Raw genomic sequence first — 144,179 nt, forward strand, 5'->3', positions numbered from 1 at the left:
AGAGCCTCAGAGCGGGATTCAGCCCAACGCACCGCTGTGCCCAGAGCCTCAGACCGGGATTCAGCCCAACGCACCACCGTGCCCAGACCGGGATTCAGCCCAACGCACCGCTGTGCCCAGAGCCTCAGACCGGGATTCAGCCCAACACACCGCCGTGCCCAGAGCCTCAGACCGGGATTCAGCCCAACACACCGCCGTGCCCAGAGCCTCAGACCGGGATTCAGCCCAACACACCCCCGTGCCCAGAGCCTCAGACCGGGATTCAGCCCAACACACCGCCGTGCCCAGAGCGGGATTCAGCCCAACGCACCACCGTGCCCAGAGCCTCAGACCGGGATTCAGCCCAACGCACCACCGTGCCCAGACCGGGATTCAGCCCAACGCACCGCTGTGCCCAGAGCCTCAGACCGGGATTCAGCCCAACGCACCACCGTGCCCAGAGCGGGATTCAGCCCAACACACCGCCGTGCCCAGAGCCTCAGACCGGGATTCAGCCCAACACACCGCCGTGCCCAGAGCGGGATTCAGCCCAACGCACCACCGTGCCCAGAGCCTCAGACCGGGATTCAGCCCAACGCACCCCCGTGCCCAGAGCCTCAGACCGGGATTCAGCCCAACACACCCCCGTGCCCAGAGCCTCAGACCGGGATTCAGCCCAACGCACCGCCGTGCCCAGAGCCTCAGACCGGGATTCAGCCCAACACACCACCGTGCCCAGACCGGGATTCAGCCCAACACACCCCCGTGCCCAGAGCCTCAGACCGGGATTCAGCCCAACACACCCCCGTGCCCAGAGCCTCAGACCGGGATTCAGCCCAACACACCCCCGTGCCCAGAGCCTCAGACCGGGATTCAGCCCAACACACCCCCGTGCCCAGAGCCTCAGACCGGGATTCAGCCCAACACACCCCCGTGCCCAGAGCCTCAGACCGGGATTCAGCCCAACGCACCACCGTGCCCAGAGCGGGATTCAGCCCAACGCACCACCGTGCCCAGAGCCTCAGACCGGGATTCAGCCCAACGCACCACCGTGCCCAGACCGGGATTCAGCCCAACGCACCGCTGTGCCCAGAGCCTCAGACCGGGATTCAGCCCAACACACCGCCGTGCCCAGAGCCTCAGACCGGGATTCAGCCCAACACACCGCCGTGCCCAGAGCCTCAGACCGGGATTCAGCCCAACACACCCCCGTGCCCAGAGCCTCAGACCGGGATTCAGCCCAACACACCGCCGTGCCCAGAGCGGGATTCAGCCCAACGCACCACCGTGCCCAGAGCCTCAGACCGGGATTCAGCCCAACGCACCACCGTGCCCAGACCGGGATTCAGCCCAACGCACCGCTGTGCCCAGAGCCTCAGACCGGGATTCAGCCCAACACACCGCCGTGCCCAGAGCCTCAGACCGGGATTCAGCCCAACACACCGCCGTGCCCAGAGCGGGATTCAGCCCAACGCACCACCGTGCCCAGAGCCTCAGACCGGGATTCAGCCCAACGCACCCCCGTGCCCAGAGCCTCAGACCGGGATTCAGCCCAACACACCCCCGTGCCCAGAGCCTCAGACCGGGATTCAGCCCAACGCACCGCCGTGCCCAGAGCCTCAGACCGGGATTCAGCCCAACACACCACCGTGCCCAGACCGGGATTCAGCCCAACACACCCCCGTGCCCAGAGCCTCAGACCGGGATTCAGCCCAACGCACCACCGTGCCCAGAGCCTCAGAGCGGGATTCAGCCCAACGCACCGCGCTGGGCGTGGGACCCGGGAGCCAGCCGTCGACCCGGAGCGGTCCAGACTTGCGGAGAGCGATCAGGGTGGCCTGAATACAATGCGCATTCACCCTTCGTCAAAAAAAGAGAAACAACCGATGTGGTAACCTCCGAAAAAATGGCAGAAAATAGTGATTGTGACAGGACAGGACAAGGGCTGGAGGGAAACAACAGCTCTGAAACAAAGACTCCCTGAGGCAGGACTACAATAGCACCCAGACACAAGCTGAGGCTCCACACAAAGAGAAAACTGAACATTGTTCCAGCACAAGCAGAATATTATCTGAGGTTCTCTGCATTAGTGGAGGCCTTGTTTGGGCATTGCAAAATTTAGTTCATAATGTGAAAGCACCGCAGTAAATAGTCTTTGATATGCTCTCCTGTGGGACAGCCTCCAGGTTTAAATCTCATTCCCCCAGACCCCATACCCCGAACACGAATCACCGAGGAGCTGACGGTGCCCTTAAACCACAGTAGGCCGTGTCAGATCCATGTTTTACTCATTTAGTTCCTGACTTGAGGAATGCTGGGAGTTTATTATTTGGGCCCCCCTCCACAGAACTAAAAGTTCATTTCACTGTGCAAGTCAAAGAAAAAACATCCCTTGTAGCCTTTTCATGAATAAGCTATATAATGCCATTTCATTCATTCATCCTCCCTCAGATGCTGACACAATTCCTCTCGTATACATTTGTAATCCAGAATGTCGTTAAATTTCTTTGCTCCACATTTTTATCTCCTGTATTCCTGACTACAAAGGGAAAGATTAAAGCACGCTTTTTTTTGATCACCAGTATTGCACATTTGTGTGTAATGCAACAGCAATTGGCAACTTTTATCAAGCGCTCTAGACCAATAAATGTAACTCAATCATTCAGTTAATGTACAAGGAAAGTAGGATATTGTTTCAGGACTCATTTGACAACCGAAGACTGAAGATGCCCTTTCTCACAAGCAGGATGACATTTTATAATACTGCACTTTTTCATTTTGTATTCATTACAATGAATAATAAGGTAAATATTAATTGAGCATAATAGCCTGCCCCCCTGCAGGTCATTATTCTATCTATTTCTTAATTTGTGATATAATTTTTTCATTCTTAATGTCCTTCTGGGGAATGTGGTTGCCAGTATGGAGATTTGTATTTCGCACAGTATGCAGCAGTGGTGATTAACACATTTTGAATCACTTCACAGTGACTACATTCTGTGAACGAGACTCCTCTTCGTTCCTTTTCTGTGGAAAGGATGATTAATAAAGTCCATGTATTCTCATATGTGAAATGTTATTGATAGCAATCAAAATTCATTGCGAGCACGCCAATTACCCATAGGCAATTAATGTGGTTTCAAGTATTGCACTGAACTGAACTGCGCTTTGAATTTTGTTGAGCAGAAATGATCTGTGGGAGAAGTGGTGATATGCACGCTTCCAGCGCCTGGCGTTTTTCTGAGAAGCAGAGCGTCTTCTGGATATTGATCTGTCCCGTAATTGTGAAACTCGCTAAAGGGCTCTAATGTTTGATGAACGTCTCCTGCGCTCCAAGACCAATTACGTCTAATTAAGTCGTAAAATCAATCAGTTGACTTTTCTTTAATATGTTTTCCGCCCTCCCCTCGGTGTGAGCAGGCGCTCGTGCTAACGAGGCCCTGGCGTCCGCGGGCCTTGGGCCCTTCGTGGACAGCGGTGACTCTTGTGTCGGGGGACAATATCGCCGTCTGTGACGGAAGGGTGATGTAATGGCGGAGGAGCGCGCGGCCGTCGCCGCCGGCAACAGCGGCCTCGGCGACCCCCCCCCCCCCGAGGTACGAGCGCGGGACCTTTAAAGGAAGCGCTCCGCCGCAGTGACGGAGCGTCCCCTGTCCGACGCGTGGCCCGCGTCTCGGAGACGGCTGGAATGCCGTCGGGCGGCCCTGAGTGTCTGATCCTGACGGCCATTGTTTCCACTGCCGGCTTCACGAAGGAGCGCTCCGAGCCCCGTCCCAGGCCAGAGCAACCACCGCTGTGAACCACGTCCCAGGCCAGAGCAACAACCGCTCTGAACCGCATCCCAGGCCAGAGCAACAACCGCTCTGAACCACGTCCCAGGCCAGAGCAACAACCGCTGTGAACCACGTCCCAGGCCAGAGCAACAACCGCTCTGAACCGCGTCCCAGGCCAGAGCAACAACCGCTCTGAACCGCATCCCAGGCCGGAGCGACAACCGCTCTGAACCGCGTCCCAGGCCAGAGCGACCACCGCTCTGAACCACGTCCCAGGCCAGAGCGACAACCGCTCTGAACCGCGTCCCAGGCCAGAGCGACAACCGCTCTGAACCGCGTCCCAGGCCAGAGCAACAACCGCTCTGAACCGCATCCCAGGCCAGAGCAACAACGCTGCCGCCTGTTCGTGGCCCTTCCCTACGTTCCTCTGCATGTCTGCTGACAGCTTCGGCAAAAGGTTTTGCTGTTGACGTGTTTCTTTGACGTACACTTGTCAACATGGATAGCGGTGCATTCAGCATGTCGGACCGGAGTTAGTTCAGAGGCTAATTTTCATGTTTTACCCTTGAGCAGTCATCCTATATACAAACAGTAAAAACGACATACAGTAATGCTGTATCTATAGCACTGCCGTGCCTTAATGGAGAGGTTCCCAAACTTCTCCTCAGGTCCCCCCGGCTGGTTTAGGTAGAAATATTTCATGTGTACCGCCTCAAGCACTCCTGATACAACTAAACACCTTGATTTGTTGTATCAGGTGTGCTTGAGATGGAACATATCAAACACCTGGACCAGCTGGCAGTTCCCCTAGGGTAGGTTTGGGTACCACTGCCTTAATGATTAATGATTAACGGCACATATTTATTATATATAAAAATGTAAAACCGAAATAATCATGACAACTGCTTTATTGCTATTGCACTATCCGTGTCATCACAACCATTACGTTCTGATTTGTCTGATTTAATGTTATAGAAAGTTCACTTTCTATGATGGTGACATTGAAGACTGAAGGTACTGTACTTACTGTAAGAACTTATGTACTTCTGCATGTAGAGTGCCCTCCATAATGTTTGGGACAAAGACCCATTATGTCTTGATTTGCATCTGATTTGCCACAATTTTATATTTGGAATCAACATGTGGTTAAAGTGCACATTCTCAGATTTTATTAAAGGGTATTTTTATACATTTTGGTTTCACCATGTAGAAATTTCAGCAGTGTTTGTACATAGTCCACCCCATTTCAGGGCACCATAATGTTTGGGACACATGGCTTTGCAGGTGTTTTCAATTGCTCAGGTGTGTTTAATTGCCTCCTTAATGCAGGTATAAAAGAGCTCTCAACACCTAGTCTTTCCTCTTGTCTTATAATCACCTTTGGGAACTATTATTGCTGTTCATCAACATGAGGACCAAAGATGTGCCAATGGAACTCAAGGAAGCCATTATGAGACTGAGAAACAAAAATTAAACAGAGACATCGGCCAAATGTTAGGCTTACCACAAGCAACTGTTTGGAACATAATTAAGGAGAAAGAGCACGGGTGAGCTTACTAATCGCAAAGGGACTAGCAGGCTAAGGAAGACCTCCACAGCTGATGACCGAAGAAATCTATCCATAAGAAACACCTGTCCGACAGATCAGAATCGGGTGCATATTTTTCAATGAACACTTCGCAGAAGTCTTCATAAACATAAATACAGAGGCTACACTGCAAGATGTACAAGATGTACAGGGCCAGGTTATAGTGCCAAGAAGTACTTAAAAGAGCAAATGCAGTTCTGGAAAAATGTCTTGGGGACAGATGATACGAAGTCAGAGTGATGGCAAGAGCAAAGTATGAAGGAGAGAAGGAACTGCCCAAGATCCAAAACATACCACCTTATCTGTGAAACACCATGACCTGGCCAGGGCATGCATGGCTGCCGAAGGTACTGACTCACTTTTCTTCATTGATGATATCACCTCTGATGGTAGTAGCAGAATTAAGTGTATAGACACAGCTTATTTGCTTAAGGTCCAGCGAATGCCTCAAATCTCATTGGCCGGCGGTTCATTCTACAGCAAGACAATGATCCCAAACATACCGCTAAATCAACAATGGAGTTTTCTTGAGTGGCCAAATCAATCACCCGAGCTGGACCCAATTGAGCATGCCTTTCATATGCTGAAGAGAAAACTTAAGGAGACTAATGCCCGAAACAAGCATGAGCTGAAGATGGCTGCAATACAGGCCTGGCAGAGCATCACCAGAGAAGACACCCAGCAACTGGTGGTGTCCTTGAATCACAGACTTTGCATGCAAATGATATGCAACAAAATACTAAACATGACTACTTTCATTTACATTGCTGTGTCCCAAACATTATGCTGCCCTGAATTGGGGGGGGGGGGAGAAAGTGTGCACAATGCAGTGCTCTATTAGACACTCATTCTGGAAGGCCTCATGTGCAGATGTGATTAAAGCAACACTATGAAAACACAATCAAGCAGTAAGATCTGTTCACCCCTGAAGGGCATTTTCATAGCAGTTGTGCTTTTAGTTCAAAGCTGAAGATTAAAAAGATTTGAGAAGATTTCGACTCAATCCTGTAATGAGTTTTATGTAGAGTAGTTTTAGCTCCATCTTTGAAAGAAAGCCATTTTTGCTGATTTCAGTGATTAGTTCTTTAAGACAAAAACTACTGTAGGTATTTTAGACTTAAAAAAACATAAAATGCCTAAAAGTAATTAAAAAAGAGGTAACTTTTGGCAGCGATTTATAACTGTGCTCAGCATGAAATTGAGGGTTTTAGCAACTTGGACAAGTGAGATAGAAATATGATAAATGATGAGTTGTGTTATGTACTGTTATCCACTGTTACCTGCTGTAGCCTTTGAGTGAGTATAGTGAGATATCCCAGAAATCCTTGTTTGTGTTAATGAAGAAAAATTGACCTTGTTCCACTGGTTCTGTTAATTGAAATTGTCCCCATACAAACGAGTTTAGGTCTAATTAACATCCTTTAATAATTTCAACATTATTAAAGTTCATACTGGCATCATTCTATGAAAAGGGTACATTTTTACTTTTGAAAAAATTGTTAAGACAGCTTGAAATGTTAGGAAATTGTAGCATGCTGTCTCAGGCTGTATAAATATTCTCTTTTATAAGTCATTTTCTTCTACATGATTAGGATATTGTGTCAACCCTGCTACAGATGCATTAGTTGAATGATTTGTGAATAAAAAATGTCCGGTAAATGGTACTTATGTTAAAAGCATTTTGGTCCCTCTCCATGCTGAATTCATTTTCAGATAATTAGTGTTTTTCTTTTTTGATATCTTTATTTGTAACATTTATGCCAGGGTAAGTGATTTTGAAGTGACATGTATTTATAGGAAAAGCTAACTTTTGAAAGAGAAAGCTTTCCAGCATGTCCAAGTCCTTAACCCCTTAATTCACATTAAAGCCCTAGTGGGTTTATTCATTCTTTTTTCCACGGTGACATTTTCAATCAATATGGTCACAGTATAAACTGTTTGGAAGCGTTGAAACTCACAATTCTATCTGTATAAACTGTTTTAGCCTGCCTTTGCTTTAACAACAACTGCTCCTTATTTTGTGACACATGAGCCTGTGGGGACCTTTTTTTGGAATCCACAGATGAAACGAATAGGTCAGTAAATTCAATATTGTTTTCAGAGCAAGGTTCCAGCAAACCAAATCCATAATAGTTTCTAATTCTAAAAATGTGCTAGCTATGAGAAACATGTAACATGTAATTGCAATCATGTCCATTGTTTACTTACAATTTCTCTGGGGGAATTATCATTTTTGTCAGCTTCACCATTGCATACTTGTACAAAGGTACTTGTACATAAGAATGCTATTATCTACATTTTGCACATAGGAATGCTATTGTCAGCTCAGCTATGAAGCTGTACAAGCAAGGTTTGTGATGAGTTGAAGTATGTATTTGGGTTCCCGGCCTCGTGAATGAGGTTAGTGCAGCAGTGGGTAGACTTTGAGGAGTAGGTGGCACGAGTGGAGGAGTTGCGTATACTAGCCACCTTCCCTCCAAAGTGGGCCAGAAGCTCTTCTGCAGAGAGGGGGAAATGAGGAGAGCAGTGACAGAGGTGAAGACCCATCAGTTACGTGGGTTAGACACATACGCACTGAACATTTTTTTGCTAATGTGGTAGCAGAGGGGAAGGCTGCCAGCAAGGTGCGATATGAGTCCAGGTCCTCAACTTTCTCTCAGCTGCCCACAGCGAGGTTCTGCTCAATTGGAGAGATTCTGTCAATCCAGTTCTTCCGATGGCCTGAACTCATATCACACCTTGCTGGAAGCCTTTACACCATTCTTGATCTCCTTTGACACAGACATAATCCTGGTGTCTTCTGAAAGGTTACCCTTTGGGGTTTGTTTTCCAAGAGTCTACTAGATCAAGTATTACTGAATCAAAGTTACAGAAGAGTGGACATTCCAACCATACAGGCTGTCCAAAAGTGTGCAAATAGTACTTTGGGGGACTCACAGATAAACAGCTCTTTCTGTAGAATGGCATAGAAACATATACACATGTAAATACCATGAAATAAAAGCTGATTGTACATTTATGTCATATTCACCTTTTGATCTTGAATCCAAATGCCTTAAGTATATAGTAAAAAGAATACATTTCACTGTACTGTTTCCATACTTTTGGCGAGTAGTGCGTGTCTTGTTGGAATTCCATGTGGTGGGCAGAGACTGGCAAGGGGGGACGGGGGGGCAAGGATGACGCAAATTACATTGTCAAAGATATACCAAAGCTTGTCCTCTCAAACTACAATTAATAAAAATGTATTCATAGATGTTTAGTTGTATTAATTCAGATAACCATTCAAGTTTGCATGTCAACCCTGTTATGCCGGATGTATACTACATTCAAACTCAGCCGAAATGGAACTGCAGCTGAAAACGGCACCACATGCAAACAGATATACTTATGAGTGTATGCTCATTGTGGCAACGAACTGCTGATTTAGTGACATTCACACAAGTGGGGAGTGCAGATGTGATAACCACAGGAAACACAGATGCGACAACGTTTCCCTGCAATATTGTATTTCTCATTTTTCAGTGTTTCATTTATAGCCTTTATATAGTGTGCTAGGTTTGACAACATATAAAACATTCCATTGTTTACCTCTGAGTCTGAGTGCCATTACCTCTTTGTACATTCTGTATTATGTAAAGTATCTGTATTGCATTTCAGCAAGTATCCATCCAGCTCCACAGTAACAGGGTTGACTATTACAGACTGATCCGTTCATTTATGGTTATCTGATGAAGATCGCTGGGACAAATGGTCCAGTGTGCAGCGATAAGGTGATAGTCAGTAGATATCGGTCATAATGTGAACAATTAATATATACGTTGTTATTTATGTCTTATGCATCTTCTGCTTGTCCCCCTTACTCAAACCTTATAAAATCGAAAGAGGTAAATTAGAAATGGTTACATTACTTGTCATTGAACCACTGTGAATGAAATAACTTGCAAGAATGGGTTTCTTCTGAGGGCAAAAAGGTTGACGCGGAATTAAGGTAGATGGATATTTTTTAACAATAAGAAGACACTTTAAATGTTATGCAAATGTGAAATTAAAAAAAAGAATGTGTATTTAACAAATTTAAAGTCTGATTTAAATAAAAAGATGATGGCAAGGAATAGGCCCATTCCTTACCCTTTTATGCATGAAAGTACTTTTAATTCTCAAATATTATTATTGAGGACAATAGATACAGTCATAACAGATTCAAAAGTGGAGAGTTAATCTTTTGTTATTGCATTTTATTGCTGATTGCTTCTTGGGGACGTGAAATGAACTCTTCATGGAATGACCCAGTGCTTTACCGAACACAAAATAGTTTGATTCCTGTGAAAATGGTTTCAGAATTTTAACATGAATAACTTCAGAGTTCAAAGTGGTTCACCCCACACAAAATAGTTTGATTTCCGTGAAAACTCTTTCATAATTTTCAACATGAATAACTTTCAAGTTCATACTGGTTCACCCCACACAAAATAGTTTGATTTCCATTGCAGTTCTTGAATAATTCCAGCATGAATGACTTTGGAGCTTACAATGGATGCATTAGTTGGGTCCACAAAGTTCGATTAGCTCTGCTTTGAGAGCGTAATCTTTCCCACAGAGCTCTGTCCTGGAGTGAGAGTCGGTTGTGCTGTCCTACCTGTGGTGTAAGTGTCAGTGTCTGAGACGAGGTGACCTTGCTTGGACGACCATATTGTTACTCGCTCAGCACGCAAACGGACAAGGTGCAAATGCTAAACTGTGAAAATTTGCCCCGTTAAAGTGAGAGGAAGTCATTCCTTGACAGAGTGGCGGCTGGCTGCCATCGTATCCTGTTTTGACCCAAAAGATATTTACTGTCTAATGTATGCATTTCCCTGTGACTGCTCTGCTATTACTTTGTAAATGGCATATTCAAATTTGACCATATACAGCATTGAGTTAGACTGACACGGAGTAATGTGAAAGCTCCACTTTCACCCTCCTGTGCTCAGAATAAAAATAAAAACAGGCTTGGGGGGGGGGGTGAATAATCTTTCAAACAAGACATCTTTGTTACATTACAGTTTCTGATTTGAATAGTTCTGGCAGTGCTGTACGAACATCAATTTTACATCTTCTCTATAATTAGAAGAGGAAGAATGAAATGCTGAACGATTTGTAGAAGACAGATATGCCCCACCTCCCACCCGCCTGTGTGTTGTTTTTTTAATGGTGGTCTTTGTCTTCAAATAGACGATTCTGCTTGTCAGTACCCGGAACATTTTGAGAAGCTTCTCAGAACAGAATAGGCTTCATACATATTTCACCACCCCTGAAATCTAAGGGCCTCTTGCATTCTGGATATTTCCAAATCCCCACATCCACCCGCAAGTATATTCTGACTTAATGAACCCCACAACACCCCACACAAGCAAACACACACACTCACTCACACACACACACACACACACTCACTCACACACACACACACACACACACACACACACACATACACACACACACACACACGCACACACACTCCTATAGGAAGGCCTGTCAATCCCTTCAGCACTCATATCATTACACACCAGCTAATCCCATTTCTCAAATCCAAGTACCTCCCCCAGAGAAAACCCCCATCCCCCCTGCTCATATCTCCATGTGTTTACTGTGGAAGAACCTTCAAAATACAGCTTCTCTGCCTTTCAGCAGGTCTACGACAATACTTGATTACTTCTTGTGTTGATTTATTTATCTATTTATTGTAACTGCTGAAATTAATTTACGTTAATTTTTCAAGATGTTTCTGCTGAATATTATCTTGTATACTTGAAAATGTACATTTCCTGTGTTACACTTTGTGTTATGTGTGACCACATTGTAATTCCCTACATTGTAACTCATCTCATTCCTTTAAATCAATTTGCTAGTCATTACATGGGTTGCAATTACTAAAACCCTCAAAAACACTGAGGACTGTCTATCAGCAGGGGATGGCCAAAACACTTCAGCCAATGTGTAATGTGTGCGTGTGTGTGTGTGTTTGTTGTCTGTGTGTGTGTGTGCGCGCGTGTATGTGTGTGTGTGTATCTGTGTGTGTGTCTGCGCAATGTGCGTGTGTGTGTGCGCGTGTGTGTGTAATGTGAGTGCGTGTGCGTGTTTGCGCATGTGTGTGTGTGTGTGTGTGTGTGTGTGCGTGTATGTGCGTGCATGTGTAATATGTAGTGTGTGTGAGTGTGTGTGAGTGTGTGTGTAATGTGAGTGTGTGTGTGTGTGTGTGTGTGTGTGTGTGTGTTGTAAGGGGGTTTAAAGGGATAAGGGCCAGATTAAAGAGGTGTGCTGTGGCTCCTGGGCGGGGGGGTGAGTGAGCGCATGCGCGGTGTGCTAATGAGATTGGCGGCGCTGGTTAGGAGCCGTGCTGTTAGCGAGAGAGTGCTGGTGTCAGAGGCCTCCTTTGCTGGTCCCCTCGCTTTCATCTCCACTCTCTCCTCCTCGGCCTGGGTGAAGCCCCGAGATTCAATTAGCCTGGTACCCGTCTGATAGCAGCTACAGTTATTGATTTTGTTCCCTTTTCAGGGGCCACTGCAATTTCTTTTTATCAAAGCCCTGGAAAACATGTGCATTTCAAGCAAAGTCTTAGTTCAGAAGTGGAACAGATGGTAAAACAAATGTTTATCCTTTTTTAGGCTTGATAAATTATGCTCGCATCCTGAAAGGCTGTTTGGAAGTGTTTTCGTGAAGTAAATAAACAAGGAAGAGTTTTTTTCCCATAGCTGTTAAGAGACAAAAAACATCAGATAGCATTTTTTGGTGCTTTTTTTGCATTGCTCCTTTTACTAGCGTCATTGTTGAACATTGTATTAGATCTAATAATGGTTTGATATCTACATCAGCTTTGCTCAAAGCATTGATCTTAGAGGGCCAAACTGGAGTCTCAGCAATAGTAGTAGGATATAATAATAACAGTTTCCTCTAGGGTCCTGAACGTACTTGTCCCTGGGTTTGATTTGCATCGCTCTAGTGTCTGCTAAATGCCTTTAATGTAATGTAATGTAATAATAAGAATAATAACTACAACAATAAATAACAGTAATCATAATAACAATAATAATAATAGTAATACTACTCCTACTACTACTACTACTACTACTACTACTACTACTACTACTACTACTAATAATAATAATAATAATAATAATAATTATAATCGTAATAAACCTTCCAGCAGTACAGTGAAAATGGCTTCAAAAATGCACAGAGAAGACAAGCTGAAAAAAGAAGAAAAAAATGTAATAAAAAAAGGCGATTACATATAAAAATGCACAACGGGGGTTACAGCGTAGTAAAAGCAAGTCAATAAAAGTGTGTTTTTGAAAGTCACAGGAGTAGTAGTCTTGAAGCCTGTGGGAAGGTGGCTCTGCGGTTTTGGGGCTTTGATAGAGACGGTACGCTCTCCTTCGATTTTCACCCTGGACTCCGAAACAGTCCAGACAGTCTTATCAGATGACCTGCGCGGGCGCTGAGCACGGCTGGGTGAAATAAACTCACTGATGTAGGGTAGCTTGGTGCCAACCCCTTGCCTCACTTTGTAAATAGAAAGGAGCTTACAATCAATTATGAACTGGCTACTGATGCAAAGACGGCAAACCTGGGGTGATATACTGTTCCTTATTTGTCCGTGTTGACAGTTAGCAGTGACCCATGCACCAAAATAAAATTTCCAGATAAGTTGAACATATATTTCCCCACCAGTATGGATGCATGCCTATGTTTCAATGCTTAAATCATACCATAACAGCATGACCTTCCAGGGCCAATTATGTTTATAACAACATAGCTTCATATTAATGCTTTATTATTGTTGTAATAAAATGGGTTTTTGGGAGTTGGGATTTTGACTTTATTTATGTACTATATCACCATATCACAAAAATGTAACTGTAAATCATGATTTGACTCAGCCCAATACAGCTTTATACTACAGTATTGGTATTTGTATTAGTGATCTTTTTTCCCAATCATATATTTTTTTATGGCGATAAACCATGTTCAACCAAAGACAAACACACACACACACACACACACACACACACAAGAAACAAACACACACACAGACAGACACACACACACACAGTATATTAGTTTCGAGGGCCCAATCCATCACTCTCATGCAAGGAGTCAGACAAGAGTCATGTGTTTATGTTTTATTAATGCCTTTATTGAAGTTGTTTTCATTTATTTATCTGGGTTTGGGGGCATCTCCAGCTCTGCCATCTGCAGAAGATATTCTCCAGGGAACCCTGGCCTAGTGTGGGCCAGCGTGCTTCCTCATGAGTCCCATGTTGAACCTTGGAGCCAGTGACCTAGTCTGGATGCTGGGTAAACATATATCCAAAGTAACCCACATATTTACACTATCAGTTCTTACAGTAGGATACTCAAGCAACTCAGGCTTGGCACCTTCCACAGTTCTCTATATAATATTACACTACACTGCATTATTTACCCATATACTCCTGTCACTGTCTAAGAAAGAGGCACTATCACCACAGTAGGAACATTGCTGTGCTTGTTGGGTTAGGTTTAAGCTTCTTTGTTCTCCATGCTACTGCTGAATCCAGCTTTTTTTGGAGGTATTTTTTTTGGAGGTATCTCTCCAGAGATATCAGGAACGACCGGTTTGAGTTTACCTACGGGGACAAACTGCAATCCACACCCTGTCCCCAAGATACAAATCCGAGCAGAATCCGCGTAGAGGAAGGGCCTCTCCTTCGCCGTTAGCCGAGCGCGACGGTGAAGTGAAATGTTGCCGTTTTTCGGCACGGTGAGAGCGGCCAGTCACCGCGCCTCGTGCCCGTCGGGGGGACGGGGCGCTGGAAGATCTGGAGCATTGTCAGCATAATGAATGGAAACGGGGAGCCGGCATGCAAATGGAGTCTCGCCTGAGAACAGCTGGGAGAAGGGGGGGGGGGCCCTCGGGAGCCCTGGGCTCCTTCATCTATAATGGATGAAGGACCGGGGACTGAGAGACCCGCTGCACGAGCGCCGGCCTGCGTCAGCCAAACCGCCAGACCGGCGTACGGCCCGGCGTCACGAACAGGACGGGGCTTGTGCGGCGGGCGATTGCGTGTCGTAACGGGCGTCCCGCTGCGTTTGGGCTCTGTCACGCTGACGGGCGTCCCGCTGCGTTTGGGCTCTGTCACGCTGACGGGCGTCCCGCTGCGTTTGGGCTCTGTCACGGTGACACGTGTTCCGCTGCGTTTGGGCTCTGTCACGCTGACGCGTGTTGCTACACTCGACATTCTCCCTGCTAATTTCAACACCAGCGCCGGTTTAGGGATATTGGAGCCCTGCTGTAAAATCCAGCTATGCCGGCTTTGAAAATTGAGCTTGTCAAGCTGATCATCAGCTAGTCTAGCTGGGTATGAGCTGACCGACCAGCATGGCCAAGGTCATAAAGTTGTCTAGTGCTGGTAGCTTGGCTGAGCTGGTCAACCAGGTACCAGCTGTTTCAAAACCTGGCTTGAGCTGTTTTTTGTCAGCAGGGAGTCCACATCACATTGGCTTGGATACGATATCAATCACGGGAGAAGCGGGCCGTGTCGGGAACGACCCGCTTTAGCGGTGTAAGAGATGTAAATATGGAATAAGCAGTCGGCTGGGGGTTTGCGATATGCAAGCGTAACCATAAGCGACAGCCCAATTATAGCCAGACCTGAGATCACATGACCAAGATGGTTTGAGCCAGAAACAAATTAAAAAGGCTAAAAACTCCCAAGAGCCTGAGTGAAGATTGCATCATTCAGTCCCAGCGGGCATCCGTCTGCACATGAATTATGCTTTTCTGGGACCTTCTGATGGCCTACATCGCTTTAGTCTGTCAACACTGTCTAAAAGGGCTGTTATCAAGGCAAGTAATGTTTGGGTCTGACAACACAAAATGAACCCCGTTAATGAACGCACCATTTTTTTTTTTTCAATTTATTGTGCAAATTAACTGTCTAATGAGCCCATTTGTAGATCCCGAATGTCTCCGCTCAGTGGGGGTCCCGGGGAAATTGCACCCCGGGCGGGTCAATATCGGCTGAGGTGTGACTGATGCCTGGCCCAATGATATGCGCCGACCTTTGACCCAGTGCCAAACGGGATATAAAAATACATTTGTCACCGGCGTCACGTGAGGCCCTGCTGAGTGACAGCTGGGAGCGCTGTCGCGGGTTCAGCGCCTGAAACGCTGGTCCGGTGATCGCTAAAGAGTCCGCCCCCAATCACGTGCCCCTGGAAACCATTTAAAATGCGATGCAGGAAGCCAGTAGCCATGGGAGTTATGTCCCTGGCCTATGAATAAAGAAACAGCGGAGTGCAATGTTTCACATCAATTGGTTGAGATCAGTCCAGAAGATTATGTGTATTTGGAAATGTAATTTTTGAACGGTGATCAGTCAGGTGACCATTCAGCCTGAAACATAAGAGAGAGAGGGAGGGAGATGGAGGGAGAGAGAGGGAGAGGGGGAGAGGGAGAGAGAGACAAAGAGCATCTGTAATTATTATGAAGGAGCTGTAATTTCATACTGATATGGTGTGACCATGGGCGGGAAGGGTATGAAAAAAGAAACGGTATCTTTCATTCTAGTTTCCCGATGCTTGAAGCGTCCGTGTTTTTTTGTCTCTGCGTTTCACAAAACGCAGCTCAGAATCTAATTCCGAGGCAGATATTCATTCAGCTCTTGCTTGAAGAATGGCCTAGTTTCTCCAGCATGTGAGCAATTAAAATGCTCCTGCATTATCTCTATGTGTGGTTTGCTTTTTCTCACAATTGCTAAATATATCTTTGAGTTCCATTGCTTGTGATTCAATTTAAATTCAATTTCAGTCTTTTTCAGGGAAACGCGCTTACACACTGCGTTCATATGCGCGTCTCGTTAAAATGAATTGTTTGATGTTAGTCTTGCTTAAAGGAACGGAGCCCAGATTAACGTTTTATTCCTTTCAGCAATAACCCACTTCCCATCCATCTCGGTTCCCGCTTTCCGCATTATTCATGGACATTATATTTAGTCATATCATTCTGTAGCATAATTATCGCACTGATGTGTAACCTTGTAACAGGTAACTTAGAAATCATTCATCAGTTCAGTAAAAATCATTTGATCTCTTCTATTAATTTTCGGCTCCGGTGACAGAAAATCAATCTAACGGCTCTCAGCCCGGCCACCTCTGCTATATAATCATGGCGCTGGGATGGTGCGGGTGACCTTCAGTAACGCGGGGAATTGTCATTTTCCAGAAGGGAGGCCTCTCGCCTCCGACGAGCAGGGCTGCAGCTGGAGCCTCTTCGTTGGGGGAGAGGACGTGAGCGAGGGGGAGGGGATGGGGGGTAGAAATCGCAGCCCTGACCATGTCCGGATCGGGGGACCGCTCTGGCTGAGGAGAGGCCCTGTCAAAGATCATTTAAACAGCACCTCCGCTGTGTCTGGAGGCAACCCGGCGGTGCGGAGACCAGATGGCTTGGCTTGGTTCGTCCAATTAGTGCGTGTCACATAGTGTACGATTGCCGGGGAGAAACGGAGTAAAGGCAGACTGACTGTAAGTGATGTACCTGGACAGGCATGTGAAAGGGAGGGTAGAAGATGTCTTCCCTATCTGGACGTGGTGGAGGTCGGGCTTTGCCTTAGCTTCGGCCTCTGGACTGAAGCCCCCGATTTATTTCCCGCGATTGTCCCTGTGAATCGGCTTCAACTTGCAGCTGAAATTCTGTGCACGCCCGCTGCAATCGCCCTGGCTCAACCTCAGAGCCTTGAGGTTGCTGCTAAGGCAGTATTTGCAAAACCTGTGAAAAGATGGGCTATATAATCACAGTAAAGAAAAGCTATTAGGGAACAGGCTTAAGGAAAACTGCAATAAGAATGCAAGGCACCGAGGTATACAGCAACGTATACGGACGTGAGTCTCTTAGGCAAAGCAGAGAATCCTGTGTGCGGATCTAAAACGTGAGGGAAGCCGTATCGGAATCAGACCGGGTGCCAGTCTGTGGTCGTGAGGAAGTCGGGAGGAGTGAATTCAAATCTAATGTAATGTGCCATGACCGCAGGGGCAGGATGGGAGCAGGAACGCGGTCTGCTGAGCTGACTGTACAAATCCCAACCTCGCGAGCGTGAGGCGATGAGACATGACCTCGGATGCCGTCGTCGAGTCTCTGGACGCAGCTGGGCTTAGGCTGATACTCCGCCCGCAGGCAGCGGAGCGGGGCGGGGGGAAGCCACCGGGGGGGGGGCACCGGTGCGCTCCCTTCACCGAAAACGTGTCAGGGGCGGGGGGCGGGAGGGATACGCGGGGGCGACGTGTCATGGCCTAATGCCTGTCAGGAGCGAAACCAGTCCCAGCAGAGTGGAGCCTGGCCTGGGTGAGCCCCTGCAGACAAGGGTCCGGTTCAGAAGCTACATCCAGAAAATTGGACCTTGTGCCTCTTTTTTAAAAATCTATTGTTTTCCCCTTTCATCTCCAAAAAAGGATTAATAAATCATTACGTGGTTTTATATGCTACTGATATGTTTTGCTGTCAGAAAAACGTTGTTGAAGGATTCTTTGTCAGCCGAAATGGTGCTTTGTCTGGGAGCTTTCATACTTCACACCTATGAGAGCGATAGGTGATTGAATTGAATTGACTTTACTTACATTACATTACATTATTGGCATTTGGCAGACGCTCTTATCCAGAGCGAGGTACAGTTGATTAGACTAAGCAGGAGACAATCCTCCCCTGGAGCAATGCAGGGTTAAGGGCCTTGCTCAAGGGCCCAATGGCTGTGTGGATCTTATTATGGCTACAATGGGATTCGAACCACCGACCTTGTGTGTCCCAGTCATTTACCCTGACCACTACGCTACAGGCCGCCGCACATTTTTCTTGCAGTGTAATGACCTCTTCCCCCAGTGCAAGAAACCTTGGAGTGGTGATGGTCAACCGGCTGTCCTTCTCCGAGAACATCGCAGCGGTGATCTGGGCGTGCAGGTTCTTCCTGTACAACATCAGGAGAATCCGACCCTTCCTCACCACCTACTCCACTCAGCTCCTCGCTCAAGCAATGGTCCTGTGCCACCTGGACTACTGCAATTCTCTGCTGGCTGGCCTTCCAGCATCCACCATCAGTACCCAGACATTCACACATCACCCCCCTGCTCAGTGACCTCCACTGGCTGCCTATTATGGCTCGCATAAAATTGAAATCTTTGGTGCTCGCATACCAGGCTGTTAAGGGATCAGCCCCTATATATATTCAATCACTTATAAAGATGTATACACCAGCCAGACCCCTCCCTTCTACTACTTTGGGATGCCTGGCACCTCCCCCTCACCACTCCTGCACTTCTCAGTCATGACTGCTGTTTGTTCTGGCCCCACGGTGGTGGAATGACCATCCTGTGGATGGCTTTGACCACTTTCAAGCGCAGACTGAAGACTCATCTCTTCAGGCTGCACCTTTCCCTCCCTACCTCACTACCATGATTAGCCTTGGGCATGCCATAGATTATAATGGCACTTATATCTAGATACATATATAGATATTGTTGTATTGTATTAGATATTGTATTGTTGTACTCAGGGTATTCTAGCTGCCAACCGTGGTATGCTAGTTCCTAAGATGATGTATTCTTGAAGGGTCCTCTTCACACCTTGTCCCTGTGTTCAATCTGCACTTCGTTGTACATCGCTCTGGATAAGAGCATCTACTAAATATCTTGTAATGTCATGTAATGTAATGCAATCATTCCAGTCGCCCCTGCACCATTGGCAATGTTCAACATCTGAGCCACATCCTCACTGCCTGAAAATGATAAAATTAAAAAACTGCATTTAATATTTGTGAAATATTTCAGAACGTTGTTATCAATTTGATCTCCTTTGGTCTGTGGGATTATACACAAGCACCTTTCTCCTTACCATGTGATCATATCGCTTGACCCTTACAGCCCTGCCATCACTGACAACCTTTAACATCCTAACACCTGGAAGGAAATGTTGAGTGAAATGCCTCAATAGTAATGTATTTTATTCAGACTAAAAATAACATAGCGTTCTCATCACCTTGGTCCTGTTGGATTATGCACCTTCACCATTGCCATGTAATTATGCGTCCACCACTGTTCCACCGCCTGCCACATCGTTAGCCCAGAAGACAAAACTGAGACAAATGCCTAATTTGCAAATTTAAATTATTTCAGAAATTTGTTGGAAAGCCAGGCGCTTCGGCTCCGTTGGATTAAATGCGAGCACCTTGGTCATTATCATGCAATTATTCCAGTCCACCTGCACCACTGTTGGCTTTGAAAATCCCAGACGCTCCATCGCAGACCAGAAGGCTAATTTAAGATAAAGGCCTTATTTGTGAATTGTGATATGCACAGAGAGACTGGGCCATTGTTCTCCATTGTATTTGGAAAAACCGGCAAAACCCCTGAACTAATAAAAAAAAACAAGGAAAACAGTGACAGTGCCCTTTTACAGATGCGAGTAAAAACAAGTTGGCATTCTCAGTACAATGCCGCTATTCAAAAAATCCGCTCGCATTTTAAGGTTATTTCATGTCTCTGTTTCACCTTTTGTGTATATCCGCGTGTCAATCACCGTCGCAGGATTAGATGAGAACGCTCCCCTGTGTCTCTATTGCTTTTTAAGAGCCTGAGGCTCCCTTTGGATTTTCGAGTGGCTGTGGGGGGAGTCTCTCATGGCAACCCTGAGTGAGGGTTGCCATGAGGGGAATTGGTGCGGAAGAGGCTCTCGGTGTAGTTGGGTCGACGGGTCCATAAGCGATGGCTGTAGTCGAGGGGAGGGGGCCCTTCTTAAGCCTCCTCTCTCTCTCCTTACACATCCCGAGGGCCCCCTTTCATCCCTCCCCTGCTCCTTCCTGCTCTTAATCCCCACGCTGTCAAGGTCAGCCCACAATCACCTCAATTCCGCGGGGAGTCTGTGACGCTGCCTGTGGAATCTGCCATTTCACACTGCCACTCACACGCAGCCCATTCTCTGTAGCTTTGTAGATAGGCAACGTCCTGGCCACGGTTGTTTTTGCGAAGGCCCCGAGAGCTTGCTCTTGGGTCGGCTCTCCGCCGCTCGTTCTCTTCATTTTCTCCGCCTGGGAATGGCGGCCGTGCGACAGAAGAGGCGGCTCGTGACGTCGGTTAAGCGGCCCTGATGTAAATTGGTGGGAGGAGTCCACCAACCCGAGGGCCTAAGTAAATGAGATCGAATTATATCTGTGTGAGTAAAGTGTACAATACACATAGAGCTAATCTGAGCCAATGCATATTGTATGAGGGACATACATGAATACTTCATCTATTTAAATATTTAAATGCGCAGAGTCGAACCTCCACTGTGGAAGGACTCGGCAGAGCTGCACTTGAGCGATGAGCTTCCGCCCGGTAAGCCTCACTCTTGGGCTGCAGGAATGTCATGACCTCCTTCCAGCGCTGGGGTCTGGCGGTAGATAGACACGAGGAAGGGGAACGTGTCCATGGCAACCGGCCGCCTCGGCACCGGTAAATCTGAACCAGACCGAACTGCGACTCAAGGTTAGCGGTTCACTCGCGCGGACGTAGCCTTGAGTCCCCGGGTGCGTACGCCAGCCGAAAGTCGTAACGGCGAACTCGTTTTCCCCCGACGGGGCGCGGGCAGGGGAGCGACAGGAGGAAACGGGGTCGGGTTTCCTGAAATCCCATAATTCAGTGTGATAAATCGCTCTCAGCGGTGTCTGGCGGGACTCGTCCGGTGTGGCGTGACCCACAGACCAAGGAGAACCGAGCTAGACCCTCTCCCCGAAACAGGGAGCAGGTGGGACTGAAGACCATTTAAACCAACCCAGGGTTCTGCCACTTCTGTCACTGTGAATGGCCATACCGAATATAAAATGTCTTATCCCAGGAAGCTGTGTGTTAAAGCAGAGGGAAAATCTTACTGGCATTACAGCAAGAACTATAATTAAAGCTGGGTATTTAAGTACAGTATATTTTATTTACTGGGAATAGTGAAGGCAACATATTATATATTATGATATTTTAATCTTCTTAATATAAATGTGGATAATCACAGAACATTTGACTTGTTGCAGTAAATCTTTTTGCTGGTCTCATGTGAATTAGTGCATATTCATACTCCCAAGATGCATCTGTGTAATGTGTCATACGGTAGCTCATCCTTGCATATCTTAATTAGATCTTAATCTCGGCACTTCAAATGGATTGCCCCAAATATTACTGCACATGTAGCTTCCTTCAGATGTCGAGTGCTTGTGCAGTCATTGAACTTCCACACAATGGACTAGGGATAGTAGTTGCACTTGCATATTGTCAGGTAGCACATATACCAGCAAATATACCAGCAGTTCATCATTGGCAACTGGATGTTTCATGTCTAGATCGTGCACATTCTGCTGTGCCAATGTCCAGAATGGCTTCAGCTGGAGAAGAAGTGACTTCAATGATTATAATTAAGATTGTTAGTCATAAAGTACATCTAAAATATTCATATTCAGGAATATTAATAAAATGTTTCATTTCAAGTTTATATATATATATATAATATATATTTATATTATTATCATAAAAATGTTTTATGAGAAACACACAGAGCTGCAGAGTATTGTTAGCAAACAAATTAGTATATGACTTATGTAATATATTTCAGTGCATGGTTCCCTCCACAGGGAATAGAAACATATTAAACTGATGCTTCAAGTTATTACCTCCACTCTAAATCAAAGTAAAGAATTTGCATAATTTAACTGGTAAGGATCATTTTCATATCGTCTACATTCATGAGAGAACATACTTATAATGTGCAATTCATAAAAATCTATTTAAATTGGTAATTGGGGGGGAAATGCTATATTTGCATGGGCCATGGTTTTGTTTTTAAAAATCCATCGCCTCCCTATCTGCATTTATTCATAAAAGCCAACCGTACAACCACAAAATCTGGGGCTCGCTCAATCTCTGAAATGGAATAGGCACTGTGAATTCACATGAAGGTTCTCATAGAACCACAACCTATGATTCAGATTAGTAGAAGTTAAACATGTCAGAAAATACTCTTGATCTCTTCATACGGCTCTGGAGTTAGAGGCCAAATATGTATGTACCGGCGCATGCGTGTCTGGGGGCAGAAAATGATTGAACTAATGGAATGATGAAAGCGCTGCCTGAATACACGCTGTTGGCAGCGCTTTACTGTATGTTGCAGTCTTTACAGCACATTATCATTTTGATATATTCCCCCCGCCCTCTCCTCCCCCCGCAGGGAGATGAGAATCAATGTATTCGGTTTTGCCCAAGTTTAATATCCTGCCTGTAGTAGCGAATGCAGGAGATGATTCGCTTGTGCCCAGAGCCGGTGTCCGGCTTGCAGCGGGAGCATTAATATACCGGGCGAATCAATCAGACTGACAATCCAAAGGTCACAGCCCAATGAGCACTGCAAACCCCATAGCAGCATATGTAGATGAAATTCGCCAATTTTATTTTATTCATTATTTTTTTTGCCGCTTGGAATGTGTAGAGATTGGGACGGGGGGGGAGTCACACTGTGTCAGAGGATGTGAGTCATTTTAAGATATCAGCAGTCAGAATGCATTACTGTGTGAAGAGCCAAGTATTAATTGACCAGACTGACTGTGGCCAGAGATTTTGGCAGATTTCAGACGAGCGGTAGAGGCTTGCCAAGCGAGGTCAAAGACTTTTCATGCGAGATACGATCGCGGGCAGAGAACGGTGGCAATGATGTCATGCAACCTACTGACACGGCTTCTGCGCGGGGTTGTTTTTGGCTGGAATGGAGGTTGTTTTTTTCCCCCATGTTTTGAAGGGAAAGCATGAAATCTATGCTTACAGGTGGCAGTGTGATAACTGGCTTGCCTCATTTCGACATGAATAATGAGAAAACATTTTTTACGTCGTCTTTCGTGGCAGAGCTAAATCGTCTGGATGGAGAACTGCAGGCTTTTCGCCGGCTGTAGCCGCGGTGAAAACTACAGCACCGGAGAGAATACACAAACGCAAACTCCATTCAAAGCAGCTGCTGATTTAGTGCCTCTAATTGGTAAATATAGCACTGGGGTAATTTGTGGATGGCGGGGGGTTCCTGCAAAAGCTTTTCTACCCTTCAGTCCAGTTTATTTACCTTGCGTCTCCCGTAGACAACCAGCTGTCTCCGAGTTAATATGGAATGCCTTTACTTTAGTCGTGCTGTGCATTTAAAAAAAACAAAACATTTTTTTCTCTTTTGTCTCTTCTGGCGGTTCCTCCTGGTGACCCTCTCTCGCGCCATGAATGGACTGTCACTCAGGCCCTACAGCTAAGCTCGTAATTGTATGCCGGGGCCCCACCGTCCATTGAGTTTGATGCCAGAGTTGATGCTTGCAGATATCCTCCAGTCATAGCTAGAAGTATCGGTACTGTATGATAGGCAGACAGGTCTGTCAGAGAACAAAGTATTTTAGGAGTGATAGGATTCGATAAGCTACTGTACACGTCCCCAATTTGATACATTTCTTATTTTTGAAAGGCTCCTTTATATCTTTCTATCTATAAATCTACAGTTTTTTCCAGCATGGTCCTTGGTACCCCGAGTATATGCAGATTTTCATTTCATCCGTAATTACGATCGCTGAATTGTAACAAGCGGGTAATTGTTCTTAATTAGAAGTGTTTAATATCTATTGAGGGATTTGCCCTCAAAAGGCCATATTTTATGAGAAAAAGCTGTGAATGTCGTGAGGAATAACCCCCCCCCCACATTTTCATGTCACAGAACCTTTATCAGATCAACTAATGCTTCTTTTTTCAGTAATATGCTGTGTGCCAAGAGCTGCCCTTAGAAAGAGGTCATTTTTTTGTATTGATTTAATAACAGACTGCCAGATGAAATCAGTACGGTTATAATTTCTGAAAGTGTAACAATATTATTTTCCTTGCTCCTTTTTCTACTCCTAGCTCCACCCATTGAGAGAGGCTAGAAAAATAAGTGAAGATGGAGAAACGGTGAATTAAGCAAAAGGAATGTCGTTGCTATTTCAAACGTCAGTTGGAAAACACGTCATACGTGGCAGATGCGTGGCAGATCGGGAGAGGAGAATCCACAGGTTGATCATTTATAGCACGCTTTCAAAAAAAAAAAAACTTCCGCAAAGGATGCGCTCATGTTTCCTTGCTCGATGGAAAGTTTGGTACTTTGTAGCTTCTTCTTGCTCCTTGAGGACCTTCATCGATTTCCAGGTCAGAGCAAGGACAAGAAAAAAAAAAAAAAGTCATTGGAATCAGCCCAATAATAATTTCTATTGCTCCTAATTATTGAAAGTGTAGACACCTGGTCATTGAAACTAAACCATTTGAGTTCAAAGACAAAGCGAATGGAAAAGAGCCAAACCTGCTTTGTGTTAAAATAAGTTTAAAGGAAAAGTATGGAAGAACTTAAGCATATGCTTTAAACATCCTTAATTCACCAAGAGTATCAGCAGGGAATGGGTATTGAACTCAAAGCCACTGCTATTAGTAACAATGGTAATGTGGACCTGATTGTACCATGTCCATTATCGAAAAGAATCCTGATTTAATGTGGATAGTGCTTTTATCCCTTTCATTTGTTGCAAAGATGAAAGGAAAAAGTGTTGGCATTAGATTTCACATGTTTGACAAAGGCAACATTGAGAGGGGAACAAAACCAGGAACTAATCACAAAAAGGTAGCACCTTTCTTCCCAGAGGTCTAATCTTATAGTCTTATGACTCATCTCCATATCAACAGATGTGGTGAATAACACCAACAGGCCTATCTGTGGAATGGCTCCAGACAGATGATTATCAGATGTTTTAGTCATGGTAAAATATAAGCTAACAATTCATAGTCCTACTACACTAAGATGGTGGATAAACAGAACATTGTTTTTGTGTTTACCTGCACATTCTCAACTGCTGTGAGATAGCCCTATCTCTGTCTCGAACGCATTTTTAGATTCAAACAGATAGCCCTGTCCGTGTTTCAAGCACAGGGAACATCTACTTGCTTTCAGGTGAAATAAAAGGCATAGACGTGCCTTTGGCTCTTTCTGCTAAGTGTTATAAGGCATTTGTGAATAAGGGTCTATTTCACACTTCATAGGTGAGCTGCTTTATCACTTAGATTACCCGATGGAAGGGGCGACAACAAAACAAAGCAACAACGATGCTTAGTTCTTGTTTTTATTACATTTTTTTTCATTTATTAAAGAGAATTTCTTTACAACATACATTTAGCTGTGAATCAGATGTTAAAGAAGTGAAGGGCAAAAAACCTTGTGACGTCACAATATTTTACAAGCTTACAAATTAGAAACGATTTTGAGAGTTTGACTCGGTTGCATCTAGCAGTGTATAGCAAGGGTGAAAGACAAAGGCACACCAAAACAGCCCACGGTCAACAGACGCCACCCGAACTGGGGGCGTAGATGCCATCTGCACTACTGAAACGAAAGGAACTGGAACGAATGTCCCTTTACTAGGTATATTCGGATGCATGACACAGTCATTGCACTCAAAACCCTACAAGCGTCTATGTACAATTCGGTTAAAGAAACACAATTAACTCCTTTATTGAAACCAGGGGGGGGAAATCCTGTGTTAATTTCACATTGGCTGCATGGTGACAGGTAATATCTTGCTTCTCTCATTTATTATTAGAAACCTGCCAAAGGGTTCGATATTCGCCTCTCTACAGAAAGACAACTGTGTGAGCAGTCTGTCCATTTGGGAGCAATGGTGAAAAAACGTCACGTGAAATATCATGTAAAAAATCCACAAATAAACAAAAAATCAGTCGATAAAACCCTCATGTGTAACACATCGATATAGAGAGTTAATAGATTAATCATACTAATCTGTTTCAATTGCTGAAACTTGGTTTTTAAATATCTTGAAAATATCTTTGCCTAATTTTATTCGAGGAGGTTTTTGTTACTGCAGGAACCAGCCTGCATCTTTTATTTAACTGCCTAGAAATCGAGTTTTATCATTTACACTATAAAGCCGGCTTCTCATCAGTATACCGTGGCGTGGCCGATAAAATTGTGGTTTGTTATTGCAGTGCATCTGTCGAACACAAGGAGGCCTTTGCAGAAACGTACAGTAATCACTCTATCGAACAGCAAAAGATGAGAGCAAAAAATAATATCAGGACTTGATGGATTAAAAAACAAACACCCACAACATTGTCGACACTGCCAGCACAACGGAAAAGGATTTCTTCAAGCGCATCGTTGGCACAATAAAAAAAAAAAAAAAACTGAACCACAAAAAAAAAGAACAAGGGGTCACCGCCCTCCAACCCCTTCCCGCCTTCCAAATAATCCTAGTGACCAGAGTTACAACAAGAACACCTACATTCTTTATTTGCCTTGACGAGGGGAAATATCTCTTCATAAAATCTACCGGGAAACATAATTAACAGCTAAAGAAACCACTACTTTGGGTGTAAGGCACACATTTACATGTGGAAGATAAACAGGCTATTAACAGATGGATTCCCATGAAAGGCCCACGTGAAAAGACGAGAGATGATAGCTTTTTTAAAAAATATCTGGCAAACATGATACTTTCCACAAACCTGGCAGCGAAGTTAACCGCGGCACGTTTTCTCGTTTCTGTGTGATATTTTTTATTTCCATTTTTTCCCTTTGCATTTTTACATGCAAGAAAAGTGAACCTAGATTGGCCGGCGGTGGACTAGCAGCTCTCTGGGACGAGAGGCTACTGGCACTAACAGTGCAGAAAGACCGAGGAGAGATGTCGATGAGGTCGAAAGAGTTGCGTGCGTTGTTCCGGATGCTTCCCTCACGGGACCGTCAACTCCTTGAACGTCCCAGCTCTGCTCCAGAGCTACCTGGCACAGGTAAATAAATATTCCCCCCTGCCCCCCCCCCCCCCACTCCCAACTGGAGGTCACGCTTCTCCCAAGCTTCAAAAGCTGAGGTCCTACACAGTCAGCGCACCAATTTGACAAAAAAAAACACAAAAAAAACAAACACAAAAAAGAAAATGACTGGCTCCAGTTTTATGACTTTAAATAAATTCACACTCGATTAATTCATATTAACTGTTTCTTTTTCTGAGCCTAAAAAAAAGTCTTCTCTTTCTTTTCCCCAAAAGCACTTATTAAATAATAAATACAATGAGCTATTAGTAATAACAGTCACATGTTATCCAGTAACCAGTACAGTAGCAGATTTTTTTTCGGGCCAAGGCCTAACCGAAAAAGAACTTGATTGCAGTGGCTGGCAGCTGTAACACTGAGCGGCATTTTCACAGTCGTCTACACAAAGTCAACCCCAGCCAGTGTTGCAGTCTGAGAACAACGTGCCCAAGTGCTTGTTTAGTCCTCCACCCAGCCTCCACGTTCCATCAGCGATTCCCACTTTCACCACTGAAATGTGCTTTTGGCAGCCTGTTTACAAAAAAAAAAGTCAAAATAAAACATCCCTCGAGTCACCATGTCACTCTCAAGTCTGACACAGCCGTCTTTCAGAATGCTACAAGAATGACTTTGCTTTTTTGATGAAAGATTGACGAAAGTCATTTTGTTTCTTTTCAAGAGCAAATATTCCACTTTTTTTTTTTTTGTTCCAGGAACCAAGATTCAACAGCCTGAGCTTGACAACAACCGTTCCGTATAGATATATAAAAAAAACATCTTTTTAAGTGTGTTGCATTTGCTGTACACCGACAAGAAACAAAGTAGATGCAGTCGTGTTTTTCTGTTTCCCTTCCCCCCCCGCGGGACGATTATGTGCACGAGTCGCTCGACTTCATGTTTGTGGAGAAGGAGACTAAGGAGGGCTTGGGCGGCACGTCGGGTTTTAGGTGCTTGGCCCCGGTCCGGGGCAGGGACCCGTAGGAGCTCAGGCTGGGCTGTCGGGACAGGGCCGGCTGGCCTGCCATGTGCATGGAGTCCACCCTCTGTGGGGCGGGCGGCGGGTTCTCCACGCGGGTGAAGCTGTGGTTCCGGGACAGGTGCGAGGAGTTGGAGGAGTTGGTGTTGTGCTTTTTGAGGGCCGAGCCTTTCTGCTGGGAGCTCAGCGGGTAGCCCCTCTTGTACTCGTGCCCGTACATGGAGGAGTGCACCTCCAGCCTCTTGCCCATCTGGGGCACGGGGGCGGGCATGGCCAGCGAGGCCTCCCTCTGGGGCACGCGGGGCGGCACGCTGTCCTTCTCCGCCAGGCCCAGGCCGTGGCCGTGGCAGGGGCTCTTCAGGGACTTGTACTCCAGCGTGGCCCCCTGGTCGTCCGGGCCCCTGGGGCCCAGGTCGGGGCGGTGCGGCTGCTCCACGTACTCGTGCTGGTAGGCCTGCTGGTGCTGGGGCAGCGGCAGCACCACCACGCTGGGGATGTGCCCGGGCGAGGCCCGCAGGGGCAGGTCGGTGGGGATGACCGGGGAGCCCATGGGCGGCAGGTCCTTGGTGCAGGCGTTGATCAGGTTCTGGTTCCTCTCCCACTCGCGGCTCCCGCGGCTGGGCTTGCGGCGCGGCTGCATGGGGGTGGTCTCGGGCGTGGGCAGGGCGGCCAGGTCCAGGTGGTGCTGGTCGGCCTTGATGAGCATCTTGGCGTTGGCCGAGCCGCCGCGGCCGCCGTGCATGAGCGGGGTGAGGACGGCCTCGGGGCGCCCGTCCTTGGCCTGCGTCTCGAACAGGCCGGTCAGCTTGGTCACGCTGTTCATGGAGCCGCGGTGGGACTGGGCCGCGTCCTTGTCCTTGCGGCCGGTCAGCTCCAGGTCGCGCCGCCGGTGGTCGCACACGCAGTACACGATGATGCCGGAGAAGATGGCGCCCATGGCGAAGGCCAGGATGACGGCGATGGCCAGGAGGGTGACCGGGACCAGCTGGTCGCGGCCCTTCTGGTAGCTCTCCCGGATAACCCCTGCAAGACAGCGGCACAGTCGCGCATCAGTACCGCACGCGTCAGCGACGGGAGCTGCACAGAGAGTGTACATGTAGCATAAATCACTTCACACATCTTCAGCATGTCCGTGGAAATAAGAAGAATAACCAAATTGAACAATGAGTGTGTTAAAGAAATCATGATGTATGCTGTTCCATATAACTGCTTTAATATGTTATGCATTGACATAAGGGTGACGTAGTAAGTAGAATACTGCATACTATGCAAGAAACCACACAAATAGTTTCAAGACATTTTTTATTTACGTCTTCTTTATATTTCCTATTTTAAAAGGCCATGATTGATTATGGTTTAAATTCAAATTCAAAAACTGCACAAAGCTGAACTGCCACTGCATTGATATGCACACACAATTATTTCTCCAGAGATCCCCTACAATGCCATCCACAGAACCAATATATTTCCAGAAATGTAGAAAAATGAAAACACATGGACCGCTGCACGTTTTGTAGTTGCTCAAGAAGACATTTGCTGCACTTTTTGTCACTCTGAACGGGACGGGAAAGGAACTGGAACACGACGACAACGATTTCGCGAGGAGCAGGAAGTGGAAGTAAACAAACAAGACAATAAAGGAATGAAGATATCAACCGGAGGGAAACGAAACGCTGCTGTACCGATGCCGCGTGTTTTCTCTGCATGAAAGTGGGTCTTACTCCAATGGGAGTGAATGCTGTCAGAGCCAAGAATAGAACCTGGTATATGGTATGGCTCCGCACTGCCGGAGGGTCGTTTGTTCACAATGTACGTTTCGCATGTAAGTTAGCAGATGCTCAGGGTGCTTCTGTGTGAAATGGAAACCCTGGAAAATCTGTTTTGGAACATAAGGAGTGGGGTATCTGCCCTTTAAATGAAAGCAGTAAAGACCAAAAAGCATCAGGCTTTGTCCCAATTTTCGTAATGGCATAAAGCAAAGCACAAATGCCAATTTTTTGTGCAATTCTGTAGCTAATTTGCATATGGGGGTTTATTGTATATCAGAGAAAACCATCTGTACACAGTCCAATGAAAAACAAGGCCTAAACAACACATGTTCTCACAAGTTCAGCCAATCAGAAAAATGGCAACATGACAAACAAGGCAAACATCCCCAAAAATCTGCAGTTAGTAGACGTCTTACCGACGAAACGGTCATTGGGGAATTGTATATCGCGATGAAAGCATGGCGGTGATTTAATGGACACTGAAACAGGATAATTGGATATGCCCGTTCTGCATGTGAAAAGAGATGGAAATGGGGTCTGGCCCATGTCAGGTTAAAGTTAATGGTGCTGAAGTGCTTCTTCATGCGTCATCTATGCTCATTCACTTGGTTGCTCACATTTTGAAGTACACTCAGGAGTTCACCCAAGAGAGTGCATGTAGTGAGCATGTATTTACAGTAAATGGGAAAACAGGCTTACCATGCTTTGTGTCAGGAGTCCAAATATAATCACTCCCTGGGATTCATTGCTAAAAACCGAATGGCTTTTTCAAGAAAATTTCAAATTTATTTCAAGCTGTAACTGGATATCCTCTACCATCATTTGCACATTTGCAAAATAAACTACCGATTAATCCTCAAACAGCCTGAGAGTGCCTTTTAACAACATCACAGTTCAGACTGAGGCCAGTATAACTGCAGACACAACAAACCCACACCCTTCCCCTGGCTAACTGTAAACAACACCGGTCCAGATTTAAGGTTCAGCTTTAATGTTCTTCCAAAAATAAATCTTTCCCACAGCCGAACAACAGTTACTTCTGTGGAAATTAATTGCACAAAAAACAAACAACCGAACCAAAAACAGAAGGAGATGGATAAAAAAAGTGCAGCTTGCTTTTCAAAGGGCAGAGAAACCTAGATCTACACACTTACGTCTGCGCTTGCATCATCAGCGTTTATTTTGGGCCGGCTCTGCATATCCAGACAACCTGACCCATGCAGTCACATCCAGGCGTCCTGCCCGGTGGTGTCACGGGGGGCCTGGTGTCAGGTGGGGGAGGGGGACATGACGCAGATGCAGGACGCGTCCTTTAATGGAGTCGAGCTCTGGGCCTGCAACATGTCCATGCAACACCAGTCCATTATCTCCCCACGCTCCCGCTCTCTGGCCAACGCTGGCCTAAACAAACGTCAACGTCACCGACACGCACTGCTTTCCCTCCTTATACCTCTGCCTTTTAGAAGTACGAAAAAGAGAGTAATGAAGCACTGTTACACGATAGCCTGAGTGGTATTAATCGACTGTGCGTGTGTTATTCCTGCGTCTCGGATGACTAAACGACCTGCCAGCGCACGGGACATCTGCTTCTTGTCTGCTCGAGGGAAGATCTGAGGACAGACACTTTTTTCCTCTGCTCTCGCTCCTCTCCTCCCCTCTTCTTTGATTTCTGGTTTCGCTTGAGCAGAACTTTCTGCTGCCATTCGATATCTTAGCACTTCTTATATGGGTGGCTTCTTAATTAAGATTGCCTGCCTTGTCTTGCCACAAGCCTTTTTTCCTCATATTCCTCAAATGACACCCGGCACCCGGGTTGATTGTGATTAGGCAGTCAATTTGTTTTCCGCTTTGATTTAAGCTTTCAACGATGAAGAGGCGGGGTGCGGTTAAGCCTTGGAGGCGGCGCCCACGAACCTCTCACAACTGGGCACATAAACACTGACAGCGTACTGGTGTCGAGAGATCTGAAAATCCGCCATTTAACTGCCATTTTAAATGGTAGGCTTGGGCTTGTACTTTTAGCCTTTCTTCGAGCGAAGACACGCATCTATAACGGTCTTGGCCGCCCGCACGAGGGTTAGGGATGGAAAAGATCGCAGGAAAAATAAACCGTCGTGACATGGAATTTGTAGAAATTAATGGCCAGCGGTGCGGTCGAGAGGACAGGGTTTCGCGTTTCAACAATATACTCCTGAAAGAGAGTTTCTAAACATGTCGAGCGGCCAGGCGGCCCCGGCGAACCAAGAAACGGAACGGCCGCCGAGGCTGGCGACCGCAGCGACCCGTGACAGAGCAGAGACCCGGGGGCGGCGCTGAGGGGCGTAGCCCAGAACTCTCCACCGCTGGGGCCCTCTGACACGCCGAGGGAGAAGGGGCAGAAACGGATACACCCCCCCAACCCCCCCTCACCCGAGGCCTCGAGGGACCTTTGAAGATTGCCATCTCCTCCCTACAGTCGATTGTTTCCCATCTCGACTTCAAACGAGGTCAGGGGAGTATAGGAGGACCCGGCTTCAGATGGAGACAAAGCTTGCGCTTAACAGGCATCTGCGGTTCACCTTCTCTCGTGTAAAGAACTTGAGCCTCGCTCTTTTAAGACTCCGAACAGAGGGCCTTCAACCGCCCGTCCTTCCCGCGCACCCTGGCTGACCCCTCCATGTGGACTCGGGGGGCCTGGGAGGGGTTTTTTTGTGGGGTTTTTTCACGACTTACCTTCTTGATGAGGAGATGCAGGGATTACGATCTTCTATCCATTTTCAACAGTTAAAATTGACGTTTGGTTTTAAGCGGGTTTTTGAAGTTTTACGATGTCATTGTCGGGAAGCCATCACACAACCTGGTGTAGAGAAATAACTACCCGAACGGAGGAGAGTGTAACCTTGAGAAAACACTCTACGTTACATTACAATCGTTTGGTAGGCCCTCGTACCCAGAGAAACAAGCACAATGGAGTAGGAAACAGGAAGTAAGAAGGAAGCTGTGTGGACTCATCAGTCACTTTATATGAGGGGATCACATATCATTTTAATCATACTTGCTTAATCTGTAAATCACACCATAGATGTTCAAACCGTAAAACATTTTTCTAGCTATTTCAATATGTGCTCAATTTTTTTGCTGGTTGTTACATTAGCTAAATGTCTTCCATTCATAAAATCAAGAAATGTTTCCACAGCATACGTATTAGCCTATTAGTCTTATCTGTTGGAAAATATGGAAATGACACATTATAAATTCAAGCCCATACATTATCATTTTAAGTCAGGGCTTATATTACAAGAGCAGTCACATCAATATTTATAATATCAGTAAAGTCATACTCTTAACTCGCTCTTGGAGGAACAGCTGTTCATGTTTTTAATAAGGGCATGTCCAATGGTGTCTGGTAAGCTACGAATATAGAAGCCTTACCTATATTCACTAATCATCCTGAACCTGTTTGTTTGTATGATTAATAACAGCAATTATTCCTTTCAACTTGACTGGACCTGGGGCAACATTTCACACTCACTACTTTTAGTTAGCCAGAATTTATGCAGCAGTCTGACTGAAAATAAATTTGAAACGAAAGCCAATAGAACATCAGTGAATGTATTTCTTTTACATCAATAAATGAACAAGCAGACCACTGGTGATTAACTTGTGCACGTTTGACAAGTGCTACTTTAATTTACTATGTTTTAAAAATTACGACCATTCATTGTTGTTGACTTTGCACTGTTGTCTGTTGATTTAGCAGGTCTTAGGACCCTATCAGCACTTGTCTTCTGAACACGCCTAGTGACAAATGCAGCACTTTCACAGCCTGAGGACTTTGTGAAATGAATTAAAATGCTAAATATATTTTGTCCGCACCATGTCTCCCTGCTCATTGTGCTCTTCCTTGCATTCGGACAGAAATATCACTACAGCACAGCGTCGTATTGCCCGGGCTCCGTCCCCAGCAGTGAAATAATGGCAGACTATGCACTTAATTGCATCATGATGCAACATGGCTTTGTGTAGCCAAGCCCAGTTTATAGGCGTAATGTACGTCCAGTTCTGCAGCGAGGTCCCTCTGACAAGATCCAGCGAGAGAATGGTTTTTGTTGGAAATAAATCAATGAAAGCTGACCCAAAAACAGAAGCTATGATATTTACATTTTAAGTTTCAGCATTATACGCTGCCAGCTTCTGACACTTTCTTCCAAAGAAACACGCGCGCAGTAATTCTCAGTGAAGCTAAACACACAAGCTCCTGTTTTATGGAACATAAGATACATTCTCTACCACTAAATGAGTTACGCTCTCACCCTTGTGAAAGACTATTGTAAGATACAAATAGTCACACAGACACTTTATACTTTATACATTGACCCTGGTTCACCAATACAGGCTATTGTGTCTGTGGTGACATCAAAGTGAACATTATATTAAGACAGCTTTCAAGCACTGGAACCTCTGACTAAAACTGCTGCATTTGAAGGCATTGTCTGAGGAAATGAAAAGGAAAATGATTAAAATCTGGTAATCGGACAGAACTGCGTTCGGTGATGTATCACTCTGGCTTGGGGTTAAAACAAATCTGACGGCAACACACTGACATGACGGATTGAAGGGGTGTAAGACCTCTTTTAAGGGGTTTCTGTCGGTCGCTTTGGCCAACATTGGCAATGTATAAGTTGAAAGCTCCATTCACATGAAATATTGCAAACTGACCTCTGTAGATCTGTAATAAGGAGGTCCATTGTTCCATTACAGTGGCCAACATTGTTCCCTTTGGTGAGTAGATATGTACAGCGTTCACCAGACACGAACAACTTTGATGTAAATATTTGCTAAATGTTCATCAAAGTTCTTGATGTGGATTTTCTTTAAAGTGACAACAGTTTGATGTATGTGTTCATAGAAGTTTTCCGTCCTGTCGTATGTCTTTCTGGTCGTTTTCAAGCATTTTCGGAGCGCGGGCTCAAAATAAATGCTGTGATTCTTTATAAAACTTACCTTGCATATAACAGCAGCACTGAAGTCGGCACAAATTGTGCTGAACTCACTCAGATGCGAAACGCGATGAAGTGATGTTAAGATTTTTAAAGACTCAGTATTTCTTAATCTCCTCAGAAAACTCACTGGAGCTTTAAAATGAAAAATGTCAACCATATGGCAGGATTAGAAGCCAGCACACCAATGCGATTCTCAAGCTGCCATTTAAAATCTTAGCAAGTTTTCAAAATAGCGATACAACTGTAAGATTGCCCTAAAATCCAGTACTTGGTAAATTGATAGCACTACGTCAGTTTAATATATTTAAAATCAATATTTATGTCTAACATAAATCACCAACGCCAATCTAATGCACACGGTGAGACTGCATTTTCAAATTTAAATATTTCAGATTTAACAGGAGATATGATGCGGCCTGTACACGATTTTTGCTCAATGCAGATACAGCGTATATATGCTAACATGGTGACGTGCGTCAGAACACGCTCCTTTCATTTCCTGCAGGAGTGCAGCAGCTGTGTACTGAGCAGAGCACCGTTAGGTTTTGAGGTTATTGAGAACTGCATTTAATTCATGTATTAACAAAGACTTATCATTCGCCATGAATAATTCAAAAGGTATTCAAACCTAATAGCTTATGGATTTTTATAGCAGGTGTAATTGAAACATACAAAGACTACCGGCAGTCGGCGAGCCGCGAATAACGGAGGCGGAGCGCTTACTTTCGACTGATAACGGCTGTGAATAACGGTGAATATTAGGAGGTTGAACTAATAACGGTGATGAAAAATCTTACCAGCGTTTTGTTGATGATCATCCACCTGCAGCTGGCTGCCTTCCCATTTCGCTCCCTTTTGTACCGTCCCATAAGCAGCAAATTCACCATTGTGCTTTTTAAGTTAAATGGCATTGATTTAAACTGACATGTTTTTTAGACAGAAAACAAGTCCTTTTTCCTGTACAACCTACATTACTTCATGTGAATTCCACAAAGGCTGAGCTATCACATTAAGGGCAACCAAGTGAAAAAGGTACCAGCTGCTAATGTGTCCTTGTAAAAACCGGTTTGTTAACTTTGTTAAGAAAAAACCCCAAAACAACAGGTTCATGACATTTCCTGAATAAAGTTAAGTGCTTCGATGCCACTCTTTGGAGGAAATTCAGGTCCTAATGAAGGAAGCAATCTTGATTATCTGTTATATTTGCCAGCTACGCATAAGAATGAGTCCCTTGTTGTTTGTTACTCATTTTAAATCGGTACATACATTTTAGGAATTATCCTTTGGAGTGTACTTAGACCAGGAAAATGTTGTTTACAGATTTCACTCTCTTATAGTTCCCTAATGTTAATTGTAATCCAGTGAACAACTCCCAAATAGACTATAAATATAAATTATCAATGTTGACAATAATATGTGTACATTAGCCTGTTGCTGTCACTTGAATTCTTTGGTGCCTGATTGCAGACTTGAATTTTGAGTAACACAGGTAACTCAGGGTAATTCTTCATTGCATTTCTAACTGACCACATTCTATGTGTCCAGGGGCAGTTAAACAAAGGACATTACACTGGACGGTGTAACAAACTAGTGTGCACGCAAAGCAGATTTCAACCTCAAGTTCAATATATCCTCTGCAAAAGAAAGTCAAGGAATGCAATTATGGATACTTTCCAGAAAGATGTTTCATTATCTTATAGTCTGGCAGACAGGGGAAATGCTGAAATTAAAATCGCAGAATCAATTTGAATAAATATGAAATGGAACCAGCCGTCTAGTAAAAAGTCCACACTACCCAAAAATCATTTTTTAATCTTTGGAAGGAAGCAGAAATCCACCAAAAAACTATGATAAGAATGGATAGTCGCAAAGAATTGACACAAATAAATATTAAACATTAAACTACTTATATACTATATATTGGTACTAGCGTACATCTTAAATATGTGAGTATATTTCCTTTGAAATAATTTTAGCTAACGCAGCTAACCCACGATGCTGCTGTGCTTTCTCACGCTAATACTCGTCTGATCCTCCCGAACACTTCCGCCCTCGATCACACGGAGCAAATATGTGCGAAGGAGGCAGCCCGGTCCGGCACCGCCGTGACCCCTGACCCTGAGACAGGCACGCATCACAGCGCTGAGCGGAGCCGGGGGAGTTACACAGGACGCCATGCCGTGAACAAACCAGGGAATGCCAGGGCTCGATACAACTGTCTGACATGAGGGGAGAGGGAGAGAGGGAGAGAGAGAGAGAGGGAGAGAGAGCGAAAGAGAGAAAGAGAGAGAGAGAAAGACTGAGAGAGCAAGAGAGAGCAAGCAAGAGAGAGAGTGGGAGAGAGAGAGCAAGAGGGAGGGAGAGAGTGAGAGAGAAGAAAGAGGAAGAGAGAGTGAGAGAAAGACGGAGGGAGAGAGAAAGAGAGCGACAGAGCAAGAGAGTGAGAGGAAGAGAGGGAGAGAGAAATCAAGAGAGCAAGATGGAGCAAGCAAGAGAGAGAGAGCTAGAGAGAAAGAGAGAGATGAGGGAGGATCTGCTGTTGCTTTTTGTAATGAACCCATAAATTAGAGAGACACACAGAGATGGCTACAGGTCGGCGGAGGGAGAGAGAGGGGGGGGGCAGGCACGGGGGGAGGGCAGGACTTCATTCCCCCGCAACGGGGAGAAGATATGACTTCGATTTGTTCGGATGCCCCATAAACATGGTTAGTAATACATTTGCACTACATAAGGTACAGCCTTGGAACGTTCCATCTTGACAGATGAAGGACCCTGTGGAAGGGGAACTACGCACAATGGCAGCAGATGGGGGTGGTGGTGGGGGGGGGGTGGTATCACACAGATAGATGTGCCCAGACACAACAGTGCTAAAATGTACTGCGAAAACATCACTGTGACGCCAAGCAGGAGGGGACAGTACTACTGTACTAAACATTCCTGGTGAATATTCATCTCTACAGACCTTCCAAGAACATCTGAAAGGCCGAATGAACTGGGGGGAAATTTTTATATTATCTTTGGGCTAGGCAGATGCGTGTTGTCGCTAGCTGATAGACCTATCAGAGTTTAGAAATGATCCGGAACACTTCATTTGAACTCCTGCGAGGGGCCGTTAATTATTAACGATGATGAAAAATTAATCATCATTAATGAATCACTATTGATATTTTAAAATCTGAGATTCCGTGCCACAAAGTTGTGTGGAGTAAATCTAAAGGTATATTTTTAGCTTAAATGCTAAAATATGCTTGACTGAAAACATTTTAATGAGTGCACAAAATAAATAGGTCAACAATGTTCCACTAATTCACATCCTCGTTAATTTTAAGTCGAATTAAGTAACTCGGCCAGAAGCTACGCTTGTTTGATGTTTGTTTGTTGATGTTTGCTTCTGAAGTCGCGGCACTGTGGTGCGTAATTTGATGTTTTCAGAGTACATCTGGCACCCTGAGGGTTTCAATGAAAGGCCACATGCAGGTATGCAGGACAAGCGCACGACAGGAAGGGAGACAGGAACCAATAGGGAGTGCCGGAGATGGACAGGAGCGCTGACATCGCCAAGACGCTCATTCCCAAAGCAGGAGCACACGGCATTACAAAAAGGCAGCTAAAATAACAGCAGATCAAACCAAACCAAGTACAGGAGAGCCAAAATAACGGGAAACCAACAGCAAAAAGAGCATCGGTGTGTAAAGAGACAAAGCCATGCAACACGTGTACAGTAACGACGGCAGAAATAAAAAGACCTGCGCAGGTGTAGCTGACTCCACTGCACCGACGGAAATCAAAACGGAGAGAAGCGGTACGAGTGTCTTTGAAGGAATACCAAAAAAAAAACAAAACAAGAGGAAGCTGTATTCAGATGTAAAGCTTTCCCTCCCCTTGCTATGGCCCCGGGGGGGCCGGGGGCGCTGAGCGCGGTGTTTCGCCCGCCCCCACCGGGGTGATTGCGAGGGGACGGTAACACCACGGCGATGCGGTACACGAGCATGCAGTTTTCGGCTCTGCCGCCATTGTGCCTGTCCTGCCTACAGGTGTCCCACTTCCAGCTTTCCCGGCTTCGCCAGCCTCCGGAGGGTCGGAATGGCGCCATCGCCAGCGTGCCCAGGCCTGCTATTCCGCTCGTCCCGACATTCCCGACAACTGGGAACGCTTTACCGCCATTTTGGCCCGAGTCGGGCTTAGGGACCCCGGGAACGACGCGGGCCCAGGGAGCTGACTCATTAGCCGCCAACCCCAACCCCCCGCCCTCCGCCCCAATTATGAATCATTTTTAGTACTGACCGTTAATATCCATCCATCATAATACTTGTTTATTAAGTTTCGCTGATGAGCTCTGCAGAAGAGACATTAGATTAAGTCTAATGGAATTTACGAGGGATACCCAATCCGCTATCGATCCGCCGAACCAATCGCGGCTGGTGGGCGTGGCCCCATTACGTTTCCATTTTTAACCCCCGACGGGTCGTCCTTCAGGACGGCGAGACGCTGGCGTCTCGGGAGAAAGAAAACGAAAAAAACGGGCGTCCCAATGTCACGCCCTGCCGGGGATGGGGCGGGGATGAAGACGGCAGCGGGGGAAATAAATACATTGCAATCTTCCCCCGGTCTGGGGCCTGTAATAGTCTGGATATTACAGCTCCCCCCGGGGACGTTATGCCCCCTTTGTTTAATAAATCTCTCCGGGGCCAGGCAATTTGTTCTCCCGACACCCTCACGGCGATGTGCTGGTCAGCTGGAAGGGGACACGCGGTAAATCTGGAGTACCCTGCCACAGGGGAAACGCTTCCTCTATTCCAAGGCTTACCATCGGCGTCCTGCTGGGTGTGGGAGGGCACCGCCATATAGGGGTCCTTCTTATCGACGGGCAGCAGGGGCTCCTTCTGCTCCACCATGCGGCCGTGGCCCAGGGGTCCCCGCTCGGGGGGACGGGCGGTGGTGTGTGAGGGGGAGGTGGAGCGGCCTGTCGGACACAACACACGTCACGTTTTCCTCAGGGGGGGGGGGGGGGGGGGGCTGTCGAGGGAGGGGGGAGAGGAGGCGTCGGGAGGGAGGGAGGGGGGAGGAGGGACGGGGGGAGGGGTAGCTGCGAAGAAACGTTTATTCCGCCATCTCCGGTCTCTCGTTATCGCGCAACTTCCACGCCGGGTTCTGTGACCTCGGAGGAACCGTCCGTGCGGGTAGACCTCCCCCCCCCCCCCCCCCCCCCGGAGGGGATGGGTCTGGGCCGGCCTTTCGAACGGAAGTCGCGAGATTTAATGCCATTTAATGCCATTAATGTAATTAATGTAATTAAAAAAACTTCCGCTCCACTGCGTTGACCACCGTTCTGTGTTCCCTCCCTTCCCTTCGGTTGTTTCGCTCGATCCATAATCGTGATCAACATTACGGCTTTGGTCACTATTAAAAATCGAAACGAAAGGGTATGCGGTAGCATCGCAATTCGCGAATACGTCCTGTTCGCCCCGATGTGTAAATTAACTGGAAAATGACTTTTCATAGCTTAATGTGTGGCCTGCGGCTCGACTTTATTCTGGATTTCAGCAGCCGTTAATGTCACAGTGTTGTGAAAGCAACGGAAAATTCATTTCCGAGCGACTGTCAGAACAAAGTGCGTGGAGCAGCAGGTTGAATAAAGGCCCGTGACATCATGCTGGCTGTCTCCAGCTAGAGTAATTACATTCCATTGCGAAGGTTAATTATTAGCCATTAATTGCCTTGGGGCCTTTGTTCAAAATTACCTGTGTAATGAAAGATGCTCATTAACAAAATTCTCTTATATGTGCCTAAACACTCATTAAATAAGATCAATAATTGAAACCCTCCATAAATGACAGGCAATACACAAATAACCTCTACTGATTTTTTATCTATAGAACTCCAGCCAAGAAATCAATAGCTCTTTGATGTTTTTTCTGCATGAACTATTTAGCGAGTTCTATTAATCTGTATCTATATTTTAGACGACCCGGAATAATTCCTTCTGACAGTATTGAGAATTTTATAAGCTGGCGGCAATGGTATGTAGACCATTACGGTATAGCGGCTGTAGCGGGTTTACACTTGAAGCAGGGCGATGGATTTTTATTCGTTTAGAGGGCAAATAAAACCACTGGTTCTCAGGGGAGGTTTGTCACGATTTCAGGAGGGTTTGAGCATCACCGGGGTTCTTTGCGGACACGTGGAGGGCAGCAATCAATTTTGCTTGGTTTTGAATGGCACGGTGTGGCCACAAGCTGTTTGACGATGCTGTCACGCGGGTCGGGCGGGGGGTTTCCGGGGTCGGGGGAACGGAGGCGGGGAACGCGCCCCGAGTCGAAATTGTCACCGACGTTCCGCCGACGCAAAACAGCCCTCAGCCCACCAAGCCGCTATCATTAAAATGATTTATTTAACAGTACGCCTTGGGCCGAGAGATTAGTGTGACAGGGGCTATTTTATAATTCATTCTCCTCGGCCCGGCAAACCGCAGCTGAGGCGGACACGGGAAAGACGCCTCTGCGGAGGGGGGGCGAAGGACCCAAAGGCGTCCGACGCGCGCCTGCGTTTTTTCACTCGCCGAAATTAAATAACGAGCGTGAAGCAGGCGTTCCGGGGCGGGTGGGGGGGGAAGGGGGTGGCCATTTTGTTTTAAACACTAAATCAACACTGATCAGATGATATGTGAGTGGAGGCTTTTATTATCTTCCTGGACCCCAGCGTGTATTCGAGATGGCCCACCAGGAGTCGGGAAGCCTACCTACCGTCAAAATACAGAGACAAAGCATACGGGCGTGCTTATTGTTTTCATTTTCATTTCTTTTCATTTCTTTGTTCTGCTGCTGTTAAGTCTACCATAGCCGCGCCAACAGGAGACCGATAAGAAGACAGACTAGACGTGAGGCACTGCGCAGTGGAGGAAAGGGTAGAAAACCCAAGGTTTAATTGAAAGCTCCTGTTTTTAGGGCCTCCAGTGTTTTAATAAAGGATGAACGTCCTACTGCATTATGCATTCATTTCTGACGTTTACAGACGTGTTTGGCCATGCTTAAATATTTTACACCCCGGATTTTGGGTCAAGCCTGGTGCCCGTTTGTAAACAGCACTTAGATTTTTATGTCTTGGACTTACTTTATAACATATTCTGAATAGCTACTGTACTAGAAAATATCTGCAAATGCAAACACAGGTGTGGGGTGGGGTATCATATCTCAAAAAGTAATTGTAATTCAAACTCTTTTCTTTCAAGTGAAAATTGTCATTGTAATTGATGTTATGGCTGATGTAAGCTCAAATCAAGTCGATGTACCCTCCTCTGATATATATAATGCATATGCATGTGAATAAATTATTGTCAGAAGGAGTAAATATTCAAGTTTTCAGATACAGGATATAGCATAATTCTTCCCAGAGCTGTGAAGGAATATCTACATTTTGCTGGGTCTGAACATACACTCAGTGAGGACTTTATTAGGTATTTATTAGACTTATTAAGTCTTCTGCTGCTGTAGCCTATCCACTTAGAGTTATAATGTGTTGTGTGTTCAGAGATGCTCTTCTGCATACCACTGTTGTAATGTGTGGTTACTTCTGTGACTGTCATCATCCTGTCAGCTTTGAACAGTCTGGCCCTTCTTGTCTGACGTCTCTCATTCACAAGGCGTTTCTGCCTGCACAACTGCTGCTCACTGGATGTTTCGCACCATTCTCTACAAACTCTAGAGACTGTTGTGCGTGAAAATCCCAGGAGATCAGCAGTTTCTCAGATACTCAAACCACCCTGTCTGGCACCAACAATCATACCACGGTCAAAATCACTGCGATCACATTTTCCCCCCATTCTGATGGTTGATGTGAACATTAACTGAAGCTCCTGACCCGTATCTGCATGATTGTACGCACTGCACTGCTGCCACACAATTGGCTGATTAGATAATTGCTTGAATAAGTCGGTAGGTACAATAGGCTTTCCTAATAAAGTGCTCAGTGAGTGTAGAGAACATGCACGGCTTTTGTCAACACAACCTTTTCATATGAGATGGGTTTTTTTCTAGTTTTTTAGAGATGACGAGCAGGCATTAAGGACATTAGTTCATGTGGGAAAACGTCTGCCTGGTTGTTTTTATTTGGTTGTTAAACAGCCGAGGTGATGCAGTGATTACAAAGGTGGGAGGCGAGGTGAAAGGGTCAGCGTGCGCTCTGCGTTGTTTCGCACCAATCAACAACGTTTATTATTCTTGTCTTGTCCCCCAGAAGGAAAATGACACCAGTTCACGAGAACAAGTAACAAATGAGAAAAAAAACACTCTTGATGAGTGTGAAAGGCTGGCAGTGTTTTTTTTTTCCCAACAGGGGACTTTTTTGTGCATAGTCTTGACGTATTGTGGTTTATGTATTATTCCTGCACTGCCGGAGAAGCGAGCCTTTGTTTTTTGTTTTTTTGCCATCCTAGTTTTTTCTCTATGGGACCCAAAGCAGGGAGCTCTATCCTATTAACAACTCCAGCCATCTAATTAGGAAATCAAAGGTCAGGACCAATCAATGCTATAGCTCTACTGGCTGATGAGAATACCAAACAGGACAAAGATTGAATTATAGGCGGGGTTTGGTTCGGTTGGGGGGTGGGGGGAGTTGAGGGGAAGTATTGTAGGTGGACAAGGGGCATTATGGGTTGGATTACTGTAGGTGGGTTAAGGTTCTATGATCTATGGTGGTAAGATCATTTTGAGGGAAGTATAAGATTTGATGCATAACAACTGACCATGGTGAGTATATTCAGATCTTTCATGCGTGTGAGGATAGGATAGAATGTCTACAAAGAGAAAAAAATTGAATTTTACTTCAGGGTTAGTCTCTGCGGAAACTGTAAGCAAAGAATTTAGAAATATTGTATCACCAGATACAAAACGATAAGTAGGAGTTCAACCTTATCATGCTACTCACCATTTAGCGCCACAAAGGAATCTGGAAATGAGACAAAACAAGGCAAAATACTCAAATATTTCTCACAGATATGGGTTAGAAATAATACTGTGCTATACTTCAGTGTATACAGTGAACTAATGGTAACGTACACCCAGTGACCACTTTATTAGGTATTTATTATTTATTTTGCATGACATATTCTGCTGCTGCTGTAGTAACTTCGATGTTCGATGTGTTTCAGAGATGGTCTTTCGCGTACCGCCGTTGTAACACGTGGTTATTTCAGTTACTGTACTCTCGCCTTGCTGCCAGCTTGATTCAGTCTGGCTATTCTCATCTGACCTCATTAACAAGACATATGTTGTTTTTCGCACCATTCTCTGTAAACTCTAGCTGTTGTGTGTGTGTGTGAAAATCCTCGGAGACCAGCAGTTTCTCAGATACTCAAACCGCCCCATCTGGCACCAACGATCATTCCACAGTCAAAAGATCACATTTCTTCCCCAATCACGGACCTCTTGACCGTTTACTGCCTTGAGTTGCTGCCGCACAATTGGCTGAATGGACATTTGCATTAAGGTGCTGGCATACAGGTCTACCTAATAAAGTGGTCCCTGGGCGCATGTTGTAATAGCTCTCCCTTCAAAACGAAAACACCGAAATACAGAAATTTACATCACATTCAACCGGCGCTGCGAGGTAATGGTAATGCGTGTGCTTATCGAACGCGCATTCCCTAAAAATATTTACGGCTAGCTCAATTTTTCGCGGCTGCTGAACGAGCGTCAGGCAGGGATTTAAAGGAAGGGCTCCCGCGGCCTTTGCTCCACAGACAGCCCGCCAGCCGCTCGGCGTGGCGCTTCGTTTCGCTTCCTCTATTTTTAGTCCCCTCCCTTCGCCCGCCGCGAGAAGAGTTTGAGAAAGGAGGCGTTTCCTGTGCTGTGGTACAGAGACACTTTGAGCGCTGATAAACAGAGGGAAGAAGCCTGCTTACTTTGGCAGTCGCCCAGTCCATCTGTGTTGCCGTGCTCCACGTCCTGCTCGAACGCCGATCTGCGCAAACCCAAAAACACATCACGGTTAACGTCTGAGCCATCGGCCGAAAAGGAACGCCTGGTACAATAGCCCAAGGGCGTCCTGTCTTCACACACAACGGGAAAAAAATAATCACTTTTGCATGTTTGCTTGTGTGTGTTTGCGGGAGTGTGCGTATGCAAGCGTGTACTGCATGTGTATGAGTGTGTATTGTGTATGCGGGTGTGTATGTGTGTGTGTGTGTGTATGTGTGTGCAAGTATGCGTGTATGCATGTATGCATGTGGTGTGTGTGCGTATGCATGTGTGTATGCCTATGTGCATGTGCATGTATGTCTGTATGCATGTGTCTGTATCTGTGTGTGTGTGTGTGAGTGTGTATGTGTGAATGCGTATGTATGTGTGTGTGTGTGCACATTGGGGGAGGGGTGTTAATGAAAACAGTGAGTGAGCACAGCGACTCTCATTTGACAGAGGTGAGCTTGGGTTTGATTTTCGTGTTGGACCACAAACTGTGCTCTGAAACAGGCCCGCTAAACATCAGAGTGATCAGCCGGCAAAGTCCTACATGTTCTCCTCTCAGCGGGAAATTTCACATTCAGGAACTGGCTTTAAATCAGTGTTAAATCAGCAGAAGATCTCTTTGGTACACTTTACAAAGACGTCTGAATACATTTGCCAAAAATCTGGATATGGCAGTTGAATTTCCCATCACGAGCAATAACCACAGACAAAAAGCTGCCTCGCCGTTATGTAGATTTACACAGAGGCTCTTCAGGTATGCATCGGTTTACATTGGACGCCCGATAGCTTACAGAAGCGGCTAAGCCCACTAAAGGCCCAGAAGCAGGGGATTTTGTGATGACTCGCAGGACGGCAATTCAATGGCTGGCACCGCGCGGAACCACACGCACGGCCAAGCTTGTGCGGACGGGAGCTATGCGAACTCGGCCCTCCTCCGCGTCCGCCCCTCCCCTGCAGACGGGCGGGGAGAGAGCGAGCAGCGGAGGGAAGGCATTGCTGCATCTCGGAGGCCTGTTTGTATCGCTGCTTTTTATTAAATGCTGCCGTGAGCCGGGGCCGAAAAGCTTTCAATCGCTCGCCGCAAAAACCCAACAGATCATAGCAGTTTAATCCCCACTCAGTCACTTAAAAATATTGTACGCCAAACGTGAGGTCATATACCCTTTTAATGCCTCTGTCTACTCCGCTGCCAAAGTGGAAACTGAATCGGGAGCAGCTTGAGCTTGGCTTAAGAAATAATAACAGGATAGAAAATGGCAAGCAAGACCAATCATTTTGCCGGAATGAAATTCTCTTGACATCAAAAAGCCATCCCCATACTATGATTTAATCTGTTATTTTTCCGTCTTTCTTTCCTTCTTTCTTTCTTACTTTCTTTCTTTCTTTTTTTTCCGAACGGCATAGGCCGTTTGTTCGGAGAGCTGAGAGGCCGGCTCTTTACCGTGCGGTAAATCCAGGCGGGAATTATGGTCATTCTCGTCCGGAGGTAAATATCACTTTTCTTGTATCGGGCCTTCCTGTAACCTTTCCTGTTTGAAGAAAATGACAGTGCGGCGCATCAATTAGCCGTGATGGCGGCTAGCGCGCGCGGGGCCTAGACCTCGGAGACGATTGCGATTGTGGCGGGAATGAAAGGGCGAGCGGCGGCTTACTTGGTGTCCGGGCTGACCTCCCGGCACGCGCCCTCCGCCACCCAGCCGCAGTAGGGGTCCCGAGACGCGATGCAGGACCTGAAACGGGGCGGAGAGCGACAGTGAGACCGTCTGGAGCGGACCCGCTTTAATCCTCCACACAGTCACAGCGCTAGAACAAGTCCAATTATGGGTCAAACACCGCTCAGCCGCTCCGCGGCGGCGGTCTGGTGCTCAGCCAGTTAGCAGGTACATGCAATAAAGGCACTCAAGGTTTTTCTAATAAGTAATAAAACACTAAGAGGTGCGGGGGTGAATATCAATATTACCAAAAGGAATAATGGTAATAATAATTCCGAAATGGCAAGAGTGAAAGCCCTTTTAAAGGTGACAATGTGCTGTAAATATACCTCTAGAAAGTAATATCCTAATATCTCCGTTTTTCGCATGCGTTTTAGTAATTTGTTTTGCCTCTCTAAGAAAGAAAATGCACTGCCAATCACAATACATTTAAGTATATCTGCTCCTAATGTTTTGAACTACTTTTTAATATCAACTCAATAATAGCATAGTGTTGATAATAGTACAGTTGAAGACAGACAGATCACAAAGGGTTAACAAGTTTTCTAAGCATATAAATGTATTTTGAATGTATGGATTTGAAAAATTTAAAACTTAAAAGGAGAATGCAGTGGACAGTGAACAAGAATACTTTTAAAACCAACCAAACCATGACCCTAACGGGTTTTAATTTCACCTTTCAGTTTGGTTAAGATTGCATTTTTGTCAATTAAATTGATGTTTGATGGATTATCAATGGAATACATAAAAGCCGGCACTTGCTCTACAAGTAGTCCCAAATGACAGTACAACGAGATCAAAGAAACACCTTTCGGCCTGTCCGCAAACATAAAGTTGCACTCCGATGCAGATGCAAATGCATTTGACCTTACGTTGACCCCCAACTGTAATTACAACAGGAAACAGCCTGCGCTGCAGAAAAGGGAAAGCCAAACTCATAGTGTTCGGTGCCTGCAGCTTGTTTTTCCGTCAGCTCGGCGAACCTTTTACCCAGGGGTGCGCCCGGTCCCGGAGGGCCGCTCTGTGTGCTGGTATTTGTTCCAACCAGGTTACCTTAGCTTCCTGACGGCTCTACACTGTGAACTACGCTGGTTCCTTCCTGTACGGATCTTTAGGATGCAAATGCAGTCTGCGGCTGCAGCCGGTGCTTTTCGACAAATCGACAGATCAACATACGATTGAGCTAGTTAAGTAATTACGCACACAATTCAGAAACGTCCTTGTTGTGCATCCCTGCCTTTTTGGAGGAAAAGAGGGATAAGCGGAGCGCCAGACGCCAGACATACTTTTTGCATCTCCCGTGCCGTTCGCAGCGAGACAGCGGCACTCTGACCACGCAGGAGGTGAACGCCACGAACAGGGCGCGGCCCTGGCTGTCGATCTGCATGCTGACGATGCGCTTGTCCTCCACGCCGTCCACGCTGCACCTGGGAGCCGGCAGGGGGGAAGGGGAGAAGGAGCACAGTGAGACATGGTGAGTAGAGTAGCCCCCGCTGTACAACCCAGCTATGAGCGGCTTGAAATTACCGGCTACCGGAAAAGATGGGGGCGTGGAGCTGGGCTGGGCGAAGTGTGTCGGGGCGTGGAGCTGGTCTGAACTGGTCAACCAGCTACCAGCCATTTCAAAGCCTGTTTCTTCAGCAGGGAGGACTACTGTGTGCTTTATTCTCTGTGCTAGAGACCCCTAGAGAAGGCAGGGTGACCCTAGCCTGAGGACGCAGAGCTGCACTAATCACCCCCCCCAGCCCCCCCAACCCCCCCCCCCAACCCCCCGCCCACCACCTGGGTTTATCCCCCTCCCCCGCACAAGAGCACTCAATTACGGCTCACAGTCCATCTACACTATGTAATGCGCGGTGGGCACCTCTCCCCAGATCTCTTCCAGAGAAGTCACTTATGCTAACCGCTAAGCCATGTGGCCCCCGGCCAGAGCATGCTCGGCCCGTGCCGCAGAAGGACCGGTGGGGGGGGGGGCAGGGTGGCGGTTGGCTCGTCCTTCATCGCCCAGCAACATGCCGCACAACACTCCGCTCCGGAACAGCCACATTCATCCCCCTCCAAAAAAGCGCTCTCGCACTGACTCACCAGGCTTTCATCTAAATATCAAAGTTTGCAGTTTGTCCTCGCCTCATTTCCAATGCGTAATATTTCCAAGCGCCGGTGGAAAGCGCGCGCGGGCCTCCTCCAGTTGGCTGGAGAGACGAACGCAGCTCCAGTCTGTTTGCTTTAATCATCCAACATCTGTAAGCGGAGGAGCTCGCGGTCTGCGCTCGGCGCAGGAGCTCTAGGCCGAGGCCTCTAATTTGCTAACCGCGCTTCTGCGCCAGGGCCCCGATGGAAACCGAGCGGTGGAGTGGCCATCTGGCCGGGGGGGGGTTTTCGGGGGCCCGAGGCGGGCGGGTTCGGGGGGGGGGGGGGGGGGGGGATACGCACTTCTCGGGGTTGAAGACGCTGAGCTCCTCCAGGAAGAGGCTGTCGTTGAGGATGCCGGCGCTCATGCGGGCCAGGAACTTCAGGATGATGCCTTTCTCCGAGCCCAGGAAGACCACGGTGTGGTTCCGCTGGGGCCCGGCCGCCGTGTCCACGGCGATGCGCGTCAGGCGGTACCTGGACGGGAATCAAAGCGGGCTCTGATCATTCCCGCCGGCGAGATCGAGCGCCGATGCCTTCTGTCAGACCCCAACTCTCGACTACCACTCGCTCGCTGTGATCTCAAGAGCTCTCTCTCTCTCTCTCACTCTCTCTCTCTCTCGCTCCTTTCCTCACTCTGTCAAAAAAACTGAGCTATAATCAAATAGATGGAATTTAAATTAAATTTGCACAAACAATTTTCTGAGTGCGAATCAATTTTGTCCGCTTTAATGACATAGAAGGCAAATACGTTGCGCCTAAATAATTTAAATCAGTCAAATTACAGTACTACACACACACACACACACACACACAAATACAGGGAATACAGTTACAATCAAACAATCAAATAACTTATGTTAAAATAATTAATTATACTATACATATTATACTATAATATAAGAAAAATGTAATACATTTTGCTGTTAAAGCATATATAATATATATGGGTAGTATATATCATCTCTGCTTGTCAACATACGACCAGGGATGATGTTGGAAAAACAGTTTCTTGATAAGCAAGCCATTTCTGGTATGTATTCGTATGTATTCTAGGCATGTCGAGCTATGTCCACAATTTCACTGTAGTGTTATTAAAAAAAGGCTGATAACCTTGAGTAGTCCCATTCCATCCACAGAGACTGCCCGCCTGGAACATATTCTCATGCTGTTTGAGAACAGACTCCATTGTTCCAATTTGTAACAAATGGTACAATTCGCGCTTCTCGCTCTAGGGTACTGGCTGAGATACAATCTTGTTACAAACTGGGCTTCCAGCTGACTTCTCGCATCAGAATATAACAGGGCACACAGTAGCTATGAAACAGATACTCCAAACCTATTCTTTTCCCCCTGGGTCTCAGCAGAGCGAGAGTGAATTACGTCTTATAATATTACCGTTGGACTTCACGGGGGATTAGAGACAACAGTGCCACAAGAGCCCTCAGACACATACCTACATAAAAACATCCATTTCCTATTGAAAAAATAAATGGGAATTAAAAGCAATCGCGAACACGCCGTGAATGAATTGAGCACTTATCGATCGTGCGTGAAGCTGTCACGTCCAATAGCACTGCGGGAACCGTGTCTGAGAGCAGTCAGACTCCAGATATTCCGCTTTCATCCGAGCTCAAAAGATGCTTGAAAGGGACAAGTCGCATTATCAACGCCGCATATTAATCAGCTATCCAGGATTCCCCCATGTGGAAGGTCTCATCAGCATCATAATGGCAGCGTTCAATTGGGCTTAGCTCAATGTAGTTGTTGGACTGAACCATCAGCAGAGATTGGGGGGGGGGGGGGTGTTCTCTTGAGGACCTCGTGTACTCACCGCACCATGGTCTTCAGGAACCAGGGACGGCTGTTGATGGAGGGCACAGCCTCGTCCATCAGCGGGTGCATCTTGATGAAGTTCAAAGTGTCGTCTGGAAACTCATTGGAGACTTTGTACCTCTCCGTGGACGCCGTGCTGGCACAAGATCCGGGCCTGGTGAAGACGAAGGGGCGGGAAATGGAAACAGAAGGAAGCCATTTTGTAATTACGAAAAAACCTCCCCCTGGTGACTCAAAACATCTTTTTCACATTCTGTTCACTTTTGGGGGAAACCGGAGACAGATTCCCCTTTGCAAATAGCTCCGCTAACGAGAAAAGGGATTTAAAAAAAAAAAGGTTGTTTCTCATTTTGCACTGGCACTTCTGTGTAAACGTTTGTGACAAAGGCGTAGCCATTGAAAGGAGAGGCGCTCAACGCAACGGAAACCTGGTCAGGCGGGGCGGTCAGCCCTCCCCCCGGCTCCGCGGTTGATGGCTTTTACAGTAATGAAACGAGGTGGGGAAAAACAGGCCTGTATTTTACATCTCATTAACACTTGACCTCGTTTCACACAAACACATAATTTTATGTTAATCTTCGGGCGGCGGTTCCCGCTGCTCTTGACTCCGCTAAGAGCCATATGGAGAGAGCCTCTGCCTTGCAATTATCTCCGGCAGATCGCTCGCGCCTTGGACACCGTTTTTTTTGTCTCCCGATTTTCCCGGGTACGACGAAATGCGAAGAAGTGAATTCATTACGCTCGCCGTAACGAGGTGGAGTACGTCTGCCGAGTGCATTAAAGCAAATTAGGAAAGCGCGCGGGATATGATCTCATGCATTGTTTGCCGACATCCGGTTCGTTCCAGTTCTGGGTAGGAGGGGGAGAAGGGGGGGGGGGGTCGTGGTGTTCCTACCTCGGTTTTGGCACCCTGTCCTCAGGGACGGGCGTCCACGTGGAGTCCGGCGACTTCTGCTCCTTGAAGCGGCCGGTGAAGGCCAGGGCGACCTCGGCCATGTCGTAGGCGCACACCGCCGAGCCGGGAATGCTGCGAAAGGATTCCCAGACACGGCCGTTATTTTCCCCGACGGAACGCCGCGATCCGCGGCGCACATAGCTATGCCCTGATTCACTCCTCTGGCTCCGGGGGCCGTTTCTTAAAGGAGATCTCAGCTGTTTTGGCCCGGGGACGCCGGGGGACGGGGCCGCACAAGGCCAGAATTGTGACCGTCACAGAGACGTTATTCTGTCAACCTCGTGGCCCAGGCCGTAAATCTCTGAAATGTGACAGCAGTGGATATATACAGAACAAGAGGAATGCCAGGCCATCCAGACAGTCTGTAAAGATAATGACTAATCTTTCCCGCAAGTTTACAGTCGGGAAGCCAGTCCAAAATGTGTCTGTTATCATTTTGTCCGCTGGAATAACTGGAAAAATATGGTTTAACCAGAAGACAATCTAAATGAATTTTGTCAGTTGCCGCAAAGAGCTTTATAGCTCTGTTACCATGCCAAGAGCTACATATCAATATCTTGTGGAATATAAAAAATTGCTTGTCATTAAAAAAATGCCTCGTTTTCCATCATGTCCAATCATGCTGATTTAAATGCCCCTGTACCATCTCTATATATTCCCTGTTTATGCCAATGCATAAAATCATATATCCTTGTCTCCGTACTGTAACAAGACAAAAGCTAATAAACTAATGCGCAGGGTAACATTAAGGTTAACAACTGGCTGCTTGTAAACAGTCTGTTTTGATGACTATAATCAATCATTTTCAGTGTGCCGTGTCAAAACAAGAGATAAAAGAAAATAACGGCTCTCTTCAGGGTCGCAAAGGAAGTGGCGGAGTGTCTGGCCCCCCGCTTTCGCACCTGTTGTAAGGTGTGGAGAAGGTTGCCATGACGACGTCGCGCCCGTTGATGTGGATCACGTCGGTGACGGCCTGGAGGATGTTGAAGTAGAAGTGGGAGTCGCCGGGGATGGAGCAGTTCAGCCGGGTCTTCAGGAAGGAGGTCCACTGCTTCTCCAGGACCCTCTGGGAGCCCCCCCTGTCGTTTTTACACACCCTCGCCACCCGCGGGAACACCACCTGCGGTCCGCACAAGCAGGATCAGACCGCGTGCAGCCTGCGGCCACTGCCACGCCCTATGGCCAAAGCCTTCACTGCGCCTCATGCAGTGCCCTCCAACCCTGGTCCTGGAGAGTGACTGGGTCTGCTGGTTTTCATTGTTACTCTGCACTTAATTAATCAACTAGGGCAGTTGTTTACACACTTAACTCACCTCGCCTGGTTACCTGGGTCTCAACAGGGCACTGATTTTACGGTGAAAACAAAAACCAGCAGACCCAGTAGGACCAGGGTTGGAGACCACAGCCAGTAATGAAACATGAGCCCGAACATAAACACAAGGCTTAATACCTAGACGGTCACTCAATGTTAAGTTGATAATGTAATTAAGAGAAAATAAAATATATTTAAAAAAACGATATATCCGATATGATAACAATAATAATGTTTGGAATAATTGACAATTTATCAATCAATTTTCGGTTTTACAGTTGGATATGGTTGGGTATAAAAAAGAAAAGTGCTCTAGTCACTTTTCTCCTCCATAAAGTCAACAATGGCCAATCCCTGACAGGTCATAGCTAACAATCTTTCACTTTTAATTGGAGGCAAAAAATAGGCCTCTGGATTGATGACATGTGGCATGCACTGCAGTTTTGCAGACCGCCAGTTTAATCCAGACTCAACGATTAACAACCCCGACAAAACATTTAACTGGGTTCCCACGTTCCAGCGCAAACTGAAACAAATCCCAAATCACAGAAGTTAGATCACCCCCAAATGGATATATTTTTGTTTCTGGGTGATACTAAAAAATATTTAAATACTACTGCAGTGCTTTTGCATAATAGCGCTACATGATGGCTGGCCAAATTGTTCTGCATTACATTTAAACATCTTGCTCCCTTGGTTTCCCCCTGTAATTGTTGGTAGCACAGTAGCTACATTTTGCAATGAATAATGTGAACTAAATGTGTACCAAAAGTTAATCGGTGTGTGATTATGCTGTGTGCTGATATATACAGTGATATTTTATTTGAGGTAATGCCAAGTGCGAAAAATCATATATTAACAAGCACTCTTTCCACAAGTATTGAGTTCTAATGTGACACATTCCTTCCCATCATGTGGCTGAAAGCCAAATTAAAGTGCCGACGTATTCAGTCTCAAAGGTTAATAAAATTCTTTTGATATATTGTTTCAACTAAATCGTTTTCTTTAGGGTATGAAAAAATGATGCTATCTACATATTAAATTTAAAGGAAAAGCTTAATCAAAATGAACCAAATAGAGGCTTTTTCACTGTCTGATAGCATCTATTTGGTCACCTCATTGGAAACAGTGAGAGTGAGTGGGAAGTCCTGGGGTACAGTAGCACAAATGTGTGACCAGAGAATATTTTTAGACAAACTAAAATTCCAGACAATACAAGCATGTTTTTTTGTTTTTTTTTAAGCTAATTTTAGAGTGGACATCCTGAAATTGTTTTTCTTCACAGAAAGCGGCTGACAATTCGTTTCTTCGCAGCCAACCAACCAGACACTTGACAAACCCACTTCCTGTTTACTTCCAGGAGCACGTCCTGTTTCGGGTCCTGGGTAGGAAGTATCTTGGTTTTCAGGAACTGTTCAGTCAGACTACCCCATAAAGCACGCCCCCCCCCCCCCAACAACTCACCTTCCCCATTGTGTTGTACTCCATGGCAATTTCCCGAAAGAAGAAGTAGATAAAGTCACCATAGTCCACGGCTTGCACAAAGTATGGCTCTGGAACCACAAACCGGGAATTAGCCAGTGAAAGAGAGAAAGTATTAACTAAATCCACATTCGAGAATTCAAAATGGCTGCCAATAATGAACAAAGTGCTAATTTATCACTCAGCTATATTTACACGTCGCAAAACATAGTTGGCATAATGGAACATAGTTAACATAATTAAGCCCAATTTACTGCAGACTCTGATGCAAACACAGAGGGATTGAGCTGTAGCTCATTATGCAGATTTATCGAGGTAAGGGAAAATAAACAAGTGCTTCACTTTTATTGCCGGAGAGAAGAGCCTCTTCCCAGATGGACGCAGGTCGCGTTGACCTCTCTGAGAGTCCGCGGGGTCAAAGATCGACCGCTTTCACTCTTTTGCATACTCTGTGCTTATAAATCTGCCAGGGATATTCCTGCTTTCTTCCCACCGGCTTCCCGATTCTCCACGCTTCGTTCAGCAGGTTGTGAGAATGCAGTACGTAGGGGAACATAGACTGGAATGGGCTGCACTGAAGGCCACTGCCATTGAGGGACACGTGTGCTTCTGTTGCTGACAACACACAGCATAACCATAGCTGCTGGTCCAGCACAGCATTCAACCCCTGTGGTAATAAGTAGCAGGAATGTAGTGCTCGAATGGTTTGTTATATTCTACACTCTCAGAAAAATGAGTTAGTTTTGCTAGTCTCCGTAGAGGAACCCTTTTTAGTTCTTTATGGAATCCTGTGTAGGTGTGAAGTGTGAAAGCTCCCAGACAAAGAACCGTTTCGCCAAACAAAGAACCCTCGAACTAGATAGGGTTCTTCCATCGAATCAAACGGTTCTTTTGGAATCGTTTTTTTTTAGAGTGTACGCATAATGAATCTCTCTTTACCTCAATGGGCTTTTCAGGCACCAGGTTTGGAATCAACCAAAATGAAATCTGAAAATTCCGAGGGGTGGAAATTTTCAATCGATACCGCCATTGTGGTTCAATTAAAGAAACTCAAAGGACCTCTCAGATAAATCACAAGCAGCTGTACTACGCCGTTATTACGGTACGTGCCAAGCTTGCGGCTCTGAAAGCTGGTTTCCAGCTGAATTCTGCAGCCGGGCTTTCAAAGGCTCCTAATTTGGAGCGCGCTCTCTCTTCCCCGGCCTACTCCGTGCTAAGCTAGCCGAGCCGAGCGCTGACTCACAGCTCACGAGAAACAGAAAAGTCACACGTACGGTGGCCCGTGTGGACACACAGAGCGTGGTCAGCACGTCCCCCGGGCCACCCTGCGTACGGGGGCCCCGGGCGGGTGGAGGTGTCCGCTCACCTTTGAGCCATTTGGAGTCGTGTTTGACCGTGCGCAAGGTGGGGCTGTCTCCCAGGCTGCGATAGATGACAGCGTCGATGGCCAGGAAGTCTGTTACCGTGGCGGAGTAGAGCTTTCCATCTGGAGAGGGAAGAAAGAGGCGAGAATGAGTCTGGAGCATCAATCATCTCGCAGGATCGCGGCTCGATGACTAGATACACAAATATGTGAGGAGGGCTCCAGTCCTGAGGCTGGGAGACTCACTGCCCGAGTATACCAGGACACACACACATGCGAACACACACACACACGTGCACAAGCGCGCACACACAACCACACACACACGCACATGCACACGCGCGCACACACAACCACACACACAGAAACACACACACACACACGCACATGCGCGCACACAAAACCACACACACACAAACACACACACAAATACACAAGCACATGTGCAAACACACGCACACATGCAAATACTGTAAAAACACACAGAAATGCACACATGCAGTAACACATGACTGAATGCAGACACACATGCTCTCTCCCACAGACACACACACACACACACACACACCCATACACACGCATTTATGCCATACACACACACACAGATGCACACACACACACACATACACAGACGCACACACACACACACGCATGCCACACGCGCGCACAATCCAGGCTTCCTGGCTGGAATTACTTCATGGTTTGCTGGACTACTGCACTGGAAACTTTAACTGCATAATTGAAAGGGCAGCAAAGGAATAAATGGGTCTTGATTATACAGAGATTTGCTTCTGTTACAAATGAACGGGGCCATCCCCAAGTGTTTACTCTTCCTTGGCAAAACAGAAAAACAGGATCATAACCGAGTTAGCGGCGAATATCAATGGAAATGAATCACTATAACAGCTCTAGAAACCCGAGGAGCTGAAAACCCACGACTGGAAAACTGACTCACCACGGTCTGTTTTTTTCCCCTTATTGATTTATTCTGAATCCCCGCATCTCTGTGAAGACTCGCTTTTATTCGGTTTTAAGCCACAATAGCTCCGACCCCAAAGAAAAAACCACGCCGTGGTTCCAGGCTGCCAAATAGAGACTCGTCTCTTCTCCAAAGCAAAGAAAAACAACAACAGGTCAACAGACTCCTGCCCCTTTCTCTGCATATGCTCCTTTCGCTATTCTCTGTGCCATATACAAAGATTCACCATATTCCTCATGACCTAAGAAGCATATTCAAATGAGAAAATGCGTTCCGAATAATAAATAGATCTACCGCCCTCTACTAACTCACTATGGCTCTGGCAAGTCAAGCTGAATTTAAGCTAATTCGGGAAATAAACTGAAATAAAAAGCTGAAAAATTCCCTTCCTGCTGGATGAGGATCGCTCCGTTATCGAACTGGATTTCGGGCGAATTGACAAAACCGGATTGGAGCCGAGCCCAACCCGACGGATAAATGCGCGTGACCTAATGTGCGTCTTTTCAACTGAAAACGGGAGCCGGCTCCCTCGGCGAGTCCAGCTCCCTCGGCGAGTCCCGCCGGCGCGCCGCTGCGAGGACAGGGGAGGCCCGGGCCTTTAGAGATGCGCTGTGATGTTCGGCGCCAGGGCTTTGTCGGCGAGCGGCAGCTGTTGCCCTGACACATGTCCGCGAGAGGAGCGGGCAACGCCAACGTTCACGGGGGTCGCGCCAGAGAATGCTGTCGCCCCGCAGCTACATCGCCGGCCGTGAGCATCCGCGTGGCACCCGCGCTGCGCTCCTAAAAAGTCATATTGTAACTTAAGCCATTAGGCTTTGCTTGTACTACTACTTAGACCGTCTTGGATGACTTGCCTCGCGGTAAACACAGCTGTAAGGCTTCTTTTTTTCATTTAGGTGAGTCCCTTTGCTCAACAGTGTAAGCAGGGATACTGCTCAACAGTGCTTTACGACCCACAGCCATTATTAAAGTGCGCTGTAAAATCGCAAATATGTGATTATAATTTCCTAACCGGAACATTCTAATGCTGCTCACTACTGGTAATTGAAAGCAGTGGAGTTCTAGAAAAGAGTAATCCAAAAGAAATGCAAAAAACCTATTCTTCAAAGGGTTTAGTAAGAGTGCACTTCCGTAGACCCCACACCACAATTACACAATCCAAACCCAGTAAGAAACCGGCCTTCTCTGTTTAATAATGTTTCTCATGACTCACTCCTCTATACGAAGTGACATTTGCGGATATTGCGATTGGACAGGCACTAGGCGGGCGGGGGGGGTAACAGAGGAACGCGTGAGGGTGTGTGTCGGGCGGGGGGGGTAACAGAGGAACGCGTGAGGGTGTGTGTCGGGCGGGGGGGGGGGGGGCTCACCAGCAAAAAGGGCCACGTTGGCGTGCTTGGCGTCGTACGGGCAGCGGGCCATCCCGCTGATCTCCTCGCTGAGGGCGTCCAGGGTGTCCATCTGCAGAGGGAGAGCAACGCGAGTCAGGCCAGACGGAGGCACGCCCACGCCCACGCCCGTGCCACCGCGTCCCCTCCGGGGGGGACGAGCTCGCCATCTCTCGCCGCTGAAATAGCTGTCGCCGTTAGCGCGCCGGACAGCAGATGCCCCATATCCCATCCCGCCAGGGCGCACGGTCCCGGCTCAATTCCCTAAATCTGCAACCCAACGCACATCAAAGGACGGAGCGCTATCAGGGCGGGAGTGGAGAAGGGGTTGTCATTGTTCGCCCAAATCAGGTTACTGTCTAAATTATTTCTGAGTTGCTTTTTTCCTTCACAAAGCTGGCACATTTCCAGGTAAGATAAGAGCTTATCCTGCTCCTAAACAAGTAACTTTGTTTTCTACTCTCGACCCAGACGGAAACAGCGGTCATCCGCTCGCCCAAAAAGGTCAAACTAGCGTTTCGCTGAGTGTAACTGACAAAGAGGAAGAAAGAAAGAAAGAAAGAAGAAGTCTGGAATAAAATGACTTGCAACCTCGACGGCGGTCCATTTCTCCTTTGCATTTACATGTGAGAAACCCGCAATTATCGCGAACGCGAACGCAAGGAACGGAGAGTACCAGAGATTCACGCCTCTCTTCTTTATTTTCCCTTGACGGAGGCCTCCTCCTCCACCGCCCCCCCCCCCCCTCCCGCCCCCTCCCTGCATCCGTGAGAGGCCCCCGCTTTCTCCCGGCTTCACCGTGGCGATGAACTCTGTGTTCGGAGGGCTTGGCTCACTGTCAGTGATCTATTCCTGCCTTCTGAATAGGAGGAAGAGACTCTCACAGACAATCAGAGGAGATATACGGGGTCGACCCCATATCAAACGGCAGGACCAAAAGGAACACTGCTTCTATTGTCGTTTTTTTTCTTTTCTTCGAAAAAACAAACTATTTTTCGACTTCTAAAGTACACGCCGTCGCAAAATGTAGGCCGTCTCAAATAAACAGAACGATTGTCCGACCTTAGGAACAATAAATATTTGTTTAGAGCGAATTAATTGGTTGAAAGAAAACGGGGCCACTGTCCAACAGTCACAGGGGCGTAAATATGGTTGTGTCACCCTCGCCGCTTGGCTTCCTCACTGCTGGCTGCACACCGGATCCCTCACACTTCACCTTCCCCGCTTCTGTTGATGGGCGATCCTGGGTAATTATGGGGATATACTGCCAATCCATATCACCTGGCTCCCCTCCCCCCCCCCCCTGTTCCGCCCGGCAACAGGTGATGTAATCCACACCGGCCGTACATCAAGTCGAGCAGCCGAGGGAGGCTTATTACACGGGGCCCCTCTCCTTCCCTCAGGGGCCGGGCCAGGCCTGGCAAGGTGTCTGTCTGAGTGGGTCGGCAGCACTAGAGTCGGGCGCCGGTGGAGGAGCTGGCTGCAGATGGGTTGCGGGAGGAGGGTGTGTGTGTGTGTGTGTGTGTGTGTGTGTGTGAGGGGAGGAAGACGCGGTCGACAGGAACATTTGTACAGGCCCCCGACTCCCCCTTACTCTCCCTCCCCCAAACGGCCCTGATTAATGTGGGATGAGTTTGGCCCCGAAACAGAAGCTCCTTTCAAGCCTGTCACGCCGGGGAGATGGAGAGGCGGAGCGCGGCCAAGGTGGCGGCACACATGCGATTTCCCCTCCCGCCCCACCCACCCCCCCCCGCCCTGAACGGCGCACACAGCCAGCACACCCAGGGGGCTTTCGGCGGGGCCGCGGTGGGGACATTTGGCGGAGGGAGGGGTGCCAAAGAAGCCGTCAGCGCACTTCACCTCCGCGCCATCGGCTAACGTCACGACGCCAGCGGCTGGAACGCACGGACTCCGGGCGCCAGCAGACGCCACAATGACGACGGCAGTCTGACAACGTCGTCGGCGGAGGTGTCTTGTCGTGAAACCAGCCGTGTCCCTTTCCCCCCTCTGGGCCCTTCCCGAATATTCCCCCCCCGTATGACACCCGGGCGCTGGAGTGGGAAAGAGCGGTCTGTTGGCTTTTATCGGTTTGGGGAGACGTAGCGCGTTAGCCTTGTCCCGTCGTCAAACAAGGCACGGTGTGCGGCTTTAACAATGGCTATAAATACCTCCCCACGTTAAGTCACGCGACAGCTTATGGCGCACATCGCCATATGGAGCGCCGTCTTCAAACACCCCGCCGCCTGCACGGCTCATATCCTCTTAATGAAGATCTTTTTCATTTCCCCGGCCGCAGCCTATAAGCACATCCGCCCAAGTGCGCACTAAAGACACTTTTTAAGTAAGACGATAAACATTTCTTGCAAGCTTTAGGAACTGCGAGCGGCCCTGAGGAATCGCAACACGCGCTCCGGAAAAAAAAAAAACACGGATAGATAACAGAGCCGGCATTCTTACTGAATTACGGATTCATTCCTCATGGGTCCGCTGCTCTGCCTTCACGCCTGTTTGAATTACTCAGCTTTTAAATCAACAGCTCCTAACCACATCCGCGAATGGCATCGCGTTCATGTGATCGGCGAAGGAATCCATCAGTAGGATTCTCGTAACCCGTATTTTAGCTCTGTGTCCTCGGGTCTCCGCGAGTCACTTCCCGCAGGTGTCAGAACCTCTTACGCACACGTTTGTTTGGGTTACGCATACCCAGCGGATTCTGGGCGTGTGAGGGCAGCTCCGGATTAGCATGAGGAAACATGAGGCTTACCTTGAACGTTTGACACGAGGGGTTGAACGCGTTGGTCCCGCACACAAACAAGGTGTCGTTGTTTTGCTGGAGGAGGACTTTGATGAAATTGTGACATTCATCCTTCGGAGAGAGAAAAAAAAAACCCCACAATGCATTTGGTGAGTGGTACACAGTTCCCCTGGATGTAAAGATATAAGTTCAAACGGCCGCTTGGTTGCTGAGCGAACTCTCACGGGTTTGTACGCACAGTACGCTAAAGACTCGAGTTGCTAAGAGATGGATGGTCCTTGGCAATGGAAATAATTGTGCATACATCCCTATGAAATCTGGTTTTGCATAATTATGGCAGTAAAAGTTGTGTTAATGGCGAATGGTAAAAGCGAGGGAACACAGATCTCTGGGAACGCATTCCTCTTTATGAGCATGCTCAGATGATGCAATATGAGGTCGAACATCTGCCATCACCACTACAGGCCTCGCTGAAAACATTTCCGAAGATTAAACGACCCTAATGATATTAACTTCGGCTATATTACCTTTTATATTTCCCTTATTACCTCTATTACCCCTGTAGAGAAAATCAGATTTTTTCTTTATTGATATATAAAAGAAATGTGGGTAAAAGCGTAAAACTGAAATAAATCTCTTCTTATCCAGCCTTGACAAGGTCAATCTGTATTTGGCAGGGATCACAAGTACAATAATAATAATCGCTAAAGCAGCTATAAGCAATTGTGCAGATGCAAAACTATGATATGTCTAAAGCACTGTGCCGTGTTCCACTGAGGTCACTGTGGAAAGAGCTTCTGCAGCAACGTCACAGGGAAATAAATACTTAGGAGGCAGTTTTCTTGGTTGTCTCATATTTCGGTGTTCCCATTATGCTTATGCTTTCTTGATCATATTTGACAATAAAAAATGACTTTACAAACGGAATCAGTCCAGGAAACCTTAGCCTGTTCCTTCCCTTGCAACACACACACACACACACACACACACACACACTTAACTTAGTGCATATTGATCAAGATGATCACTGATTGATACAAATCTTTTATCGATCATATTCACTTGATTGAACTAATGTTCAGTATACATAAAGAGACTGTTCACCAAATACTGTAGATATAACTAATTCTTTTTTTAAACCCTGGTAATACTGTTTTATATAACAGCACAGTGAATCCGATTCCGTGAGCTGAAGAAGTGGTAGCCTCTCAGTAACTCATGACGATGCGCTACGCTACACTGAGCGCATAACGGTTAGGCTGTAAAGCGTCCTTGTGACAGTCTTTTGCAAAAAGCTCTTTACAAATAAACTTTTATTGGAATGGAATTGAATACGGAGGGCACACTGGTATGAAGCCAAGACCGTCAGTCTCAGAAGCCGCCGGAAATACCTTGTGCTTCCCCTTCATCCTGCAGGTGTCCACGTCCGGCTGCCTGGACTTCCATGTTAGTTTCTGCGGGGAGGAAGAGAAATCGATAGTGATTCGCTTGACTTTCGCACTGGAGATTTCTCCGGGGAGACCGCGGGTCTTAAAAAAGATTCAACCCATTTCGCAAGGCCACAGCTCCGCGCCTGGTTCCCCGGGCCTGTTTTCTGAGGGTTAACCCCAGGCATGCCAGTGTGGGGAAAAAAGCCTGTGTCTGTAAGCAAACTTAAAAATCTGGCTCTGAAAGAAGGCCCGGTGAACTGAGCCGACATCGCCGTCTTGGCTATCGATCTCGCCCGCATCGCGCCGATCCGCCCGGCTCTCCGGATTTCGCCGCGGTGAGGTGAAAGACGAGGCCTCTGGGTAAATCTCCGGTTTCTCCACCGGGCCCTCCGCCACGGGGAGACGGAGTGTGACGTTCGATTCCCTGCCGGATAACGTGGGTAACGTGCCTGATCATGCTCCGGTTCCGTGCGGGTAATTAGACTGTGCGGTTGGCTGGGCTGGGCTGGGCTGGGCTGGGCTGGACTAGGCTGGGCTGGGGTGGGGTGGGGTGAGGGGGGATTGTGGGCAGGTCAGGACACATACCCACACCACGCTCACCTTGCTGAAAAAGATCTCCTCTGTGTTCGCCGTGTCCATGTCGACCGCGTATATGTGATCCCTGAAAGAGACCATAGAAAAAAGGACAGAAAAGAATCGCGTTAAAACAGTTTTGAGGTTTGCGTCCTTTCATTTTGAGAAATGGTGCATGCCCCATATAATCGTTTGTTTCCCCCCTACTCCAAAAACACTGCGCATAACCGCACACATTGGTGCTATCTGCTCCTTCAGACAGAAACAGCCCACAAAGGTTCTGAGTGCTGCCTTGGAGACAAAGGCCCCTTTGTCTCCCGGCAAAGGTTTGCAGGAGGGGGGAAAGAGCCAAGTCACTCTAGGCTGTTCAGGTCAATTAAGCGCAGTGTTCACCCACAGGAAATTTATACCAACAGTCATTAAAGCCCAGACAGGACTTCTGTGTTTCACTGGAAATACAGGTTTCCTACCACTGTGTAAACCAACATGTGGAAAACATAAATGTCTTTTTTCTGAAGTCCGTTGACAATCGAGAAATTCTTTCCGAGACAAAGGTGGCACGTGCGGGAAAGCGTTTGAGCCGGGGAAGGAGAAGACTTTGGGCGCAATTCTCTAAACGGTATAATTTGTTTAAGATTACTTGCAAATGTGTTTTTAATCACAGAGTACGCTGCTAGCCTCTTGCAGATTTTGGTTTAATTATATCTAGCAACCTGCAGAGAGACTTGCCTTCTCATTAACTAAATCACTAAAGTCTAGAGGAGCAGCAATTTTGGTAGGAACTGACTTTGTACAGGCTTCCTGGGGCCCTGGTATCTTTTACAGAATGAAACATTCATACCAAGGTGAACTTTGCTATCAAAATTGTTGGCTGAATAGAATAACTCTTTTTCTAAGCATTGCAGCTTGAAGAAATGCAGTTATTTTTGTGAATTGACAATACAGACATTTGTTTTTGACTGTTTTTCGACTGCACCTGGACATCAAACAGGTATGCCTTTGTTCAATCCAACAGCCGTATACATTGTGTTTTGTCACAGACCTTGAGAAAGGAATGTTATCCTTTCATTTGATGAGCGTAGGCTAATCGCATCATTGCAATAGCTTCCATCCGTTTGGTAAGGCGAGGAGGCCTGACTTGCACTTCCTGCAATATGGGTGGGGCGAAGCACCAGGGCTGCTTTCAACACGGGCAGACTGCAGGCCCCTAACTGACCAGAGGGGTCACTATTGTGCATGAGTTGAGCGATATCCTGAATCCTGAAACACTCCATTACATTACATTACATTACTGGCATTTGGCAGACGCTCTTATCCAGAGCGACGTACAGTTGATTAGACTAAGCAGGAGACCATCCTCCCCTGGAGCAATGCAGGGTTAAGGGCCTTGCTTAAGGGTCCAACGGCTGTGCGCATCTTATTGTGGCTACACCGGGGATCGAACGACTGACCTTGCGTGTCCCAGTCATTTACCTTCACCACTACGCTACAGGCAGCCCTCCCTCTCGGCTATGGCTCCATCAGGCTATGGCCAATCGGCCAATGGGAATCCAGGGCATAGTCAGCACTGGCAAGGGTCAAAGGGCACTATACCATTATACTGTGTGGTTCAGTGTTTTCATCAGGGATTTGAATCCTCTGTTACTTTCGTTTGAGTTTATTTTATACATGTGTATACTGTGCTGAAACTGCTATTTTGCGTAAAAACTGAAAAAGTAACAGTTCCGGAAATCCTACATGCCCTGTAGCACTGCTGGCGTTCCTTGCGCTTAAAAGTGCGCAGAACTGACCAAAGGGCCGTCGAAATCTTTCAATCTGAGCACATCCTGCCGTCGCTTGCCACAGGGAACGCTGAACGCACCACGACAGAGATCACAGGCTCCATTTTATCTGCATCAAAACAGCGTGATCGTGTTCAACAGAGGCCTGGCCTAGATTTACTTTTAAAGCAAAAAAACATGGGCAAAAATGAAAAGGCTGGAGTTTCCCCCTCCAGGTTCGACGCCGGCGGTCCCTCCCGATCGGGTAAGCCGGGCCTGGGCAGAGACGAGGGCAGTGGGGGGGGGGGGTCGGGGATCTGGCGTAAGACGCGGCCGGGCCGGGCGGTGCGTCATCCAAACATCCTGGCGGCACAATGGCGTCGCTGTCGCTGTGTAAACACAGCCAGTCAAACACGGTCTGCACCTGCGGAGGCGTCCGTGCAAGCCTCTGCTTGTCCGGGCCCGGCCCTCCGCCACCCTCGGTTAAAAAGACCCACTCAAGACACTGTGGTGCCGTTTCACTTCGCCAAATCCCCACCGCCTCCCTCCGCTGGCGGCCCTGGAAGACGGGCGCTTTTTGACCGAGCTTCGCTTAACGCAACACTGGGAAGGCGAGTAGACACAAAGCCTGGGACGCTAGGGGGTGAACACAGAGGTGTTAGCACTTCTGTTCAGCAAATGGGTCCACCATGGTCAGGTCATCAAGCACAAACACAAAGCACCCCCCCCCTCAACATTTTTGTTACTTTTACCAGCATATCCCTTCAGCTGTCTCTCCTCATCATGCCCTCTGTCAAACTTTGTTGTGTCTGTTTTATGTTTGTTTTTTGTAACTTGTATATACAATTCTTCGTACGATGCACTTGATATTAACCTCTGCCAAATAGCCACAATCCAAAAAAAACAATCAACTTAACGTAAACACGATGTTAGCTGGAGGTCGTCGGATTCTAAAACAATAAGTAAACCAAGACCTAGCTGATGAGGACTACGTAAATATCCACGCGGCGGTAAAGACGTCGGCTTGTTGTGGGGGTTCTGGGGGGAAACGAGGCTCGGGCACCGGCCGCGCACACAGAAAGCCTTTGTGCTGAAGAATGTCGTTTTCATAACTCCCCATTTCTTCTGGGGGTGACCACGGGCCAGCGCGGTCCATCTGGTGGCCTTTTGTAAAACAATCTCTCAGTCGGACGGCAGAAAGCGGGGAGTCATTAGTATGCACCCCCACACCTCCCGCCTCCGACTGGTGAGCCCCCCCGCCACTTCTATGTGCAACCCTCTTCATAACCGGATCATGTGTGGCTGGGGGGCATTGTGCATCGTTTGCTTCTAAAACACACACCTCTGCACATGCAGCCCACACGCGTAATACATGAACGAGCGGTTTGGCGGTGGCTAAACGGACGCCATTGTGCCTGAGCGTTGTGACGACACTCGTGGGAAGCATCAAGCATCCGTGGCCGGCTTTTCTCATCGTCTTTCTCGGGTCAGTTTTGTCGCGAAGTCCCGATTCACATTGAGGGAAGCCAAGACAAGACGCCGCCGTGGGCGTCGTTAGCAAGCAGGCAGAGGAAGCACGATCTACGTCGCTAACAGGATTTCGTTTCGCTGCGGTTGCCGGATCCCGCGCGGTTCCGAGGCGGCCCCCGGGTTTTCGGGACAGCCAGGAGCCGCGGGGGTGCCTCCCTCTAATCTCTCCCACTTTTTCCGATTCCCACCCTCAATCAAGGCGCGGGAACGAGGGCTGGGTGAGGTTGCCATGGCGAGCGGGAGCCGGGGCAGGGAATGTCGACAATGCCCCTCGCGCCTGGGTGACCTGGCAGGGCCCGCTGGCCCTCGCCCACTGGCGGGCTGGCATTCGCACGCTCAGCTCCCCGCAGGCACATTTCGGGAAGAGGCTTAGCGCCTCTAAGCCGCACCGTCGACGGTGGAAACCGGTCCCGGGCCCTGCCCTCGCCCACCATAACAAACACAGGGAGCGGCGGTCGGGGACTCCGCCATCCGCGAGACGGGCGTTTCGACGCAGGTCTGGAACCCTGCCCGCGCCAAACTCCGAGCGCGGTCAACACACCCACCAGGGTCGCCGCCGTTCTCGTTTCCGAATTTCGAAGCGGCTGGAGTGGACGCGGAAAGGTCACAGCCGGTACCGCGAGGGGCGTGCCGCGCGTCCGTCTGAAGTCGCGTTAATTCAAAGCGTCGCACCGGAAATTCAATCATCCGCCCTGCAATTTTATTATTCAGTGCCAATGTTCAAGAAGCATTGAAGCTTTGTGAATAAATTCTTTTTCCCAAGGTTTCGTGTTAAGAGGTTCCCGGATAACGTGCTAATGGTTTCAAAATGTGTGCTTAAGTGGTTGTAAAAAGTGGTTTTTCATTTTATTGAAAAATTATTTCATTTACGCTTTGTTGCTCAACTGGAGGCACCAACTTGGATGAAGCACAGTCAATGAGTCACAGAAGGAAATGAGGCCTGGTTTAAAGCCTGTGTCCTCGTTACTGCAGGAATGAGCAAACGCGGAATAAAGGAAGGATAAAACTATCGAACAATTGCATTGACAAACACCCAATGTTTTGTCACAGAACCACAGTCCTGGCTGTGTATTTTTAGAAATCGTGATAACAGAAGCTGTGAGTGACTAAAGATTACAACCTCATTAATATTTCAATATTTGCATGTAATTACTGTCTCGCGCAGAGACTCATTTACTGCATCTGTCGAGGTTCCGCCGGTGCCAATAAGTATGATTATCTTTTTTCTCAAAATGCAGCCAAATTTTGGGTCTATTTACAGTGTATATCTGTGTATCTGTGTGTCCTACTGTTGATAGAGCTTGCGGAATAATCTTCAGGGCACGACAACTGAGCCAAAGAGATCTCCGCCATTCAGAAAATCGGCCCCGACAGTGTTTGCAGATGGAATTCACTTGGTCTGGCCATCTGCAGGGCCAAACTCTCCGGCTGATGATTCGCCGACAGATATTTCGGCCTCCTGCACATGCCGCCCGTGTCTCTGACCCAATCATAAATCAGCTCCATCTGGGTCCTTCGCCCTCTGTTCACAAGGTGTCCGACAGCCATTGACCAGGTCCTCCACCCTGGGTCAACAGGCCGCCCCCAACTGTGACAAAATTCCAGTCCCTTTTTACGAGCCGCCACTTTGAAACCTGCAGAATTGCCCGTCGCCCTGTTTTTTTTTTTTTTTTTTACGATTTTTTATGGCAAAGGCTAATTTGTTTCCACAGCCCTCTTCCCTTTCCCAGACAACGCCCACCACTAAAACCCCCCACCGCCCAATGCAAAGAACAGATGTATGCTAATCAAACTGCACTGCGGTGACCTGTAGAGTCGAACCACTCAATAACCAGAGGTGTTTTCAGTCTGCAAAGTTTTATATCCAGTTGGGTATAAAACAGAAGTCTCTTAGGGTATTCTACACTAATGTTAGGTCTAGATTCGGAAGTGGAATATATTTTTTGACACTTGGTTCATGTGAAAGTGGTCCATAAGTTGCATTAAGCCAAGAAACAGAATCATCACTGCTAAACAATTTCAGGTTAATTCCTAATTTTTTTACATATTGAAAGCGTACATTTATTATATAAGCTCATAATCAAGCATACGGCCACAATTACTGGAGCAACCTTGCTTCATTTGTTTACTGGGAATTCTTAACACGCTTGTCGGACATTAGCAAATAAAACTGATGGAATTGAATTATCCAAATAACCAGGTGTTGAAGAGGGCTCTTGAACTCCCTACAGCAGAGTTACATTTTAATAAAACACTGATTAAATTAGCAGCCCCCTACAGTCATGATTATGCAGGCTGCAATCTCTTCCACTGAACGTCAATTCCAGTCAAAACATCCCTCTGTGTTTTGTTGATCTTCTAGCCCGTTCTCCGCTGCTGGGAGGATCGCGTGCCCCGCGGAACCGTGTTAGCAGCGAACCGCGATAGCTACATCGCCGATAAGCCGAGGAAAACAAGCACTCCAAGTTCTTTCTCCCCTCTCTGGGTCTGTCTGCGGGCCAGAAAGCAAGGCCTCGGCTATAAATCAGGGCGTTGTCCGCAAAGTGTGATTGTGCTTCTGCTTACACAGGAAAAAAGACCTATGCACAGAGCATTAATCAGGCTGCTGCTTCTACTAACGGGGGGGGGGAGAAGAAGCCCCCGGTCCTCATCTTGTGACCGTGTTATCGCAGCACGGCGCTTCTCAGATGAAAGCACTGACGTAAGGCTGCTTCGCTGACAAAAAAAAAAGAAAAAGGCCCCCAAAAATGGCAAACTCACTATTGTTTTGCAGCCTCGACCTAATAAATATTGTAGGAGAGCCCAGACTCGCTTTCTAAAGCGTAGTTGAAAGTGACAAGAAGCCCAGTTTACCCAAAAAAAGACTTTTCATCTAAAATGCACATTCTCGCGCAAGATTTCCTTAAAGGCTTCCGGCAGCTTCCGACATTACAGAGGGAGCTGCTTAAAGTAGGAAGTTTTCTTTTCCGCGCCCCCACCTCCCGCTGAGAATCGACATCCTATTCTAACCGCCTCCAATGGTCTCTCCAGCCCATCGCCATGGATAAAGGGAATCTGCCCAAGAAGCGAGGGCCGCGTTTCTTAATGGCGCACAGAATGCAACAGCAGTCAATTCCCATTTCACTGAGCGTTTCACCTCTTTCCAAGCCCGCCCAGACTGCCAAGCGCACTGCCTTTTATTTTCTCCCGGCTGTGGGGTGAGCACAATGTGGCTCCTCTTCACAGAAGGCTTTTTTTTTTTGGCAGCGGCACTTTTTTTTTGCGGCGGTGAGGTTTAAGCGGAGATGTGAGACTGGGGTGGCGGGCGGGTGGGAGGGGGGAGGGGGGTGTGGAGGGGTGCAGGAAATCGGGGAGGGGCAGGGGGGAAGGGTGCAGGAAGAGCACTGACCTGGCCGCGATGTAGAGAGTCCGGTTCATGGTCACGATCAGCTGGATGTCCATTCGGTGCCTCTGGGTGCTGTTTCTTCCGGGCTTGTGGCCAACGAAAGCCGGGTACTGCTTCGTATCTGCGGGGGGGGGGAGAAGCCGGTTCTCATGTAGGCCCAGGCCTGCGACGCTCCCTGCCTCAGCCTTGTCACACATTTGTCTTAATTGATGTTATTTTTTAGTAGCCTGTGAACTACAGTACAGGGAAATGAACAGTAGACTCCTGTATGATTCGGGAGACACTCACTGTAGCCCCTATGGTGCTGGCTCAAATAATTGAATAAGCTACATAAGCACATACATCATATTTAAGTACACAGTATATAGATTAATATGTATTTGCGTGTGTTTGCGCGCGTGTGTGTATAATCAAACTTCACTTAATAATACATAACATGAATTATTCAGTGCAGTCTGCACGGATAACAAAATAATGTGAATAAGAATACCACAGTAATGTGTGTATAAATGAGTTTCTCAAATTATTATTTGTGGGTCGCTTCGATTGTGGTAAGACAAAACTCTCCCCCGGGAACATCTCATGTTATATGCACTATGACGCAATTTATAATGTGTATCTACACTCAGTGAGTAGGTATTTATTAGACTTATCTTTTTGACTTATTGGTCTAATGTTGCTGTAGCCTATCCACTTAGAGGTTTGATGCGTTGTGTGCTCAGAGATGCTCTTCTGCATACCACTGTTGTAATGTGTGATTATTTGTGTTACTGTCACCTTCCTGTCAGCTTTGACCAGTCTGGCCCTTCTCCTCTGACCTTTCTCATTAACAACATGTTTCTGCCCACAGAACTGCTGCTCACTGGATGATTTTTGTTTGTCCGCACCATTCTCCGCAAACTCTAGAGACTGTTGTGTGTGAAAATCCGAAGGGGATCAATTTCTGAGATACTCAAACCGTCCTGTCCGGCACCAACAATTTTTGCACCAATTTTTGTCCAGCACCAAGTCACTTAGATCACCTTTCTTCTCCGTATTTGGTCTGAAAAACATCTGAACCTCTTGACTGTGTTTGCATGCTTGTATGCATTTATTTGCTGCCACATGATTGGCTGATTGAATATTTGCCTTAACAAGCTGGTGTCTACCAAATAAAGTGCTCACTGACTGAATATATATAATATGGACTATATATATGTGTGCTGAATGCTCTCTATAACACATGCTCGAATCGCACCATCAGGATAACAGCGGGAAGAAAGTATTCTTTTCTTATGGAGAGCAAACTATCTCTCAAAGCATTTAACCACCAACAGGAAAACAAAGAACTATCCTTTGATGTCAGAGAAAAACTTTCGTTTCAAAGACTGTTATGAGTTCACAGTTTTTGGTTCGTTTTTCTCCTTTTCTCTCTGTTTCCCTGGGCACAAACTCCCATGTACCATTCCAGCAGCGCCAGGGTGTGGGGGGGGGGGACAGATGCTACAAACACGGGAGGAATGGTGCGGAGGCACAGGGGTACTCACAGTTGCCATGCGAAATGCTGATTGGCTCCGAGTCTTCTGGAAAGCCGGCCCCGACAAACTGCAGTAGAGTAAAATACAGCAGCAAGGCCGCAGACCTCATCGTAGCTCCGCCCAATTCGGTCCTCGATTACTTCTTGATGTCGCCCTGCGGCCGGGAGATAAAACGGGAGCGTTACGGTCAGCCGTACACGCCCCGGACCACAACAGAGTCGCACGCAAATTAACTGGAGTGGGGCGGTGCTGTGCGTCGCAGATCGATGGCAGGGCTTCAGACGCAACCTGTCGTGATTAACCTGCCACCGCGGAGGACGCGGCGAGTTCTTTTTTTAACAGGGGGCTGCCAAGACGCCCAGCCACTCGCAACAGCTCACAGGGCCTGGACCCGGCGTTAGAGGGCGAATTAAAACGGAAGCACTTTCCTTTACATAATTATCAGCAGCCAAAAAACGCTGCAGCCAGATTTATGGCAGCCCGTGACCGTGTTGGTGTTTTCAGACGCTGGGAATGTCTCTTGTGCGTCGTGGCAACAAATTGCCTCCATAAATCACCGCGTAGCAATCGCAGGGGCCATAATTTAATCAAGTATGATTGTTTAATTCAAACTTGTGTTTTTTTTCTTTTTAGTTCCCAGGCCAGACGGTAGGCGACAGACAGTTTTTTGGGGGGAATTTAATTTAAATCTCTTTCAGTTCTTACGGAATGAGGGAAACTTGTTTTCTCCCGCCCCCTCACCCCCCCCCACACCCCCCCCCCGCCCCCACCAGACTCGAAGAGGCACCTCCACGTTGTTTGCCAGGAGGGACAGAGGAGGAGAAAGGCGAAGAGGGCTCCTTCCATACACCCGGGAATCTCATTCAGGATGGAATGAAAACACTATTCACTGCGAGATTCACTTAACAGCATGAAGCATACAAATAAAAACCCAGGAAACGACCTTGATCGGAGGCCTAACAATTCCTACGCTTTCCGCACGCTGAACCGCTCTGGACTCAAATAAAAAAGGAAGTGAATGGAGAGTTATCAAGCTTGACTTAGAGACAATCATTTTTTTCCAAAATCAACGCTTTCACATTTCCATATTGTTCTTTTTGCCATTATATAAGGGTGACAACATACTGTTTTTCATCCTAATGAAATCACAAAATAACTCCTCCAAATAGAAATGTTGTTGGTTAGACATAAACACCCGCCCACAAGTAGCATTCTTTATATGGTGAATCTTAGGCCATGAATCCGCTTGGAAATTGACTGACAATCTGGCCACAGTACAGGGCTTGTCAGACCACCCTATAGAACAAAGGATAACAAGAAGAAAATGGAAGCTTCTAGAGGGAAGGGCAAACAGAGTGAAAACGGCATAGACAGGGTGGAGAGGGCTAGCTACTTTGAGTAAAGTGGGAGGGGGGGGCTTCATTTCAGCTGCACAGAAATGTAATAAATGCATACTGTACCACACACACAACACAAGGCAGGATCTGAATTTTGAGTCTAAATTTGCATTTATAAGTTGCTTGTGGGAGACGGATGAGAAAGAAACTACGTAAATGAATTAGCAAATAGGGCACGGCATGAAAAATCATAAATAACTGAACCCATAAATCATTAGGGAGGGCTGAAGTGTGCTGACATACACTTAATAGTCTCCCAGATTAAATATGAATCAACTCAGGCGATGGGTGCAAGCACACTTATCAAGTCTAAAACTCTTTCAATACAATAGTTTGGTGACTTTCATGAATTACATTGATAAATACAACATTTAATAATGCCACTTTGAGAAGAAAAGAAAATAGTGAGAATTTATTTTGTGCTGCTCACAAGAAAGACTCTCACAAATTGAGGATGCTACGCACAAATAATCAAGAAAATTATTTACAAAAAACAACAACATAAAATCAATGGCTTGAGGACAAGAGCCTTATACATAGTGTTTTCACAAATTCGCCAAATGTGTTGCTCCAGACGCCAAATGTGTTTCTGTTTGAGGAAAAGCTTTGCTTCGTTGATACTGAGTTAATCATTTTTAACTTGGGTTTGTTGACTAGCCTGGCAGCTTTGGGTCGATAGTGTGTAGGAAGACAGCGATGACGATCTTTCTTTACTTAGTCATTTTCAGATGGCTTATGCAAACATAAAGGAAGTGCCCATGACTCAGAGTTTACACATTTGACAAAAAACGACTTATAAACGAACACCATATAAATAGGGATCTGCAATTTCTCTTGAGACGTAAAAGTTTGTTTTTCAATCATTTTCGCAATCTCTAAACTAGTTGCATTAACTGTGATTCGACAACACTTGCATTTAATTGTGAGTCAATGAGTCAAAGTTATGAACAAATGTTAACTGAATCCAGGCCACAAAGTCACAAATAGAGATTGCTTTGTGGCTGAGCCAAACGTGACAGGGAATGATTTACAGTAGTAGCTCTGGGTCTTAACCGTTTCAGCATGCGGGTACCCCTGCACAATATTCATTACAGGCTGCTTAAAGAGTTTGTGTGTGTTTGCTGGGAAAAGATTCATAACTCACCATTATGCAAGCATTCAGTGTGAATGATTCTTTACTCAGCCAACAGGAAAAGACCTGGCAGGCTCCCCCTGATTATTCCATGAAATATTACCGCAAGGAAGTTTTTTTAAAAAAGGAAAAAAAAAAGAAAGAAAAAACGGGACAAATTGAGATCGGAAACCTGCTAGTTAGCGATTTAGGAAGCAGGCTACAGCGGACGAAACGAGCAGCCGGGTGGGTAAGCAGAGGCCCGGGAGCGGGCGGTGAGCCCTAAAAATAAAAGGGAACCTGTCAGAGGCGAGGGAACTCTGGAACCCCGTAGCTGTGAGTAAGCGCGCTCCCTCTGTATAACCGCGGGGCTATTACCACTCTTCGCCGTGACGGAGAGCCACCGAAGGACCGGAGTGACTCTGCTCTTATCGATAAACACATTAACGGTGTAATTACATTATTTGCTCCGTTGCATCAACATGTTATCTAAAAGCATTTAGGGAAATGGCATGTAAAAATAGAGCGGTGTATTTCATCAACGTGGTTAGCGGTAGGCAGAGCGCTGTGTGTGTGTGCGCGTGGGGGTGTGTGTGTGTGGAGGAGGAGGCCGGGAAGGGGGGGGACCACTGGCTCGGGTTCCTGTGCACAGTGAGTTTGAGAATCACAGGGAGCTGTACATCATTACAGAGGGAATAATTTATCTGCGCGCCCTGCCCATCCATCTACCCGGCCAACGAGGGAGAAGGCAGAGGTTTAATTAAATAACTACGAACTGGGGGTGCCGCAGTCGTGGAGGCACTTAACCGTTTGCTGCCCGGGGGCGACCGTCCCATCAGACGGGGAGGGACCAGGCGCCGGCAGGCTGGCCATGCGCACCGTCTCCCGCGGTCGGGGGGCAGCGTGTAAATGACCTCGCGCCGCGGGTTCAGGACCGAACATGCCCCTCTGGCGGAGGTGAGAATACAGGGCCCTACCAAGCCAGCAGATACGAGGGGGTCTCAAGAGCCGGAGCCGGGCCGGTCCAAATTACAAGAGCCGTGGGCGCGGCGGTCCCGGTCGGCTAACTCAGACCGCTTCCCTGTAAACGCGCCGGTCTGGCGGCCTGAACGCTCCAAATGTTCAGGCACAGCTTACAGCCGGGGTTCAGCCACAGGCCAAGTCATTCCAAAATTAATGAATTGAAAACAATTAGCGTCGTAATTACCGTGGCTCCACTTAAGGACGGTGTCATGTTTTTGTCACTGGTTTATGACGCTAAATTTACCACTCTCATTTCTCTTTAGCCTTCTATTTTCAGTTAATGATTCGTATATCCTGCGCTTAATGTGGTCACATTCATTTCCCTGTGAATGTACTGAATTATATCCCATTTATGTTTCTCACCACAATGGAGGTCTCCACTGACATCTCACTCACCGTACTCATGTAGCGTCAAACAAGAGCGAGATTTAATCAATTTCATGGCGGCTCTTCCCCCGTCTTCCGGCAGTTTCTAAGACTGTGTTTGGTTTAGATTTTTTTGTTTCTATTAATGGGTCTGCTTGGAAGACTACTCTCTCTGCAGGGAAGTATATTACAACTCTCTCTGCAGGGAAGTATATTGTGTTAAACTTGTGAACGTACATACAAGAGTAGGGTGTAAAACAGACTCTCATAAAGACTATGACTTTTCGGCCTCTGACTACACATCATGTGTTCATTGTAAATAACCAAAAATTTTCCACGAAATCCTTACATCCTTACATTTCAAAATATTTGTATCGTTTGAAATAAAAAAATATGCAGCAAGGGAAATTAAAATGGAGGGCATTTATTGTGCTAACTTGATTAAAATGAGGCAATGAAATTCAAGCGACATTTTACGGCGGCCAACTAAATTATCTGTTCACTTTACAAGACTTTCGTAACGTAATAGCCGGCAGGATGCAGATGTGTGAAAACCATATCTGCACCCGAAAACTAGTCAGTCTTCTTAACGGCAGCCTGTTTCGTGCGAGGCCTTTCCTGAGACGCCTCGCCCGAACACAGTCGGGGAAACGTCAGGGCGTATCCGACGAGGACGCCGCCAAGGTAAACAGAAGCAAGACAAATGCGAGACGATGCAAAGCCAATTACTGTCCCCACAACTCCCGCGCTGCGTGACTCCGTGCGGGAGAAGGCGCCCGTAATAACCCGGTCTCGTTGCTGAAGCGCTCGCTGAATAGGACGGCGCACTCTGTGACGCCGTGGTGCAGATTCTTAATGGCTCTGACTGGAAAATTATATGAGAAAAAAAAAAAAACCCCTGCTGCCGCCCCAACCCCCCGTTGGGCGCTTAAAAGACTGTGACCCCAAAGAGAATGAGGTTACAGATTTAAATAACAACCTTTTCCACACCTGTCAATCAACGGAGATGCAAGCGTTCTCCAGCCAGGAAGTGATGCAAACTGAGATGGCGAGCATGACAGATGATTTATCAGAGATCTGGCAGGATTTGAATTATTTACCGTTTCTCAATGCCTTCATGTACTTACTTAAAAATTACACTTATCAATCGAACTGAGCCACTGTATTACAGCTTGCTGTTACTACTTATTCCATTATTTTTCCATTTGCAACGATTCTCTCTGGTTACTGTATTAGAAGAACACTTAACCTTTTTGTATTGTATTGCTTCACAACCATAGTACTGCACACAGTACTTATGTTAGGTAAAATTGCTCACTGAACTCTGTGCTGGACTGCAGTATTTGAAAATATTGGCTTTAAGCAAAGCACGGAGGGACAAAATTAATGTGGCAATAACAGGTAAACCACTGGCAACCCTGAGGGTGACATGCTAAATCTGTCTGCTTTACTGGGCTGAAGATTCAGCTGCTCTTTTCTCTCTGTAGCCACCCCCCCCCCCCCCACACACACACACACACGCACACACACACACATCAACAAAACAGCTATAACTCTAAATGAGGCGGCAGTATAAAACACAAAGTGACCGAGCACTTTTTCACAGACGCTAAAGAGTTACAGCCTCTTTGTCCTTGTTAGCCCCTGCATCTAACCTGAAAGCTGAGCCAAGCCCCGAGATGTACCACATCAAACCGAGTCTCTGCAGCAGATTGAAGACAAGAAGAAAAAAAAATATCTTTGAGGATAATTCAATCTAAGCTGTCTGGGCTTAATTTTTCTGAAAAAAAAGGGCAGACACTTTTCTGTTATTGCTTCAACTGCACTTTTCTTTCTAGCTCAAAGAAATGACGGGAAAGTACCAGAAAGGAAGAAGTTGGCTTAGGTTTGTTGACAAAAAGTGAAGGCCCATACCCATGGTATCGATTAAATCGCCACCTTTAAGATAAATACAGACATCACAGCAAAATTGAAGCAAACAAACAAGATGAACAAAGGCTAATTTTTTTGCCAAAATTCTAATTATATAAAATCTATAACATTTGCAAAACAAACCTTCAACATGACTTATTTCTCAAGAGTGTTGCCTCAATACAATGACAGTACACATTTTTCAATTTTCACAAGCTTTGAATTACAGGGTTCTTTCATTGTTTAACCTGCTGTACATTAAAAAAAAAGACAAAACAAAGAAAGGTCTTACATTAAAAAAAATGTTTTTCAAATTTGGTAGAACCCTGCAATTACAAGCTCTCATTCACTCCCGGTTCAAAAGACGTGGCTTAATTTACACTTATCAGAAGGAAGTATCCTCCCACTATCCACAGAACATGGGCCTTTCTGTCCAAGGCCTTGGCAGTGATATCACTGAGTCACTTTTGTGACTGTCCCCTTCATTGCTGAATGGAGCGATTGATCACTTGACAAAAATAGTGGTGTGTTCCCACCTTGAATCATTTCTGACCATAATTCATAACACAGGAAGGTGGGGGAAGTCCTTCAAAGTGAATAATCTATGATTTCATAAAATCTCTTCGACCCCATCTGTCACAAGCATAAATTCTTAAAGGAATACACCAACATTTTGCGAAATATACCTTTTTTCCGACCCGCCCAAAATTAGCCAAGATGCTCAAAGGAGGTAGGCTACTGACTCCTATAGGCTTTAAGTCTTTATGCAAACATGGAAGCCAGTGAATGAACAAAAATGAAAATGAAAATTAACATCTCGTCTAAGTCTGGGTAAGTTGGAAAAAAGGTATATTTCCCAAAATGTTGGTGTATTCCTTTAAGATGCTTGGGGAAGTACAATGGCTAAAGTACCATGAAACCATATGAAAGTACCATGTTGCGTATGCTCCAGTAAGTGTGATGATACCTGCTGCATTTACATATATAAGTGGTACTCATGTACGATACAAGGGGACAAAAAAACAAACAAAAATGTGATAATAAAGCATAACCTTCATATTACACTGAAAGGCAAATGAGAGTTCTACTCTCATGAAAACATTAATTTTATTATTTCTCTGGCAAACCAGCATAAAAGCGATCTTTAAATCCCGGCATTATTATTCTAAAAGGTGGATCATTCTCAGCGTATACCGTATAATGTCATTGACTTGAGACTCAATTAGAGCTGGGCAGATATTAACATGCATTATTCGCGATGAATATTCATACGAATACGAGTCATTGTCCATCATGAGTAAAGCCTAATGTATGTTGTAGTCAGGGGCCACTTTACCTGATACAAAGAAACGCAGACATTTTTTCCAGTGTTTTTTTCCCCCATGATATGCAGTAAAGTGGCAGTGAAAACACTGGTTTCCACTCCAGCTGGAAATAACTGGATGACGGACCGCCATATTGGCCTAGCCCAATACCCTAGGACCGCAGGTGGGGCGGGGACCGGCCTGATGTGACTTTTTGTCTGATTACCGGCTCTCTCTCTCCCTTTGCACAGGAGTACCTGCACCTGATACGTCACATGGCAACCGAGGTGGAGCCAATCTGCTGTGAATGAGCAGGACACTAATCTGTTAATGGGCTGAGCAGGGTAAACAAGGCAAGATGGCTCCGATGGCCGACGTTACATTTCGCCCGACGCGAGAATGCCGCTTATAAATCAAATATAGCGGCGGTGTAATTTTTATGAGTCTTTGATAATACCGCCTTCTCACTTTCAGGGAGCCGTGTAGCATAGCGATTAGGTCAGGACCAGAATGTGGTGAAACATTTTTAGTAATCTTAGGTGGAACAGTGTTGCTCAACGTGAAAGGATTGCCCCCTGTAAAAAAAAAACACCTTTGTAAACAGCCAGCCTGTTAAATGTAATCAATCTCAGCCTGTCTGAGCATGCCTAATAAGCAAATAAAGAATTAACTGCACCGTAATGTAGCTTTACCTGTGCCCAGACGCTTCCCCGTTGACCCTGTGCCGCAGACAAATGAAACTTTAATTCTGACCGCATAACTGTGGTCACTGTCAATGGCCCGTGTGGTTCACAGGAGGCCAGGAAGAACTGCTCACCGCCAAACATAAAGGAGACCTCCCTCCCGTCACCTGCAATGCACTTCGTACTGCGCTCACCCTAATTGGATATTGAGCTTTACAGTTTGGCGACTCCAACGCCGAACTAACGCTACACTGATAATCATCCACATTGCCAGTCAACCGGCAAGCAGCTTGCTTCTAGTGCCGAGACCTCCCTTTACCTGCAAAGCACTCCGGACTACCCTCGTCCTAATTGGACATTGTGCTTCACAGTCCGGCGAATCCAACCCTGAACGAACGCTACACTGATAATCATCCACATTGCCAGCCAACCAGCAAGCGGATGGCCCGATAGTGCCTACATCAGCAATATAGCGGCGCATTTTTATTATTGGCATCCATCACTTACACTCCGGCCATGAAGGGTTCCTCACGCCTCTAGAACTCTCCGAGGAGTCAAGGATGGTCGTAAACCTCCGATGCAATTTTGCGCCGCATAAGAACCAATCGGGGAAAGGATTCACAGTTGTAGAGCTGAAGGGGACGGATAAACATGCGATATAGATTGCCCCGGTTTCCTGCAAGTATTTCACTGATATAGTCGACAGTGGCATCGGCACAGCTAAGGCCCTTTAGCTCTCCGAGTGACAGTCCCATTTGTTTTCATTTATCCCGCGGCTCTGTTTTTCCACTTTTTACCGCTCAGGTATAATTCTGTTTTTCCAAGCAATTTCTATCGGCCCCATTTATGCTGAGACTGATGACAACGCGACGGGCCTCCCTGTTTGAGATGCAACGCGTCGAAAACACAGAAGCGATGAGCTGAATCAATCTTTTTTTTGTGGGTGTTCAGTGATTCGGTGATTTGTGTTGCGACGCCTCGCTTCGTCGCGCAAAGCTACCGGTCGTTCCCTCTTTCTTCGCAGAACTGCTGACTCGACAAATCTCACCGGCTGACTTTATTGGCAAATAACAGGACGCTCAAGTGCCATAGATACATCTACCCACTAGATGTACCGCAAGATAATTGCGAAGTAATGAGCCAGTGGCACTAATTAAGTACAATATTGACAAAGACCAGGGTTTAACACAACAGTATAAACAGTAAGGGTACTTTGGAATCAGAGATAACAAAACTGACAGTATTATTGCGGAAAATAAATAATATTGACTAGGAAGGACCAGTGGAATATTTGTAGCCCGATACGCCGCTGTTAAAATGCCAAAAGAATGTCTCAGTGGCACAGACTGTTTTCTCTCGAGGGCAAGACTAATTTTTATCCGTACCATGAGCTGTTTAACCTCAGAGCACATGACGGCTGTTCAATAGGTAATTTTCCACCCCGAGTCACTGGAGGTCTTTGATTACCAACTCCTTATATTAGCTGTGTCATGCAATTTTTCTAATGGAAATGTTTCATTAATCTTGTTACTAGGGGTAATAGATCATGGACATCAATTCCCTCCCGGAGTACAAACAGCCGCAGTTCAGTGAATATTGCCACTGGTTTCGCTGCAACGAACAGCCTGAGGTCGAGAACACAAGATGAAAATCAACCGTTATTATGTGCTATTTGATTTCAGAAGCTCAAACTGAAAGAACTGCACTAAATAGAACTGAGGATTTTTTGCTTTGTGAGAGAGGATGACATCAGTTTATCGAGAGTGGGCCACCCCAAGATTAAATCTCCCGATGACATTACAGCCATTCACTAAGCATAATGACATAGATTGGAGGCATTTTGCTCTATGACACGCAATCCACAGATCCTCGGGTGAAGACAACAAACCAAAGAACTCCGCAATACTTGCCGCTTGCTGCAACGATCATTTAAAAGAATCATCTGAAAGGCCAGTTTTTTTGCTGTTTGCCATTCACAGCACCGAGCTAGTATCCAGTCATGGAAAAAAAGAAATTGTTTATGGAAAGCTACAAACCACTAAATATAGAGTCCTCGTCAAATTTTGCTTTCCTTTCACGGCCCTATGTAGCGCCACTTCCTGTGGCCTTTACGTCGACCTTTCCACCCCCTTTTTTCCTATTTTCAACAATCGGCTCTCCACGCACGCTTACAAATTTAGCAGGCCGGCCAGAGGCCACGCCGTGCCAAACTGACGTCAGGTCTTCTCGGCCGGGGGTGGGATGGGAGGAGGGGTGGGATGAAGACAGTTCTCCGGTGAAAGTGCGGAGCAGGGCGGTGTGATACCTGGAGCTTCCACCTGTCACTCCGGAGAAGCGCAGGAACTCGAACTTGTCAGCCCGGGCTCTGTGATGCTCGGCTCACGCCGGGATTACGGTTCCTTTCAGCTAAAAACCCCCGTCTGCCGGAATATAAATATCAGGACTAAGGGAGGCTTAAGCCGTGCCTCGCAAAGTTTCGGCGTACCCTGATACCCTGCTACGGAGAAGGACGGAAGTTTAAGCGATTGAGACTGTAAACATACCTCTGAAGTGTTTGCGCTATTGCCGAAAAAAACCTTTAAGTGGATTCGAGAAGAAAAAACAATCCTCGGGCAATGTTCCCTTCTGAAGAACGCTTCTCGAGTGTTTGACAAATTATTCATTGACGGATTATTCATAATGCTGTTTCCAGACATCACATTCAAAAGACTCTAGTTGTCCTGTTTGGAATAAATAAGAGACAAGAACATCTTGATGGGGTCTTTAAAGTTTGAAGAGGATGCGATTATTAATATATTGATTATCACTAATTAATACCACACATCTGTGAAGTGAGGCAGTTAATTCCTTCCTTTTCATCTTCTGAGGGCTTCTGTGAAGACCTTGAGAATATAAACAATGCTCTTGTTTATGTGTAAACACTGTAACTACTTTTTCTTACTCTGACTCAAGCTAGAGCCAAAAAGAAAATATATTGAATATTAAAACATATGCACCTGCACACACACACGCCATCGGCACCATGAAACCGCAGCAGAGACCTTCAGATATCGTTATCAGTGCAAAAAAGGTGGCTTTACCGACTACAGACAGGCGCACAAATTTCACACTCCACTTATATATGTCACAATCCCGATACGGGAAACAAATATGAATTCTATTTTTGTGAATAAATTGCTTTCCCTGTGGACGAGCGTGGCCGTCCCTTCCCCCCGTCAGAGCGATGTCTACTCGTAGACTTCCATTAACAATTCATTTCAATTCCTCTTGTCAATGCCATTCATCACCGCTGGCTGAAGCCTGGATCCTGGAACGCGGGTCTGGAGATAAACGTGGCGGGGCCCAGGTTCGCTCGTGTGGAAAGCGGTATCCGAAAAGACAGTCGCGGCCTGGGAGAACCGCCCTGGCCCGGGCCGTTTGATCCACGGGACTCGACGGAACGGTTTCCGTCTGTTTACCTCCGTGTTTCAGGAAGCCACGCTGTTGCAACCCAGTAGGAAAATTTGATTAATGAGTAAGCTGAATAATGTAAATGAACTTAATGGAATGGAAGACTCTGTGACTATCTCTTTGAGACTGATTAGGCTCAAATATCCACTTAACTAATGACCGGAGGGAGGTTCCACCCAGCCGCCGTCCCCAGCCAACAGGGGCCGGAGGAAGACATTGTGCTCTCGCTCCTCGTCGAGACTCCGGGCGAGGCCTTGCCTCGGAAACCGCACCATCCCCCAACGCAAGTGCCACAGTTAATCCAAGGACAGCCCCTCACATCCAGGAACACTCAGCAATTACTGACTGAAAAAAAAAAAAAAAAATCCTGTCTGCTCTACCATTTGGTGTCAGTCTTTAAAACATGAGAAGATGAGCCTCCTCTTCCTCTTCCGAAAGCAGTTGGAACTATTTGCACATTAAATGCCAGAGACAGTTGTTCAAAGTAAATAGGCACTGTGGATCGGGAGAAGCAGAGCCTAAACAAAAGGGCATGTCTTACAATGGAGATACCTCAACTGGCATCCAACTGAAGTCCCTGCTAAGTGCTACACCCCCCTTTTTGCACTTAAAAGATGAAATTGCCAATTCATTAAATAAGTCCAATCACAAAATGGCAGCTTGTCTCAGCCCACCGATTTTGTGGCTCATTTATTATTTATTATTATTATTGTGTCTTCCAGCTGTTATTTTTTCATCCAGCAGTGTATACAAAAAGGTCAAGAAATATGTCAATAACTTTTATCACAAACTATTTTCTGCTGATTTACACAGTAAAATGTCCAATGTTATTTCTACTTTAACAAAGTACATTGGGACCATATGTACGCTGTAAGAGTTGATTGTGCAATGAATATCTTTCTGTGTGTCATGTTAATGCATCTGCAGGCTTCAATAAACCAGTGTAATAATAAACCACCCCAACTTCAATTAACTTGAAGTTGCACATTACAACTGCCCCATATGGCCACTTCAAATAAAGTTGATTCCAACAAAAATAAGGAAACATCCTCCAGTCTCCTCGAAGTTCAACAAAACTACTGTAGTTGCCTTTCATCATTTAAAAGGGAGCTTTGATGGATAAATAAATCAACAGAAGTTACTGAAGAAACGCAAAAGCTCAGCCCGCAAACACTAATTCACAAGCATCTATGGTCGGCCCTGTTTTGCTTGGGTGGCTCCTCAAGAGTCAAGAGTCAACTCAAGAGTAATCACAAAAAACTATTTTGGCACATACGCAATATTTCAAAATGTATTCTCCAGTTAAACCACCACTGGGTTAATTCCAAAGGGTTTACCTTATTAACATTGGAAAAGAAAAATATGGATTACATTTTCAAATATAAAAATTATTAAAAGGAGGGGTGTGGGGGGGGGGGGGGGGTGGGTGGGAGTGGGAACGGTATTAAAACAGCTCTGGCAAAGACCCTGACAGCCATTTATAGGATGCGATAACTGTTCTCATTTAAGACGCTTTCTACCCTTGTGCTGCCATGCGGCACATTAAAATGTAAAGCAGCGAGGGTTACAGTATTCAGCGTTTCAGGTAAATCCGCCTTGGAGTGGCTCATTGAAGGGATTAGCCAAAGCTTCGCTCCAGAGGCCTACAGATATGACTGTATCTAGTGGGAACAGAGGCCCCCTCCAGCCTGCACTACAAATCAAAGTAGCTGCTCTTTATTCGACTCAACAAGATTAGGCCACCTCCATAACAGCAGAATTAATTAACATTTTCAATTTGGAACCGGTACTCTGGTTAGCGAAAGAACATCCAATTCCGATTTTTACACATTAACTAATTCGCAACCGGTCGCTAAATGAGCGAAAAAAACACGCAAGCTGAACACCGCACGTATGCCGAAACATACCCCGGCAATTAATTTAAAAAACGAACGCTGGTAACTACGGCGTAAGGCACGAAAAGCCACACTGCGAAGCTGATTCTAGCGCTATTAGTACTAGCAGGAAAAGGCATACAGAAACAGAAAAGTTCAGCGGCGGTGGCCGACAGGAGCCGAGACCATGTGAGCGGGGGCAGTCCTGGAGTGGCTGCGGGGGAGAGGGGGGGGGGGGAGATCAGGGGTTGGGGAGGGTTGGAACGGGAGTTAAAGGAGGCATTGTCCTCGGGAACAGATTAACTATTTTAAAAAAGGTGACGTCGGTTGCTGCTTGCGAGCTCGCCCGTCTAATCAAGGCCCCTGACACAGGCTCATTGAGTGCAGTCCTGCGCTGCAATCAAACCGCCCGCAGACCGGGCCAAACTGTAATGAAACACCGTGACCAGACCTGCCGCTGATTAAAACTCATTATACCGCTCAGAAGGTAATGAATGAGCGGGCCGGGGAATGTGGTTCCTGACCGTAGGGGCCACCGGCAGTGAGCTGACATTTACTTTAAAGAAAACGGGAGGACATAAAGCACTCGGAGCGAGCCAGAAAGGAAAATATAAGCATTTTTTATGAGGCAATTTTTACTTCTTTCCTGAAGAAAGACAGGATATTCAATTTCAGAATGAAACAACCAATTCCAGCAGGGTTTTTGTTTGATTATAAACCCCCCCCCCCCCCCCCCAAACGTATGAAACGCTTGCGCTTCAAGTTTAGGGATACCCCAAACTGGAATTTAAGAATGTGTCCTCTAAACACAAACATTATTTCCAGTTTTGGAAACTTAAAACTTTAACTTTTCCGGAAGTTTCCTTATTTTCCTTGCGCTATTGTTCATAAAAATATCCTCAGAATTCAGAAACCCACAATCATCCATTGACTGGACCATTTCCTCACTTCCCACCACACTCCTCCACAACAGACAAACCTATTCAGCCATCAGCTGGTCTCTCTCGACTTAGCATAATTAATTCTTCCCACTTATGACTTATCAAGCTATATTTCATTTCACAGATTCTTGGGCTCTCCGATGCCATTTTTGCATTCCTTTCAGTGTAACTGACATTCTACTGAGGGAGGAACGTACACAGTGTCACTGTCTCAATCCAAAACCGTTCATCGCTCAAGTTTGTGCTTCCAGGAACACTCATGATACAGCTGTACTGTATGAGCTAAATGGCCATTTATATTTTCTATTTTACCTGCGATTGGTTATGAAAATGAGAAAGATAGTTGTACACTCTATTACAAAAAAGGGTTGTTTTTTCCCAATAAACTATTTGGTAGCATGATAGTGAGTCTGACTATCTTTTTCTTTTTATGATTGCTTTCCGTTAGTCAGTACCTCTCTACATTTTTGGGTCCTTTTCTATCAACTTTAGTGCCCCAAAAAAACATTTCTGATTCAAAAATAGATAATATTCTCCATTAAAGCTGGATGACACTCCACATTAGATGTTTGAGAACGGTCCCTGTTGGAGTCCCCCCCCCCTGCAGTGTTGCAGAAATCATCGCTTTAGAGTTGGGAAAACTCTTTCACCATTAGAGAACATTCCTTAGAGCAAAAAACTCACAGAATGTGAAGATCACTCCCCTTTAGATGTACAGAATACTCTATTATTGGGTAACAACAAGAACTTTAAACTGGAGGTTGAAGAGTATTCTCCATTGGACCATGTTTCACCTGGAAACATTTTAGTAATTTTTGTGGCATTTAAGTATGATAAAATTGTGTTTTTATATTAGCCCCACGGTGGTGGAATGACCTTCCTGTGGATATCAGAACAGCAGAGTCTTTGACCACTTTCAAGCGCAGACTGAAGACTCTTCTCTTCAGGCTGCACCTTTCCCTCCCTACCTCACCACCATGATTAGCCTGTGTATGCCATAGATTATGATAGCACTTATACTCATTGTTGTACTTGGGGTATTCGAGCTGCCAACCGCAGTATGCTAGTTGGTGAGTTAATGTATTCTTCAAGGGTTAAAATTGTATCTATGTGGGGTGTCTCGGTGGCGCAGCCTGCAGAGCACTGACCGCATGCTCATTGCGAGCCGCGACGTCAACGGTTCGAATCCGACCGTCTGACAATTTGTCGCATGTCTTTCCCTCTCTCTCTCGCTCCCATTCTTCCTGTCTCTATATACTGTCCAATAAAGCTGAAAAAGGCCTAAAAAATATCTTAAAAAAAAAAAAAATTATTGTATCTATGTGGTCATGCTAGGACTCACACTTGTCCCTGGGCTCGATCTGCACGTCACTGTACGTCGCTCTGGATAAGAGCATCTGCTAAATGCCTGTAATGCAATGTAATCTAGTGAAGTACTGGATGTATGTGAGAACGGCTATGCATGGTTCTGTCAGAGTCTTGAGTACCAAGCAATAAAAAGTGAGATACAGTACCTTAAGATTTTGAACAAGCTGGCATGAGAGTTTCGGATGAGGAACCCAGCATTATTTTCTTCTCTTTTCCTGAAAGACACAAGGACACGATTTTAACAATTTGATTTACGCTCAACGGCAAGTCTTCACTTCCCATTATTTATTTAGGTCATGTCTGAAGTTTTCAAAGGCAACTATTTATCAGCCTTCAAAATATTCATTCATTGGTGATTATAGGGAAAAATAAACCTGAAGTACTAAACGTCTTGACAGTTTAATACAATAGATTTGTATGGTTTCAGAAAGCGTGCACAAGAGTATCTGCATTCCTGGCTTGTAGTCATGCCATTGTAAATTCCTCGATACTTAATGACACGCACCACACATAAACCGGATACATGAACATTGAGATATCTTTTTTTTTTTTTGATACTTTTTAGGCCTTTTTCAGCTTTATTGGACAGTATATAGAGACAGGAAGAATGGGGGCGAGAGAGAGGGAAAGACATGCGACGGTCGGATTCGAACCGTTGACGTCGCGGCTCACAATGAGCATGCGGTCAGTGCTCTGCAGGCTGCGCCACCGAGACACCCACGTTGAGATATCTTAATAAAAACAGCAGCTTCCTCATTAGGTCCCAGAAAGAACACACTTTATCGGAGCGACTGAAAAAGTGTTGACTGTTCTTTGTTAATGTGGACCATAATCTCAAACGGCTGCTTCGTTTTTGGGTCAGCCTGCTGCACAGTGGCCTAAACGTGACCAAGCGATGGCATTTCAGAATGTATTTTCTTTGACATTTCAGCTACGCTTGGGACCATTTACCACGAAAGGCTTCCGCTTTTATTCCCCGGGTTGGAATCGTCATTCGTGCCTCTGCAGTCACCGCCCAGCTACCCACACCTACACAAGAGCAGCTCGCAGCCGAAACGTGTGAATTCTCCGGAAACACCCTCGCCCATGAGCCAGCGAGTATTTTCCGCATAAGCGGCCGCAGTCCTGGCGTTCAGACGAGAGGCGTATCGACCGGTAGACGTTGAGCACCCGGTACGTCCACGGGAGGAACTAAATCGTGGGTAACTTAAGGAAGCTTGTCTGACAAAGCCAATAGCGCCCGGCCAACGCACTCGTATTGCACAGGCTCGGCTTGGAAGTGCAATGTTGAGGCCACCGAGCCCAGCGCGTTCTCACGCAGGGCTGCTTTCCCAACCGAGCCGCCCAAAAGCCCAGTGACCATGAGATGCACTGTGCAGTCATCCAGCCACATTGCAGACATGATGCCAAGAACTGAGGCTCATCAAATTTTCTGTTTCGGGCCGATACCTCAGGCCTCTATGCGGCCTTGTGTGCATATAAAACTCATTTGACTCATTTATCGGAAATATTTTCAAGACAAATATTCAGATAAGGCGTATGGCAAACATATTTCTGCCATTATTATTCTGTTAATCGTTATGTCAATCAATTCCTTCTCTGGCTTTCAAACTTGTTTTCTATGGTTGTGGTAGCAGACGATGGCAATTATGTGCTCCTGCATACAAATACACTATTCTTCATTCAGCTGCTAAGCGCTTTCTTTCTCTTTGATTGTCAGACTATAAGCGAGCTAAAAAGTGTTGGATGGGTGCGAGTCAGCAGTTGTCAATCCTAACAGACGAGTCAGGGAATAATCAATTTTGAAGAAACCATTCTGAAGCAGGAATTCATTTGGAAGAGCCTGATGTTGGGTGTCTAACTCGGGTGTCTATATGACGACTTGAGAGAAAGGGAAATGACCTGCAATAAAGCTGATAATGCCAACTATCAATATTTCGTGAACAAAAAGTATAAAAAGGCTAAGAAATAGCTCTATTTTTCAAGGACTAGCCAATTGCCTTAGGGTGAGATATAGGAAACAATCCGGCCCCACACGGTACTATATTTACTAGTGTGTAAAGCGGAAAGTGATTTTACACAAAGGTTTGTGAGACTTTTAAAATCTTAGAGCAGTGACACTGCGGTCAAAGTATTACTTTTTCCCGGATTGATACCAGAACCTTCCACCAGGCCACCCTGTGCTTCAGCGTCAAGAGAGAAGCATAATACTACATCTTAACACAGCTGTCTGCATCAAAACCGTTCACAGCGCATTGCACATGTCATCAAAAAAGCAGGCAGGTCTGTCCCCAAACAACACTGAAAGCCACGAGGGATCGTGCGCACTCACAGCTGAACGTACTTAAATGCAACAAATCTAAGCAGTTGAACACCTGGGACCAGAGCTCTCCGCCCATTCGTCATGGATGTCTCTCAAAACCTCTCGGCTACAGCAAAAAAACAATGGAACAAACACTTATAACATTTAAGTTTATATCCATGTACAGAACACATCGCACGTACGGTATAAGTGCAGTGTGCTTACTGCTGAAACGGAATTCAACAGAAAAATGTATTATCTTGTGTGCTGTAGGACTAGTAGCTTAGGCCCTTTCCTGGGCTTTAGTCTCCGCTGCTTCCTTATCAGTTATATCTTTTGTAGAGAAATGGGAACGCATGAAAGATGAAAGTCCTATACACGCACTCCCTGGCTGGGCAATCAAGAGGGCCTACGCTGCACTGGGGCCCTATTCTTTCAATCGCTTGAGGCAGAAATTGGTTTTGTCAGTGCTATAACATTTCCAACAATAACTTTCAAATTGGATTTGAATGTGCTTTTTTTAATGTGCTCCCTGACACCCGCAGGAGTTCACAAACCACTAATCGATCAAACGGTGACAGTGTTCAGAGGGAGCCGAACGTCTTTTAAAGTGAGCTTAATCAAATACAGAGACATGCAGTTTCCTCGGTTGTAAAAATACAAACACCCAAGGGCCGAGGTAAGCGCGTTCGCAAAACATTTCATTCTTAGAAGGGAATGCCAACCAAACTGTGAAACAGAAATGTTTAAACAATACGCCTCCTCTTTAGCCATATTCATAATAAATATTACCTTTCATAAAATGTGACAGAAGATCATCTTTTAAAAACAAGATGGAATTGACAAAATGCAGGTTAACTAATAAACCTGTAAAAACTGTTTATTTTCAAAGTGAAATGTGTATCACGGCCAGCATCGATAATCGTATAATTGCTCGTTCCGTTGCGCGCGGTTATACTTCAAAAAGGCAGGTGGTAATTCCATAAAAAATGTAACCTTCAGAAAAATATAATTCTCACCAAAGAACAATCAATATTGAGAATGTTAAGGACCAGTGATGCTCATGATTCAGGAGCAATAATGACCTTTCGCCGTGGCTGAAGACACCCCGAGCGGAAGAATCAATACTTTGGTCCCGGCGTATTAGAGTGCTTTCTCCACTGGAAAGGCGACAACTTTATCATGCTTTGGTGTTTGAAGACAATGTCACTATGTAGTGGCCTTCTCAACTGTGCGATATCTCTTCAATATGAAAACAAAAAAGTTTTGAGAAAACGTCCTCTGTTTTGGTTGTTGCATTCGACAGTAAAAGAGAAAAACAGCTCACACATGGTTGGTTATGTGGGTCACTTATAACTTGGGGAGGCCAAAGACTGCCTGGATGTATCCCTGCTGCCAGCATTGAGCACTCCTTCATCCCCCTTTCCAGCCCCGCTTTGTTTTGCAAACCTAGTGGCCCCATTCCTGCTAACCCCCCCACACACCCTCCCCCCCCTCCTGCGCCTCCCCACCATGCTCCCCTTCTTTAACTCCCAGGCCACGTGATCCAAACCGACGCCTTTGTGAAGAAGCTTAACCAAAAGGGGCCAGTCTGTGCGACCAATTAGTCGAGCCCCATGGGGTGACATGGTCTGTCAATAGAACAAACCCCCCCCCCCCCCCCCAACACCTACTCACACCCCCAGCACCCAGAAAGACCACGCAAAACTTCCTTATAGTCTTTAAAGGGAATGTTCCAGATAGTCATCACACACTAGGAGAGCAGAAGTATAAGGGACCCTCACACACTGAGAAAGTGGCTTCTCTATTCCCAGAACAACACTGTTACACACTATCGCCGTGTCTCCCCCAACAGGGAGCACAACAAGGAAACAGCAGCGTCCACAGTATGAGTTTACCCATTTCCCCCTCTGCCTTTTCCGACCGCAGTACTTCCGTATGATTTAAGGTGCCTTTTTTCCTTCGTTAGCAACTGGGTTCAATCGCAGACTTTTAAAGGCTGTCTTTAGAATCAGTAATTTTCATAGGAGTCCATGGCTTGAAAATACAATCAAGTTTTCAGCAGACCTGGGTCAAATACGTAGTTGTTTAGGATTCAAATACTTCTTTGTGCTCAATTGACCTTGCCTGGTGCAATTAATCAACCAAGGAGTTTTCCATAGGTTTCAATACACCAGACAAGCTCAGGAAAGCATAGAAAAGTATCTGAACAATTATATATTTATATTAATACTGCCCCCTGCTAAAAGCAGGTGGAGGCTCTGCACATCTGATTATTCTAGAAGTTGGTTGCCATCGAATGTTTTGAGAAATAACTTCAAGTTCAGGTGAAAAGCTATACTTCTGAAGAACCCCTTATTAGAATGCAACCAGATTTTGTCAACATTACATAGCTATAGTTATGGGATTTAACTGTGGGTGTGAAGGCTCTGCTAAAACACAATTTAATGGAAGAATTACTGTATTTTGTAATAACACAACTTGAAAGAGAAGCTGTGCAGTGACTGTTGGCTCGGCAGCCAACCACAGTCTCTGAGCTGCTGATGGGATGAACAATCCCGCCATAATGCTGGATTCAGTCTGCTGGCTACCGATGCCATTTTAGCAGGAGAATTATAGCCCGGGAAGCAATGGACTGTGTTTGTCCCACTGGCCGCTTCATTAATTTGTTGCGCATTGCCTTCTCAACGGTGAAATCAATGACATCATCGCCGCTGTCAGCTTCCCAAATCCATTCGCTGTAATTGTGATCTGAGGCATTTAGCCTGCTGCTAAACCTTATAATGCCTGGATCCTGCATGACTCGTGATTTTCAATTTTCTTGAAAACGACAGAACCATTTGAGGAGATTGTGATGAAGCCTGCTTGGCACCTGTTTGACTTCAGCCAGCCACCTCTTCTCACAGGCTGCGCACGTTTGGCCACGGCCCATTTGCTGCAATCCAAATTCATACGCTCAGGCCTAATTAATGGAAATAATCTCTCCTGAAGATGACAGGGTAATACAAAAGCAGGGGGTCCTTCATTTACTGACAGGATCAGTTTGCTCTAATTAATCAGTCTTTTTGTAATGAATAACTAATCTAAGATAAACACATAAAGAGCAGCAGTGGTGTGTAGATTGTGCTCGAGCAGCATGTCAATACACACGCCCATATGGCCACGCCATCACTTCTACCGTTAAGGCACGAGAAAAAGCTATTTTTAAAAAGAAGGATTCACTCTCGCGAATGTTCTGTTTTCACACCTGAGAATTCTCCTTTGTGGACAGTCGTGGCGTTTTGCTCAAAGCGCATCCTTTCATGGTATGTCCTTCCTGCAGATAATGTCGCCCTATTCACCCATTCCGTCACAATGCAGAGGGTTTGTATGTGTGTAAGAGTGTGTGTGTGTGTGTGTGTGTGTGTGTGTTTGCATATATACACAAATGAACAGAGAAATTGACCTTGACTTCCTCATTCACACTCCAGCAGCATTGCTGAGGTTCTCTGTTGGCTGGGAGCAGGTTTCTGGAATATGGGACATATCTGAACATGAGGCCTCTCCACCAGAGCCCTCTCCCACTGTTCCACCGTTGGCACGGTGCTGCTAAGCTTGTACACCGGAAAGATGACAAAACACGCCACTCTCATAACATTCCCACCGCAAAGCACTGGGCGCCCAGGGAATTTGCGGGAGAAGAAGGATAATATATCTCACAGCGATACTTTCATATTACATAATGAGCAGATACCGGCTGTTAATAGTCTCACTCTCACCCATATTTTGTTCCTGATAATTGAGTATTTTCAGTCAATTCAGAAGAACATTACACAGTAGAGTGGTTTCGTGGGAAACAGACATGCTCGCAGATTAAGTTGCCTTTAGTGATATTGGTTCAGTAAGTCTTGACTTTCTAAGTGACTCCAAATATGGACACATTACGAGCTGTGTAAAATATCACCATAGGAACAGGTAATAGGTATAAACAGACAAGTTCTGCCAGGATCTTGCAGTAAGATCCCTGAGAAAAAATGCAAACAACTTTTTAAAGTGTCACAAATGTCAGAGTATGACATAGGTAAGACTGGCAAAGTGCCCCCCCGCCCCCCTCCCCCCCCCCCCCGCCCCCCCCCCCCTTCATACACACACAAATGAAACACATTCATCATTACTCGGATGACAACCTGATGCGGTCCATTTCACCTCTTGATAGAGCAAAGAAAACAAAAGTCTACAGCATTTACTTCACATCAATTTTGCATGTTTTTGTGGAGAGAAAGGTTAATTGGTGCAGCTGTGGGTATCTCTGAAAGGCATTGTCCTCACATTATAAGCATATTGCGCTTATCTTATCACAATATTCAGTGTTTAATTCAAAAATGACATCTTCAGCCTCGACTGCTAACTTCCAGGCAGGGCCCTTTGTCTCCAAGGTGTCAGGTACCGATTAGCGGTCCAGTCTTCCAAGGCTGAGGAAGTTCACGCCAGCCCTAAACAGACGTTGTCGGGCAAAGATTGCGAGCCAACCCAAACAGTCCGGGAGACAAGGTCCTGCTATCTGCGGTTTCCGGGGCCATCTCCTCTCTGCTGGCCAGGGATCAGCCTCTGTTCCTCTGGCCTTGGAGTGTGGCCTTTAGCCTAACGGCCAAGCCGATAAGGACCCGTCCCTCAGACACACACGGGCAGACAGACATTCTCATAGGGATATGCAAAGCCACCCTGATAGCGTTCATGCAGAGACAGATGAACAAATTCAACATTTTTGGGGTTTGCACGTTCTCCTTCTCGCTCTGAGAAGAATGAAGAAAAATGAGGGGAAACTAGCATTCTATCTTCAAGCCATTCCTCTCATTTTAGACCTGTCCAATTGCAACCAAGCCGTAAATTCAAATCAACAACACGCTGTCACGCATTGGAGGGAAGCCATCTGGTGCAACAGACTACCTTTCTTACGCACCTTTCTCTTTAATTCAAGACAAATTGCAGGGGGGGGGCCCCTGCAAATTAATTGGTTACTTTTGCATCTAAAATACACTTCCAGTTCTCTTAATGGGAGTACTTGCCATCATCTTGTAAGTCACTCCCCGAAAAGCCACATCTCCAGATTATTTTTTGATAGGTTGTTCATTAAAATCGGGGGATTTCACGTTTCTTGCCTGTTTACCAATAGCGGAATTGGCTTTAATGTTAACAAGAGATGTCAGTGGAGCCTGCTGTGTCCAGCATAATGAAGCCCGATCCCACTCTCTCGTCCCCCTGCTCGTTCGGCGAAGGGTCAATTAAGCTACCTAAATGCTAAACGCTGTCACATTCCATACAGGGGAGCACATTCAATGACCACTTTCATTAAAACCCGACTCGGCTTGAAAAACAAGTTCAGAACCGATTACCATATGAAAACTACAGAATAATTTATAACCTTGACAGATCTCCACTGGGCTCAAACTGTCTGCGCCGGAGCGGTGTTATTTGAAGTGTACAATGAGCGCTTGTGTCCCCCTCCGCTTCGTTCTCAGGGTTCGAGCACATTAACTTCACGGGGGCTCACACACATCTCCTCCACTGCCAACTGGGCCTATTGTGTGGGGCCTGCAATGGGCAGAGCTCGCATTTTTAACATTGTCTTGCACCTCCTGACCAGGGGAGGGGGGTTGAGCGTTGTGCCTAGCCAGAGCGATTTTTTCTCGATATTGTAAATACGCGAGACCCGACACTTTGATACATCTCGTTCAGAACCGTCGGTATTGACTGTAACCCCAGACAGGAAATATCACTTTGTTTGTACAATATGTAACATTTCTCCCATCTATTCATATGACCTGACTGGGCTGTAGGACCGGAGGATAAGTCATGGTGATGAACCTCCTGCTTACATCTACATCCTTTGGGAGGGGCGGAAATATAATCTACCAAATCCGGGATGAGTGCTATTGCATTACTCCATTATTCTATATAGTGCTATGTACATATGTATATATATCCCTATATACAGTGCAGTCCGCAAGTATTTGGACAGTGGCAATTCAATTCATGTTCTTTTGGCTCAGTACTCCAGCTAGATTAGATTTTAAATTAAATAATGAATATGCACACACAAGCACACACACACACACACAACCTCCAGAAAATGTAAAGCAGTCCAACAGCTGACCACGGGTGTTCAAGCATTTGATCCAATCCACAGTTGCCCCATCGAACACCAAACATGAGATACCCACCCAATATGACACCCAGTTAAGGCTCAACTCCTCTCTCATCTCCCCGCTGGGACATCTGACCCAGAGCACATGTCCATCGGACACCCGATCTGGCGTGATACCCAACCCATTCAGATAGCAGACCTATCAAACACCCAGCCTGTTACATACCACACCCAGCTCCCAAGCACCAGATCCACATAGATAATCCAGTGTGTTTCATACAAATGCAAAATACAGTGCAAGTAACCAAAAGGTACTGGTTGCCAATGAGTCTCTTTAATTAGGAACACAAATTTCATGCTTAATCGATTCTCATTTCGTTAATTCAGTTCCACCGGCAAAGCCCTGATGTCTGTGTTTAAAATATGATAAGCAGGGTGAGTCAGAATCCACTCTGGTTTGTCGTCAAGCCTGGATCTTGACTAAAATGATATGATTGAAAAAATACAATTAACTTGATCATTCACGTTCAGAGTGCTTTTCATTCAGACGCAAAGGTAACATGGGGCAATGCAAATGATACCCAGACCGACTAACAATGCCGGGTGTTATATTAAAATTCAACTCACCTGCTAATCACAAGTAATTATCTGGAGCGGTTTCAGAGAGTCTGCGCCTCTCAGCTGCCAGAGCTTCGAGGCTTGCTGGGAGAGAGGCAAGTAATGGGCCGCGAATCTAGGACAGACGAAACATTCACGTCTCCTACGACTGCGGTTTCGCCGTCGTTCGATAACCCGAAAAGTTGTAACCCGATGCGTCCACATCTGCGTGGATAAATGCCACCAGCTATAAAAGGCTCGGCAAATATTTTACTCCATCCCCCTGAAAATCAATATTTTGTTAATGTTTTGTTTTATTTTAATTCGCTCCGTCAAACAGGGGACTCGTAGTCATGTTGACGGTACGCACTCGCGGTCCGATGGGCCTGAAACTCTGTCGGCGTGTGAAATTTGGGCCGGTTGGGCCTCGGATGCGCTTCATTCATTTTTAATATCCATATCTTGTTGGGCCTTTATTTTAACTCTTCCCGTCGCCTTTTATCGTTCGCTGTCAAAACATCGGCTTTCGCATTACGTCAGCACCGCGGTGCCGTGAAGTTCGTAATCAGACACTAACGGGCGAAAAAGTGAGGTAGCGAGGCATTGTGTGCACCGCTCTTGCTCTATGGTTAATCTGTGCGGCAGACAATGCAAAGGCTGGAGCTGTGGTACCAGTTACTTTGCGGATGCAGTGGTGAAAATTACATGGCTACAGTAATTACTATCCCTGCCGCCTCGGGGGGGAGGCAATAAGCAGTCAAACGCTAAGTCATTGCTCATAATAATCTGGGTGGAGATCAGAAAAATTGCAGTACTCAGGTAATTGACCCCATCCTACCTGCTACTCTCAGCCAATCACAGATATATCTCACCTAGCCGAGGATATGGAGGGCCTTGAAGGATAGATTTAAAAATTTAAATTTAAAAAACGGCTAAGGGGCTCACTGTCAGACAACAAAGAGAGCCCAGCTCTTCATAACAATGGCTACAATTACGATACCTCTAACAGATACATTATTTTAGAGCTAGATATGGCTGGATGTCGTTTTTTGGATTCAATTTTTGTCATTCCTTGTTCTCGCTGCATTATCTATATAGAATTTCCTGAAGGGCTTTGTCAGCTGTCAGCGTGATAGTTTTTGTTAAGTGTAACGTTGAATGAGCCGCAGTTAAACAGTTTGTTCAGCTTAAAAAATAAATAAAAAATTCAAGAGATGAGGCAGGACCCATTAGGAAATCCACCCTGCTTTGATATCTAAAACCCTCACCAGCTTCTAACAACACGAAACAACAGCCACTTAAAATAATCTTTTGCGATTCATTTGTAAACGTCTCGCTAGTATCGCAGACTTCAATCTGGAATAACAAAGAGATGCAGTCAGGCTCCTACCTGTTAACTAATGAACTGAATGACTGCACTGTGGCGCCACTGCTGCTCAGAGGCTACCGGGCTTATCGGCTGCGCTGTGTGCAATCACGTTTGCCTAAGATAGCGTCTCTCCACGTTAGACATGTAGGGGAATTTGGCTAGTCCTGGACGACTCTACCTCGAAGAGGATAGTGGAGAGAACATAAATTCACAGCGCCCAGAGGGAAGCGAAGATCAAAGTCAGGTGGAGAAATGTTTCGGCAACAATACGGGAGGATCCTGCTCTTATGTAGGTCAGATGTTGAACAGAAGCTTCTCGTCTGGATATTGTTTCCTCTCTTCCTCTCTGGTTACTGTGCATTAGCTCACACAAACTAACGGGCTGCCAAGTAAACCGCAAGAGGGAAATGTAAGATGGCTGACTAATTAATTGCGAATGGTCATTTTTCCAAATCAACGAAATGCTTAGATGGACAGTTGCAGAGAAAGTGGTTTGTTATTTTTCGTCTGTTTTGGCTAGCATGGGGAAGAAATGAGAAAACATCCATCCTGATGGTGACTAGGGTAATGAGATTATTGCAAAGGTCAACGAATATGCTGACGGTATCAACTTTTCTAAACAGTGTTGCATGCACAATTTGGTCTTGTCATGCACAGCTCCTTGGCATTGCATCCATTATTTGCTGAAAATGACTGAGTATGGCCAAAAATAACAAACATACACTCTGTGAAACATAAAATGGATGAACGCGTACACAAATAATTACAGGGAATTATCTGCAATGATCTAGTGTGCGGTCAAGAGTTGCTAGTGTCTCTACAGCAGATGCTAAGCTGAAAGATACACTGGCGGAAACCACAAAGGCCTGCATTAAACCAGCCTGAACAGACGCAAACCTAGCAACTGGCAGGATTCTGCTCGAGTTCACAAATGGGCCCAGCTGTTGGTGTAATGCAAGACCACCAATATAGCACATGCCTTAGACAGAGGCTGCATACTACAAAAAGAAGAGATGGACACATCCTTCTTCTCTGACTTATTATAAGTATTCGCACTTCATTTCCATGTCAATTAAAAAACGCATTTAGAGCATTTCCCCCTGTGGTCGTCTCAAATGTTGCTTGATGCTACCAAAGGGGGCGTTTGATCTAACCTCTATACTGATAAAATAACAAATTACAGTTAAGCTATGACAGTAGTCATAGCTTAATTTGTAAGCTAAAGACAAAGTGCTGGCAAGAACAATTTGATTTTATCACCCTTGTAAGTCCACTTAAAGAGATACTGTCTTTTCTTGGCATCTCAACATTTTATGTGTCAAGATAAAGGCAGCAATAAACTTAAAAAGGCACGTGAAATGAGATCAAGAAAATGCATTGTGTTTTGTGCAGAGCAAAACAGAGAGCACATTGCACCCAAAACCACACTATGCACAACGCATTAACACATAGGTCAAAAACCCATTTCAAAGATATCACCTCATTATGTTTTTCTGTTTGTTCAAAATATCACCCAGCCCTGTGGCAGACTGATGTGTAATAAATAGTTCTGCCGTGCTATTTTTAACGTTAGCACTATGCTGCTAAAACTACAGCCACGCTAGCGTGCACTCTCCCAACCCGCAACGCGCGCAACTCGCATTTCAGCCTGTCATCACTCACAGACGGTCCGCGCTCACACTGCCTACCCCAGGGAGATGAAGCACTCGAAATATAGGAGTATGTGGAAAATAGTTAAACTATTGTTTCGGGAACCTGGTTAGGGAGAACGGTAGCATCTGCTACGATTTAAACACGGCTCTCCAGCGGAGCTCAGTCCCCGCGTTGTGAAATATGACCAACGCATTGCGATGCTCCTCGGAGAGCGATGCTAAGTGCTACCATCCCGCTGGTCCGCTGCGCGACCGAGCCGAACACTGGGGCCTTGTGGTCGCCACGGCGTTGCGAGGCGCACAACGCCACATGGCTGCAATTCGGCTCATTAGCGACATAATAAATGTACACAAAGTGGTATTATTGTTGGACATTCTTGCTGACAGAAACGCTTAAGATGAAATCCCGAAAGCTTCGCACGCACTTCCTCATTAAACCGAGATGTGAAACACCAGCTTCTGGGGTCAGTGACACAGTAACTCTTACAAATGATTTTATCGTTATTGGCTAACATTTTTAATATTATATCATGTTTTCTTTGTACTAGAAAAAGAGCAACGTCAGGTCTGTAGTAGCCTTGCATCGGCGAGAGCACGGAGCTATGACAATCCCACAAAACCTGACTTTAGTGCAATATGCATACATATGATACATTCAATATCAATGGAAGTGAGACAAGGGCTTTCTGACTTTTGACATTATTAAACAAGACAGTTTCAGAACAGAAGCAGCAACCCCATCTCCCCTGTATATTTAAACGTGATTGAAACTACAAAAAGGGAGCACCTCCGAGATCCTGCTCCATCTCTCCATCTCCCCTGTATCGCTTTTCAATGACAAAAACGCATCAGCCCGGACGGATGAAAGACAGGAACGCCGTCTCTCCAGGCCCGCCTCACCTCACCCACGAGCACTCACCTGCATCTGGGAACGCCGGCAAAGTGATGTCACCGAACCCCACAATCATATCACTTCAAAGACTTTTAAAAAATGGCCCGGATCAGTCCAAACAGAAGCACTTTCGCCCCTTTGTGACTCTGCGGTGAGATCCCGCTGGAGGAAAAGGTCATGCCGTCGACGGAAGGCAGGATCTGAATCATCTAGGCTAGGGTTTCAGCCCCACGGCCTTCACAATGACGAGGTTCTTTACTTAATCGAGCCGCTGCATATGAAAGTCCCGTGATTACAGCGCTAACCTCCAACACTGAAAACGTTCGCCCTCAATACACCAGCAAAGTTTACATGAATGAGGCACAGCGAGAATTCAGCCTCAGCTACCGCGCATCGAAAATAATACCTGCTATTACCCGGGAAGCCAGGAAGTAACACAACAAGCGGCATCTTGGAGGAATTCTGCAACTCCTCTGGATTTTGAAAGCACAACAGGAAATTGAAAAACATGAATTGAACTGAGGAGAATGAATGGCGTTTTTTTTTTTTTTTTCTCCGCTGCTGATTAATGTGAGAACAACGTGATGAAAATAAATGCTACTATCAGCTGAAACCTTAAATGGTGCGGTCGATAAAAGTTAATGCCTTTCTTTCAGATACGGTCTTCACAAGAACCTGGAAAACTAGAAACTCAAGAAGACCAGTGGAGACGGCAGAATAAGCAGAAGATTCAATAGTATATCTGGGGAAAAAAAGGCTTTTAATCTAACGGCGAAATTGCAACCTTCAATAAGATGCCAGCACGCCGTCTACGTATAATATATGTGCATCATTCTCCAGTCCAATTTCTCAAATAATCACTACGACTGAATCAGCTTTCCTTTCCGTTCAATATTTTGGCAACAGGCAAAATGTCAACTGGGGAGATGGGCCTGGCTTTGATTCATGCTGCACGGCTGGTTGGCTACATTGGATTAGACTGGAGCGATGATCCAAGTGTTCTACCTATTTGTGGCTCCCTCTCTCTCCCCCCTCCGTGTCTAATAAGCCTCTCGGTGGGGGAGGCCTCTCCAAGCCCACGCCCAGCACGGGGGGCGGCTCCGAGCGAGGCCTCACGTCCTCCCCAGCCCTCCGCCACGCACCCCAACGCCGTCTCGGCCCGTGAAACTATGGCAACGGAATAAGAAGGCAGCCTCCATGATTAATAGATGAGAATCGCAGCGCCAATCTCTGTAGGCCAGAGATGGGGGACAGATTCAGCCCCTTGCTCTCCCCGAGCTGGTGGCCGGGGGGTCTCCGACTAATACGTCATATCGTAATGCCCCCCCCCCCCCCCCCCTCCCCCACTATATCGCGTTCACACAATGCACAAAAACATGAAACCCTGTCTTACTGGGGGCCCTTACCATGATGCGCCCCGGCAAACAGCCTATAGGCTTGCAACACCACACTCAACTTGGAATTATAAGGCTCTATCTGTGTTCTGAGTGGTTTCGAGATGTTGAGCTTCAAGTGAATGGGCTCCAAGCAGATACAACCTTTTTAATGTAGATTTCTTTCACTTTTAAACTGTATTTCTGTCTAAAACTTCACACAAACATATATTTAGTGCCCTATGTACAACGTACTTAAGCCACTAGCTCATTTTTGTCAACAATGTCAGTTGGAAGGTCTTGACTGAGAGAATGTTCTCTGTCTCCCTGCGGAGACCCTGCCCCTACCCTAATCCAGCTATCGATTCCCCTTCACCCATACTCCTTTCACCCCCGTTTCCTCTAAGTAGAAATTGCACGCATAAAAAATGGACGTAAGGTGAAGAAAAGGCATTTAGAAAGGGCCGTCTGCAGGTGACCTGTGAAACACAGCACCGCCGCTGGAAATTCAATTACGCTTGCAGTGACGCAATTTAATAAAGAGACTTTCAGAACATGGGCTAGGTGGTGAGTATCAGAGCACGTACACTCACTGAGCACTTTATTAGGTATTTATCAGACCTTTCTTTTTAGTCGTTTGTCTTCTGCTGCCATAGCCTATCCACTTAGAGGTTTGATGCGTTGTGTGTTCAGAGATGCTCTTTTGCGTGCTGTAATGTGTGGTTATTTGCATTTTGTCATTAACAAGGCGATTTTGCCTGCAAAACCTGCTGCTCACCTGATGTTTTTTGTTTTTCGCACCATTCTCTGCAAACTCTAGAGATCATCATTCCACAATCAAACTCACAATCAAAATCACATTTCTTCCCCGCTCTGACATTTGGTCTGAAAAACAGTTGAACCTCTTGACCATGTCTGTATGCGTTTATAAATTTAGGTGCTGCCACAGGATTGGCTGATTAAATATTTGCATTAATAAGAGTGTACTGTAGTGTACTGGTCTACCTAATAAAGAGCTCACTGAGTGTATGTGCACTGTAGTGCATGTTTAAATTCAGCAGCCACTGAGCAAACGCCTACTGAAAGAACACATTCAGGGGTTCTGGCTAAAGTCATACTGGCCAGTTCCAAAACCTGGCCACTCCTTCATGCTCCCTTCCAGCATATACTCAGACTCACTGGAGATTCCCGTTTTAATTACAATTTTTTGCACACTTCGGCACAACAATTTTCTGCACAATTAGCTGTTGTTAAGGAACCGGCTATTTTCTCCAGAAGCCACACGGTATCCATCGCTGGAATTCCACACACTGATAATGGCATTGAACGGACAGACACATGATCTTCCAGTCGATATTGCTTGATTATTTTATTGCTCGAAATCTCAATATTAGATTTGCCAAACAAACCCTCTGTCAGAGGCTGCGTATGAGAAATGTCCGCAGTCATCAGTCTTGAAATAAAACCACCCGCAGTCATTCTGTCTCAATAGAACAAATGGACATTTTACAATCCATATTAGATTAGTACTACCAATACATAAACTTTTCTTCACAATATTTTGATTCCTAATCAATACTATACCAAAAACTTCAAATATGAATAACTAAGAATAACGCTACATGTGTAGAAACATCACACACACACACACACACACATACACACCCGCACGCACACACACACACACACACACACACACACACACACACAGACATGCTTGTATATAGCCATTAACCTTATCTTTAGCCACCAGAAGCTCCCAATGACTTTTTAAATGGTTTTATTCTCCTTCAGCCAATGCCTGGCAACACCGTCAAGACATTATTTAAATCAAGACTGTATTTTCCTAGCCAAATCTGTCAACATCTTCACACTGGATATCATAGAGCCCCATATGCTGCCTGCTGTCAGTGGGTGAAATTATTTATTATTAATGTGCATCAACGGAAGTAACTCCATAGATTCTTATTTACAATGCCATTCCAAACGCATTTCATACACAACTTATTCGCCAAGATACTCTACACCAGATCAAACAACACTACTGGCCTGGCCTATTTGTCACAACTATATTATTTATTTGTAATGACAGTAGAAAGCAATCCCAGAGTGATACTTCACTCATATAACACAACGGTGAAGGTGTACCACCAAATGTGTGAGACACATTTCTGCACAAAAAAATAAAACATATTAGATATTAAATTGCTTAGATGTTAGCTTTTTTTCGTCTTTTTTTTGCCTTTAAATGCACCGAAAGAAATGTAATGCTTCTTCTACAAGGAAGATTCTGGACACCCTAGAGAGCTTCTGGCCAAGGTGCTACCCTGATAAAATATTAATAAATCTGCTTGTGTCTCTGGCTATTTACCCAATAGCATTTGTAGAACATGAATAATCATCATATTTATGTCTGTAAATATGGTAGCATGCTGAATGTAAATGAAAGCTGGGACTAGCCACTAGCCACGTCTCAGTTCCCTTTATCTGAACCACCACTATGCACACATGAACACATAAATCCATATGCATGCATACAGATAAGCTTCAACAAGCTGATTTTATTATAAAAACACATTCAACCATCAAGTCTTAAATTTTTTCAAAGAATTATTAACTCTTAATAAAGAAGAGCTTACACCCTGTAAGATAATGAATATGTGATTCGGACATACACAAGTGAACATTCAAATGCTAATGCAGTAACAATCACTTGGGTTAATTGAAAGCAACAGAGGTCTAGAACACTGAATTAGAATTTTGAAGAAAAAAAAAACATTCCAGAAAAACCTACTCTTTGAAGGGTTAATTTTTTAAATTCGCAGACTCTCCTGGCTGGAAAATTCCCGAGCGGAGAGAGGGGAACGATCTTGAACCTCGTTAGTGCGTGTAGTCCGATGCACACTGTGCGGCTGACTTGAGAGCTTTTGTCTCTCTCAGTCCCTGGTTGCTACACCACTCCAATTTTGCTAAATTATGTGAATTTCATGGGCCTCTGGAAAGAGACAAGACACGGGAGTTTTGACTTCTCGGAAGTGTGTTCATCAAAGAACCCGAGGCACTTCACAGAAAGAGCATGGGCATCCTCCCCTGTGTTCCTTGTGCCCTGGCCAAATTCCAGACCTCGCTCTCTCAATCTGGCCACCTAATCCTCCCTTAATGTTGATTGGCAATATAAACCCTTGTACCCCACCCCCACCTTAACTCCCCTGGCTGCCGCTACAAAAGAGAAATGAGTTCTCAGTTGACCTACTTTGTTAAATAAGAGTAAACAAAAGTAATTAACTACCACCCGGGCATCTTGTCTTGGCGCAAGCAAATTCATATTACAATTATCAAATAAATACACAGAAATATAATAATAAACTTAAAAATAACAGTGGCAAAAACGGAACGTTACTGTGAATGATGATTTTGTTCAGGGTAGATGGCAGCAGCTAGCACTGTGCAATATTTGGACAAAAGTCTTTCTTCCTGGCAACGCTTTTCGTCTTACTGAGAAAGCCAGCATCTGTGTGCCTAGCTCAACACTTCAAATAGTTCACATGCAATGAAATTATCACTTGTGCCACACACTACCAAGTACTCTAAGACGTGTTCTGGTCATTGATTTCTTTCTCCCTGTCCAACGAAATTGGAATAAAAATTGGAGTGCTCCATTTAATTAGTGAAAAGGTCCATTTAATTAAAATGCGCCCTTCGATTACACCACCATCAGCTGTTGACGTTAGCTAGCTGCGGTATATATCATTGTAACATTCCTTGTTGGTGCCTTATCTAATTGGCTTGCTACTTTTCCTCTCTATAAACTGTGCTGCTTGCCTACTCTCAAACGAAAAAATATGGATCAAAAAGATATTAGGGAAATTCCCTTTTGGGGATATCTAGGAATTCAGTCCAGAAAGAAATGAACAAAACAATGCCATCGGTGACACTCGGGTTATTCAAAACATACCGGACAATTCCAGTATATATTCAGCATTAATGCAAGGCCCCATAGCTTGTCCTTAACTAGCTTTGCGAAAGAGAGGGGGCTGAGCCCTTTTCCTCTATCTGCACCCCTCCATCCTTCTCATTTTTCTCAACATTGTGTTGCATAGATACAGCAGATAGGCGCATAAGTCGCGAGGCTCATCTGGTATTGCACCGGTAAGGGTAATCAGAGAGTTGTTATGTTATGTCAATACAAAGCTCTGTTGACTGATTGGCACAATGCGCTTGGCAGCAACACGAGGTCGACACACAATTGTGTTGAATGCGCGGAATGCGTTCGCACCATTACTTTGCGACTGAAGTAACGACACGAGTTGCTCACATTTTACTCTGAAAAATGTGTTATTCACTGAAAACATATGACTGGAGGAGAGTAATACACGTACAAACCATAGTCAAACATAACGAGGAAATCAGATAGGATTTAAGAAGACTTCATGGGAAAGCCTCAATATTGTGCTGTAGACTTGCCCGAATGAATGTTAACAATGCCAATGGGATATTGTGGCCTTTGCCCGTAGTGCACTACAAACTAAAATGTAGGAAACGAAACAGAAAAAGAAACCAGGCCCCTTTCATGTTGCAATACCTTTGATTGTCTGTTTGTATTTGCATTTCTCGTACATAAAATTACATCACATGCAGAGATTCATAATAACGTAGAATAATAAACAGTGCACAAATATGCAAATATCTCTGGCGTATTGGCATTATTTATTAAAACAATGATTAAAACTGACTCACTTAGCCTAATTGAGCATGATTCATTTGAACATAGGCTACCTATTTATCAATTATTCAGACTGTGCAAATCCGAGCGACCTTGACAGAGAAATGTAAACACAGCACAGAGCAGCCACCCCCAATACACCAGTGTGACAAATTCACATCAGTCACACACAACGGAAGCCTTATTGCCATTGTTGCAAACTGCAGATCAAATGCTCCACAGCGCGTCGCTCCAAACAGCAACGCCACAAAGCATACTGATGTTCCGGTGTCGTCTGCTCTTAATGCCGTGATGAAGAACGTCATTTCACAAACGGAAATCACAAAGAGTAAGAGCAGTCCACTTCCTATTCGGGAGTCAACAGCGCCATCGCCGTTTGGTGTGTTTTTGTGGCTTGTGTATTATTCGATAATTATTCAGAGCACATACTGACTCTCTAAGAAGCATCAGCTGTTATAAGGTTTTCTGCACTCTTATCAAATCTGTCACACCAAATCCAAGATTGTTTTCAAGAAGATAGTGTGGCCATTTTGTGCTTAGTTGTTCTTTGTGCATTTCTGTGGACTCAAAATATACATTTTCTATCCTATTTGAATCTTTCTCACAACAATATTGCTAAGTACAAATATCAAAGCATAAAAGTAATGAACAAACAAATCTCTGTTTATGTAACTATGAAAGGGTTTGCATAATTTAACACAATCTTTGCTCAAATGCATATTCTGAGAAGGCTGTCGTATGTGCTAATTTCTTCCAGAAGTTAGTTAATCAAGAAATGTATTTACAAGCCAACTGCCTTAAACCTGTATATTATGAATCATTATTGTATGAATTCTAATTGCACTGCAAGTTAAACCTGTTTAATGCATATTGCATGGTATTACTTTTATGGGTAAACATTTACAGGGTAATTGGAAGAAAAGCAAAATTAACACAAATTATCACAGGTTGGAATCAGTTTGGGAGGAACCAAGCTGCCAGTTTGGCACAAGTGTGTGCCTGCTGGCTGTTAACTGCTGTGAGGCACTGAAATATGGTGTCAAAGATCACTGCCATATGGCAATGTAACAGTGTGGTTTTCTTTAACCTTTCAGTACAGAGGCGATGCAATGCGGTGCCTGAACGACAGTCCTACACTAAAAGACCACACTGTCTCCTCAGACCGAGAATTTTCTCATCATGCAACATACAACCGCTGTTGCGGCTCAGTGGGTTCTACAGGGGAAGCGACCACCGCCAGCGCAGACCCGGGCTCCCCAGCCCCTCGGCCCTGAATGACGCCTGCGTGGACGCGGGCTTCCAGAAATGAACTAGTTCCTTACATCACTGTGCAGTACATTTGCATATATTTATATCGACTCGTATCTTTGCAAAGAAGGATTGCAGGTGTGCACGTCTTGTTTTGTATACAAGTGAAATCATAACGGGCATGTATGGCTTCACAATTTTCCTTTCATGTTTGTAAACATTTGACCTCATCTCCACCCATTATTTTCAGCCACACCCACAGTTAAGGCATGTGGTTCAGTTTGACCGGAAGACATAGATTGTAAGTTTAAACAGATTTTATTTTGGTTTATATTTAGCTTACACGTATTACATGTCAGTCAATTGTCACTCTTTATCGTTATTGAAACAATGCCACTATTGTAGGGACTTATGTTCCCGTTGAAACAGTTTCCCATAAGCTGTCTTAATTTTCCATTTGTGTCCAGTTCTGTGGGTGCGTGCGCGCGCGCGCGCGTTTGTGTGCGTGTGTTGTCCCTACCCATCTACTTGGACATTGAAAGGATAATGACCGGTAACTTATCGTTTTTAAAATGCAACCACTGTGACAAGCATACGCTGTTATTCACATCACTAAACATGTGGGTCCAGGATTTTCTTTCAATGTTCAGTACTGATAAATATATACAAAACAGTACATTTAGTAATATCGAGGTAAAACACTAAAATAACCAATCTTAATCGTGTGCCTTGATGACCATCATACAGTTCAGTAAGTGCAGAAAAGGTTAAATTCACACACAACTGTATATCATTGTTTAATTTTTACAAACAAGTGCTATTTCTTTACATAACATAGGCTCGTGCTTCTAACTACGCGGAAATGCTAACGTGCTTACAATTCTAAAGAGACGCTGAACGTCTTCACGTATTTCAACACCGCGGATATTTATCATGGATATTTCCAAAATCTTTTCAAATTTCAGACGGGCATGGACAGAAACAACAGTGCCGATGGACAGTATCACAGATGCTCTTTCAGAGGTCCGCGGTCTAAACCCCTCTGCCGGCTGTTTGTCTTCTCAGACGTGAGAATGTTATCTTTTCAATTGTGTTACCAACCAGGGCCCCAGGAATCGAGCAACCGTGGGCTCTAAGCTATGCACAAGTGTTCGCTGGAATTCTCTGCTGAGCTATTATTGTACACAAGGAATAAAGTGATTAATTAGATCGGCAGTGCCCTGTTAAAGATATCTGGAAACACAATTTCCCTTTCCATTTTTTTCCGTGAAGGAATTGTAATTGCGCCCTCAAAACAACATTTTAAAGAGTCTCCGGCCGTAATGTATTGTGTACGTTCAGTTTAGAAGGGCTGTGTGATTGAAAAGTCTTTTCACTGTAAGTGAGTCGAGACGCAACAGAGATTCACACAATCCAAACAAAATTATAGGCTACTTGATACTTATTAACAACAAAGGCGTTGTGTGCATTTTAGCTTTCAGACAAAGAAATTCAATGTGACATGTTTTCACGATTAATTTGAAGGTGTATGTTATTTCGAGCAGAAGATGTCGCAAGCCTGGAAACTTTGATTTAAGAAAAGGCTGGGTACCGTTACAAAGCAGAAGTTAGTTGTGCACTTATTGTTAAGCCAATCAGAGGCACGGCACATGTACGTTAAACTAAAGAGTCTCAGGAGCGCATGCAAAGTAACTTCAGAGAAATCCACAAATAGCGTACTCTACCTTCAGATCATGAATGGACAGCGCTCGGGAATAGGAGGAACAGCACCAGGTCTTCTGTTAGTAATCCATTTATGATGCTGTTTGTGGCAGTTCTAATACGAGTAGCAATTTCAATGAATGTTCAGCGAAATATGCGTAGGGGTACTTTTGGAGATCTCCGAAGAATATGCGCGTTTCCCTTACTGACCGTGCCTGCACGCACTTTTGCTCTTCGTATGGAAAAAATCCATGTGGAATCCACTTAAAGCCCAATTCTTAATAAATCCTTTCACAGAACCGAGATGGTGTCCAAGAACTAACAATGGAGCGTCCCGAACCATTCGCAGCTACCGAACACAGTTCTCCCACAAAAGCTGCTAGTCATCCTATTTGGAGATGAAGCCTTCTTACTAGTGCACAGCGATCCCAGCTGTCACTCGCTACATACAGGGAGGAGCTAAGCTCAAGACTGGAGCGTGATGGTGTGGAATTGGATCTTTTGTTTCATAGGGAGCATCTGAACGAGCTACTGTATTTTCAGAAATCTCCAGTCGATCATTTGCTTTTTTAACCAGAAGTATAATTAAAAGACGGACAAACTCAATTGAATGCGAGACTAGTCAAACTTGCCGTATGGTGCGTTTATATAGGTTAATATATTCTATTTTTTGTAGTATGTTTTCAGAGAAAGTACACTAACATCGCTGAGTTAGACTACCATGTCCATGGACGGAGTGGTTTGATTCTACTCTCATGGTTGTTGCTATGACTGATGAAGGCAGTCGCAATTTCTTTTGAGTCTCTCCACGAAGAACAAAAACAAACGGGACGAAGCCAGTTCAAAGCTTTTCTTTGTCGAAAGGAAACCCTACTCCGGTGGTCCCATCTTCTCCAGACACAGGGTTTATAATCGCCCTTAATTCTGATCCTTATAATAGCCAATCGGTTCAAAAAATAAATAGAAAGCAAATCCTCTCAAAGTTGCTGTTAGTAATTTGTTTGATTTTATTCGCACATATACGAATAAAATATGCAGCGAATATGCAGTTCTAAGCGTATTCGCTCACACAGTATGGCGAGCTACGATTGTCTCATCGGGCGAGGTTTCAGGTGCTAGAATAGATGTAGGTTATTATTGTACGTGTTTTCATATCCACCTAGGGAAGATTTAAACGCAGCTCAACTTCTCCAGTATGGTTAGTTATAGCTTCATGAATTAACATTTATGTTTATCAAGTACACACCCCGTCTGATTTACTCGCCGGACGGATAGCTGTATTTTGAGCCGCCCCACTACTGGCCACGCTGTTGTTTATTTGCGTCCCGTTCTGACACTCTCCCCCTACCATTACAGTATGTCATTACACTTCTCCTGCGTGAACATTGATCACAAAGTATCTATGAGCTACCTTTTTCCCAAAGGACCGCACTAAAGGGGATTTAGAAAATGAAATTATTTAAACAGTAAATTGATACCACTGCGGATTTAACTTCAACAGCTCTTAATAAAACCTTATTATGTTGAAATAAGCTGATTATTTCAATCGAAATGACTGTAAATTAAACTCAGAAGCTTTTCAGCAACTGAATCAAACATCATTAGCCATATTACCGGTAAGGATGTAGTGCCTTCAATTAGAAGTTCACCTGCATATTATGCATGTATGGATGGTTATCAAACCCATAACGATTAACTGAAACGCAGCTATAAATGTTGATTCCCAAGTCAAATATCTGTCTAACAACTGTGGGAATTAAAGAAACCAATTATTTTCAAATACCTTACAAAAACATTGGATTGATATTTCTGTGTATATTCGCTGTATATAAAACCGGGAAAACTCAATAATAGAATTTTCACAAACAATTAAACAAGGAAACACTTCTCGAATATGTGTTAACAAAAGAGAGAGAATAGAGTTGGAAGTATGCTGCACCTTCTCCAAATGTTTTACACCTTTTTTTGACAGATTTCTCATCCTTATAACAAATAGCATTTATCTATCACAAGCATATAATAAAACGTGCCAATAATGTAATGCGATTTGCTAATTTTTCTTTACCCCAATCTAAAATTCATGACCAAGATTGTAGGTCCTTTGCATTGCTGCAATATTGTTTGTCAGTTTGAAAGGCCTAACAGTATGCAGAGTGGAAGCAGCCTCTTCTCACTCTGTAATCAACCAGCTGCGCTACAACAGCTCCTCTGCTGGCAGACTGCACATCTAATGCAGTTTATAATGCTGGCAGCGGCAGGTCGCTGGCACCTAGAGGCGCAGATTTCGAATAAACTTGTAAAATATATTTGGTAAAAGATATGTGGAAAATATGTCCAAGCTGATCACCAAGACTGGACTGTATTTTTTTATATAGCGCTTTTGTCCAAAGCGCTTTACAATTAATGCGTCTCATTCGCTCATTCATTCACTCATTCACACACACACACACACTCACACACCAATGGCGATTGGCTGCCTTGCAAGGCACCAACCGGTACGTTGGGAGCAATTGAGGGTTAGGTGTCTTGCTCAGGGACACTTTGACACGCCCATGGCGGGGGATCAAACGGGCAACTTTACGACTGCCAGATGACTGCTTTGACCTTGTGAGCTAATGTCGAGGAACGTGAACACCCACAAACCTAAGTCGCGGTGGTTGGCCAAAGGTCATTCCCGGAAAACTGTTGGAAGTAGTCATTCTTCACCACCCTCCAAACCCCTAATTTAGAATTTCGAACCCCCTCCACAAAACCTGAATTCCTGTCGGCGCCTAATAGGCCTGATAAGTGACTGAAATGGGTATCACAGGCCGTGGCACACCCCTGGGAGGACAGAGGAGCTGGACACAGGGAAATACAAAAATTATGGTATTCATCAGTGTTTACTGGCTTTGATTGGCCACGGGGAGCAAGAGTGAGAGAGAGCACAAACTCTCTCCTGTTACCCTCATGCGATCCGGATAAAAATAACAAACAAAAATAATAATGAAATAAAGTAAACCAAAACCCAAACGGTAGCTTTTCAGCTTCACTTTCAACTCGGTCGCCATGAACAGCTCTCTCTCTCTCAACGCTTCCTCGGTCTCAGCCCCCTACTGTGGAAAAAAGTACACTTTTAACTCCTGGATTTGTAATGTAGGCCAGGTGTGTGCCTGCTTAACCGGCGGGCGTGGTCCTTGGATTGCCCTGCTTCCTTCCCACACACCGAGCCGAGCCGCCACAGGGGGCTACACTGCTGACTGAGTTCCTCTCTCCATGGGCGATGCTGTGACCTCAGGATCTCTGCAGCGAGTGCTGCCAGGGTCCTTCCCCAAATCTGTCTCTCTATAAATGCCTCAACTGTATCTGAGGCCTGGTAGTTCTGGTTGGAAAAGGCTGGCACAAAACATTGATCAATTTAATGACCAGTTGTCTGGCAATTCCAATGGTAAAACAGAAATTCAAATCAGAAGCAGGAACAAGCATGAAGAAAATGGATTTTGTTTGACGTAGTCTTGATAAACATCATGAAGATTATAAGTACATGTGTAAAAAAGAGAAAAAAGTATTTAATAGTTCACTGATCAACTTGCCACAAACCAAATTTCATTATATAACAGTAATTTGGCAGACACTCTTATCCAGACCAACGCACAATAAAGTGCAAATCATACCCAGGGACTAGTGTGCTGAAAACCCTAGAGGGTAGTACGGTTCCAAGTGCTAGAGTGAGCACAAAGATAAAAACTTGAACCCTTGTAGAATAATCAGATAAACTGACTGAGTAGCAGTACCATAGTTTTGGCAATGAGAACACTAAAAATTTTAAAAATATATGAAAGCAAACGCAATCATAACAACATAAAGTATACACGGCTAGAAAATAGAAATTACAGGGAGGTGGGGGAGAGGTGCAGCCTGAAAAGGTGACGCGAGACTGTCTGGGGATGTTTAAAAATAGACCACACTACTGCCAGTATGAACTATTGTGTTAAATGAATTGGACAGTTGTTTGCATATTAGCTGTTGAATTATGTGGTTAGTTTTGATGCAGTACGTGCACTGCACAGGCAGTTTGTAGGCTAACCTGGCCTGAGTTAGAAGTGGGAGGTTTTCAGTGTGGCAAAGCAGCTTTTGTCCCTGTATAGCTAACCTTATGGTTTGTCATTTGGTCTTAAAATTCCTCACTTCATTGCTGATTGGCTCTCATAAACAGGGTTTGTGACATTCGGTTTAAAAGCCACTGCTTTGGCTGATCAAAGTCCAAAGGCTTCATTTGTTACTACTAATAGATAGTTTTGGGGGAACTACTCTGAAAGCAAAGTACCAGTTTGCACTGAAAATACTTGAACAACAGCAAAGCTACCTAAAGTTAAATGTAGATTGTGAAACTACAATTACTCAAAAAAATGTATTTCAAACTACTTTGTAAAAATAATAATCATCATAATCATGTTCCCCAGACATGATGTGTGTGTAAGCGATGCCTTCTTTTGCACAAGGGGAGAACCACTACACCACACAGTGGGGAGAACCACTACACCACACAGTGGGGAGAACCACTACACCACACAGTGGGGAGAACCACTACACCACACAGTGGGGAGAACCACTACACCACACAGTGGGGAGAACCACTACACCACACAGTGGGGAGAACCACTACACCACACAGTGGGGAGAACCACTACACCACACAGTGGGGAGAACCACTACACCACACAGTGGGGAGAACCACTACACCACACAGTGGGGAGAACCACTACACCACACAGTGGGGAGAACCACTACACCACACAGTGGGGAGAACCACTACACCACACAGTGGGGAGAACCACTACACCACACAGTGGGGAGAACCACTACACCACACAGTGGGGAGAACCACTACACCACACAGTGGGGAGAACCACTACACCACACAGTGGGGAGAACCACTACACCACACAGTGGGGAGAACCACTACACCACACAGTGGGGAGAACCAGCAATGTACGGTAATTGGCAGTTGACCGATGGCAACTGTAGTGAAGCGAAGTGCTTCTTACGAAGCAGGTGAAAAGAGGGGAAACGAGTATTTGTTCAAAGGGGTTTGGGAAAATATATATTTTCGGCCAAAATGGTAGGTAGTTCCTGTAGCTAACTACCCCTGAACATGACAAAATAATCAACTACAGTTGTACTACGACTGTACTGCAACCACAACGCTTTGAATGTCATTGAACTACCAGCAAACGACTGTAAAATGCAATTAAACTAACAGCCTAACTGCATGTAGTTAAACTGCTCCCCAGCACTGCTGACAGACATGTCTCCACCCATGGGGATTTTGGATTTGTTGATGCTCTCTTGTCGCCTGGTGATGAGGGCTTACCTTTGTTTAACGTTCGATTCGACAGACTTGTGTCATGCTGACATTTATTCCACAGATTGTGAGTGGAGTCGGTGTTGGTTGGGGTGGGGGGGGGGGGGAGGGTGGTGGGGGCGGCGGCTTACAAGATCTGCTCTTGTGTAGTAAAGTCCTTTTACAGTAATAAACTGGTAAGCAGACTGACCATATTGCTTTCGGTAGATGTGGTCGACTTCATTTTGCAGCTCCACGTAGAAAATACCAGTCAATCAAATATCAGGCGAAAAAGGATAAAGATATTTGGAGTTCAGATTGAGTTCTGTATTCCGGCGTGGAATTCTATCAAGGAATTGATCGGGGGGGAACTTGAAGATCGTTTCTTGGCGCACTGCAATCAACCTCAAGATACCTATCAGTATTGATTTATACTTCAAGATATGTTTTGAGACAAAATAGATCAGACAAAATAAATCTGCTTTTCTCTTTTTGATGACCACAGGAAAAGTTTCCTATTCCCAGTGTATCACAAATGTCCCGTTGACGCGGTCTCATCAGAGCACTGCTTCAAGCAGACTATAGTTGTGGATGCAAAAATAACATTAACAATAACCAGGATTTAACACATTTTGTTGAACCCAAGCTAACAAAAGCTCAGACGGTAAAAAAAAAGTGTTGTTTCAAAGACCAAGCAAAATCACCTCCTACCTGTTCTCTCTTTAATTATCAAAGAGATCAAACTCCCTGTGGGCTTGTGAAACACATTACATTCTTGGAACAACCAACAGTTGGATTACTATTATTGAGCTATGGCGGTAAGCTGGGAGTTCCCCTCAGCAACTGTTCAGTCCCTTTACCTTTGAACAAAGGGTGGAAAGAGAGCACCATTGTTGTGATTGTGATACAATACATTTCAGGATCATACACAATGTGTATATTAGTACTCAATTCACGTCCCTTATGAAGTACCCACCACGCCCTGAATGTCCGTGTTAGGGCTCACGTATAGCGGTTCATGCACAGACTGCCATTTCAACCTTCAGTGATTCGGTTAGAGCGCTATCTGATTGCTCAGTTAACCTAGTTGGCCGTCGACAGAGAGCGCGTTAGCGTTAGCAGGCTACACGCAAACAGTGCGCACACGGGCAACCACCCATGCATATAACTCTGTGTTCACGATACCTCCTACACTTTTCACGTATGATTTGATTCCTCTCCATTATTCAGCAAGCCACTGGAGTAAATAATGCAATTCTTGATCGACTACTCGGGTCATATTCTGAGTGGGGAGGGTTGGCGGAGGAAGGGTGGGGTGGCTTCGTCTGCAACATGAAGCCTGTCTTTTACAACATTTCACTTGCTTTGTATAGCGTGCTTCACACTGCTTAATTGGTCTCTCGGAGGGTTGGAGCGAAACCTGTTTCTCGTTTTAACAGGATATCAAGGCAACACACCTTTGACTGACTCCAGACACATTCATAACACGTTGATATTACAACAGCTAATCATATCTAAGAATATCGGTTGTAGACAAAGGGAACAAGTTACGCGTTTCCCATCAAGAAACACCGGTGTGTTTATGAAAGGCTGTCTACAGCCTGACGGGTCTGCCGATGGAACCGGTAATGACTGCAGCTATTTATTTGACTTCTGTCAAAAAAGTTTCTGAAGAGAGAACAAAACTTAATGTGCTTTCATTCTGTCATCGTGTGAGCAAGGGCACGGGTACTGCAGGAACCAGTTTAGAAAAAGTCTGGCCGGTCAGGAAGAGGTTTTGGCGGTACCAGCAATCTTCCCATTGTTTAGCTTCTGGTGTACATTTGAAAAAACTTGAATGAAGATTGAGGACAAAAATTAGAATAATGAGTAGGGTGAAATAAAAGCAGAGTAAGTGGTACCACCCTTCATTGACTTTAGAAGAATATTGGTGCCTGCGATCCTTCCTCCCCACTTTTCAAATCCGGACGGAACTAACGGCAAAGCTTTTCATCTTGTAATAAGCAGCTCTGCTTTCATACTCAGAGATGCGGTTAATTGGTGAGTGAATGGGCAAAAGACGTAAGAGGAAAGACGAGCTATCCCTCTCTACCTCGGTAATACTTTAATTAATGGCAAGAGAGTGTACAACTACAGCATCTGCACATTTCAGATAGCCCTTAAAATATATCTGTGCTTATTTTTTACCCCTCATTTCTCACTTTATATACTTGCTCTCTACAAAAGAACACATTGCTTAATATACCGTGAGAGTTGTTTATTTATTTATTTTTTACAAAAAATGTAAAGTATATGGAACTTCAGTGCCATGGCCCAGGTATTATGACAACTATGATGATTTTAGAGCTTTCTGAATGGTGGATCCAGTCAGAGCACTAGTCCCTAAAACAGTGTCCCGTAGAATGAAAATTCTGACAATGCCATCTGGCAATGATGGGACAGGACTATAATTAGAATGAGGAAATCAAAATTTGGAGAGAGATAAATCATGTTATGTTGGATGAAACAGTCTGTTGGGAGTTGTGAGTCATCCAGCTCAGAAATCTGGGCTTCAGCGTAGTGGCACACCCTGGTCTGTCTGGTCGTGAATTTTGACCGTGACCAGACCAAGATCGTCAACGACATCACAGAAATGGGTGGAGTCCGCTAATGCCTTTGGGAATTCCAAAGGCAAGTATGACATATTCATAGTGGTACTGTAGCTCCTCAAGTTGTAGTTGTTTTGGTACAGTAGTTTGACTTATCTATCTTTGGCCTATCTACCTTGTGTACTGGACACATGTTCATGGCCTTACAACCAATCATATATGAATTGTACCTTATCTGACGTGTTTGGTTGTTTGGTTTGTTATGTGACCTTGTTATGCACTGTTTTGTAAGTCGTTTTGCATAAAAGCATCTGCAAAATAAAATGTAATGTAAAAAGCATAATTCTAGAACATTCCTGGAAGCAGCTAAGGATGTACTAAAACATTTAAATGTCCTTTGTAACCTGGTAAATAATTGTAAATCCAGTCATACTCCGCTATGTTTATAATGGAGTGGCTTCCCCTCCAAGCCCCAATGTCCCAATGGCCGTGCCTGATCATGACTTGACCACATCATTCCTGCCGAAAACTACACCCAGTGTCCCTTCAAGCCTCATCGAAGCAGAGACTTTAATCCACAGTCAAAACTGCTGATGCCAATCTAATCGCATGTAGACCTGCCTGATCTTTATAATCCACTTGTTATGGTAAATGACTGAATACATTCCCTTATGTCCTGATACAGCGAGCCAGAAGAGATGACTGCAATATCAAAACTGCGCTATCGAGACGAGTTAATTGCTCCTTAAGGCCAGATTTGCTTAGGTCAGCCCTTCGGATGAACCGACCTTCTCCGCATGCTCTTGACCCGCAATGGCGTGCCGTCGCTGACGCGAGGTGCAGTATCCGCTCTTTCAGAGAGTTTTCCCCCTGATGCTTTGCAACTTGCCCCATCACCTTGAGCCAGGTACGCAGCGCGAACGGAGGCTTGCGTCAGACGGCGAATAAATGGGCGCCTCAACCCGGCGACGAGCGGTGACAGCTTAAGAGCCGTCAGCCTTCAGACGGGAATAGCCGTCGACGGCGCCGTCACGGACGGGCCTTCCGCAAAGCGAAACTCCCCGCCTCCGCCCTGGACGTCAGGCGGCCGGGTCCACGCACGACCGCCGGCCCGTGCGTCACGCGCGAGGAGTCACCCCCTTCGCCCTCCTTCCCTGGCCTGGGCCCCGTCAGGACGCTCGGCGTGTGTAAACCAGCTGATTTAATAACAGCCGTGCACGGCCCCCTGCTGAATAAATAATCCCCGCGCCAGCACTAGCGCTAGCGCACCATAGTGCTCATTAATTTTTCAGCTCCCCTCATTCCGCTTACGCACCCCGTGCATGCGGACGGAGTGTTTTCCGCAGATTCCACTCTTATATTTTTCATGCTCTGAATTTCCGATTCGGGGCCATTCATCTTTTCTGAGTGCTGCGGAGTGCTTGTTTTTGTACCGCCACTTCATCCCGCTGCTCGTTCACTCTCTTTTTTTCCCCTTTTCTTTCCTTTTTTTTTTCCTGCCGGTGCGTGGGGTAGCTGGCAAAAGATAGATGGGGATGCAGTTTAGTGTTCGCAGTGAGCACATGGTGCTGCACAATGCCCCAGAGTGCCAAAACAAGACGATTGCTCGAGACGAGTACAGATCACAAACCATGGAAACTAGCGACCGAGACAAAAGGAACGACGACAACGGGATGCATTACAGAGGTGCGGTACATGCAGGGCCATGTCACCGTGTGTCCTAAGCGGTACCATACAAAAGCTGCCACTTTGTGATAATATGCAATGTTATGTACAGTGGGTTCGAGTGAAATGTTGAATCTGTGAAAAAAGTACACAAATAAAACAATTTCTTAGTATTTGATACGTCCCCCTTTTGCTTTAATGGCAACGTGGACTTGGGCTTGTGGTCTTGGACTTCACAAAACCTGATGATCCATGTTCTCCCAGCATTATTTGACAATGTTCCAAAGGGCATCTTGTGATGTTACTGAATGCTTGGCTTTTGTCAGTCTTCAAGTGTCTCCATAAATATTCAATAGGGTTGAGGTGAGGTGATTGTGGATTGTGCAGCACTCCTTGCTCTTCTTTGGTCTTCAAGGAGTTCTTGCATGGCTTTTAAGTAAGTTGTTTTTCATTTTTCAAAATCCTAAAACTTTCTGTTTATTTCTATAATTACATGAAAAATAACTCCCAGATTTCCAATGTGGTCTCAGACTTTTGGACCCCACTGTATATTATCAATATATATCACATGCTGCATTCAGAGAGAAAGCACAGTATTCAAAGAGGGAACAGGGAAACACAGGAGTAAGAGTTTGGACTAGCAATCAGGGCTCAGAGCCGAAGAGGAAGGAAGAGCAATTCAGGCTCAGTTCTTTTTGAGTTATACCCTTGGACAAGGCAGTGGTGGTTTTCTCACAGTTATTAAGAACATAGGACTTATTTGAATGAACATTTGTCCTTTACATTTTCTGAATTGAAGGTTCTTCCAAACAGTTTTCTTGGTTAATGGTGAATTATTGTCGACCTGTTAACATACATGTAAAACATTTAATTGGATTTCAGAAGGACTAAGTGTTATTTGAATAGAGGTCATAGTTCTAGAACTATCTACACATATTTTAAAATACTTTTTGAAAAAGCCTAAACATTGTTCATATATGGTGGGCTCAAGAATGATTGGTACATGTTTCACTAGAGTATAAAATTAGGTAACAAACATGCAAAATCTCTTTGTCAACCATCAGCATGGGAAAAGCCAAGTAAGGGCAATAATAAAAAGGCATAATACATATGGAATGGATGCTAATTTGCCAGAATGAGGCTGGAAGTGCCAGACATGTTCACAAGTCATCAAATGCATGTCCGAATCAAGCCTCAAGTCTCTGAGCTAGTGTCCAAGTCAAGCCTCAAGTCTCTGAGCTAGTGTCCAAGTCAAGTCTCAAGTCTCTGAGCTAGTGTCCAAGTCAAGTCTCAAGTCTCTGAGGTAGTGTCCAAGTCAAGTCTCAAGTCTCTGAGCTAGTGTCCAAGTCAAGTCTCAAGTCTCTGAGCTAGTGTCCAAGTCAAGCCTCAAGTCTCTGAGCTAGTGTCCAAGTCAAGTCTCAAGTCTCTGAGCTAGTGTCCAAGTCAAGTCTCAAGTCTCTGAGGTAGTGTCCAAGTCAAGCCTCAAGTCTCTGAGCTAGTGTCCAAGTCAAGTCTCAAGTCTCTGAGCTAGTGTCCAAGTCAAGTCTCAAGTCTCTGAGCTAGTGTCCAAGTCAAGTCTCAAGTCTCTGAGCTAGTGTCCAAGTCAAGCCTCAAGTCTCTGAGCTAGTGTCCAAGTCAAGCCTCAAGTCTCTGAGCTAGTGTCCAAGTCAAGTCTCTCCAGAATGGTGTATGACTTTATGATTCCTATGCTAGTTGAAGATATAGGAACCAGTATAGATGACATTTTGTATATGGCATCACATGTGTGACAACTGAAGAAACAGTATTATCAGGGGCACACACACAAAAAACGGGTTATTTCAATCATGTATTCATATATCAATGGATTATCACGTCTGAGCCAACATTTTGGCAAAGCCATTTTCAAGGTGGCTGGGGAAAAGCTTTGCCAAAACCTCAGGTCTGGGTTCGGGTTCCACAGCTTTTAATGCCAATGTCTATTACAAACAAGCTAAAGTACATACAGTTCATATTTGTATGACACTGGAATAACAATCAATGTCCACTCAACTACTACATAACGTCACCTAACAGGATATTCAAAATGACTCACTGTCCTGCTTGCATATCAAGCTTAAAGTTTATGCTCAAAGATTTTTAAAATAGTGCAATCCTTTGCTTATGCAAACGCAGCTGCTTCTGTCATGTTGACAATTAAAATGGAAGGGGCTTTTCAAACCAACCTGAAGAAATTTGTTCTAACTGTGGGTTCAAACATTATTGTACATTACGCTAGTGCTTCTCTAGTTAGCTGGCATAGCTAATGCAAATGAAATATGAATGTGCCTGAATTCTTGAAAAACCTAAGGTCACAACATGCGGAACTGTAAGGTTAGCTATGCTGCAAGAGATACATTGTAGGGTGTTGCTATGGTTGCAACTGAAACGCGAGTGTTTCACGACTGGCGCATAAAACGACGTCGGGTATCTTAACCGAGGATTCATCTTCATATAAATCATTGAAAAACAATGATTGGTTGTGACATAGTTCACAATTACAAAGTAATTTTTGGATGAGTCCGAGCCGAGTCTGGAGTGTATGTGTGACCTAAGCGCGAAAAAATAATAATAATAATTTGCTGTGGACTTTGGTTGATTTCATTGATTCATTAATAAAACACACTAGTTTACACATGTATTATTGTTATTTTTTAGTTTACATAACTTTTCATGCATATTTATCAAGGGTGCCCATAACTCTGGAACCCACTGTACATGCTGCTGAAACCAAAAAAACATAATTATGGTGATTGGTTTTTGTTTCCTGACGAGGGACATTTTCCATTACATGTTATCTTCGAGCTGAAATTAATTTCAGGCTTAAAAGCTAGTCAGACAAAATACAATATTGCTTTGAACTGGTCCAATGTGTGATGTTTATGGAAATCGTACATATACTGTATGTATGTGCACACTGCTTATAAATATATGTGAAATGAAGGTCAGGATTGTGACATCCATACATTTTCTAAAGCACTCAGTTCTGGTCAGGGTCACAGGGAGCCGAGAGCTCATCCCAGCAGACACTGGGTGAAAGCAGGATTACATCCTGAACAGGTCACCAAGCATTGCAGGGGCCACACGCCATTCACTCACTCATTCATTGCCCAAGGACATGTCAGACCCTCCAATTAACCTAGCTCATGTCTTTGCAGTGTGGGGGGAAACCCATGCAGACATAACCCCACGCAGAAAGCCCCTCAGCGGGCCTCAAACTCGGTACCTTCTGGCTGTGAGGCAAAATCGCTACCGTCTGTATCGGTGTCACCCGTAATGACTTTATTTTGAGCTAATAATTTGTCAATATAAAGGGGAGAGCAATAAATAGGACCTTCACATATGTGTTATTTCTTTATTTCTCTCTTTCTCTTTCTCTCTATCTCTCACTCTCCCCATCTAATTTCTCTGAAGCAATTAGCATATATCAGGTGCTGTATATCGTAATTATAAAGCAACGCAGCTGGAATTGCTCAGTTTAGATTGAGCTGTATAGATGATTAAATATTTAAGTAAAATAGGTCACCTTGGCTGAGGGTTGCAGGCTAAGCAAATAAAGTTATGGAAATGGGAAAGGGGAAAGAATGAGCAAGGATCATAATTCAATTATCATTCACAGGTTTGTCAATGTTAAGTCTAGATATCCTGCAAGCTTCTGCGACACATTTATAACCTTTTTACGTGAATCCAAAGAGCAGATAATAATATGTTAAAATGGCCGGCTAATCCAAACTGAAAATGTCATGGCATTTTCTGCAGGCGCGATTTCTTTCTACTAGAGTTATTTCTACTATTAATTTTTGAGGCCTGTCATGTGATTATAAAGTCAGGTTGTCACTGTATGTTTTTCTACATTAGTTAAAACTCTATTTCTTGAACTTTTGAAATTTTCCTTTAAAACAGGAAAACACAATATTATTCTTGCGCAAGCCTCTAGGACACGCAACCTTTTAATTTTATTATGAAATTAATGAATGTGTCTTACTTAATAAAAATTGAAATGTAAAATTGTTTAGAACAATGCAGAAAACAACTGCATCGTCGATTAGTTCGGTGCAACCTGTCTTATTTTTGTCATGTGCACAAGTTGTAACTTGGTAGCGATTCACGTTAAAACTAGGCTTAGTTCTTATTTAGTCCCAGCTGGCACAACCAGCCCAGCTCAAAGTCCCACGAAGCAAAGAAAGCTGCTGAAATTCTGACCCCAGAATCAGCCGTGAGCATTATTTATTTGAAACACGATTTTTCTGTATTTTAGACAGAACACTGTGATGGGATAGCTACGGGATGCGTTACCTGAGTTATCATTTGTTTGCAGTTCCTGGACTTGACTTCCTGTGGTAGTATTTTGCCCTCCAATATGAGGAGAACATGGTCAGCAAGGTTCGGGAGGGCATACATTTTAATCTGCCTGCTGTACTACAGCACACAAATATCTTGTTTTGTGTCGGAATGTTGAAAACCTATCTTGGTGCCCTTGAAGTCAGGTATGAATTGTGCTGATGCACACAAAGGGGAAATCAGCCCATAATATTGGATAATAGCTTCAAAGCTAAAAGCTCTACTGTGGGTTCAAATAACATACTTACAAGGCTTGCAATTTCAACTTTACAAACATTATTTTACTGATTAATACTGCACGACTTCTTCTATTGGATCAATTCAGGTGAAATATCTTATTCACAGCAGCACTGTATAGCTAGCGACACAAGCATATGACCCTCAAGTTCAATATCCAGTCCAGTCCGACTAATACTGTCCAACACATTCTTTAATTAAGGCGCAATTCATCCAAGCCGTCTTGGATCCAAGATTAATTAATTATCGTCTGTGCTGTGGTACATTTTTAATTGCCCTTTTTCCAAGTAAGCACACATTTTCAGATTAGAGTGCAAGTGTATCAGTTGATTTGAGTGTAATAAAATGTTTCCAACCTGAACGTGTTTTTGTAATTAAACTTTAGTTGTGGTAAATCAACCCAGAGAATTGTTTCCACTCTATATCCGGTATTGTAGGTCTGACTCTTATCATAAACATATTTGTGGTAAAGAGTCATCAACAATGAACATATTTTATATAAATACCATGTCAGTACCCCACCCCCTCCCCTCCCCTTTCACTGAAACAAGATCAAATTAACTTGGTACTGACTGGAAAAGTGAAAGTATCAGTTGTGGAATACCTTCTTACCTGAGGCCAAGTTGACTGTTGAATACAAAACTCCATCCCTCCATCCATCCATTGTCTTCCCCCGCTTATCCTGAACAGGGTCGCAGGGGGGCTGGAGCCTATCCCAGCATACATTGGACATTGGAAAGGCAGGAATACACCCTGGACAGGTCGCCAGTCCATCGCAGGGCACACACACCATTCACTCACACACTCATACCTACGGGCAATTTAGACTCTCCAATCAGCCTAACCTGCATGTCTTTGGACTGTGGGAGGAGTACCCGGAGGAAACCCACGCGAACACGGGGAGAACTCCACACAGGGCCGACCAGGATTCGAACCCAGGACCTCCTTGCTGTGAGGCGGCAGTGCTACCACAAATACAAAACTTTTCATTAGAAATGCACTTTAATAAAAGAATGCAAAAGGAAGGGAAAATCTATCCTACTACCAATATAATGGATGCTGCCCATAAAATGATCTTCTGAGAACAATATTTCTTACCTGTAAGTTAGGCTACATTTGAACAAAAATGTATTAAATGGGATGCTTGCCTTGACATGATGAATTTTTCATATGATGAAAAATAAAACAGCCCATTTTCAAAATATCTCAGAAGAGACAGCAAAGATGGCTGCTTTTTGTTTGCTCAATGCCTTAACTGACAAACCAAGAAAAAGGTAATTATATCACTTGCTTAAGTAGACTATTAAAGGATTCATAATAATTAGCGGAATAATAACGCTATTTTTACTTTCCGAATCCACCTATCTAGATTTCCCTTGATTATGTTTGTATGTGGAAATCACTAAATATGTGGAGCTATTTTTAATTCTGTTATTTTTAATTGCTTAAAGGACTGCTGAACCAACAGAACAAATTGCTGTTTTCAGCAGAGGAGCAACTTGTTAATTTAAAGTAAACATCTTGATTAAATCTAGTCAAATTAATTTTGTGTATGCTTGGGTTTTGCAGAGTGATACCAAACTGATTTCATTAAAAAGATAGTCATGTGGACGTACAACAAATTGCATTTCTTTGCATTCCATTTTTTATGATTGCATGGTTAATTAAACAACAACTCAACTATACTGCACGGCGGAAAATGGACGCTGGCATTCGGGAATGGCAAATTGCAGTAAAGATAAGGACAATATCAATAAAGTCACATTGTCAAAGCTGTCAAAATCAATTCTGGAAAGACAGCACTGTTAGTTCAGAGTTTACAGAGCTGAGCAATAGAGCAAAGCTATGTTAGACATCTGCTGTTTTATGTTTTGACAAGGCCGACAAGCTCACACAGTCTAATCGAGCAGAACGCCATGCCTCAAACCTATATATTCAGTATAATACAAAAGAAGAGCTTTGCAATGTGTTGCTACCCTGCTCAAAAACAGCTCAAGCTAGATTTTTAAACAGTTGGTAGCTGGTTGACCGGTTCAGACCAGCTCCCATCTTGACATGGTTTACCTGATTAACCAGTTCAGACCAGCTCCCAGCTCAACATGGTTTACCTGATTAACCAGTACAGACCAGCTGCCATCTTGACATGGTTTGACCAGCTCCAGCTATGCTGTGAAGCTGTCGTTGCAGGTCAACCAAGACAAGCTACCAGCACTAGCTGGTCGACCAGCTCGTAACCAGCAGGACCAGTTTCATCACCAGCTTGGCCATGCTGGTTGACCGGCTCATACCCAGCTAGACCAGCTTATGACCAGCAGGACCAGCTCAATTTTCAAGCTGGACAAGTGGAGACAGCTGGGTTTTACAGCAGGGAGGAAGAGCCAGGAAGGGCTGTGCAATTTGTCGCTGTGCTGCGGTGTGTTTAGCTCACTGTCTCTGGCACCCTCCTCCCTCTCTTGTTAACATTCACAATTGCAACAAGTATCAGCTCTGATTGGAAGTGTTGTTGATGCTGCACTAGCGCGTCTCACCAAATAAAGTGGGGGGGGGGGGGGGGGGGGGGGGGGAACAGACGAGCCGGAAACTTTAAAGACGATCTGCGTAAACAAACGCTCCCCATTATTCATTCTAAACCAGCGCCCAGATATTTATGCAGGCGCTAGCCCTTAGCGAGAATGGTCGTAAGAGTGACTGCTGATTTAAACGGTGACAAAATGGAGAAATATTCCTGCTCCGCTCATTAAACCTGCTTTCCCTCAAGGCTTTCCCTTTCTCGGGGGCCAAGACAGGCATCCAGATAAGGACCAGTGCAAAGCACTCGACTCTCCTAAAGGGAAAGTCGATACATACCCCCATAAATAAATCAATATAAACATCAGACACCGCTGCTTATGCTTAGAGTGAGAAAGAGGGGCCAAATGACCGTGCTTCCATTCCTTTACCCGCTGGCGTAAAACAAACAGATAAAGAATCCAACTGGTTCATCAAAAAAAAGCTGGTGTGAGCGCTGCTTTTGGAAAAAAACCCCGCTGTCAGCAGTGCAATTATTTCAGGTAAACAGAGCGCAATCTCGGGTAGCGCACTGCTGCCAAGGTTACTGACTGAATCAGGCCATTGACTGGCTTTTCATTCACATATCAATATTTTACAAAATGCAGCTCAGATGCAGCGAAGCGGCACGTCGTCTTCTCATCTCGGGCGTCTGATTGCCCGCTTCACTTTAACGGATCGTTTTCGTCTTCAGTTTTCTGGGGGGGGGGCGACGGCTACCCCACGGCTGGAAAGATCCAGCAGAGATTATTCGTTTTTCAGTAACGCGCCGATTGTTGCGGTCCTCAGAAACAGCCGCGACGGCGTTATTAAATCCTGCCGTCTTAAGAGAGCGCCTTTACTTTGCAGTCCCCGCCCGTGTAACAGGTATAATCTCCCCCGATGACGGAACTATAATAAGACCGAGCGCGCGGAGTGCGTGAGCCGACTCAGGGTCCCCCGGCGCACAGGCGAGGGGGAGAAAGTCCTGCTGTCAGCAGAATGCCGGCAGGTGATGGACGACGAGCAGGGCGAGGGCCCCGCCCGCCCGGCCTGGCCGACCTCTCCCGACCTCTTCCTGGAGGACTCTGGGAAGCGCTCCGGGAAGCGCTCTGGCTAATGTGCCGGGATATCCTGCCGCTCCCCGATCCTACGCCGGCGTTCCCACAGCCCGGGTCACTTCCACGGGATGCGGAGCGTAGCGCCCACATGTACGCCGGGTTTGACGTCACGGGCGTTCTCGCTGAGGACGGCAGGGTGTTGCGATGAGAGGTGGGTGCGAATGACATTCGGGGGCCACAGGACGGAGGAAGCGATATCACTACCTGAGGACAAAACAACAGCTGGACTCATAACAAGGCCAGCTCAGAGCTATCCCTTCGCCGTGCCCTTCGTGCCCTTCTGACTGTGCAGCGTAGCGCGCTGCAGAGTACACAATAACACATTTTTGCCGGATAGCTGTGAAGAGGAATATCAGATTTTCAGTGTCACACCAGTGCAGAGCCTCATGGAAGGAGAACTGGCACATTTACATTTCCTAGTACTGATGTCAGGGTGTGCTATCCTTGTAGCTTACCGCTCGTAACATAAAATCCCTTCGTAGGCGCTCTTCTGATAACTGCTTGTGACTGCGTTGAAACATTTGCCAACGACCGTGGATGGCAACAAGGCAACTTCCGATGCACTCCAGAACTACCCATTTGCCTCAGATCCTATAATTATGGCTTGAAAGGATAATGCCAACGGATATCACAATTACTGTGCTTTCATGACAGGATATAATAATGCTGTAGAAATATCAGGAGGTCTCAAGTTTAAAAGGAAGTAAATAATGACAAACATATGGATGGCGTCTTACGAAATTTATAAAAATAAAGCAAATGTATTCAAGCCGTTGACTGTGCGAAGGCAGGTATGATTAAATCTCGACAGCCTCCCCTTCCCAAAACACCCCCCTCACTGGAATTGGAGGACCTAGTGGAACATTAATGTGGCAGACAAAGACAGGTAACACCTGTAGAAGCTCGAAGAAAAACCAGCCACCATGCTGTGTGCTTTTATGCTTCAACACTGCCCCCTTGTGTGCGCTGAGTGCAGCACACTCTATATTTGCTTGGCAGACACTACATATGCTTACAATTTTCCATACACTGTTACCAATGTATACTAAATCCAAACCAAGTATGGTTTTACAGTGATTAATGATACTTCATCCAACAGACGCCCATTCATAACAATAAAGACAAATATGCATTAATATCAATTAAAACTATCTCTTATTTAATACATGATATTCTCTTACAGAACTACACATTACATAGTATTCATAGACGTAACCACATTATACGTCTGTATTACCCCACAGTCTGTGTCTGTTATGTATAACTGCTCACACTGAAGTAACTTGGTCATGGGTGACATCAGAAAATCACACCTGGAAATAAAAACCAAATCCCTCAGGTTCAACACAACAAAGGCTTACTACACGTAATAGATGCATTTCATAAGAGCCTTATACAATGCCATGACCAATTAAAACCAGCCAGTAAGTAGATCAGTGTTAGAACTATTATTAGATATTACAACTGTACTGTTCACATGACAAGTAGTATTGTTACAGTGTGATGTGTTATCGCTCTCTCTCTGCATTAGTGTGTGTGTGTGTGTGTGTGCACTTGCATGTTGGAACAAACACATGCATGTACTTTTGTTTATAGTAGGGCTGGGTGTTTTTTGGGTACGTTTTTTGTAACTTTCATCAAACCATTCGGTCCATGGGGGGTTTCCTGTCAAATAATACATGAATAAGATTTAAATTTGTAAAGCGATTGCTTTATGTTCTCTGTTCCTTGGTGGAGATTGGTTCCCTGTTCCCTGTTCCCTGCAATCGCTTCCTCTTTGATGGCCTGAATTGCGTGGAAAAACAAAGTAGATGCTATGGTGATGGGGAGGTGGCATCAATGAAACTTCCTGCTACATCTACACAATAGAGAAAATGATACTATTTTTCACACAATCTGTTACAGACATGTAGAGGCAAACACTCAGCCAATTCCAGGGCTTACAGTATCCAAGAAAACTCATCTCTGGTGTTGACCCCCAATGTGACACAGCGCTGGGCGACAGCTTCCAGAAATTGCCTTTTAAAGATTTCTAGCACATAGTCGGGGGAAGTTTCAAACACAAAGAAACAACAAAGAGCTTCTCATGACGCCGCCGTCATGAGTCAATCTGACATATTTTCAACAGGGGAGGACTGCGCTTTTTAGAGCGATGCAATATTTAGCGTGTAGCATAAAATGCATCTTTAATAGCTCCGTGACCTACTTCCGCGGAACACTGTAAACTGTTTTCGCCGACCGCCGTTGCGAAAGAATGTCCTTAAACCATCTTAATGTCAGTGACATGTAAGCCTTTTAATTATTCACAGGGAGCCTGTCTGTCCTACTTATCTCCGCACCGCTTAATTGTGGTTGAAATGCCCTTCCTGCACTTTGGCTGCGTCAAGATTAGCGACTTAGGGCCAGTGTGGTGGCAGACAATACAGGATAATTAGCAAAGGGGTTGTCGACCAAGACCCACCGATCTACAAGCTGCAATCGTAAAAACCACACCAGGGTGCAAGCCCATGGCCTGGAGTGCCCGTATCAAACACAATTAAGAAGAACATCACTGACCCCAAACAGGTGACATACACATGCGTGTCTGTACCGGCTCCACAAAAGCAACATTTTTACAGAAAGCCAGCACATGTGACATGCGCTAAAATCAAACCAGCTGGGCGTCCTAGGTGAGGTCACAAAATGTAGGGTACAGTGATATCGCTGAAGTATTCGGAAGTTAAATTAGAACCAATTGAATGAATGTACAATGTTTTGGTACAGAGTGTCGGTCTGTCAACTGTATATTTAGAAACCCAAATTTAAGGACTATAGCACAGGCAAAGGGTGAGTCAGTGAGCCTTTTTCAATGATAGGAAGGGATAATAACAATGTTTTAACACAAAAATCTTACCTATTGCAAAAAAAACTGTAAAACCAGATGGGCCTGTATAAATTTATGCAACGAGAGACAGTAATGGTTTCATGCAATATAAAAATACAAAGAATTAGAGTATGTACAGAAAACACACACACACACACACACACACACACACAGGGATTTATAATCTAAAACAGTGATTGGCAAAATTTGTCATGAACCTATTAATCAAGATGCTCGTGGGTGCTTTCACAATTTGAGTAATTGCCTTAAATATTATTTTAACACACATTGATTTATAACACCTTGCAGGTGTTGTTTTATACCTTACACAGCAGCCTGTGCCTGGTAAATAAATAAAAATAAATAAATAAAATAAAAACACAATTCTTGAGGGACAGAAGCAAATACCTTTGTGAGATTGCTTACATATAGTAACTAGTTTTGCGTTGTCATGAATAATAGAAACTTTTAAAGTGGCAGTATAGACAGTCATGTCAAATCCGAAGTCAAAATAATTGAGCTGCCACGCTTAAATCGCTTTCAGTTTTATTTCCCCTATTTCAGCAAATATGTCTGCAGATCCTCTGTCTTAATGCTGAGTCTCTGCCATTGGCCGGCAGCTATGCAGGGCATGGCATACTTTCCCGTAGTATCACCGAGGGATGGAGAGTTTCAGACGGCTGGCCTGTCCATCCTTCACTCCTCCATAGCCAGATTCACAGTCTCCTACAAGAAAGACTTTTTCATTTTTGTCCTAAATTTCCAACTTTTTGCTTCTTCCTGGTTCAGAATGACCAACCAAACCTCTTGAGTTGCTGTTATACCATGCTGCTATACCACCTGCATTAAAGCAACAGGAACACTTCTGCTATACCACCGACATTAGAGCAACAGGAACACTGCTGCTCCAATCCATAGTACTATTGTATAGCCTTAGGCTTGATCTATCTGTAACTGACAGCAAGTCTTAGCCTGTGAGCACTTGGTATGTCATCAGGCACAACAAATGTAATGGTATCTGGAGGAACGGTTGCCAGATGAAACCCAGGTGCCAAGGCCAGTTGTGCCCCACAGCTGTATATGTAGGCTGCATAGGGATTGGCTCACTCATTCGCTCCCTCCCTATATTGTTGTACATTACACAGCCTTATATTTGTAGATGAGCACAGCAGACTCAACTGCCGCCATCTTGACAAAAATCTCTCTGGTGATCAAGTAGTGTACATCCTTTGTACCCTGCATTGTGCACTGACTGCATTGTGGGGAATATTGAGTGAACTATTTATGGAGGGCGTCAAATTTGATGCTGTAAATTCGGACACCCGACAAAATGGCCAACCCCCTAAATAGTGGATTATATATCATATAGTGAGCCATTCCAAACAGATCAGCCACTTTAATTTATAGTCAGTTGATGACATCACTGAGGTCAAAGATCAAACCTGTAACTGCAGGGCCCAACCTGCATTTTTACTAATGCAGATGTACAGGAGCACCACTTCCTCAATGGTTAAAAGACTGCATTATTAGAATCCATTGGTTCAACTCCATGGACACAGCAGCACCAGCAGAATTAACTGCTCCACTCAGCTTGCACAGAAACCGTGCTCTCCATTGGCCAGAGGTTCTGGCAGTTATGTGTCCTCACATTTGGATTATGCAACGCTCCTGCAACATCCGAGAGTCCAACTGAGAGGCTTCTTGCTAATTTTCTGAGTAGCTAACATATAAAACATACTTGTGCTTGTCTCTGCTTTCTCTGCGCCACTGGAATTACTATTTAGGGTGCTTAATTGCAAAAGTAAAACTGCTACAGAGTGACAACAGGGTTTAGATAATCAATATGGACCACTGGGTGGCCACTGACCCAGTTAAGGTGCATGTGCTACAGGATTAGCTAACGTATGCCTTACTGTGAAAGTGATTATGCTCAATGATTAAATCATGTCCCTGGAGTACTGCAATCCACCATTCGCTCTGTCCATTTGGCTATGTGAAGCTGAACAGCCATATGAGTGAAATGTGCCCTGCTCTAAGCCAGAAGACTGGGAGAGCTGTGCTGAAGTGAAGACAGTCTTCATTAATGCAAACAACTCTGCCTCCACATGCCTTCACAGGGAAGACGCAAGCAGGCAAGAGACAGTCAAGAGCTCACAGTTCAGGTGAATGCTGTCATCACGATAATAAGGGGCTTGTAGAGTTTGTAGTTTGCAGGCAGAGTCAGCACCAATGTGGGATGAAATATCAGCGCTGGCCCAGTCACTGAAGGCTCTCTAGAGTCAGTGGGATACACAGAGGCTCTGTGAGAGAATTCCATCTGATGCATGGTAAGATCTCATGTGACACATTGCATATTGGCAGCTGGAGGTGCCCAGAGACATACAACCTTTGCTTCAATGAGCTTTGTGTGTTGCTGCAGGCACTGAGCACTCTGAAGGATTGAGGTCTCCTCACCAACTACAGGAATACTTCTTCTTGCCTCATTATTGCCCCAATAAAGCAAAAAGTGCCACACCACCTGCCAACTAGAGCCTTCTAAGTTCCACTTAAATCACTGCACAAAGCAAAAACATCACACATGTTGCAAATATGACCTGTATTAGTGAAAAAATATCCAAGTGATTTAATGTGATATTACTTCCTGACTGAAATGTATATTGCTGAAATGTATTTACCATACATAAAGAATGTAATTGCAATCTAATATGCTAAAATTGTACAATAATTTAAGATAGGATTTGCACATTGTGTCATTCTGATATGCTTTATTATGAGCAGAATGTGTGGTTTCCTACTGAACGTTGATCACATAAGTATCTTCTACTGCTCTGGTAGTTGCGATGGTGTGACATATGCACCGAGGGTTGCCAATATTACCACAGTAATATATAATCATTATATAGTAACCTGAATTTGGGAGGTTATAAAGTGTTGAGCATATACGTTTTATTGCATTTACACCATATACAGAATATGCTGGATAGAGGTTAATACAGATGAAATGGAACATTTCTAAATATATTTGGCTAAAATGTGGAACATCCCAGGTAATAGGGGAATATCGATAGCCAGGGGACTACATCTGCACTAAATGATGCGCCACCGATAAAATAGAATTTTCCATATTCGCGAAAATGTCCACAATCATGGGTCACTTAGCTACTTTGAACACGATCTGCTTGTCTTCTGCATAAAATATGACCCAACGAATGCTTGCGACCGGTGCCAAGACAAAACCGGAAGTAATAAACTTGGAGTAACTCAGCAGGAAGTATTTTTTCAGTGTAAAGTGCTTGTGCTCTTAGTGTCTGGTTGTAATGTAATGTGTTGTAGAGGTGTGTGCATTAACGTTTAAGAGATTACATGCAAATTAATTTACGTTTCAAATATAAATGGTTTTAGAGCATACATGACGTCAGAGTAGCTTTTTGTGGAGGGACTACAGAAACCACAGTGCATTGCCTTACAGCCCAACCAAACATGTATCCCACGTCTGTAATTATTTAACTGATGAATTCTACATGTAATTTGTGTTAAATGTCACTTGACATGTATCGGCTCGAATGGTAGCTTATAATAAGCGCTCTTTTGTGCCTCACGTCAAGCAGCGTAGTAACGTTTAGCTTGCTAGCTAACGAGCTAGCTAGCTAGCGAGCGAGCAAGCAAGCAAGCTGTCTGACTGGCGGCGATTCTTGTATAAATGTGAAGGCAGTAACGTTTGCTACTAGCTAAATCTTACCAAGCTAGCAGGCTATTAGCAATAGCTCACTAGCTTGCTAGCTACATAGTTGCGCCTTATTTTTTTTTTTAAGAAAAGGGGGACATGAACGCACAGCGAAAGGTAAGTAGCAAGCTTGCCATGATATACAAGCTAGAGCTAGACTAGATAACCAAGCCACAGCTACACGTTAGACTTACAGGAGAGAATAACATTAGCTAGCCTAGTATTTAACGTAACGTTAATCACCTAACGTTAGCTATCAATGAAACTGTCAGTAGCTACATCCAGAGCAAGACAGCAGGAGACAAATCGAGTTTCCAAAGCCAGCTAATAAGGCCAGGTAAGCAACTAATGTTTTGGCACTAACCTTACCCGACATTGGGTAGCTAACAGTTATATACTCAAAACGACAAGGTCTTTCTGTTTTGTCGTTATAACAACTGACTGAGGTCCCACTATCTTGGCCTGTATTAAGTGATTAGTCATACGTGTCAAATAGTTTATTTTTACTTCTTTCCGACGAACTGTATCACGTGATTAAGTACACGGAACTAGTTCAAGTGCTAATTAGCTAGGCTAGCTAGCTAGATAATGGTTCGTCGCACACGCCTGGAGGCCGTGCAATGAATTGGGTGAAAAGAGTCCGCTTGGCCAGTATGTTAAATGTGTCATGTATAAGCCTTGGCTAGCTGTTCCAACCAGTCCTGAATTAACATGATTTGGTAAATGACAGCAAAATAACCGAACCAACTAGCTAGCAAATTAGAAAGACAACTTGTTAGGCACTGCGCAAATGTTAGCTATCGATTCAGCTTTTAAACTAGTTGGCTAGCTACATCCCGAGTTAACCGTTCTACCAGCAAGCTACATATAATTGCAACTGCAGGTAGGCTGTTTCATTTGCATTAACTTATGTGAACTACAAGGGCTGTTTCTGATTGTTAACGAGCTAAGTTAATTAAGCTTATTTTATAGACTTGTTTCTACGAGAAACCAGTGAAAGTAAATTACATGTGATATTGTGAGCTGTCATTTTATGATTGGGAATTTGGCTTTAGGTATACCTCTGATTAGTAGATTGATAACATTTTTGGCTATACTGGCTAGTGTTTTTGGTAACTGGTGTTTGATTTCGGTGTTCTAGGCGGTGAACTCAGGAACACGTTTTATCCCCGCCACGACATATCTGCTGGAAGCACAGACCCGAACTCATAATGTCATTATCTACTTCGTACTGTCCTGTCCTGGGTGCAACTCCTAGTGTAAGGCCACGATAGTAAAGGGAGGAGGCCACGTACAGCATCAAACGCCATGAATCTACACCAAGTCCTTACAGGGGCTGTCAACCCGGGAGACAACTGTTTCGCTGTAGGACACATAAACGATGAGCCTTTCACGGTAAGGAAGTTCATGTAATCGTCTTTTCCTAGTAAGGTTTTCGTAATCATTAAAATGACGTTGCATTCTTGAGTCTGTGGCTGGCAATACAATTTACTTTCCAAATCTGCCTGTGTAACATAAGTGTGTACAGAGAAATTCATATTTGGGGGAATCCAAAATATATGTGAGTACATTGATGCCCACATATCTTTGAGTCGTGTGAACTCATGACATGTAGCATCCTTCATAAAAACCTACCGTAGGCTCCAGAACGAAAAATTCAATACTCCCTGCCCAGCGCTTCCCCTTGAACAGTAACGATCAATGGCAGACTATTTTTGTGTCTGCCCTCCCTTCGCTTGGCAAGGTAAAACATTGCCGATTCAAAACGACCTCTAGTTAACTTGTATGTATCCAACAATATGTCCTCTGTATTTTTATGCTCTCAGCATGCTATATAGTGCATGAGGTGATAACAGATGTCTTTATTTTGAGCCTTTTGAATCTATTTGTGGTTGCAGCGGCAGTCTATTGCAGATTGTATGGAACCAGTGATCTGTTGGTTTTCTATTTTGGAAGCAGGATCTAGTGAGTCACTTGAATTTGTAAAGGAGAAGAAATCGGAAGTTGATGGGCCGGTTTCACTGACTCAGATTAAGCTAAAGCCATTATTTAGTCTTCGACTTGGATTAATCTGTGTTTGCAGAACCGGTCCTAAAAGTTTATAAACTGGTTAAAAAAACCCAGAACCTTGGGAGTTCATCTTTTGCTAAACACGAAAAAATATATTGCCATCTGACTTAATATAATCCTTGTTAATGAGGTTTATGTATAAGAGCTTACTGCTGCTTCTAGTCGCACTCTCTGTGGTGAATGTAAAGCTAGCATTACTGCAAAATAGATGCTGCACTCATTTTGTTAGAGAGGGCAATAATTATCTGAGCATTACATTAAGACCAACACATTACAGGCCAATCTGGACATGCCCATAGTCTATTGGCTACACACATTACTAAGTAGCTATGAGCTATGACATTTACCCAGACACATCCCAGTACATTTTGTCCTACCCAGTAGCTTTGGACATGTTTCACAAAATCTCACCATGCAGTTTGTTAGCCAAACCTGGCTGACACTCAGTAAGTTGTGCTCGACTGACCGTCATTTATAATTGTGTGTTTACAGATAATAGGGAAATTATTTGGAACCAGAATTTGGTGAGATAGCTTGGTATTTGTTATTTGTACTGAAGCCACTATAAGTACAATTGGCAATTAGCAAGTTGAAAAACAGGAATTGCTCATATTGTATTCACACCGTATTCACACCGAATTCACGCCCGGAAATTACAATGGTAATTGGTGTACTTTCCCCCCCCCCCCACTCTCTCCTCTCGTAGGCGTATGCTTCTGGCTGTGACATTGTGATCTTGGGCAGTGATTTTGAGAGGCTGCAGATCATTCCAGGGGCGAAACACGGGAACATCCAAGTGGGCTGTGTGGACTGCTCGCTGCGGGGGGGCCAGGTAAGAGCCTGTGTGTTCACACCCTCTGTCCCTGGGCTGAGAAACTGAGCCTCCAGGGGCCTCTAGTGCCTGCAGGTTTTCGTGGTTTTGTGGCTGTGAATTAATGCCTCGAGAACAAGGTGTGTGGATTCTTTAGCCCAAGGGTGCGTTCCCCCCCCAACCTTAATGTGTTTTTCCGACAGCTCTAGAAATTATGCTGGCTCCTGTACTTGAGCAGAGTAAAATCTTTAGGATACAATTGCAGTCTGCAGCTGTAGCTGGTGCATATACAATTGTCTGATCAAGACAATTTTGATTATTAAATCATTGAAATAACTAAGAGCAGAAGTTGGCACAAAATCCTGAAGCGGATAGGCCCTTGCTGTGCACCCCTGCTTTTGCCAATGAAGCACAGGGGCTGAGAACAACCCGACCCTCCAGGACTGGATTTTGACACCTGTGCTCTATCCAGTACATGGTATGTTGATACATTTCCACAAAGATAGTCCACCCATTGCAATGCTCATCTTAAGATGGAGTGCAATCTCTTGCAAGAGCTTGCTTTGATTTATTACTCTCCTTTGGAATATATTTTTTTTAAATTAGAAAAATAGTTTGGATTGCCTTGCCTAGTCTGGGAACTTGTGGGGTACTAAAACTCACAGGTTATGAAATCATAGTCTGGTCATTGTTACTGAAATCTGAATGAAGTGTTTGATAAGAAATTGGGGTTTGAATGATTTACCCCAGTAAATGGGGGTTGAACCTAAGCTGTTTAACCTAAGGCTTTTCAGCTACCCGTGTGAAATCTAGCACACTGGCTTTAAGGAATTGTTTTAAGTTGCCTGAGACCTGTATGGAGGTTACATGCAACTTGGGCGTTGTTTTTAATCCTGCATGTCATTGCAATCAATTTCTTTTTTTAGACTTTACCAAGAGCTATGGTTTCAAAGCATTTTTATAACATATCTAAAAATCAACAGCAAGGCTGATCAGCTTATCAGTGGGAATATTGTGGCACTAATTGTTAGCTAAATGCTGCCCTGGAGCTTTGTCAATTCTCAGTCGGAAGGGACTAGCGGGAACATGCAAGAATGACTGATTTGTGTTATTCAAGCCTTGGTGTTCTGTTACATTTCAGTATTGGTGGCCATGAGCTCAGGCGATTTAGCAGTTTTCATGAAGGTTAAAGCCGTCTGCCTGCACGTACAGTAACTGTTTTCATCGTTACGGTCTGACTGAAAAATCAGGACTAAAATTTGGATTTTCAGTTTGTTCAGTTTCTCAAGGGCAGTTATGTCACTTGTATTTCCATGACAAGTATCCAAGGAATAAAATCTTGATCTTAATCCTCTTCTGCATAATTTTCTTCCACGTTAATCCTCATCTGTGGGCAAATGGTTTTCCTTTTTGAGCTCTTCTCCTTGTAGAATTCAGTGCAGTGTGAAATGGGGGGAGGTCCCTGGAGAGCCATCTTGTTTTTGCCATAGCAGTTACCTTTTTGAAGATTTGTCTGAGAACCACATTGCATTTTGCAATGCCTTTGACTCGTCGCTGCATTTTCTAGACATCGTTTCCCTTCCCTGTGTGTAGCATGTGTTGGACATGCAGATGTGTCTAGTGCTAGACCTTTGTGGTCACTGTGATTGTGATGAGCCAGAACCCGAGAGAGCTAGGCTAAAAATGCAAAAGTGACACAATGCAAATTGAGAAGTGCCTTGTGAAGCCGTCTGTTGTCCCGTGAGCCTTGGAAACTTAGTCATCGTGTGAAGCAGACATTTGGGTTTGACGAAACCACAAAGCCGATGTGACTCAGCTCTCTCTCCTTTCAACCCAAAACAACAAACATCTGGACTGTAGAATTCAAAAGAAAATAAAGGCCGTTCTTGAACAAACATATTTATTATAACAGTCTGTCTTTGTCACGCTGTATGAAATGTCTGCACATATGTATGGATACGAAATTGAGCCTTCATTGAGGCATTATGCAAGTTATTGTTTTAATATTGCTGAACGAATGCGCAATGGTTTTGTGAATTTCTTTCCTTTTGTGTGAGCCCAAAAAAGGCGCGCTGAAAATTACACGCAATTTCATGGTGTTTGAGAACGCTGTGGCCTGCATAATAACCGCTCAAAGGGAAGTAAGTGGTGGCACATTATTCCCGTAATTCCATCATCAGTAATGGCTGGACCGCAACTGTTGCAGACATGCAGTTGTTTGTCTCCGTAAACATTTGGCAAATGAAATTCAGCAAAGGCAAAATTGTCTCGGCTGATAAAATGGGCGCCGCTGCCAGAAAGCTCATCGGGGTGAAAATGGGATGGTCCAGAAACGACAGTGGCCTCTCCAAAGCGTTCTCTTCTGCACCGGTGCCGTGATTATGATAAAGAACATGTTTACTTATTTTGGTCGCGCTCAAGCGTTTCAAAGTCTTCGCCGACGATAATTGTCAATTTGGGAGAGGCGAGTTTATTCCCTTACCCAATCCACAAAGGGCGCATTTCCTCCTCAATCTGTTTTTGAAGCCCCGACTGTGTGTAGTCTTCAGAGCAGACGACTGAAGGCACAAAAACGGATAGCTGTAGCAGCAGTTTATTGCCGAGCTTAAAGTGGCCCGTGCAGTTATTTTCTCAAACACTTTATCCCGACGTGATTACAGCTTCTCCGGAAACTTCCGGAGGCTTTCCTTCTGAGCTCGCGGGCTTCGCTCCCTCGGAGTCTTGACGCGCGGGAACAAAAACGACCCCTCTCTGCACTCTCGTGCCACGTAGCGCTAAACCACCCCGTCTGCCGGTACACCAGGAGAGCACTCTTCCCTGTTATAAAACCCTTCCTCTCGTTGCAAATAACACGTAGCGCTAGCACGGAGTCGTTTCGCTGCAATTACCGCTAATGCTCCCCTCCCCCTGACCCGCGCCGTTCTTTCGGGCCTCCGTTTCCACCGAGCCTCCTCCACGGATATCCGTAATTTTGGCTGAAATTCGCTTGGGGAAAGATGGTGGTTGCTCTCTGTGGAGATAACCGCTCCACTCCTCTTTGTCCGCGGGCTGTAATTTCTTTTTTCCGCCCGCGGTAGTCATCTGTGGGTCGCTTATCGCCTCCATCTCCTGCCCGTCCGCCGTGCATTGTTCCGTGGCTGGAGAAAGGCTTGCAGTGTGCTGTGGCTATGGTGGTGACGGTGACAGGGGTGGGGGGTGAGGTGGGGCGTTTAATGACAAAAATGTCAGTAGAGACAATATGAGACTCCTTACCCGGACAAATTCACAGGGAATAGCCCAAAATCAGATGGTGGAGCTCAGAGAAATGCACTCTGTTTAATGGACAGGGGGGACTGATGTTTCAACGTCAAAATATGTCTTCCTAAGAGTCGAAAACAAACTAGGGCTGCACCCGGAGGTATACAAATACCCCCCGTTAACTACGTAGTGTATGGTGCGCTTGTGTCAAGATCATGTAGTTCCTTGCAAAAACATCTCCTCTTCCATAGAATAATGTGTGAGGATATAGGCCTCTGTCTGTCAGTTCTTCCAGAACATTCATCCATAACAGGGTTGTCCTTGGCTTTCCCAGTGCTGCTGAATATTCAGCCCGTGTTAAAGTTTGAGATTGAGGTCGCGGAAGATCAGAAACTCTTGCGCGACGGTTGTGTTTCATTTTAGGTTTCAGATTTCTTCTTCGGCGCAGAGAGGAGAGCGCAAGGCTTTGTGATGTTGTCGCTCCTCACTGATGTCTTTCACCGTTGTCACAGGTGGCAGCCTCCTATGGGAACGTCGTGTGTGTGTTTGAACCTGTTCGCCTCTTGAATCCGAAGGAAAAGGCAGCGGCGGTAAGTTCTGGTAAAACTTGTTCCTTTCCAGATGCACAGAAACTGTTCTTTACGTTCGGCCAGTGGTCCTCACCGCTGGTCCTGGAGAGCCGCAGGGTGTGCTGGTTTTAGTTTTCTCCTTAATAACAGCAACCAATTTAGACCCAAGGTGATGTTAGTTAGCTATGTAGTTAACTGCTTCAGTTAAGTGCTGAGTAACAACAAAAGCCAGCACACCCCGTGGCTCTCCAGGGCCAGGAGTGAGGACCACTAAATTCTTATACCATTTTTGGGGAAAATACATTAGTGTTACTTTGTTTTAAAATTTTTAATTTTATTTGTTTGCAGAAGTTGAACTACCAGTGGCAGAAATGCGGGCAGTTTGTTTTGCAGTCAGCAGCGCAAAACCTAGCGTGGGATCCCACAGGTGCAAATCTTTTCAGTTTTCCTTTAGTTCCTTTAATCTTGCCATAAGGCTGACATAACACTGTCATACACATGCCATAACAGCTGTAACAAGATGGCATAACATGATGTCAGGTTATGTCAAATGACATAAAACTGTCATGCTTTTATCCGTAAATTTTATGGCCGTAACATCTGTCATAACATTTACCCAAAAAATTTTGACCGTATTACATCACTTGACATCAACTGACATAATCTCTTATGCCATCTTGTCTTGCGTAACATACAGCTGTTCTGTGATGTGCTTGACAGTGTTATGTCAGGCTTATGGCGAGGGGTTCAAGTAAAGCGTTACCATTCCTCCTGTCAATAAAGGAAGCCCTTTGACCTCAAAGGTCTGGCTGATGCCACGGCTGCGTTCTCTTTAACCAGGGAACCGTCTCTTAACCGGGTCAGCGAGCCTGCAGTTATGGTCCCACGTCAGCTCCAGCATGGACCCCGAGGATGAGCAGCGGGTAGAAATGACCATCGGAGCTCACCCGCCGTCATGGAGATGTATCTGGGAATGCAAGTAAGAAACTGCAAGAAGTGTGCAAGGAAGTAGCTGAAAACCACCTGTGGAGGCTCAACAGCCTCCACTATGGGTGCATCATTTGTAATTGAATAATGATGTTGAAAATGAAGTTAGGCTTCCATTTTATTAATAAAATTGTGTATAGTACGGTTGTCTTTCCTGGTCCTGGATAGCCACAGGGTGCTGGTTTTTCTTTTTCGCTTTAATGTCAGCGACAAATTTACACCCAAGAAACCTGTGAACTGATTTGAAGTAACAGCAAAGAACAGTAGTCCCTGTAGCTCTCCAGGACCAGGAATGAAGATCACTGCTTCTGTCTTAAAACCAAGTGGAGACTTCCCTATCTCCCTATTTTGTTTTTACCTGCTTTAGACTATGGTGACACTCTACATGTAAGCATCCTGAACTACTTTGCAAACCTACTTTACATGACAGTTTCATGCAAAATCGCTAACCTGGTCTGGACAAACGTCCTTAATTCTTGATCTATTAATTCTCCAATTGGCCAGTGAAAGAACCATCCGCTGGTATATATTCATAAAAAAGGCCAAAATTAGGTTAACTTTATTACCCTGCTTGCAACATTTTTATGAATTGGGGGTGGGCGCTGGAAGAAGTATCTGGGGGAACCTAGACATATGCAAGCATACATATCATAAATCTGCGATCGATTTCGTTGAGGCCGCTGCAGTCTTAATGACTAACTGGTGGGATTTCGAGTTGCCCCTCCATATGACCGTATAAAAGACCAGCGCGTCATGTTAGCCTTTTAGGCTCAAAAACTTTGTTAGCGGCCAGAGATAAGACCTGTCCTGTCTTGTTTTCTGTGTTTTCCAGAACCGCGTCGTCCATACACCTCATGAAGTTTTCTCCTGGGGGCGAGTTCTTTGCCACAGCTGGTCAGGTAAGTCCCCTTATATCTCCGTTATCTCCTCCTAACAAATGTTAACAAAACTCCGCCACCGCACAATGCGCTTTAACAAACGCATTCTTGCCAGCCGATTCATCTTCATCCAACACCGTGTAATTTTAGATCAAACGGCGGTGGACTAGAGAGAGCCAAACTACTCATGCACGCATAATTGGAATAACGGTTTATCTTTTTACACTGCAGATGGCAAGGCTTAATACCACCAATTCTTTATACTGTTGTCTGCTCGTTTAGAGGAGGCATTTGTTAAACTGGCACGCTGACGCAATCCGTAAAAATATGCGCCTGAAATAAAATACGCACGTGATGACATACGTATGAGGCAATAACAGGCTTGTTGTAGTTAATATAAAAATAAATAATAAAAAATAAGCTTTATTTTATTTTTTGTTTTTTATTTTTATTTGTGAAATTGAATTTTCCCGTTAGTGAAGCTGCGTTTCCGCACTTGGCGTCGAGCGGTAGATCAACTTAAAAAATGATTTTCATTTCAAAGGCATGTCAGAGACGTGTATTATTAGCCGTGTAATGAGATAAGTCGTCCCGTTCACGCTTGGGTTGATTCATTGCCTCACTGCATGGGAAGTGTCTTACCCGTTCTCTCGGATCACTTTTAAAGGATTAGACTCAAACGGATAGCGCGTCGGCATTAAGTTCTTTCTCATTTGCACATATGTAAACGCGAAAAATTTGGCTACGGCAGAGACAGCCGTTTTGGAACGCTGTCAGCCTGGCTTAAGCAGTGGGATATAAGTGCCCAGCCGTATATATTCTTCATGCATGGGTTCTCCCTGGTTGAGTCTGGGGTCAATCACAGTGAAATCGATGTATGTGGTTAAGTTTCTTAGCCATTAGCCACTGCCTACAGAACACCGCTTTTTGTTTTAGACTAAACATTTTGACTTTTTGATTTTGTTATACTACATCTTCATGTTGTTGTAACATTCACTGAACACTTTATTAGGAATGCCTGTACACCTACTTATTCATGCGATTATCTAATCAGTCAATTGTGTGGCAGCTGTGCAATGCATAAAATCATGCAGATACGGGTCAGGAGTTTCAGTTAAGGTTCACGTCAACCATCAGAATTGGTAAAAACGTGATCCAAGTGACTGGAATGATTATTAGTGGCAGACAGGGCGGTTTGAATATCTCAGAACTGCGGATTTTCACGCACAGCAGTCTCAAGAGTTTGCGAAAAACAAAAAACATCCGGTGAGCAGCAGTTCTCCGAGCAGAAACACCTTGTCAGTGGAGAATGGCCAGATTGGTGAAAGCTGACAGGAAGGTGACAGTAATGCAAATAACAACACATTACAACAGTGGTATGCAGGAGAGCATCACTGAACACACAATGCGTCAACACTACAACACTGGATAGGCTACAGCTGCAGTACACTTAATAAGTGTAATAAATACCTAATAAAATGCTCGCTGAGTATATATCTACATTATACAGGCGTGATCTTTGATTTGGATGTGCAGTAGAACCCTGTTTATTCGAATGTAACTGAAAAGGGCTTTCCAGGGCAGTTGCTGTAACCTGTTCAGAGCAAATGGGGGATCCCCCTACACAGTGCGACCTAGTTGTGGTTCCTCAATTACTGATGGTTTCTGAATTCACGACCGGATGATCTAAGAGCCTGCCTAGTGAACCACGCAAAAGGTTTCGCTATGACACCGGAACTGCCCGTGTCATGCGCAGATCAAAAGTCACTGAGCTGTAAACTGAGCAAGTACAAGGACCCAAGTGATACAACTCCATTCCTAAAGATAAGATTTTATTCAGCAGCCATCACCGCGGGAACAGTGCACGTGATGATGTTCAGGACGGTCTGAACCGTTCCAAAGTTGAGCGGATTTCACCTGGAATGACCTTTCGGGAGAATTTAGCTGTGGCGCTGATTAAATCTTAGTCTTGTGACCACGCTCCGGCTGGCACAGTGCTGCATGCATGGTGTATAATGAGCAGGAAGAGCAGGGGTCATTGTCACAGGACTCCAGATATGCTGCTCTTGGTCAGGCAATGAAACACTGTACCTTTACTGAGTCAATGACGGCAATGATGTTAGACTCAGGCAGCTGGCTAGGGATAAAACAAGTGTGTGTGTGTGTGTGTATCTATATATATATATGTGTGTGTATCTATATATATATATATATATATATATATATATATATATATATATATCTATATATATATATATCTATATATATATATATATATATATGTGTATATACATACATACATATATATATATATATATGTGTATATACATACATACATATATATATACACGTGTGTATGTTTATGTTTGCTTCTGCATAGGCATACTTATCAATTATTTATATTCTTACTCTGATATACCTATATTTAATATTTTTTATAACATTGTATTACATACAGTGCAGTCCGTACAGAGATATCATTTCTGTTCCTTTGGCTCTGCACTCACGGACATTGGGTTTGAAGTGCTTGTTGGGTGTGGGGAGTGGTGGTGCCCTCTCTCACGGAGGCGTCTCCCCCCCCTCAGGAGGACTGCCTGGTGAAGGTGTGGTACAGCACCAGCCGGTGGCAGGCGGGGACCACCTCGCTCTTCACCCCGCCCGAGCAGTCGTCCCAGGGGGAGCTGGACTTCTCCTTCGTCTACCTGGCCCACCCGCGCTCCGTCACCGGCTTCTCCTGGAGGAAGAGCAGCAAGTACATGCCCAGGTAGGGAGGAGACGC

General features: G+C 45.1%; 2 protein-coding genes across 10 annotated transcripts in view; one reads left to right on the plus strand and one right to left on the minus strand.

Annotated features, from left to right (window-relative positions):
* Positions 1-25,518: 25,518 nt before the first annotated feature.
* sema6a (sema domain, transmembrane domain (TM), and cytoplasmic domain, (semaphorin) 6A) lies at positions 25,519-108,855 on the minus strand. Of its 4 annotated transcripts, none has more exons than XM_061260173.1 (20): positions 108,466-108,855; positions 86,608-86,676; positions 71,043-71,187; positions 69,520-69,637; positions 62,869-62,929; positions 62,230-62,292; positions 60,848-60,949; positions 58,066-58,156; positions 55,720-55,839; positions 54,336-54,424; positions 52,462-52,679; positions 51,500-51,631; positions 50,603-50,758; positions 49,072-49,245; positions 47,925-48,065; positions 46,579-46,656; positions 44,863-44,921; positions 43,887-43,907; positions 39,772-39,927; positions 25,519-29,236 (listed from the first exon to the last, which is right to left on the minus strand). In XM_061260173.1, the coding sequence occupies exons 3-20, from the start codon at positions 71,140-71,142 to the stop codon at positions 28,107-28,109; spliced, it is 3,009 nt and encodes a 1,002-aa protein (XP_061116157.1). In that variant the 5' UTR covers positions 71,143-71,187; positions 86,608-86,676; positions 108,466-108,855; the 3' UTR covers positions 25,519-28,106. The 4 variants fall into 4 exon arrangements, with proteins under 4 accessions (XP_061116157.1, XP_061116156.1, XP_061116159.1 ...); XM_061260172.1 differs by having other exon boundaries at positions 62,854-62,929; XM_061260175.1 differs by lacking the exon at positions 39,772-39,927.
* Positions 108,856-132,385: 23,530 nt separating this feature from the next.
* The window catches only part of dmxl1 (Dmx-like 1), a 59,039-nt gene continuing 47,245 nt past the window's right edge, over positions 132,386-144,179 (plus strand). For 2 of the 6 annotated variants that reach the window (XM_061260830.1, XM_061260836.1), the window contains exons 1-8: positions 133,427-133,731; positions 133,990-134,243; positions 135,625-135,750; positions 139,479-139,556; positions 139,884-139,962; positions 140,376-140,514; positions 141,355-141,421; positions 143,986-144,164. In XM_061260830.1, coding sequence (XP_061116814.1) covers positions 134,157-134,243; positions 135,625-135,750; positions 139,479-139,556; positions 139,884-139,962; positions 140,376-140,514; positions 141,355-141,421; positions 143,986-144,164 — 755 coding nt within the window. In that variant the 5' untranslated portion in view covers positions 133,427-133,731; positions 133,990-134,156. Of the gene's footprint in view, positions 132,966-132,994; positions 133,186-133,426; positions 133,732-133,989; positions 134,244-135,624; positions 135,751-139,478; positions 139,557-139,883; positions 139,963-140,375; positions 140,515-141,354; positions 141,422-143,985; positions 144,165-144,179 lie in introns of those variants that run through there. The other 4 variants (XM_061260833.1, XM_061260831.1, XM_061260832.1 and 1 more) reach the window with 4 other exon arrangements.

Source organism: Conger conger, chromosome 11 (genome assembly GCF_963514075.1).
Source record: "Conger conger chromosome 11, fConCon1.1, whole genome shotgun sequence".
NCBI classification, from domain to species: domain Eukaryota; kingdom Metazoa; phylum Chordata; class Actinopteri; order Anguilliformes; family Congridae; genus Conger; species Conger conger.

What these genes read in the sequence shown, in the direction of transcription:
- sema6a (XM_061260172.1), bottom strand. Translation starts at nt 71,142, where the DNA reads ATGAGGTCTGCGGCCTTGCTGCTGTATTTTACTCTACTGCAGTTTGTC. An exon ending in CAACGTGGCCCTTTTTGCTG is followed by an intron (nt 55,840 to 58,065) that starts GTGAGCCCCCCC and finishes TTCCCTCTCCAG; the next exon opens with ATGGAAAGCTCTACTCCGCC. An exon ending in TTCTCCACACCTTACAACAG is followed by an intron (nt 51,632 to 52,461) that starts GTGCGAAAGCGG and finishes ATCCTTTCGCAG; the next exon opens with CATTCCCGGCTCGGCGGTGT.